General features: G+C 33.2%; 6 protein-coding genes and 1 long non-coding RNA gene across 10 annotated transcripts; 3 read left to right on the top strand and 4 right to left on the bottom strand.

The window, feature by feature from the left end:
• Positions 1–8689: 8689 nt before the first annotated feature.
• LOC105155880 (uncharacterized) lies at positions 8690–9752 on the bottom strand. Its single transcript, XM_011071864.3, has one exon. The coding sequence runs from the start codon at positions 9716–9718 to the stop codon at positions 8840–8842; it is 879 nt and encodes a 292-aa protein (XP_011070166.1). The 5' UTR covers positions 9719–9752; the 3' UTR covers positions 8690–8839.
• Positions 9753–15938: 6186 nt separating this feature from the next.
• Positions 15939–17469, bottom strand: LOC148789200 (uncharacterized). The gene is made up of 3 exons (XR_016064142.1): positions 17427–17469; positions 16849–16916; positions 15939–16145 (listed from the first exon to the last, which is right to left on the bottom strand). It is a non-coding gene; the product is annotated as an uncharacterized LOC148789200 (long non-coding RNA).
• A 3163-nt stretch (positions 17470–20632) lies between these two features.
• On the top strand, positions 20633–21334 carry LOC148789199 (uncharacterized). Its single transcript, XM_088877910.1, has 2 exons — positions 20633–20675; positions 20733–21334. The coding sequence occupies exons 1-2, from the start codon at positions 20633–20635 to the stop codon at positions 21332–21334; spliced, it is 645 nt and encodes a 214-aa protein (XP_088734036.1).
• Positions 21335–25735: 4401 nt separating this feature from the next.
• On the top strand, positions 25736–35607 carry LOC105155652 (serine carboxypeptidase-like 18). Its single transcript, XM_011071556.3, has 14 exons — positions 25736–25986; positions 26068–26213; positions 31448–31524; positions 31660–31782; positions 31881–31983; positions 32159–32196; positions 32317–32418; positions 32573–32659; positions 33276–33434; positions 33526–33597; positions 33676–33827; positions 33933–34046; positions 34165–34219; positions 35337–35607. The coding sequence occupies exons 1-14, from the start codon at positions 25853–25855 to the stop codon at positions 35418–35420; spliced, it is 1446 nt and encodes a 481-aa protein (XP_011069858.1). The 5' UTR covers positions 25736–25852; the 3' UTR covers positions 35421–35607.
• Positions 35608–64374: 28767 nt separating this feature from the next.
• LOC105155650 (serine carboxypeptidase-like 18) lies at positions 64375–76197 on the bottom strand. Of its 2 annotated transcripts, none has more exons than XM_011071554.3 (14): positions 75992–76197; positions 75762–75907; positions 74973–75049; positions 74715–74837; positions 74514–74616; positions 67409–67446; positions 67237–67338; positions 66997–67083; positions 66208–66366; positions 66050–66121; positions 65820–65959; positions 65604–65717; positions 65422–65476; positions 64375–64564 (listed from the first exon to the last, which is right to left on the bottom strand). In XM_011071554.3, the coding sequence occupies exons 1-14, from the start codon at positions 76123–76125 to the stop codon at positions 64481–64483; spliced, it is 1434 nt and encodes a 477-aa protein (XP_011069856.1). In that variant the 5' UTR covers positions 76126–76197; the 3' UTR covers positions 64375–64480. The 2 variants fall into 2 exon arrangements, with proteins under 2 accessions (XP_011069856.1, XP_011069855.1); XM_011071553.3 differs by having other exon boundaries at positions 65820–65971; positions 75992–76195.
• Positions 76198–101000: 24803 nt separating this feature from the next.
• On the bottom strand, positions 101001–106962 carry LOC105155878 (serine carboxypeptidase-like 18). Of its 2 annotated transcripts, XM_011071862.3 has the most exons (14): positions 106705–106961; positions 106475–106620; positions 104839–104915; positions 104588–104710; positions 104404–104506; positions 104220–104257; positions 104000–104101; positions 103762–103848; positions 103071–103229; positions 102909–102980; positions 102679–102830; positions 102463–102576; positions 102296–102350; positions 101001–101282 (listed from the first exon to the last, which is right to left on the bottom strand). In XM_011071862.3, exons 1-14 carry the CDS (start codon positions 106836–106838, stop codon positions 101199–101201), a joined length of 1446 nt encoding a protein of 481 aa, XP_011070164.2. In that variant the 5' UTR covers positions 106839–106961; the 3' UTR covers positions 101001–101198. The 2 variants fall into 2 exon arrangements, with proteins under 2 accessions (XP_011070164.2, XP_020547679.1); XM_020692020.2 differs by lacking the exon at positions 103762–103848 and having other exon boundaries at positions 106705–106962.
• A 15632-nt stretch (positions 106963–122594) lies between these two features.
• LOC105155877 (serine carboxypeptidase-like 18) lies at positions 122595–129951 on the top strand. 2 transcript variants are annotated; one of them, XM_011071861.3, is made up of 15 exons: positions 122595–122793; positions 122903–123048; positions 123682–123758; positions 125395–125517; positions 125624–125726; positions 125815–125852; positions 126085–126186; positions 126624–126710; positions 126817–126984; positions 127090–127161; positions 127388–127533; positions 127650–127763; positions 127908–127962; positions 128441–128573; positions 129509–129951. In XM_011071861.3, the coding sequence occupies exons 1-14, from the start codon at positions 122651–122653 to the stop codon at positions 128522–128524; spliced, it is 1458 nt and encodes a 485-aa protein (XP_011070163.1). In that variant the 5' UTR covers positions 122595–122650; the 3' UTR covers positions 128525–128573; positions 129509–129951. The 2 variants fall into 2 exon arrangements, with proteins under 2 accessions (XP_011070163.1, XP_020547110.1); XM_020691451.2 differs by lacking the exon at positions 129509–129951 and adding an exon at positions 128807–128997.
• The last annotated feature ends 322 nt before the right edge of the window (positions 129952–130273 follow it).

Here is a 130273-nt window from a genome sequence, read left to right as displayed (position 1 = left end):
GAAAAATTCTTTTCAATTATGTGACAAATCTTGGTACCTATTTTAATCACAATAATGGAGAAAAAGAATATGAAATTATTATTATTTTTTGAATTTTTATTTCCAAGCCCAATTTTAAAACATTAAATTAGGAAACTTTATGGAAGATAGAAGTATATATTATTTTCCAAAAAAAGAAATAAATATGTATATATATAATTGGTGTTAGGTGTAATCCCATACCAAGAATTGCTTTAAAAAATTTTGATGGTTTGATAAAGTGAAACATTTGGAAATTGGAGAAGGACAAGAAACTTTAATAATTGAGGGCTATCTCTAAGTTGAAATTGGAAGAAAAAAGGGGTTATGTGATAGAGTTGTATCCCACTTTGTTGTCAAGGTAAGAAGAATATGGCACTTGCAGCTGTGATAACATCACTTGTGTCTTATCTTTATTACCTTTTCCCTTCCAACTCTCTTTCAATAATTATGCCATTTTAACATCTAAATTAATCAATGTTTGTATTTATTTTTGGGTAAATTACACTTACTTGCCCTAAATTTGACATAATTACAAATACCTCATTGTTGTTTGCAAAATTATAAATATCCACCTAATTTGAACATTCGCCCAAATACGAGTCCATTTCGTTACATTCTCATCCATGTGTTGATCTGACCAAAATGCTCTTTTGCATTATAAAATTACATTTTCTCAAATATTTTTATTAACTAATATTCCCTATGAAATATTTATTTTACCCATCTTTTTTTTTTTTACATTTTTTCAAATACTTTTTTATTTTGTAAAAAATTAATAAGGGTAAAATAGTAATGTTCATTTCACTGTTTATGGGCTACATAATTATTTTTCATTTGATGAGGTATTTATAATTTTTCAAACAATGAGAAGTATTTATAATTAAGCCAAATTTTAAGAAAAGTAGCTGCAATTTACCCTACTTTTTTGCATTATAATTATATTACTTTGGTTATGATTGGGACATTAAATTCCACAAGGATTTCATATTATGCAAAGCATGGAGAAAATTGTCTTTCTTATCTCCAAATTTGTCTTCCTCTCCAAACGACACTATCTCTACATTATAAATAACTATGATTTAAAATTTATGATAATTTAATACTATTCATCAAATTAAATAAAATTAAACATAAAAATTAAGTTTTGCTCATGATTAATTGTTATTTACAGTAGTTTTAAGTATAGCCAAAACCATTGCTATGGCTTTTAGCTGTAGCTCGTATTTCGACTTCGTTTGTTGTTGCGCAGTCGTAATTGATCAATATTTATCACATTTTTTTGTTTTTAATCACAATAATAATCCATTCAAAAAGTAATATTTTTCTAGTGTGAAGAGAAATTATTTTGACCTCATCTTTTATTGGACAGACAAGGGTAGAAAATATAAGATATTAAAAATTAATTATATATATATATATATCATAATAACCATATTATATTACAAAGAGAATAGTATTTTGCAATTAAATTGACACACACACAAGACTTTTATTTTTCTTTTTTCTATGATTTTTGGATAAATTACAACGACATTTCCTGATATTTGAAATAATTATAAATACCTCTTTATTATTTGAAAAATTACGAATACCCTCCTGATTTTAATGGTCGCCTAACAATTAGCATAATCTGTTCATCTCCGTTAGATTTTCATTCATTTTTTGTATGGTGAATTGATCAAAATGTCCTTTTGGACTAAAAATTATAATATTATTTAATTTTTTAAAAATTTCTAATTTACTAAGTGGATAATTTGTCTATATATTTTTCAAATTTTTTCATCCACCTCGTCTAATTTTTTTATAAATTTTTATTTTTTTTAAAAATTTCTAATTTACTAAGTGGATAATTTGTCTATATATTTTTCAAATTTTCTCATCCACATCATCCAATTTTTTACAATTTTTTATTTTTTTTAAAAAAAGAAATACAGTAAGAGTATAATTGACAATTTCATACATAAATTCATCAAATATTAAGAAAGTATTTATAATTTTTCAAACAATAAAGGGTATTCGTAATTATATCGAATCTCAGGAGGGATAATTATAGTTTACCCTTATTTTTTTCTATAAAGACTTTTGGACTTTAACCCTAATAGATAATAGCCTTTGCTATGATTTCTATCCTCCAAATAATAGTACTAAATGTATCAAAACAATCATAGGACTCTAAAAGGTGTTTTTGACATACAAGCAAGGATCAAATGTGTGTGTGTTTGTGTAATAAAGGGTTCAACAACTTTGAGAAGATAAACTCCAAAACCCTAGTTTATTTCAAAATTAGGCAATAGTTTTGACCTTTTAGTACATTATATTTGACATTATTTGTAAATAGAGCTGTCCCAAGATTCCCACATTGGTTCCTTGTACCAAAACTCTAAAAGCTCATTTATTTTTAAGGATTGAGTTTGATATCCATGTCGATCAATTAGATTTATTTTTTATTTACTTTATTTATCAAATAAGTGCGTGTTGAAAATAGATGGTATGTTTAGATTTGTGTTTTGAGGTAATTTAAAATATTTAAAAATAAATGATGTAGGTTTGATGTTGGGATTTGGGAGATAAAAATCACTGTTCATTGTCAAATCATATCTTTTCTATATATATGTTTATATATAAATATGTATATATTGTATTTTTTGGAGATCAAAAAAACTGTTTATTGTCAAATCATGTCTCTTTTATATTATATATAAGTGTATATATATATTAAATATAGAAAGTTGAAAAATTAAAAAACACACATATAAAGTGTAAAAATACAAAATAAACATTGAGTGTGTTTTATTTTGTCTCGAAAAATACGAAAACATGAAGCCAAACATAGTATTTGTGTTGGGAGGTTGAGATATATAATTAAAAACACATGAGAAACAGTAAATTGTCTCTCATGATTTGTTTGAGTATTAATGTGATTGGCTTGTCATTATTGTGATAAAGATATAATTGAAATTATAAAATTATCTATCTCATCTTATTTTCACCGTATAAAGTAAAAGAACCCTAAAAGTATTTTGTAAAAACAGCACTGGTAAAGCATTCTGGATCAAAAGACATGCCAAAGAATTTTGGATGACAAAGCAAAGAACCAAAGAAGAAACAAAAGAACCAGTACCTTTAGTAAAGTAGAAAACTGCAAGGAGGTCTTTTTACTATGTGAAAAATATTACAAACGGCAATCTGACTTGTTTTCTTTTTTTTTTTTTTGCTAGTAGTGGTGGTACGTTGTTTCTCCGTACATATAATAAATAAATTTTTATATTTTAAGTAAATAAAGAAAGAAAAGAAAACTAACTTAGCAGTTAATGTGAAATTTAAAAAATTTAATAAATTAATTATCTTATTAATTGAAGAGCATTTTTTACTTCAAAAATATTTGACACGACGATTCTATTAATAGCGCTGTGAGTATAGAGGGCATTTTCTTTTTATACGAGTAAGATATAAGATTGTTTATTGTTTATTAGTATTTTTAGGGAGAGGCAAATGCAATTATCCTCCTCCATATAGGGCGTGGTCGCGTAAGAAATTGGTTAATTCAGACAGTTCTAATTTTCTTCTTAAATAAGTTTGGTTTAGTCTTGGGTTGGTTCTACAGTCGGCCCAAGAACATATGTTTGCTACTAGGATGTCCTTATTACATTATTGTTTGATATGGGACCTATCGTTTGAAGATCGTAAAGGTAACAAATGGCACCATTCCCACCTTCTTCTTTTAACTACAAAATAGCTCAACATCTGCACATTTTTATAAGGATAGTTTCCGCCCGGCCCGACTTATGCTAACCATCTGATCATTTTTGAATTCATAATTTATGTGGAATCATACCCTCAGAACAACCATAAATACCAGCCCTCTATGTCCAAAATACAATTTTTGCTACTTACTCTACCATTACGACCTTCGATGTTTCTCTTATACAACCTTATTAACTTAAACATTGAAAACTCTTAACCGAGACCTTCTCACTTTTAAGGTTTCTTATCTAGAGAATCAAGACTTACCTAAACTAAATTGGACTATTTGTTTACGGATCTAACGGAAGGTGATCTAACAATTTCAAATACACATCAGCGTTGCAACTACTTTAAGTTTCATTATGCCGTTAATTTTTGCGCCTTCAAGACTGGTTCTGTAATTGCATTATGATCAATTATAGCTGGGCACTTGGCTCCTTTTGATTGGTCCGAGTCTTGCAATGTGTGCACATATTACTCGAACCACTGGGCCTTGGGGCTGGATTGGCTAGTTGGGTCGGATCTTGGCATTTTCTATGGGCCCATTTGAGCAAAGTACAATTCATATTTTAGCTCAAGCTTCATTCTTACAAAAGTTCAAATTCAACCAAGTAAAAGAACCAGAAACAGCCGTGGAATGTTTCTTGAAGGAGTTGATATGGTTAAAATAGCAAGGCCCAAGAACAAGTGAGGTCCATAAAAGTTCAAATACACGTGCCATCTTTGGTATATATATCCCAAGCCGTTATCAAAGTTAAGGTAACTGTTCGCGCATTAGTCGCTTCATTTAATATATTATCCAACATACAACTTATATCCTTACCCAACCTAACTTGAGCATCAGAATACTTACGCCGAGTTATGTCTGACACTCCTCCTCTGTGCAGGTCCTAACTCGTTCCCGACCTCCTGAGCCCAAAAGCCAACGATCAACGACTTTTGGAGATCGGACCCATAAAAAGTAATCATGTCACTGATCAAGGAGTGGAAGGAGTAGGCATAGTTGATGAATAACAAGGAGATGGATGTGAAGACCTGGGAGTATGGCAATTAATGGTATGAATTTCCTTTTCGGGAACAATTTTGATGGATTTATTTAGGATTATCAAGAGCGTTAATGTCCGAACAGTTTATGGAGTTTCAGGTGAATGTCTTTCTTTCTTATATTCGTGTCCGACATTGCATATTCATATATGGTATAATTTAGGAATATGAATACTCATCCCCTTGGGAATGCTCATTCCCATGAGTATGAGATTAGACATTCCTCCACTTACCTATAGTTTTAGCAATTTTTAATAGGTTGAGAATAAATTATTTTATTATATTGCTAAAATAACTTTTAATAAAATTAAGATTACAAGATTTATAGTCACAAAATTATATATTACTTTGAATGCATTATATAAAATGAAGATCAATAGACAACAATTAAATATGTATTACTAAAATATAAATATATAATATAAAAAATTTAATGTTTAAATATTTTATTATAATATATATATAAAATTATTAACATCTTTACATGAAATTACTAAATATTACTACAAGCATAAAATATTATATAATAGCATATATACCATATATTATTATATTCTATATTTTTTATATTTATGTTAAAGTATGTAAATAATAAGTATTCATTAACAAAAATTAAAATATATATATATATATATATATACAAACATGCAACAATGTATATTATAAATTTGTAACTAATTTAACATTTCGAAATAATATTCTTATGAGATGAGATATTGTTTATTTTTTTGTAATTTTTTTAAGTTTCTTTATTTTCAAACATATAAATGAGTACGCAGTTGAAAAGCTTTGATTCTATTCCTTTTCTCATTCCTTTGGTATACCAAACATAGGAATGATATACCAAAATCATTTCACTCCTACTTTTATTCTATTTTTAAATTTATTCTATTTTCCTCAAATACATTCCTATATATCAGTCACTTCCTAATTATATATTATATATGCAGTTGTACTTTTAAATTATAATATAATTTAATTATATCTTTTAGGTTGAAAAAGGAACATGTCTCTGTCACTAGTCACTGAATGCGACGTACCAAATAAAATTAGTTGTTTAGTTCTTTAAGTTTGTCTGTTATTAATTTTAGTCATTTGAATTTTATCCGTTTTAGTTTTAGTCCGATAATTTTCAAAATTGCTTAATTTTAGTTCTTTGATTCAATTTCGTACAATTTTACTCCTACACAGCTTTTTAAGAGTAATTTTAGTCCATATATATCCACTCATTTTGCATCTCATAGATAATACTCGCCTAAGATGGTATAAGAGCCTAAAGTTATTATAGAAATATTTGTTTATATTACACTTCGAGCATTATGATGGACTATTAGGGGTGGCAATGAGTCGAGCTCGACCATTTTTGTCGAGCTCGAGCTTGCTTTTGTAATTTCAAACTCGAGCTCGACTCTTATATGTTGAGCTCGAGCTCGAGCTCAAACTGTTTTTTTTTTATTTAATTTTTTTGCTTTTTTATTTTATTATTATTATTATTATAAATTATGGAAATCATCAAATTTTTTACATAAATTTATAAGTAATAAAATAAATTATATAATGCATACTATATTATTGTTATTATTATTATTATTAGATTAAATAATGAGAATCACCAATTTTTTTACATAAATTTATAAGTAATAAAATAGATTGAAAAATGTATACTATATTATAAATATACCAAAATATAGTATGAAATTCTAATTTATTGTTATAAATATAAACTACTGATTAGTTTAGTAGTAATATAATTAGTAAATTATACAAAAAAAAAAAATTATTCTGAACAATTTTAAGTTATTGGGAAAGTATTAGTTATCTGAAATAATGCAATTGAAATACATAAAAATATTTTATAGTTGAAATTAATATATGTTCACAATCTGCAAAATTTATATATTTATAAATTTTAGTATAACATTGATGTTAGATAACATGGGTTAATCGGGCGAACAAAATTTATATCAGATCGTTAGATATGATAAAACTTACAGAAAAATACATTTGGTAAAGTTTTAGACTTATTGGATATACAGATGTCAAGATATCGTATTCGAAACATAAGAATAATCATTCAAAACGGCATATCGTTGAATCAGACCATGTGATTTTAAATCATACCGTCTGATATGATCTAATGGATACAGTCTTTTATATATTTAAATTTCATATGAATTGGATGCCCGATTTTAAAATATTGTAATTATTAATTAAACTTTTTAATCTCATTTTATATATAATAAAATAATAATTAGAATTGTTCAATCATCATTATCATCACCATTATTATTATTATTATTATTATTATTATTATTATTATCATTAGTATTATTATTATAATTTTTATGATTTTTAGATTAACTCATAGGAATTACTAAATTTTTGACATAAATTTATAAATAAAAATAAGTGAATTACTTGTCAATTTTAAAAAAATATAACATAATACAAATATATATATTAAAATATAATATAAAGTTTATATATGTCATATTAAATAATAATTTTAATTACAAAAAATATTATAATTTATTAAGTTGTTGATTAAACTTATTTTGGATAAAGATTAAATGTATAAATAAAAGTACCACAATTTATTATTATCCAAAATAAAATATATGATATTGATTAATAATTATAATATATGATCAATTTTGATTATATAATTGATAAAATATTAAATATAAAATTAAATATATAAAAATTAAAAATTAAAAATATATATAAAAAATAAAAAAAGGCCTGCTCGCGAGCTGGTGAACACACACAACTGAGCTCGAGCTCAAGCTCGAAAGGAGCTCGAGCTTGAGCTGGCTCGACTCGAGCTCAAAATCGAGCCCGCGAGCCGGCTCAACTCATCTGCCACTCCTATGGATTATTACCATTTATTACTAAAAAGGCAAAAGAGTCATAAATTAGGCTAAATGATCAAATCTATGCACAATTAATAGATAAAGAATTAAATCTAATATTGCAAAAAATAAAGAATAAAATTAATTCAAATCAAAATTATTAGACAATTTTTTTTCCCTAATAAATATGAATACGAGATCCACCTAACAAAAATTACAATGAAACTTAATTTTGGAATTGATAATTATTTAGTAATTTTTATCAATATTAAAATTTGCATATATAGAACATTGTTCATAGAAAAAAAAAATTGATATTAATGAACAGGTAAGGGTCACTATAGTAATATTAATAGTAGGGATTTTGACATGAACGTAGACTAGTCATTATACAGTTACTAAGAATTGGTCAAGTGAAGAAGCCATGGCATGCGCGTTTCACTATCTATATTCTAGGATCAAGTTAGATTATAAATGGTTTGATCTTGATTTTTGGATTAACAGCCAACCCCAACTCAAAATATAGTTTCCTGCACTTTTGTTCTTGTCCCGAATTTGTTATTTAATCAATTATATGGTAAGTGCAATAAATTTATTGAATAATTGGTATATAATTCAGAAAAACTAACCAATCACCTAGCAAGTTTGATGCCTTGTTGTATAATTGATTTGGTTCGACCAACTGATCCAAGCAAATATACGCGTAGGTAAAAATAAATAATAATCCATATATTCTCACATAAAACACACAAATATGTATAATATTACTAAGTCGAAATAAAAATATAAAACTAATAAAGACTCTGTCCTTTTAGTATCTATAAATAAAAGTAATAAATATGCCTCTTAATATTTTTAAAATATCAAATCAATCCAGTCAATTTAATTAGCCTGCCCAACCCTTTATTAATATCCCTACTGGAAGCTAGAGCAGGAGCATTAAATTTTACATTGGGTTTTCTATTTTTATATCTTATTATATTTAATATATATGATATGTACATAATTTATTTTTAAAATAAAATTGATGATCCAATTTTTATATATATTCAAATATTTATATATTCAGTGAAATAAAAAATGCAACAGGATTTACAATAGAAACCTAATAGCACAGGCCAGGCAAGAAATTGAAAATCGCTAAAATGGCGATAAACAGTTCAAAAATTTAGTGAAAATCATTCCCCAGCCTGCTGGCAGCTTGTAGGCAGTTTTGTGTAGTGTAGATAACCAATCATCTCTATCTCTTCACCATGCTGCTGCTTACACTGGAAATAGAGCACTGTGTACGCCATGAACAGCAACATCTTTACAAATGATGTAAGGTTCAAGACAATCAACCCGTATATTGTTAGATTCTTAAAAAATGACCCTTTATCACCCAACACCATCCAGCAGACCACGAAAGTAGCTGAAAGCAGCAGGCTGAAGAACAAGTTGAGCATGAAACCATGGAGCCTCTGCCCTTCAACAACTTGTGCAGCTTTCTCCACTGCCTCTCTTCCCTGGAAACCCTCTTCGACTATCGAAACCACTTGTGACAATGCCCAAACAACCGATGAGTAGAGCTGGAGGACGATAAACGTAATCCCAACAAAAATGGCAATGGAAATGGTGATAGGGTTGGGAGAACCGATCGCTACTAGAAAAGCCCATGGCACGAACAAGTATACGTTTGATGAACTGCGCGAGACCTGGAAGCTAGTAAGCAGCGGCCTTCTCCATGTGCCTTTGATGCTCGAAAATATGTGCTCGAATGATATGTTCTTGCCGCTGTAAGATGTGGCGGATACTAATATTGTCGCGACTGTAGACAGGTGGTTGATTGTGATGAAAAGAAGAAAGAAAGCTATTTCAAGTACGTAAATTAGCAGAAATTGGGAGGTTCTGATATAGTTCGTCGAGGATTGGACGGAGGAGATGAATAACAAGAACAGGATGGACGGCGGGATATGGGAAAGTATAGCAATTGATGCCATGAGTTTCCTGTTCTTGGGAAGAAGTTTGATGGATTCATACAGAATTGTCAAGAAATGAAAGAATTCGGAGAATTCCATGGCTACACCCTGTGGGGTTTAGAGGGTTTTGTTCAAGTTTGAGGTATTAGTAGTTGGGAATTTTGTGTTTGAAGTTGAAACGGTCCAATTTGGAGAAAGTCATCTCCACTCGTAATTGGTAGTTTCGCCCTACATACGTGTGGGGCAGAATTGAATTTTTTATTTCGACTCAGAGTTATATTTTTCATTTTAATTAATATATATATGATGTTGTGTATATATAGATAGATGTCAAATGAAATAAAATAGAAAATATAATTTAAAATAGAAAATTCAATCCTAACAAGCTCCCAACAAGACTTCTACGAGACCAGCGATGTTGGCTTACTCGATGGATGCTTGTGGGACAGCTAAAATTTTTCAACATGTTTAAGAATTGACTAAAGTAAACGAACTGTTTAAACATTTAAATTTAGTGAATTATCAACTAAATGTTCAAACTTCAAAAATTTGTTAAAATGTTTTTGAGTTGTTTTGTTCCAATAAAAATGAATGTATCAAAACTCTTGAGGAATATTGAAAGATGTTTCATATATGGTTAATTACAAGTAACGTAACAAGAAAAATGGATTATTTCATACACTATGAATCACTACAATTTAAAAATTATGATCGATTAATACATGCTATTTATTAAGGTCAAACAAAATCGTGTTTAAACTTAAATTTTGGTCCCAGTTAATGAACATTGGCCATGGTTTATTTATGACCAAAATGGTTACCATAGTTTTTAATTGTAGCTAATATTTTAGAGTCACTTATAAAAATAATGTCTAATAGCCGTTGTATAGCAATAGTTAATTAGTATTCACCATAACATTTTAATATTAACAACGGTAATATTATAACGTAAAGTTGTACTTCTACCACAACACAAAAAATGTGCGATTTGGGCTAGTTTTAAAAATGAATTTTTTGACATTTGGAACGGTTTATGTTCTGTCATTATAGTAAGAGTTGCTAAAATTTAGGAACGGTTGGTGAAGGAACATTCCCAACTGGAATATGAAAATTTCTTTTTTTTTTTTTATTGGAACACATTGAATAAGATTTGGAACAATTATGTAATTTAATTGGGGATATTTTTTGAACAGTTTTTGTAATACTCATGGCTGAATTTTAGAACCGTATTTATTTGTGTTGGTGATATATTTAGGAACGAACATTGCAATTGTGTAGTGCTCAATTTTTGAAATAGTATTAAGCACGGTTTATTTTTTATTTGGAATAGTCTCTTGTAACTGTATTAGGAATATTTTTTGGAACACAATATATTGTGTGCATCAGTTTGAGTTGCAATACTTTTAGGAGCGGTGAGTCCTTTATAGGAAAATTTATTCAAAACTGGGTTTAGGAATTGAGTTTGGAATGATCTTAATTTTGAAATTTATAACACTTTCTTTACAATTATTAGAACCGTTTTTAATTTTTTATTTGATGATAAAATTTTAAAAAATAATGTAATTTATATAATTAATTATTGAATTTAATTATATTTATGAGTTTAATTAATTGAATAAGTATTAAACAATGGAATGTAATAAATATTATGAAACATGAGTAATTAGAAAGAAATATTATATTAATAAACAAAATTGGTAGAGCTTTACCCCAAAACTTTACTCCAGCTGCCGTCGTCCTTCTTGTTATAGCATTTGGCGAACAATTCCATTTGCTAGGGCGGTCGATCGAGTTGTGCCTCCTGTAGAAGAATAAAACAATTAGCATAATATTTACAATTGAAGTCCAGGCTTTTAGGTTTTATAGATTACGTCTAGCTGGAGGTGCTACGTGGTGCTTATCTGATTCTGTAAGGTGTGCCTCCAAAAATCTTATGTGGAAGCTTCCTAGACCACCCATGGATGCCATGTGAGATGGATTTTCACTTTGGCTGGGAGATTTTAAGTCGTTAAACTTCCTTGTAAACCTATGAGGTATTCTTGAATTTAGACTCTCTCGGATCTGGGCTAGTTGGACTTCATTAGCCCAATTCATTTTTTGGGGCATTTCCTGTTGGATTCCTTGGAGCTTTACGCATTATGGGCATCCCAGGGGCATTTAATGCCCTTATCAAAACAAGACTTCCTGAGGGCATCTTAGGTTTTGCACTCTTTTTGGCTCTTGTAATATTATCTTTTTTTGTTTTTTTTACCGTTTTGGCTTATTTGAGCTAATCTATTTTCGTGGCCATCAATATATAAAATATTATCTATTATATTAATAATATTTTTTATTTGTCATAATACATTATTTTATTTAAAAATACTAATCATATATAATTTAAAAAGAAAAAAAATAGACTCACCCCAGCTATCATCGCGGCGTTGTACCACTGTCGCCCGCTCACCTTCCCCCATCACCGACTCTCCCCAGGCCCCCCTCATCGCCTTTCCTCGCCTTCTCCTGTCGGCAACCATCCTCCCTAGCCCCTCGTCGCGTTCCCTCTCCATTCCCAAGTCGTCTGTCGCCTGCCGTTCCCTCCCATTCCCTAACCCCGCATCACCCACCCCCCATCATCTTCCTTGTGTCGCTGTCCCCTCCCCGTCGCCAACCCTCCCCTTATCCCCGTCATCACGATCGCACCCCACTCTCCCCCCTCCCCCCCACCAGCTGCATCCACCCTCTCTCTCTCTCTGTATAACATTAACATTAATTATAGTTTTGGTTATTGATGTCCACCCTTTAATATTTCTTAAATTAATACCCGTAACCTACATATATATATAAAACCTACACGAAGTATGTATTAATAAAAAGAAAAAAAATCAGAACATAGAATTAAGAATAGTCCAATTTCTTTCTTTCATGCATAATTTCAAATGAAGTAAGAGTCTATGCCAGATCAACATTTAAGAAATTTTATTTTTCAAAATATATCTATACTAATACAAATATATATATATATATATATATATTAATAACTTGAGTATTATAGACCAGTTAAATTAGGTAATAAATTAGTATGATATATACAAAATAAATACTAATCATGGAGAATTTATTCATTCATTTTACATAAAAGAGAAGTCTGTTATCTAACTAATTAAAAAAGAATTGAATTTTCTTGACAAATGGATAATATATTCACTTAATTGTATAATTAAAATTGGAGAAATGTCGGACATTGTCCAAAAAAATTATGAATAAATGCAATTTTGTTCTAACTTTTGTAAAAATATATAGATTGATATTTGATAACGGTGATGTAATTATTCATTTTTATTTGAAATTATTTAGATTGAGTAGTTGATAATTTAAGTTTCAAAACTTAATAATATCTTTTTATGTTCGAGATTTTTGTGTAATTCCTTTACTCATATATTACTTAATCTCTATTCTTTGAAGCTTAAACTGCTACTCAATTTTTTATTAAAATTAAAATATATTTATTTAATTAAGGAATATTTACATTGTATTTTAAATGAAATTTTTTAAAAATACTTGTACTTCAAATATATGTATTAACAAGGGCAATTTTATCCAAATATTTACTCCAAAAGAATTAAGTATTGAAATTACTAATTACAGATTTGTTCGATAACAATAATGAGAGAATACCATATACTTAAAGGATGAGACTCCTGTCAGATAAATCAGGTAAACATGTAGAAAATTGATCGGCTTTGTTGAATCATGCCAAAATATTAACTAACAAATTTAACGTTGTTACTTAAGTGAAAAATGATTTAATTTTGTCACAATGTAAAAAAACCAATTTTATTGAAAAAAAGCACATTTTTTTCCTTCCTTTTTTTGCTTGGCTACAATGCATGCAAATGTTGTCATACTCTATTTATCAAGGGTTTATGCTATAAGTTTTCATACTTTTTTGTTTTAATTATTTTAAAAAAATGTTTTTTTTTGGCTTTTATTGTGACTAGTAAAATAAAAAGTTTTAATAAATTTATAAATAAAATCATCTCATCCAAAAACAATAATTGAAATGTATATTTCTTCTTTTGTGCACAAACAAATGGTATAATATATCAAAGTATGGAATATGCAATTTTATTTGACTCAAAAATACATTTACACCCTTTGAGTAGCTTATTCCATTTTTCTCTGTTTATATGTTCACGAACAATTTGAATGGTGATTGAAAATAAGACTCTGTTAGAATTATTGCTAGGCGATTATCTCTACATTACTCCACATGTAGCATGCATTTTTATTTCCATAATGATTCAAATTGGGAGGAAATGTTTGAATTGGTATTTTCATAACAATTTGAATTAGTATTTTTTTTCATAGAAATTGTTTTAAATATATATATACATACTTACATTATTGTCCTCAATTATAAAATTGAAATCAAAATAATTTTTTTTTATGTGTTTAAAAAAATGGCAGCCAAACATGCCGTTATATAGACAAAATTCCACCTAATTTTTCCTCCAAAAATGAGTGGACCATTTGTTTTAACGGTCAACCTAATGGAGGGTACTCAGGTGAATGAAAATTAAAAACTTTGAATATCAAGTCTGATAATTTGAAAATTTGGGATACTGAAACTGAAAATAGGGTATACTTTGGGTATGAAAACTGAAATTATCCGTACTTAGTAACAATATTTACTTATATTTTGTCACTAGTAGAATAGAAAATATTATTACGACAAAATCAAATTCTTGTCACTCAATATTTTTTCAGTGACTTCTGAGTACCAGTTATATGCTTAACAACTACCTATATTGTATTAATTTGATATGCATGTAGTGTTTTGACAGAATTGCCACGAGCCATATCATAGATCCCTGGTGTCTAGACTCGCTATGGACAAAGAAAGAAGATGTCTTGTCGTTGTACATGTCTTCCTTTGACGAAAACTCTATAGACTTTTTAAATTGATTGATGCTCGTAGGAAGGTAATGTTTGGCTTGCCCATACATGGTCAAATGAAAAGCCTGTTCAGAAGGCCCGTAATGTTGGTGAAGTATATTAATCAGTTGAGTAAAATTAATATAAGTCTATCTTCAATATTTCTGAGAAATAAATTGATAAAATTATTCAACAGGGACCAATAATCCCATGGATAAAATGCAACACTAGCGTATCTCATAGTAAACCTGGTTCAACTGAGATTATTCCTTACATAAAATATGTTGCAAGCACTGGAGGGTATCACTAGAAGTTCGCATATATAAGTGGTCAAGTTTTGATTTTCAGATAGGCAAAATTACAAAATTAGTCCTATATGTTTGGGTGGGTGGTAAAATTGGTCATGTAGCTATGAGACTGGCAATTTTAGTTCTTTATGTTTAACATTTGTAGCAATTTTGGTCCTTCCGGCCAAAAGTGACAAGAAATTAACAAATAAAATTGGGGATTAGGGTTTCAGCGACAAATGGACATTACTTACACAGACAACATCCTACGTGGATGCTGACGTGACAAAAAATGGTTAATCATCACTCACCACCACCACCACTACCACGCCGGTCGCCGGAATTCTTTTCCGGTGCATCTCCTGCCACGCGTACCACCACTAAACTCGTCGTCTTACGCTAATTCCAATCATATAGCATGTCTTTCAATCGGAGTTCAAACGTGTCCCCAATTGTTGATTATAGTTTTATCCTAAAACCTAGATTTATTTTCTTTCTCTTCTCGATTCACTGTCGTTCGACCTACCCATTGTTCAAGACCACCACCAATCAACTCCCCATCCTCCGGCGAGTTGATTACACCCAAGCCCATTCATTTTTGTCAACTATTCGGTTGTTTCTCTTCATTTTTATTTTTGCCATTTTTTCTCCGCACCCACCATTGATTTTTCCATCATTTCTCCATCACCAACGATCATCTCGTCAGTGGACCAGCACCCTTATGTTCGCTCCCCATGGGACACACATCTCTCCGATCAGTTTCCGTCAACGGTACATCCACTTTATGGCCTCATCATCGGTTGACTTCTCCTTGATGTTTTAATTTAGTGGCAATTTTAGTCCTATATGTTTTAATTTAGTGGCAATTTTGGTTCCTCCAATCAGAATTACCAGTCAGCGGCCACGTAAGATGCCACTGTCTAAGTTGAGACTAGTTGGCAACCGAAACCCTAAACCCCAATTTGTGTAGCACCCCTTCGCTATAAGAGCTATATCTACCCTAAACGTCATACTTATAGTAATCCCTGTGATCATACATATACATTTGCACATAATCATCTAATCAATTTGCATACGTAATCCCAACACGTCATAGTAGGTATTATCAACCCACAATATTATATATATATATATATATATACATATCACACACCACAATGTAATTCGTCACAAGTAATCCGTACGCTTATATTCTCTCTGTACAAACAAAATGTGGTTTGTACTCTAACTGACAAAGAGGAGAAAACTGCATACTGGCCTGACCTGCCTGAATATAGCGCGTGGACCTATTCTTCAATAGTCAGACACCTCAAAGTCTATTCCTAAAAGAAAATGTCAGTAGGGGAATGAGCCTGCCACTCAGTAAGTAAATAACCAGTCCTATCTATATATGTATATCAAACACAGCCCAAATAAGATAAGTAGGCAACATGCATGGAATACAATCAATTAAATTCCAACATAGTCAGTTGTAGTACATCACATAGCTATCTCACAATAAAATAATCAATTAAACTTTCTTTTTCCTAGTTTGCTTACCAGAAGGTGATATCGTTTTTTTCCCGTCAACTCAATCTCACCGTCATATAAATTTAAGTGAATCCCCTTGACAGCCGGCTCATCAATCTCATTTCGCACATAGCTTTTTCATTTCGCACATAGCACTTTCTTTTCATATTTTCGCCTCATAGGCATTTCAACACATCAAAGGGTATTCACACCACAATTATATTCAATTTCCACCACTCCCTCATTTCCACATATCACCATTCTTGTAAGCAACTAGTAACGTAAAACAATATATTAACATATTCTCATTTTCAGACATCCACAACACATCAAACAACAAACATAATATTTCAACGTATTTTCTCATTCCACATACACAATAACATCAATCAAATCAAATCATCCATCACTCATATACTTTCAGATAAATCAACATCAGCATGAACCACAAATTCAGATAACAGTAAAACCATAAATAAAGAAGACATATATAGATAATACTAATTATTTACTTACCTCGACCTTACAACGCTTTTATCTATCCAATAGGTAGTGGTTCGGTCTTTTCAGTTTACCCCCGTATCCTATAATGAGTTATACCACACCCAATTAACATATCGAGAATATCGTAATTTCTTTTAAATATAATATTGACTATCATTTGTACAATTTCTAATAATTCTTTAATATTCCACTTCTATCGAAATACAAATCTTCATTTTTCATCTTTATTAACATACCATTTATTAAATATAATTTTCGAAATATTTCTATGAATTTTCTATCAATTTCTCGCTATCATACTCTTTAATCGAACAATAATACGTATAATTGCGTATCTGGTTAACAATTCCTATGGAATTGTATAAATTAGCTATAGTAATATTCAAATTTAATAAATTTAACAATCTAATTGACCAATGATATCATTTTTATATCTGACTTGATATTTAATCTGACACTATTTTAAATAGCCAAACTCGTAAAATATTCCGATTAAATAGTACATCGCTCAATATAAACAATATTTAACAAATGGACTAATTAAATAATATTATTATATAAATTAATAAAAATTAAAATAAAAACCTTACCTCTGCTGCGAATTGTCGAAACAGAAATGGAAATTGCAATTTGGTAACTTACAGATTATTCAACTTACATATATATATATATATATTTATGTGGGGGTGGGGCGGTGGGTGAGGGCCCACCCCAAACTCTTTTGTCTTTTCTTTTCCTTTTTTTCTTTCTTTCTTTTATATATATATATAATATTATTAAATAGTATATATTATATATATAATATTATTATTATTTTATTTATTTGATTAAACTTTTTTAAAAATACCATTTACGTCCTTCCTAATTTTCTTAATTAATATAAATTGTCCCAAAATGTTATAACGAACTCCAATTTAATTCGTTTAAATTTTATTATATTCCAATTATGACCTATAATTTATTTACTAATTAACTAAATTTCACAAAAAATATTATCAATTAATCCGCCAATTATATATTATAATTTTTGGGGCGTCACAATTTGTCCGGCTAATATTTGGGTAATTTTGTCCGTAAGGACCAAAATTTCCACTACTATAAGACTAAAATTGTCAGTTCAGTAGTTACAAGACTAATTTTGCCACCCCCTATACCTACGGGACTAATTTTGTAATTTTGCCTTTCAAATAATGTTACATAAAAAATAGTTCGGTGGGGGGTGCAAAATGTAATTAACCCTAATTAGTGATAAAAGTATTGCATAAAGTTGTCAATAAAAATAATGAGTGAGACATATATATTGACGATATAGTGATAACAAACAATTATTATCATTAAAGACAGTGATAATAAACAATTGTTATTATATTGTACTGTCATTATAGATACATCACTAATTTATCTATAATGATAATTTTATGCATAATATTTGTCACTAATAATTATATACTAATAAAATAAATTTTGTCGTCATTTAAACTATATTTTCGGTAACAATTTTAAAATTGTCACTTGTTAATTTTTTGATAATATTATATTTTCTTGTAGTGATAATAGTCTTACACTTTCTGTGTCTCTGAACCTAATTATTGTGTTTTAAATTATTTACGTAGCTAATTGAATTAACTGTTCATTTCTATAATTAGTTTACTGTTAGTCTTGTATTTAATGAATAATTAAACTTTAACTCTTAATGTTATTATGTGTACATTCATGTTATTCGTATTAAATACAATTAAATATATAGTAATTCTTATATTTTATTATAATTCATTATATATAAAATAATAATCTATACTATCATAAATTTAAAAGTTTAGCATATTATAAGGATGAAGCAACAATATATTAGCGTATCACAACGATGTATCTGGATAAAAAAATTGCGTTCAGAAAGAGGGATCACATCCTACACAGACTTCGCTATCTTTCTCAACTTGCCTGTTTCAATTTTTTGAGTAACTAAATTTCATTTTCGTATAAATAATATATATATATATATATATATATATATATATAATACACTCACGACATAAGTAGCAACTTCCCCATACATTTTCGTATAACAAAGAAAAAACAAAATGAAGAAAAATCTGACAGCTGCTCATATGCAAGTTTGTCATATCCGACATTAATTTACTATTATTTTCCTCATTACAACTATCTAAATATAATTATTATTAATTTAATTTAGAATTAGTTATATAAAGAAAAAATTAAGTAGAACAAAGGTCCGGTAAATGGATCTCCTCTATTGGGGAAAATAGTGTTTTTAGTTCTATATGTTAATGGTTTTTTTTTTTTTTTTATTTAGTCCGATTTATTACGATTTTTTTCTATATTTCATACCATAAATTAAAAACTTTCTCAGTTTTAATTACATGCATTCGTCCAATAATTATTGGGGTCATTAGCATTTTCCATATTTTTCGCTAATTATTGGACGAAAAATGTACGCGTGACTAATATTAAGAAAATTTTCAACTCATGGGATGCAATTTAAGAAAATCGAGCAAATTATATTTTTAGTCCCGTAGGATAGGTGGTTCAACACTTTTAATCCTCTACTTTATGGGATTTTGAAAATGATTCCAAGATTGAGAAAACTCTATATATTTAGTTCTCTGCTTTACGGGATTTTCAAAATGGACCCTGATATGTACAACCCAAAAGCACTTGGCTCAAAGGAGGTCACCAAGCCCAACAGCCCATAATTAAGGTAGTTCACCACAGATTCCCAAACTAAGTCCAAGAGGGAAGCCCACTGAAAAACTTGCCAGACCACAAGCTTGTCTTCAAAGCCCAGCCCAGGAGAAGGAAGGCGCCCTCAAGACTTAAGATTCCTCAACCTAGAAGGAGTCACTGCAGAATAGGACTCCTCACGTAAAAGGAGTCCTCCCCAATTAAAGATGTGTTGATCAAGCTAAAGATAAGATTGAATCATGCTTTATCCACAAGTATCCTGGCCATTTTTTTTTATCTTTTTCAGAAATACAAGTAAAAGGCCGAATCCCCACGAAGGGGGACGTCCCCTCCATAAATACAGGTACCATCCTCCAACTGGAACACCTTCCAAAATTTGGAAATTACTTTGCTACTCTTGCTGCAACTATCAAGTCGCATTCTAACCATATTTTGTTCACGAATTTCTTATTTATCTCTCAATTTTTTATTACAATTTAGTTCTACAATTATTTATTCCTAAATGCGAAATTAACTTGAGTGTTGGAGTGCTAACGTGTTGTTTTGAAGGTCCCATTTTTCTTAATCAGCCAAGTCCATTATTAAGATCCAAGTGCATCAGATCCGTGTTAAAATCGCACGCATCAATTGACCCCATTTGTGGAAAATTTGAGGTAAAGGCGTGAGTTACCATGAAACCCCCAACAACCTCGTTGACGAACAAAAGGCAATGGGCACACCTAACAACAATCAGCCTATGTAGGTCATTATACCTCTCTGACTCCAGTTGGTGGAGGATCGACCCTAGCCCTACCTGCACTAATACCACCCCCAAGAATGATAGACCTATGGTTGATCCTCCAAGACGAAACACCTCATCGGACACCACCTCAAGAGAGCTTTCTCCAACTTTGTTGGGTGTCATTTAATAGGTGGTTGCAATAGCAATTCGAGAGTAGATGGCAGTACTGGTTCCTACTTGCGCAGCCCCCAAAATGGGAGCAGACATCCCTGAAGAAAGAGACCTAGCTGAAGGAGGGCTCCCTATATTTAGGACCCCACTGATTGAGAGATAGGGCCTACCCCTAACGGCTCCCCAAGAGGTCACCTGATAATGGCTGGCACAACTGGAATATCTCCAAAAAGGTCTTCAAGATGTCCAACACCAGATAGCAGGGACCCCAAAGACGATTAGGATGGTGTCCCCTTCATAGATATAGTGATAGTGGACGAACTCTCGGCAAATTGCCGCACCCCCGCTATTGTTGAATATGATGGGATAATTGATCCTCAAGAGCATGTCTCACGTTTTGAGAATGAAGATCTTCTGCATAGGTACACAGATGGAATCAAATGTCGCATTTTTGTCACCATCTTTGTCTGGGCCGCACAACAATGGTTCAATCAGTTGCTTGCCGGAGCGATAAGAAGTTTTCGAAAAATTCGATCTATCTTCTTACAACAATTCACTAGCAGTCGGAAGCTTGGGAAGACGAAGCTCAGTCGTTTTATCATATGCCAAAAAGACAATGAACCATTGAAAGAGTACCTACAAAGATTCAATGCTGCAGCCTTGGAGGTACCCTCCGCCACTCAAGAAGTAAAAGCCAGTGCTTTCTCACAAGGACTTCTGGATGGGGACTTCTTCAAGTCCTTGGCCAAAAAACCTGTTTCCAAGTGCGACGCCTTCTTAACCCACGCAGCTAAGTATATCAACATGAAGGACGCCCAAGCTGCCAAAAAGGAGAGTCGTGGGGAGAAAAGAAATTCAAGAGAAGACCCCCTCCAAGAAGCCCCGAACTTATTTTCGGGATAAAAAGGTACCCTTCCAAATGTTAATGCAGTATACACCCCTTGCAGTACCTATCACCCAAGCTCTCATGGCGGTTGAAGGGAAAGGCTTACTACCTTGCCCCAGATCATGGAGAGAACAACCCAATGTTCTAAGTCCGACAAATCTGCCATTTTCGTAATGATTACGGTCAGACTATTGAAGAGTGCTGGTATCTAAAGAATGAGATTGAAATGCTTACCCAAAATAGATATTTGCAAGAGTATGTCTGCTGGAAAAAAGCCCGAGGAATAGGGCCATGCCAAAAATAAGAAGCAGACAAAAGGAAGAAAGTAAAGATTTTCAATCCCGAGTCTTCACCAAACAAAGAACACAGAAATACCTTTGGGGGGAAGGCTGAAGCTAATGATCCTCCCCATAAATGAGTTATACAAATGATCGTAGGCGGTCCAAATGGATGTGACTCCCATCATGCTAGAAAGGCCCAAGTTAGGGAGGTACACGATATAACCATAAAAGAAATATGGGATGTGTTGGGGCGATGGAGGATGCCCACCTCATCCAATTTAGAAGGATACATCGGTCAGGTCCTAAGAGCTCTCATATGACGCTCTGGTCATCACGGCATTGTTAGCCAACTATGAAGTAGGATATATCTTCATAGATCTAGAAAGTTCTGCAGACATATTGCTTGGGAAAACCTACAATCAGATGCTAGGGGACGGGCTCTTAGAAAAAGTGAACAACTCCTTATACGGTTTTGCAGGGCAGGAAGTCTATCCTAGGGACATGGTTTCACCCCCATTTACCCTAGGTATTGGCGCCACTCGGAAGACTTGCCTGTTGAAATTTTTAGTAGTGGATACCCCCATAGCCTACAACGTCATTTTAGGGAGGTCCACCCTCAACGCTTTCCAAGCCGTAATCTCCACTTATCACATGAAAATCAAGTTCCCTATAGTTGGGAGGTGTAGAAGAAGTACAGGAAGACCCCCTCCAATCTCGCAAGTGTTACGTGGAGGTTGTGAGTAAAAGGGAAAAAAGAAATAAGGACAAAAGCTAATTGGAGGGTAGCAGCACTTAGCCGTTTTATCTCCAAGTCAGCAGAGAAGAGCCTACCCTTTTTCAAAGCCTTACGGACGGTGAAGAATTTTGACAAGGACAATGCGTGTCAACAAGCTTCTGAAGAGCTCAAGCGACATTTAGTGGGACTCCTTCTACTGGTGAAACCATCTCTACGGAATACCCTCTATGGTTATCTATTAGCCACCCCCAAGCTGTCAGTCCATCCTCATTCGCGAAGATAATGGAAAATAAATGCCAATCTATTGCATTAGCAAAGTACTCAATAGAGCAGAAGGGCCATACCCCTTTATAGAGAAAGTGGCTCTAAAATTGGTCATCACTGCTAGAAGACTACATTCATTTTTTCTTTCGCATCCCATTAAGTAAAAACTAACCTGCCTCTAAAGCAAATACTGAGTTATCCAGATACCTCAGGACGATCTGTAAAATGGGCAGTAGAATTAAGTGAATATAATATCTCTTATCTGCCCTAGACTACCATTAAGGCCCAGGCTTTAGCCGATTTTGTCTCTAAGATAGCAAGGATGTCTAAAGATGACACCCCCCACACTGAAAAATGACTATTACGTATAGATGGATCCTTCACAATTCACTGTAGTGGTGCGAGCATAATTATCACTTCACCCCAAGGAGAGGATTTAGAATTCGTCCTCAGATTTGGGTTTAGGGCTTCTAACAACGAGGCTGAATACGAAGCACTTGTAACAGGTCTTAGAATGGCGGATGAAGTGGGAGTTAGACACTTAATAGCTTATTCAGACTTGCAACTAATAGTCAAACAAGTGGAGGGCTCATAGAAGCTAAGGAAGAAAATACGATACACATCTACAGCAGATAGCAGAATTAAAGATGGGGTTTGAAAGTTTTCATATTGTCTAAATCCCAAAGGAAAAAACAATCAAAGCTGACTGGCTCTCCAAATTGACTAGTGCTTTAGAAGATTGTAGGACTAGGCATATCACTATACAATGCCTTCCCAAAGTAAGAGTTTCGATTTATATTCAAGCCATATCCTCCTCAAGAGATTGGAGGACCCCTGTTATCCAATGGCTTGAAGAGGGATGCCTTTCAGATAATAGGTGGCAGGCCGCAAGACTCAAGGTTTGAGTTTCCCGCTTCCTTCTACAAAGAGGGGTCCTCTACAAGAAATCTTTCACACACCCTCTAATCTGGTGTTTATCCCAGCTAAAAGGATTGCATATTCTTAAAGAAATACACAGCGGCTGTTGCGGAACGCATGCGGGAACCTGAATTCTCGCTAACAAAGCATTGCAGGCGGGATACTTCTAGCCTTCTATGAAACAAGACGCGCGACAATTGATGAGCAAATATGAGAAATGCCAGAAGCACTCTTCCCTCATACACCAACCTGCGAACCCCCTCACAACCATGTTGTCACCGTATCGAATAAATATCGTGGGGTCTTTCCCCCTAGCTCCCGGTCAAAGAAAAATTCTTCTAGTAGCCATCAACTACTTTACCAAATAGGTAGAAGCTGAGCCACTAATCCGTATCACAGAAACAAAGGTGATGAAGTTTATATGAAAGAATGTCATCTTTCATTTTGGACTCCCGCGATAGATAATCTCAGACAATGGCTGAAAGTTCCAAGGGCATAAAATACAAGATTGGTGTAAGGAACTGCATATCGAACAAAGATTCACATTAGTAGTACACCCCCAATCGAATGGGCAAGTGGAAGTCACTAACCGAATCCTCAATCAAGAAATCAAAAGAAGATTAGAAGAGCTGGTGGAAATGGACAAAAGAATTTACTTGTGTACTATCAGCATATCGCACCACCCCCCAAGGGCTACGGGAGAAAGTCCCTTCACTATGGTTTATGGAACTGAAGCAATCATTCTAACAGAATTAGGGTTACCTTCCCACAGAATTTTGTATTTCTTTGAAAAAAATAATATGAAGTTGTTAAAAGAAATCTGGATCTTATTGAAAAATTGAGAAAAAAAACTTTTATTCGCATTCAAAGATACAAGAACACTATAGTTAATGCCCACAACAGAAGAGTGAAAATGCAAAATTTCCAAGTGGGGGATCTAATATATATATTAAGAGGGGTGGAAACATTGAATCCAGTTGGAAAATTAGACCCCACTTGAGAAGAATCCTTTAAAGTCACAAAAGTAATAGGATGAGGAGCATATGAGTTAGAAGATATTGAGGGACGTCCACTATCAAATCCTTAGAATATACACAACCTCAAGAACTACTATGCCTGAAGAAGGGCGCCCCCTTTGCATTCAAAGAGTCCTCCAATAAGTCCCCTTGAAGGAGTCCCATTAAAAATGTCCTCCTGAAGGACATCCTCCAATAAGTCCTCTTGAAAGGCCCCCTCTTAGAAGTCTATACCTGCAGACATCAAAGGTCGGACCATCTCTGAGTGAAATTTCCCTATTGAGGGTATCTCCCATGAAAGGTATGCTTTCTTGCATTACTTGAGGCAAGGAATAATAATAACCTAAGAGTAAGCTCTGTCAAAATTCATGCAGGCCTCCATCATCAAGGGAGCCTATGAGAATCCCATTTTAAGCCCTCGTACGCCTCTTATCCATTTCCTCTTGCATAAATATATTTCATGATATAGTATGAATAGTAACCTCATGCTTTTGAGTACTTAGATACAGGAAAGGCGAAGGAGGCATCCCATTTAAAAAAGCTAAAAGGAACCTCCCACAAGGAAGCATCCCCAAGGATAAACGTATCTAAAAGCTTAAAGATTCCATCATATCAGGAAGCCAGTGCAAGCATACTGACGAACATCAAGCACAAAGTGAAGGAAAAGCTAAAGGCATCGTGTATTTTTTATAATTTTGAGACTATTTTAAAAATTTCGTAAAATAAAACCAAAAGTGTGAAACTCCTATCTTATAAGCTAAAGGTATAATTTTGCCAAAAAACAAATATCGTAATAAAAATTGCAAAAAACCCTAATAGATAGAACCAAAAATATGTAATTTTCCCCCTCCATTACAAAAACGTATGTGGGGCAAACTGTTTAGCGGGACTGGAAAAATTACAATTAATAGCCCGAGGGAGTTTTGATTAGTACATCGCAAAAATGAATAAAAACCTAACAAAAATTAACGAAACTGGCTAATTGTTGGTTAGTCATTACAAATAAAAAAATACTAATAACTTAATAATCAAATATTTATAATTATGTCAAATTTGAGGTGAATTATTATTGTTTACCCATTCTAATAATATATAGTGGGTGAATTCAGTACATAGATAACTCATTACCTTTTGAAAACCCCAAGTAATGAAAATACAAACATGATAAGGTTTTGGATAGGGTTTTATTTTTAATTTGCACGGGCTTCATTTTGTACACACAAGTCTGAACGATATTTTCTCTGTCTCTTTGCATATATGATGAGAAGTCCATTTTCGTTTTCATGAAACAGTCACAACACCTCAGACCGCATTGCTACAATGAAGTTGCTCTCTCTCAAGCTATTGCTGTTTCCGCTAGTGATTCTTTGCTCCAGCAGCGCAGTTTTGGCACAGCATTTGGTCGAAAGTCTGCCTGGTTTGCCCGATAAACTTCCCAACAAATTTGAAACCGGGTAATTTTCCCATATTTCTTTTGTTTTTATCCCATTATTTGCCTTTTTTGCTTTGATGTGTTCATCTTATTGATAAATTAGGTATATCGGCGTGGGAGTAAACGAGGAGGTCCAACTTTTCTACTTCTTCTTTGAGTCTGAAAGCAATCCTGAAAAGGATCCCTTGTTACTTTGGATGACTGGGGGCCCTGGTTGTACTGGTCTTTCCACCATTTTACTAGAAATGGGTACGTTTTTTATATATAGCTTTTGTACTTGGTTTTGTAGATTTATTATACTACTAGCTTTTGTACTTTGTTTTGTAGATTTCAAGCTACCTCCCCCCCAAACCCCATAAAAAAATGAATGGGGTAAATGTATTTTGGTCCTCTAATTTAGATTATTTATTGTTTTCTTTTTAAATTTTTTAAGTTAATATTTTAATCCAACATCTTTCTAATTTTTGCTATTTTAGTTATTTTCTGGCTGTGACGAAAAAAAAAAGATTAAAATTGAAAAAATTAAAAAGATATGTTGGACAAAAAAGTTAAAGAACAAAAATGCTAGTAAAAAAGAGCAATAGGAATAGTAGCCCCAATTTTGAAAAATCGTGTATGATGCATATACATTTTTCCGACAAGAAGTGTGAAACTCCAACAAAAAAAAGATTGAAATGACAAACATTAAAAAGTTGCAGGACCAAAATACTATTCTAAAAAGTTAAAAACGAAAACATCATACCCTAAGTTATAGAACTAAATATGTATTTAAGCAAAAAATTAAAACAGGCACAAATCCTCTGAATGGAAAAAAAAAAAAAGAAAATAGAAAAATAAAGTAAAAATAATACATCAACGTTTTTGAAAGAGAAGCACTTAACTTCCGCCACCTTAATGTGTTCTTCACTTTCACAATTTACGATTAATTTTCATACTTAGCTTGTGTGTTGTGGATTAGTCTCTTGTTTACTAAGTACAAGAGTCAAAATGATTAGTAGTCTCAAGCTAAACGGCTAAGCTTTTTTAAAATATTTGATAAGCTCCCACATCTTATAAAGTATTTTAGGAGCTTATAAGATGTTGGATCATTTTTTTAAAACAAAAAAAATTAAAGTATTTGAATAAAATAACATGTTAAAACTTACAAGATGCGTTACACATCTTATAAGATATTAGGGTACTTGGCATAATAAGATCTTTAATAGGGGTGAAAATAAGACCCGAACCCGACAAAACTCGGCCTGTATGTGGCGGATTTGGGTCCAAAAAATTACAAGCGGACCCCGGGACCTGCCCCGGTATCATAACTAACATATATATATATATATATATATTGGTTTACTTTATCTTGGTGGAATAAATACTAATAAAATATTATATCATTTATTTGTTTATTATTAGATATTTATTCAAAAAATGATATATTAAAAATTATCCCACAATACTTAACGAGGACGAAAATGAAGAAGTTGTTAGCAATGTATAGTTGCTATAAATTGTTTGGATTATTTTTATGAATAATTCATTTATGCTTGAAAATTTACTTTTTGGATTTGAACATTTGAGTTAAGCCATGAATAATTTTATTTATAATTGATATCGTAAATTTTCTTCATTATATATATATATATATATTTATAAAATAAATAAAAATATAAAAATATCTGGGTATACTGGGCTAGACCACCCCGCCGGGTTTTATATCAGGGCGGTTCTGGGGTCCTGCGGGTCTGAGGTCCACTTAAACCCCACCCCCATTGCCACCCCTAGTCTTAATTGGTAAAATAACTAAAATGGATATGATACCATTGGAATAAAAAGAGTTGTTACTTCTATATATTTTGTGTTAAAAAATTCTAAAATGCATTTAAAATAATACATATTAGTTTAATTTCAAATAAAAATTTAATAGATAATCTTTTTACAATAACAAAAAAAATAACGAATTATTACCTAATTTTTTGTCTTATAATATATTAATTTACATAGCTTATAAGATCTTATAAAAAAAATAAAAAAGGTAGCTTTTTTGTATAGAGTTTGAAAAATTCAAAACATTTTATTTTAAAATTTTATAAACTCTTTAAAAGAAATTAGCTAAATAAATATTTAAAATTTATAAGGTTTCAAACATTTTATAAGATATTTTAAGAAGTCCAACACTCTAGATTTATTTCTCCCAAAGCCCAGCACACCAAAAATTGAGTGTTGTTCTGACCGCAAAGAAAATAAATAAGCGGTAATTAAATATTTGAGCTCTTACAGTTAATAAATATGAATATATATATATATATATATATATATATATATATATAATAATCAAAACACAAAATTAGTTCGGCAATAATTACTTAGGTGAACAACATGTCGAAGGCAAAGGGGTTATTCAATTTTTTCTTTTTTTATATAAATGTTACCATAAGTTGTACGCCTTTGTTTTTTAATAGTATAAAGACACTTTCAAACAATATTAATCATCTCTTTACTAAATTTAGACTCTTTTGTGTATATAGTGTACGATTGTATTCGAATTCGTGCTCACATGCATTACATGAATATTTTTCCAGTTAATTATATTTTCATCCCTATTTTTTGTTTAAGAGAGGAGACAACCCATTCATGGTAATTCTTTTCAAAATAACCTAACCAACTATTACATAAATGAAGTACGAAACTCTTTAAATAATTACAGGCCAATATTACAAATCCCAAATAATGATAATAAACAGAAATAATAAAGAACAACACTGTAAAGATGAGATAGGCTCAGAATAGTCAGATCGAAACCGAAAATAAGGAAACACGGTCACAAGGTACCGCACCCACAAATAACCTACCCACGGTTGCACCACCACCGAACAACACCACAACTTCCGATCACGGAGATCTCTCACAAACATGGTCACAGAGACCTACCAGTTAGTTCACACAGAACTTTTTGAGAGTGGAAAGGTTAGAGAGGTAGAAGAACCGATTGTCCTTAGCCGATGGGAAAAACCACTTTTAAAGGGGTGAAAAGACGGTGGAAAAGGAATGCTTTGGTGGCTTTCCAAAAGTCATTGAGTTGGCTTTCGAAAGCCACCACCATTTCCCGTGGTGAAGAAAGAAAAAAGAATTAGTCGAAAAACATTAGGGAGAGAGAGACAGAGCAGATAGAGCAGAGGAGAGAGGGAGAGAAAAAATGAGAGAGTTAAGATTAGGGTTAGGTTTAAATAGGTAAGAAAACTGGGTCGGGTCAGGTGGTGGATCGAGTCGGGTAGTGGGGCAGTTAGTGGGCCTCTAGGTGGCCTACCATTTAAAAGGTCATTTGTGCCATAATTTTTATAACATTATTAACTACTTAGGCCATCTTTATCAGCCAGGGGTTGGATATTCTATCTAATCCAGCTTCGATTTTTCATGATTAAAATTCGCTGAGTTCCATTCAGTTTAAGTTAGTATAAATTTGATATACTCCATGCATTTTGACAAAATAATGTAACTTTCATAAAAAAAATGCACGAGCATAAGATATTTTTTAATTGAAATAAAATGCTTAAGTTTTGGCATTTCAAGATGGTACTTTTATTAGTTTATATTGTTTATAGTGAATTATAAATTGTATTAAAAAGTTGTTATTTGGATTTAATATGAACAACATGAATATTTTATCAGAACATATTAAAAAACCTAACATTATTAAGAGTAAAAATTCATTATTGACGATTATAAGACTAAGAGTAAAATAATTTTAATAAGTGATATATATCTTGCTCGATTAAGTAAAAAGCAAAGAATCATTGTTACATCTAAAGATACAAAAATAATACAAGACTATTATATGCTTAGATTTTATCTTTTAATTAAATATAAAGAGAGGGTTTCTTCTATTTAAACTGTAAATAAAATGAAATATATTTAAATACGTAAATCTTTAAGAATTATTTATTATTAACAAATTACGTAATGTAGACTCATGCATTAATAGAATGAATATATTCCTACTGAATGTTGTAAAATATATATTAAAATTTTACAATGTATTGGATTTCTATTTAATGTCTTCATTTTTAGTGTTATTTTGATAATCTCTTGTCGTAAAGACCAAAAATATCTTAATATTTATTAGGATTTCAATTTTGGCATTCTATGTGAATTTAATATTTTTTGAGAAGTTTATGCTCATGCAATATAAGAAAAAGGAATATTAGTGAAAATTTGAAATCATAATTAGTATATGCATTATGTAATAAAAGTTTCTATTCGCCGCAATAGCGATTTTAACAAATTTAATAATGATAAGAATTGTACCTTTTTGTCCCAATTGTTAAATGGTATATAGTCTATTCATCAAGTAAGCTAGACATTACAAATTTCAGTTCCATACTTTGTTGCACTAGGCATTTCTCATAAAAGGTGGCGTGACAAACTGACAATGCATGTACATTAAATATTTAGGCTTAACTTTGAATTATTTGGTGTTTTTAATTTTCATGATTTTAGTCATTTTTCAACCGAAGTTCACTCTTCTGGAAGGAAAAATGTATATGCTTCTCACGTGATATTTTAATATTGGGGTTTTTGTTCCAAGTGGCTATTTCTACCAGTATTTTTTTATTTTTCAAGATAGCAGCGCATTTTTGGTTCTGTATCTTTTTAATTTTATTGATTTCAGTCTTTTTGTCATCGGATTTCACCCTTCTTGTCGGTGGAGGTGAACTTCGACAAACAAAAGGACTGATGTCGTGAAAATTAAAAAGAAGTAAGATCAAAATGCTGCCCTAAAAAGTTTAAAGACGAAAAATACCAAATGACTTAAATCACAAAATCAAAAATAAATTTAATCCTAATATATATGTACCAGTAGTCATAATGATTATTCTTATGCTAGTTGTATCACTATTTTGTGAGAGTTATCATCTTTGTGACATAATGGTTCTTTTTTCTTTTAGTAAACCCTAGATGTGTTGCTAGACAAAGGGTTTGGTGGACCCCTACATATTTATTAACCAAAGATATGTGAACGAGATTTTAATACATTAAATACAGTGCTGAAAATTTATAGGAGAAGTACTACTCCCTAACACTTGTTTAAATCTAAAACTACGTGTATTTTGTTTGTCTAGCCTTAATATAAGTAAGAATCCATGAGAAATATTGTCCTGCTGAAAAACTTTGAGTAGTCTCTGTATCACATGCCATGATAGCCAAGAAGTTTGCTACTCGATTTCCTTTCCTGTAAGTTTACGTCTAAATGATCGTTAATGTCCAATTAATGCCCTCTTATTGACTCAATAATCTATACCAGACTTTCTCAATCTAACTCAACAATTACCCAATGTGCATACTATAGGAATATATGATCATAGAGATTGGAATCTAAATTTATAATTGATTAGTTCATTTGGAATCAATCTAATTAATTGACGCCATATTGATAGGTAAAATTAATTGAATAAAAACATTTCTGCATTACACAAACTTATATTCACATTTTGGTGTAGGTACCTTTATGCTCGACTATGCGAATAGCAAAGGGGGTTCAGTAGCATTGAAGTTAAATGAGTATGCTTGGACAAAGGTATAATATCTTCTATCTTGCTATGTAGTCATTATAACTAGAGCAATAATTATGAAGAGGATATTATTTAAGTTTTATGCCGCTTATGAGATGTGAGTACACTATAATATGAATTGTGTCATTTTAAATTTATAGGCTGCCAACATTTTGTTTATTGATCAACCTGCGGGTACTGGATTTTCTTATGCAAAAACTTTGGAAGGTTTCCTTGCAAACGATACATTGTCAGCAAGACTCTGTTATGACTTCCTCAAAAAGGTGAGAAGATAATGCAAAATAATTTCTATTTAAATTGAGTACATTATGATAATAATATATCTTTCGTGTACTAAAATTGCTTCATTGTTGGGTTGCAGTGGCTTATAGATCACCCCAAATATCTGGAGAATCCACTCTACATTTTTGGTGAATCTTATTCTGGCATCGTTCTTCCTCTTGTTGTCAACGAAGTGTATAATGGTAGTTTATGATCTACACCTAACGCATTTCATCGGTTTTAATTATATATAGTTTCATATTTTACAAAATTAAGAGAGAAGATAAAAAGAAAAAAAAAATTATGTGTGAGCACCAAAAGAAAAAAAAAAACTATTAAGAATATGTGCTGATATAATTCCCTTGTTTCATTTGATAGGTATTGAAACAGGGGATAAACCTGTGTTAAATATGAAGGTATAGTCTGTAAAGAACCTAGAAAACTTTAGTTTCTTTTAAAAGTTTTTTGTTTCAATTGAGATTACTTGTTTATATAAAGAAACTTAATTCCTCTTATATTTGTGGAATTGGAAGTAGGGTTATGGAATAGGAAATCCTATTACCGATGTGTTCGCCGACCTTAACGAAAGAATACCATACGCTCACCAAATGGGACTCTTGTCAGATAAATTATATCAGGCAATCTCATTTTCCCTGCTTCTATAATATTTTTGACAAGAAAAGTTTGTGCAAGTTTTCATGTTGTGACAATATAATATCAAAATTATGAGAAGGAAACTCTTCAAGTTAATTAACAACCTTCTGATAACAATTTTTGGTGTTGTTTTTTCAGTCAGCAAAAGTTAATTGTCATGGGAACTACCTGAATGTTGATTCAGATAATGATTTATGTCTAAATGACCTCGACAGAATAAATCAGGTAAGCATGGAGAACTCTAATTAGCTTTCCTGAACCATAACTCACTACCAAAAAAAAAGAAAAAGAAACAAATGATCAGAAAATATTAAGTGACAATTTTAAAATAGTCACTAAAGATACATCATAAGTGACAATAATTTTAAACTTGTTACATTGTAATTGTTATGGATGTGAGTTGTAGATTAATTATCACGATAGACAACTAGCAATGCTTTATTATTGTAACAACTTAGTGACAAACAAATAAAATACAATCATTTTTAATGTAACTACATTACCGTTATATAAATTATTAATTATTTATATGATAACTTTATGCACAATTTTGTTCTCACTAATTGTCACTAGTAAAATTTTTGGTCACTTAATGCACATAATTAGTGATAATTTCAATATTATCACTTAAATATTGTCTAGTAAAGTTATAAACAACATTTTATTAAAAAAAATAAAAATCTTGTCACTGAATATATATAATCAATGACAATTTTAATATCATCACTTAAGTTTTGTCTAATATGTATATATATATATATATATATATATATTACAATAGCTCATCAAGATTAGTTATATGCCTAACTAACTACTTTGTATTAATTCGATATGCATGTAGTGTCTTGATCGAATTGCCAAGGCCCAAATCTTAGATCCGTGGTGTGAAGACTCGTTGGCAAAGAAACAAGATGTCTTGTCGTGGTATATGTCTTTTGAAGAAAATTCTATAAATTTTCTACAATCGGTAGTTGTTGCTGGGAAAAAAGAATGGTGTCGAGTAATATTCTCTCGCTCTCAAAGGCTTATTTTTTGGTTTTCTTTTACATTATTTGTTTTATTTCAAGTGATTATTGTTCTATGGCATGTAGGAAGATAATGTTCGCCTTGCCCATACATGGGCAAATGACAAGTATGCTCAGAAAGCTCTTAATATTCGTGAGGTATACTAATCAATTAAGTGAACACATAAGTCTATCCTCAATATGTTTAGGATATAATTTGATAAAAATATTGAACAGGGAACAATAAAACAATGGGTGAGATGCAATCAAAGCATTGCTAATAGTACACCTGGTCCAAGCGGGATTATTCCTTACATAAATAATGTTAAAAGGACCGTAGGCTATCACCAGAAGTTCACACATAAAAGTGCTCGAGTTTTGATTTTCAGGTAAATTACTATTATTTAATTTCTTATCCGTACATTTTCTTCTGATAAATATATTTATTAAAATATTACTATTTTTATACTTTATTGTGATTGATATTTTGGCAGTGGTGATCACGACATGATGGCCCCTCATATATCCACTGAAAAATGGATAGAATCCTTGAAAGTACCAATTAAAAGTGATTGGAGACCGTGGTTTGTTGGAAATCAAATTGGAGGGTTGGTTCTTGAACTGAAGCCCCATTTAATATCTTTAATTTTACAAGTCTACCCTCTAATCATCTAAATTGTTCAAGTTAATTTACTGATACTCACACTTTTTTTTTTTATTTTAAAGATACACTATGCAGTATGCACAAGGAGATTACGAACTCACATATGCCACTATCAAGGTAAGGAATTTGTATATGTATATTTTTTGTATTAATTCTATTCTTTCTTTTTCTAAACTAGTGATACAAACGCGTGCTGGATGTAAACATTCAGTTTCATAAAATACATTGAATTTTTATAGAATGTAAAATAAAAGTTTCACTAATTAAGAAAGATCTTAATCTTTATCATAGAATATTATAATAACTAATGAAGAAGGTAAAATCATTAGAATGATGTAAAATACTTTTAATTGTAATAATAATATACTTATCATAGTAGTCATTAAGTTACATTCATTTTGTCTTGAAGAAATATTAATCAAAATATTTATGTGCTTAAACATAGACACAGTTTAATATTACAAGACTAGAAAGTTCACGCGTGTATAAACATAAATTTAAAGCTAATACAAAGGTAACAAAAGGCAATACACAAAAAATTATCTAATATTAACCCAGAATTGATTTGTTAAAGTCATTTATTTTGAAATGTTTATAATCAATTCTAATTTAATAAGATTGATTGTTTTTTACTTGCAAGATTTTTAGTTTGTTAGTACCATTAATATTTATATTTTACGGTCCTACAATTATATCGGTCATATTTTAAACTTGTCATGCCCATTTGAGGTAATGTTTTCGTTCATTAAGTTTTCATTTTCATGCATTATTATATACAAATGTTAATTCCTACCCTTGCGCTGCAAAATTTGATTCATATTTGTAGTTTGATTCTTCATTTTATTCGTCTGAATCTCATTGGTAATATCTGCTTTCTATTCAGTATCTGTTGTTTCTATATATTCTTAATTTTTCATTTGTGTTTTTTTTGCAATTATACTCCTATGACGTTATATCACAAAACATCTGGAATAGAAATAGAAGTAACAACATACATAAAATATTTACATGTGAACTATGATAATATTGCCGAATCGAATATTAGATCATTCATTACGACCTTCCAGTTCACATTCAATTTTAACTACTAACCATATGAATAGCATCAAGCTTCCTGATATTCGAAATGATTGATTGTTAATCGATAATCATTTGAACTTTTTTTTGATTAATTTCTCATACTTTCAAAAGGTTACAAAAATTTTCATTTATCTTTACTTTATGGATTTTCTAGGGAGGTGGCCATACAAATCCAGAATACAGACCCAAGGAAAGCTTTGTCATGTTCGATAGATGGATTCATGAAAACACTCTCTAGCATGATCATTTTCAACATAAATGGTACCATGTAAGGCTTTAAAACAATTTTTGTTGTGTACATAATTCTTCGTCTTTCAGTGAAAACATTATTCAGGAAATAGGTGCTTTTATTAAATACTTTATTTGACTAAATTGTAATATCAAATGAGAATGATTATTGTATAAATTATGTGCTCGCTTATTAATTTCCTTAGTTTCTATATTACACGAATGATTTTAAATAATTAGCTACATATGTATGATAGAGAATTGATTTTTTTATAAACAATTTTTAATATATTTTTTATTCCGTAACTTACGTTATTTGATGTTGCCATCCTTGAACTTTCTATGTTAGCATTTTGATCTTACATTTATTTAATTTTTGGGATTACACTCCTTTGTTCACCTTGACTTTCGAGAAGGGTGAATTTCAGCAAAAAAATTACTAAAATTACAAAAATAAAATAGATGTAGGACCAAAATACTAATTTAAGATGTTAAAGGATAAACTGTAGGCAAAATTAGCAAGTAAGCAGTACCCCTAATTATAAAAGGTCATGTAAAATGCACACGCATCTTTCCGGTGTGAATGGTGAATTTTGGTGAAAAAAATAACTGGAATTGCGAAACAAAAAGATGTAGGATTAAAATATTATCTTAAACATTTAAAAAATAAAAACATCACACAACCTAAATCATGGAACCAAAATTACATGTAATCCTAGAAACTTAAAAACCGAATGCATTTGCCGAATCTAGAAACAGGCTGTTTCAACTGTATCATAGCAAGTCTAAGTATCTGACATGGGCATTAGTGTGTTGAATTCGGCACAAATAATGTCATGTATAATAAATGAAGTATTACAAACCAACATATTTGGGTCAATTTTGGAATTTAGGATTAAAATATAAATGGGTGTATTAACAATCGTCCAACAAAGACAATGTAGTATACGGTAAATTATTAATTCATACTTAATTTTATTATATATTTAATCACAATTTGTAGGCATATTCTTGATGGATTTTACCTTATTAGGGACACATATCCGCTAAATATTAATAGTATTTTTTTCGTTTAACCTACTTGTTGACATCAAAATATTTTAAAATAAATTATCAATTAAAGTCCAATTAAATTAGCTAATAACTGAGTTCCACAATGAAAGTCAATAACTTTAAGCTTTTAAGGTATATCAATACTTTATAAATATTATGATAGCTATTTTATTCTTCTACAAGAGGTAGAGCTTGGTCGGCCATCCAAACAAATGGAACTATTCGCCAGATGCTACAAGAAGAAGGCGGACGGCTGCTGGAGCAGCCTGAGGACAACTAAGATGGCAGTAAGTATCTTAGTAATTTTATTTTTTTTCTAAATAATTTTTTAGTAAAGTTCTAATAATTTTGTTTGTTTTGTAGAAGACGTTCCAAAAGCTGATGGAAGATCATCAGCCTCAGTCCACGCGAGGACCACGATACCTCGATCAAATAAGAGGTTTCGGTGGCTATGACCGAGCAACAGCTGTGACTAGTTGCAGTCGGGAGCAATAACAAGGGCCGCAACACAGTCTGCAACAGACCTCCCGACTGTGAGCAAGGACGATATGAACAACGCTGATGAGGAGGATTTAGATTAGGTTTTTATTTTTATTTCAATTTTGTAATTGTATGATATTTTATATTAATTCAATATTTGTTTCAAATTATTCACATTTCATAATGTTTATTACATTTCATTATTTCATATTTATTCAATTAATTAAATTCATAAATTTAATTAATTAAAATTTTATTATATTTATTAAAATTTATTAATTAATTAAATTTTTATTAAATTTATTAAATTATTTATTAAAATTTATTATATACTGATACCATATAGCCATGACCGAAGGTCATGGGGGATCGAAGAAAGTAATAAAAATTTAAATCCGGCCATGAGGCGGTAGGAAGAACCGACCATGTAGGCGGAATGCACAACAGTAAAAAGATAAATCCGACCATGTAGGCGGAGTGTACAAAAATAAAAAGGTAAATCCGACCATGTAGGCGGTAGGAAAAAATCGGCCATTCAGGCGGAATGCAAAAAGGAATATTTTTTATTACGATAAATATAAAGAGAAACGAATACCATAAGGAAAGACTAAGTTGGGAACCTTTTACGTTGGTTTAAACTAATAGGTATGAATTTTGGTCAGAAAATACCACATTAAAGCCCAAAATCAACGCCAAAAATTGGCAAAACCGGGCAGCAATGGCAAGGCCGACCTCATTCATACCCATAATTTAAACCGACGACCCAGAGAGCCTTACTATTAAGTTCCTTCAATTTCTCCTTATGTTTATCAGTACTGAAAAATACTCTTTTATATATATATATATATATACACATCTATATAGCCATGCTATCTCTGTTATAGTTGGATAATTCAGCAGCAGCAATTTAGCCTTGCATTAGGCTAACAAAAACAGAAACAAGAATGGAAATAACGAATGCAGAAATTTAAATAAGAGAACTCACAGGTGGTTTCTTCTTATGCCAAATGAAAGTTTTTATAACTAAGGGAAAAGAAAGAAATTACAAGTGGAAATGTCTCATCTTCAACACATGAAGGCTTCCGAGGGCTTACAGAAAAAGGGGGGAGCAGGTTATATTTATAACCAGTGGGTTCGGACTTGAAATCAATTCTTCACGTCCGCATGGCCTCCATCTGCCAAGTGTCCTCTCATTCTTGACACGTGTCATTTGGTCAATTTTTGTTGACTTGCCCTGCTGTCACTTCATTTCCTCATGAGTCTGGAGAAGCTACTTCCTTCTGAATCTGATCCTGATTGCTTGTGATCCTCTTTAACTTCAGATGATTCTGAAATGTCCATTTTTTATTTTCCTTTTAATGTCTCCCGGATTCCTTTAAAAAGATTGTCAAGGAATTCTTTTTGAGGAAATTCTTCAAATGGATTTTGAGCTTCCCCAGCGAGACAAGAAAATTTATTTTCCCCATTTTTGCTTGAGGTCTCCATGGGAGAAGCAATTCCCAAAAGATTCTTTTTCAAATCATTTTCCATTTGCTTGAGGTATTCCTCAATCATATGATCTTTAGTGATTACCCCCTTCTTATTCAGAATTCTCTGGGAGATATGCTCAAAAGGATTGGGTGCCTGATTTTTTTCCTTTTCTGCAAGAACATTATATTCTTGTAATTTTTCCTCCATCTCATTGATATCTCTTGACCACAGTATTTCTTGATCTCGGGATCAATTTGCATTAGCTTATTCCAGAATTTCGAACAAAACCTCCTTTTTATGCAAGGGATTTTTTGTAGGGTAATTCCTACCTCTGGCAGCCATTTCCAAATCCATGGGATAGAGAATTCAATGAAAAAATAGAGTGAAGCCATTCCTTCTATCCATTTCCTTGATTTTTCTGCTTGTATTATTTTTGGCGAATAATTTAGCCATTCTGTATAATATTCCTGGAAGATTTCAGGAAGAATAGTAATTGATGGGCCGAAGCTTATCCACCATTGGTATACCCAATTTGGTATCTCTTGTTGAAAAACTAGTGGACAAATTTTGAAAAACCATGTATGTTTTCTTTTATAATTTTCATAAAGAAAAGCCTTATTGAACGTCTCAACATAATCCCAGTAGTTAAATTTTATTGTATTTTTTAACTCTGAGTTAAAGTATTCTTTTTGCCCCAATGGGTTAATTCCCCATTCAACAGCAGTGATAAATTTTTTAATTACTGCTTTGGAATAATTAAACTCTTTCCCATTGCTAGAAAATGTGTGATTAATTTTAACACTTTGAGTAGCCTTAAGGATATATTCGTAATGTGCCCTAGGCTTATATGATCCTGCTGGAAAAGATGCAACATTAAGATACCTTTTCATTAGATACCATGGGTCATTTTCCCACCTCAAGTCTTCATTCTCAAGGAGTATAATTATCTCGTGGTGTTCACTAAATTTGTAATTAACCAATTCATCTTCATCTTCCTGCACCATTTTTGCATAAGAGGCTAATGATTCATCAGTCGTTAATTTCTTATGTTCCTTTTTAAATTCAAGGAACTATTTGAAGAGTTCATTCTCTTCTTCAGGGATGTTATTAAATTTTTTTATTCCTGAAATATTTTCTCTTACTAATGCTCTATTCCCATGCCTGACAATATCACCGGCTCGCAACCTACCTCCTCTCTGATTAGAGGAGGAATTTCTTCCTCTTCCCCGTTGGGGGAGCATTCCTGAAAAAACAAAGATGATTCATTAGCCAGCATAAAGACCAGCAATTTGCTGATTGTATAGCAAATTTGCTATCCAAAGTTGTTTCATACGATTTTCTGCAGTGACATTTGCATCTGGAAATTGTATGAGAATGTCAAAAATTACTTCCTTGACTTTATCAATTCATTTTCTGATTATTTTTTGAATTCTTTTTAATCTTGTCTTATATTCAATTGGTTCGTCCCAAAATTTCCATTGGTAAATAGGCCAATGAACTCCATTCATAAAATATCTTTCTCCTATGACCATTTCTTCAATCCAACCATTTGGAATTGTTGAGGAAATATTCATTCCTCTAAACATTTCATTATTAAATTCATCCAGATTTATTTCCATCAATATATTCTCTTGAAAGGAAATCAGGGAGACTATTTGTCTCTCCTTTAATATATTCAATGGAGAAATTAAATAGGGCAAGATGTGCTTGCCATCTAGCAAACATTTGTTTAGAAATATCATGTTTAAAATCTTTATCAAACATAAATTTAGCAGCAGAACAATCTGTCCTAATGGTGAATTCTTGATTAAGTAACTCATCTTGAAATTTTAAAACACATTTAACAATTGCAAGAACTTCTTTAGCAACCGTAGCATAATTTCTTTGGGCTGCTTTCCATTTCCTTGAATGGAATCTAACTAAGAATTCTTATTTATTTTCATCAATTTGTTTTAGTATTCCTCCAAATCCAATATCAGAGGCATCTGTTTCAATAATTTTCTTTCAATTTGGATTAGCAAGAGTTAAACATGGTAATGATTTTACCTTTTGTTTAATTAACCTAACTGCTCCAATATGTTCATTAGTCCATTCTAATGGATTCTTCTTAAGCCTATCATACAATATTGCTGTATCTTGGGCAAGGTTCTTATAGTAGGGGGCTATATAATTTAGACTCCCTAAAAATCTCTGTAATTGAGTTTTATCAGTAATTTTATCAGGGAATTTATCAACGAATTCAATACTTCTATTGATGGGTATAATCTCTCCCTTTTCAATATGATGGCCAAGAAATCTAACTTTTGTTTGAAAAATACTCATTTTTTATTTCGATAAAAACAAATCATTTTGGATAACTAAGGTTTTAAACATTTCTAAATGCTTAAAATGGTCCTCAATACTATTTGAGAACACTAAGATATCATCAATATAAACAATGATAAAATTGGAGAATTGATTAAAAATATCATTCATAATATTCTGGAATTCTGAAGGTGCATTTTATAGTCCAAATGGCATAACATTCCATTCATAATGTCCAAATGGGACTGTGAATGCTGTCTTGTATCTATCTGATTCATTTATTTGAATTTGCCAATATCCTGCTTTCAAGTAAAATTTTGAGAAAATTATTGCCCTATGTAACCTGTCTAACAAGTCCTTTTTATTAGGAATCGGATACCTTATCCATTTTAAGACTTTATTAAGAGGTTTATAATTTATTACAAGTCTAGGTTTTCCTCTTTCTTTTTCTGCATGTTTGTTAACATAAAATGCAGTACATGACCATGGTGACTTTGAAGATCTAATTAGTTTTTTCTCAATTAAAGAATTAATTTTATTTTTACATAATTCTAAGTATTCACAAATTTGGCATGGTCTTGCCTTAGTGGGGATGTTTGCTTCTGAAAATTCACTTTCATATGGAAGGTTAACAATATATTTTTTTCTATGCCAAAATGCATTGGGATGTTCATCGCATATTTCTAGTTCAAATTTATTTTGAATCATTTTAATCTTCCCTTGTAATTTAGGATTTTTAAGTAGTTCATTTATTTGTATTGAATTTATTTCCTCCTTAATGAAGTATATTTGGTTGGTCTTAGATATTATTAAATCTTTTATTTCATTTATAACCCTGTCTATTGGTTAGGTGATGAATTCAAATTTTATTATTTCATTATCATAGGTTCCTATTATACCCTTTTCATTAATATTTTTTATCGGAAAAATCTTTTTAAGGAAAGGTGTTCCAAGGATAATTTCATTTGTTAATTCTTTTATTAGCAGGAAGCTTGTTGGAATACATTTTTTATTATTACATATGTAGGCTTTTGGAATTTTAAAGCTTATATTTAGTTTTTGGCCATTGGCAGATGATAAAGAGTGGGTCGTTTTTTCAAAATACCTCATAAGTATAAGGCCTTCTTTAATGCAGTTAATATCTGCTCTACTGTCAATAAGAGCCGTAAATGTTTTTCTAAAATTGTTATTTATTAAGAGATCAATTTTGACATTCCATTTTTGACTAGTGACTATTTCTAAAGTGGATAAAAATTCTTCCTCGTATTTTTCTTCTTCTATTTTCTTATTCTTACTAATTTCAATCCTTTCAAGTCTGTTTGTAAGAGACTGATTGTATTTTTTAATATTCTTTATTTCTTCTTTTAACTTTTCGACTTCAATTTTGAGATCCTCCATAGTAGAGGGGTTATCTCTAATGGTATACTTTTCATTAAGTAATTTCTTGACTTCAGCTATAGTATATGGTTCAAAGGGTTTATTAATAGTCCGATCATGAAATGGGATAGGCTCAGATGCGGAGGCATTATTACTATCAATCTTGCTTAGGATAATGTCCCTAACTTCAGGATCCTTTATTTCCCTAAGTAATTCAATAATATGATTATCAGTGAGAACATTTATTTTTCACATTTCTTTAAATTTTGCCATTAATTCATAAAATTCTTGATGTGAATTTTCTTCCTGCCTACATGAGCAAGATGGCTCTTCTTCTTTAGATTCAGAAGTGGTTGATGAATATTCAAAATTCTCTTCGATATTTTTAAGTTCATTTTGCTCTTCCGATTCTTCTGATTCAGAGGATTCTTCTTTTTTCGAAAATATTACATTGAGTATTTCTTGTTTTTCTTCTTCTTGTAAATTAAGATTATTTATTTTCTTTTTCAGCCTTCTAGCTTGTTTGTTTCTGCATTTATTTGCAAGATGATCTGTTTCTCCACAAATATGGCATCTTCTTATTTTCTTTGTGGTATTATTCTTAGCCTTCCATTCATTTTTTCTAGCTAAGTCTTTTTCTTTATTTATTTCTTTTCTAAATTTTCTCTTTTTGTACCTCTTTTCCTTAAACCTTGAAGTTCTATTCCTAGAGATTTTTAATTTATCGGATGGTTTCATTTCCATCCCAAATTGGGCACAAAACTGTCCCAATTGGCTTTTCTCTGTCAAATTTTGTCTTTTAATTTGCTTATTTAATCTAATTTCGTTGCATAAATTTAATCCTTCCTAAATGCAGGTTCCAATTAACTTCCCATAAGTATATTGATTATAGTTGATGTGCAGGTCTCCTTTTCTTAGGACATTTCTAACCCTTTCTGCAAAAAGATGAGGGAGGCCATCTATAAATTTAGACTTCCAATGAGAATCATTTGACTCTGGGAGTTCCATTACCCTATTGAGGAATACATCTTTGTACCATCTAAATGAAGTTAATATTTTACATTTTAAATTCTGTAAAAGTGTTCGAATATTTTCACTATTATCTGACCATCTACCTGTAAAATGCTCAACTATGTTTATGGCTAATGTATAAACTGCTTTCTCTTCTGAGATATTATTTTCAATTTTCACTGTATTTAATATTTCATCTTTATCAGTTTGGCTGAGATAATTATCCCACCATCCCTTTAATTGGCCAGTAAATCCAGCTATGATCATTTTAGCAATAGCTTTATCGGAATTATTATTTCCTTTACAAATAGTACTGTACATCATCATTCTATGTACAGTATTATAAATTTGTCTTTCTGTAAATCCATCATTCTGTAAATCCTTTACAAATAGTACTGTACATCATCATTCTATGTACATAAATTTGTTTCCCATTATAACTATTTTGGTCAATTATCTCTTGTTCTTCATAAAGGACATCTTGGGGTGTTGGCTTAGGATAATAAAATTTGGTTTGCATTGGCTTCCTAGCGAATTTTTCTATTTTGTTAATTTCCTCCATGAATTCGTCTTCATGATCCTGAGGATCTAATAGCTTTTCTAGGTCTCCTATAGGTTTTAAATTAAAACCTACAATATCCGGGGGTGGTTGAATTGAGGGTCTTGCGATTATTTCTCCTCTTGTTTCTTCACCTATTGTTTTAGTTGAGCTAATTTCCTTTTGCCAATTTCTTTGCCACTCCATAATCTTATCTATCTTATTATTTAATTCCATAATTTGTTCCCCTATAACATTTAAGTATAAGTTGGCATAATTTTGCTTTTTTAGTAACTCATTTATTTCTGTTATTGTAACGGTGTTATCTTCAATTAATTTAGAAAATGCTTTAAAATTAATCTCTGTTTCATTAGAATTTATTTTCAAAGGCTGTTGAGGGGGAAAGACATTATTAAGGATTTTCCCATTTTCTAGGAAATATTTTCTCTCTAACACATTTACATATTATTTTGAATATTTGGTTATAAACCATGGAACAAAGGTAACTTTCTTATTCCATACAGATAGTTCCTTATAGAATTGATTTGAAATTTTATTTTGTTTATCAGGTGGGAAATTTTTAAAAAACCATTTTCTAAAGGGTTCCCATCTTTTTTTAGAAAATTCTCCCTTAATTTCTTTTCTAGCCAGGGATCCCGGACTAAAGTCGATTGTCTTTTCATAGGCAATTATGTCATGTGTGTTCATTTATAAACAAAAATTCATTTCTGAAGTTAATTCTTCATTTAGTTTAGGATCCTTATATACTCCCTTAACAATATTATTTGGTTGTACCCTTATTTCTTCAACCTTATCATAGTTTGAGCTATTAGTTTCTTCTTTGATTTGGGATGTGGATGCTCTAGATGGGGTTGTCACCTCTATTGGTGATATATAAGACATATTAGAGTATCTTGAAGAGCAACTTCTCAAATATTTTGACTGATTAACGAAATCTATTATGACATTTCCTTCTGGATTTTGTAATATATTTGTGTACATACTTTCAGTATTACTTCTAATGGGGACCTCCTTCTCAATCACCCAATGTTCTGGAAACTCTACTTCGCTCCATTTTATTTGTCTCGTAGTATTAATCCTTGAATTTTGTAAATTAGTTTCAAAGAATACTGTTTGTTCAAGAGTTTTATTATCTTGTGTCTTACAATTAGGATTAAGTGTATGGAGAAGCTTTTAGTAAATTCTATAACATATACATATTAATTTTGATCCAGGTGTATAATTATATCCATGAGTTTTGACATTCAACGTTAGTGCATCGAGTATATTTACATCAGACATAGATAACTGTAAATTTGGGTAAACATTAAAAAATACTGGCCCATGGACTAGACTAGATTGGATTATTCCTATCAGAGATTTCTTCCAGTCTAAATTCCTGGCATCTCTTAGGGCAGCTAAAAAGCTTTCTGGTAAACCTTCTAATGTTAGAGGCTTAAAGGCTATTTGAACAAGACCAATATGTAAAAATTTATACTCTTCTTGGTAATGTCTTATATTCATAGAATCCAAAAGTTTTATTACTTTTTCTTCATTATCAAGAGAGATAGATTCTTCAGTAGTTTTTACTACTTGTTTAGTTTTCCAGAAATCAAATCTTCCGAAATTGTAAATTAATCTGGGATTTACTTTAGGAATTGTCCATTTATTTAGTTGATCTAAATTCCTTGGGAATTCATACTCCTCTTTTCTTGCATTCTTTACATGACTGCTATTATTATCAAATAAATGCTGCATATTAAGCAGAGAAATAAAGGACTGCTGAATTAACCAATATAACTTCAACAACATGGTTATAACTCATGGATATAAGGGCAAAAGACAATTTTCGTCCCACAGCTATAGGCCATTTTCGTTTTAGTCCCGTAAGTTTCTAGGGTTTCAATTTGGTCCCGCAAAACTGAAAAATTCGCAATTTCAGTCCAAATTTGGCCGGAAAATTTTGTGGGTCGCCGGAAAAAGTCACATGCGATGCATGTGACTTTTAAAATTGGGGGCTCGATTGTGATTGGCTGGAGAAGCTGATGTGGCGCATATGTGGCGCATACGTGGAAATTAAAAAAAAAACTGATGGGAAATCAAAGTTGTGAAATCCCCGCCATTCGCCGCCACCTTCTCTCTTGAATTCCGCCGCCGTTACTTGGAATTTCTAGCCACCACATATACCATTCAATTACCCATAGTAAGGAGAACAAAACCCCTCAACCAATTTTGCGATCCGACCACGACAGCGACTGGGCTTTGAAATTGACCGCCGTGGATTATTCTCGTCGATTCGCCGCCGACAGGACGACCCACGATTGCAGATTGGTACCATTGGATTCGTCTCCTCACTGCGGTTCTAATGGGACCAGTCTCATCCATTTTCATCAACTAGGTGCAAAGATCCATCGTTTTGAAGATCTCAGTCGTCGTCCGCCGCGACTGCACCTTCCGCCGGCGTTTTCTCCTTCGTCTGAACGAACCACCGGCTCGAAAGACCATCGTTGAACGCCTCTCGTTCTGGCGAATCTTTTGAGACCAGTTCCATCAATTTTGATCACCTCTGTGCAAAGATCCGACAAAAGCCGTCCTCCGCCTTTGCCATTCTTTTGAGATGAGTCAATTTTTTTTTTTAATTTCCACGTATGCGCCACATATGTGCCACATCAACTTCTCCAGCCAATCAGGATCGAATCCCCAATTTTAAAAGTCACATGCATCGCATGTGACTTTTTCCGGCGACCCACAAATTTTTCCGGCCAAATTTGGACTGAAATTGCGAATTTTTCAGTTTTACGGGACCAAATTGAAACCCTAGAAACTTACGGGACTAAAACGAAAATGGCCTATAGTTGTGGGACGAAAATTACCTTTTGCCCTGGATATAATTATACACCTGGATCAGAATTAATATGTATATGTTATTTAATATTAATTAATTAAATTTTTATTAAATTTATTAAATTATTTATTAAAATTTATTATATTAATTAAATTATTTATTAAAATTTATTATATATAAATTAAAATATCTATTAAAATTTTATTACTAAATACAAAATTAGCAAATCTAAAAATAAGACCGTTCCTAAAATAATTGCTAAAATAGTCCAAAGCAATTGTTTCTAATTAGGACTAACCGTTCCTAAAACAATGTCAGGAGACTGTTTCAAATAAAAAATTGACCTAATACTATTTTAAGAATTAACCATTATATAATTTCAATGACCGTTCCTAAATATATTACCAATATAAATAATTACAATTCCAAAATTCGGAAATGAATAATACAAAAACTGTTCCAAAAATAACGCAAATTAAATTAATTAGCCATTCCAAATGTTATCCGTAGGTTTCAATTAAAAAAAGAAATTTTTATAATCAAATACACTATTAAGAACGGTCACCATCAACGTATTACAAGAATTGTTCCAACTAGATTGTCCTTCACCAATTGTTCCTAAATATTAGAAACACCGTCTACAACGACGGATCATAAATCTTTCCAAACTCCGGTTCAAAATAATTTTTTTAATTTGTAACAATGTCAAATACCAAAAATACCGTTACTAAACTGCACCAAATTCCAAAATGTTTTTTTTTTGTAGTGAATGTTATATTTGTTGTAGTGTGTATTTACGTTGTATACCTATAAAATGTTGTTTTTTTGCTCATATGCAAGATTGTTATATCTCACATTAATTGATTATTATTTGCCTCATTGCAACTATCTAAATATAATTATTATTAATTTAATTTTATAATTGAGATTAGCTATAAAAGAATCAAAAGTAGACCAAAGTTTGGTAAATGGATCTCCTCTATTGGCGAAAATTGCATTTTTTTATCTCATATGTGAAGGTTTTTTCAATTTAGTCCCAACTGTTATGATTATTTTATATTTCATCTCATAAATTGATTTTTTTTTTAATTTTAGTTCTCACATGTATTTTTCGTCCAATAATCAATGGAGTTGTTAGCATTTTTTTTACATTTTCTGTTGGAAATGTACGTGAGGACTAATACTGAAAATTTTTAACTTATGGGATGCAATGTGAGTACATGAGGCAAAATTATATTTTTTGTCCCATAGGATAGGTAGTTCAATACTTTTAGCCTTCTGCTTGATGAGATTTTCAAAAAGATCCCAAGATTGAAAAAACTCGACATTTAGTTTTCTGCTTTACGGAATTTTCAAATTGGACCAAAATTTGGAAAAACTCGACACATTTAGTCTTTTACATCATGGAACTTATCAAACTAAATGTGTTGAGTTTTTCCAATTCTGAGTTCATTTTTAAAATTTCTTAAAGTATAAAACTAAATGTATTGAGTTTTTTCAATTTTGAAACCATTTTGAAAATGTCGTAAAATAGAGGACCAAAAATATTGAATTCCAATTATAGAAATTAAAAGTACAATTTCATCCAAAAAAATGGTAACAAATAAAATTAAATTAAAAGAAAACCCTAATATACTAGAGGGACTGGACCACAGCGACTGACTGCGAAACTCATTCAAAATGATCCCAAGATTGGGAAAACTCGATATTTAGTTTTCTGCTTTACGGAATTTTCAAATTGGACCAAAACTTGAGAAAACTCGACGCATTTAGTCCTCTGTATGTTAAAGTATAAAACTAAATGTGTCGAGCTTTTTTAAATTTGAAATCATTTTAAGAATCTCGTAAAATAGAGGACAAAAGATATTGAACTTCAATTACAAAAATTAAAAGTACAATTTCATCGTAAAAAAGTAACAAATAAAATTAAAATTAAAAAAAAAACCCTAATATAATACAGGGACTGGACCACAGCGACTGACAGCGAAAACTCATTCATGTTACCATCTTAAGTCCAAGGTTTGTACTCACTTTCCACCAGTTGGTTGTGACAGCCAACGTTTCCGAGTTTTCTCATGTGTATGGTTTCAAGTCTTTATTGTTAACTTGAGCATTAATACTCCTCCATAGTCGTATCTGCCCCATGAACAAGACCAACTCCCAATCTATCTCTGTTCCCTTCATGAACAAGTGCCATTCCTAGATTTCCAAATACTATGCATGATGAGGGGGTAATCTCCTCAAGGCTGAAGGGGTATTAGATTCATACCCTCATTTTAATTGTAAACAACAGACAGTTTTGGATCTACGTTATTTATATCGGGTCATTTTGATTCAACCTCTATCAAACTAAAATCGTGACATGTATGGATGGACTCACTATGTCCAATCAATCGTTTTTAATATGTGGTTCGTATGAAATTGTACAGTTGGGAAATTTATAGATAGCAACCCATGGCTCCGGTTTAACTCTTACTACTCTAACATTTCTTACGACAATGAGTCTTTTTCCTTTACATCCTGTTTAACTTAGGCATCGAATGGTTCTAACCGTGGTTTTCTTGGTGTGGCATCATAATTTCTACCTTGTAGGTCTCTCTACGGGACGAAATTAGGATTTTCAAAAATTAGAGGTCTATAACGCTTTTTTATAAAGAAAAATAGAAATATATATATTTAAATCATGATTATAGTAGAATCTTCATTCAATTATATAGTATTAAAATTCATATTTCATTTGTGGAATTAATGTTACTTTACATAGGATAGTTAATTGCCATATGACCTCAAACTTAATTACTAATGTTAATCAGTTTGCCAGTTATTAGCTATTAGTAATTATGGTGTGAAACTCAATTTATGTATATAAAATAAGGTAAAAAAGTCCTTTAGTACTTATATATGAGTTTACAATATTAAATTAGATAGAATAATTACAATTATCCCCTTATTGTTTGAGGAATCATTAGTACTCTATGACATTTGATAAAATTATGTAATTATTGAATGAAGAATTGAAATTGTCAAGTTTACTCTAATTATCTATATTTTTTTAATAAAAAATTATAAAAAAATTAGACAACATAGATGAAATTATTTTAAAAATCATGAAAACAAGGTCCGCTATCCATAAAAAAATACAAAATTTCAAATCATAGTTCCGAGGGTACTTTAATTAGTATATCACAAAAAATGAAGGAAAACTTAATAGAAACTAACCAAACAGGCAAGTTATTGATTGGTAGTTGAAAATAATTAAAAATTTATACATAACTCTTCAAATAATAATAAAATATTTATAATTATACCAATCTTACTGAAATTCTTATAATTTACCCATTTTAATAATATAAATAGGGGGTGAATTCAGTACATTGATAACTCATTTCCTTTTGAAAACCCCAAGAAATGAAGCAAGAGAAGTATGAACAGGACAATGCAATATTATAATGCCAAGTGCATATACGATGAGAAGTGCAGCAGTCTCCACACACAACACCTCAGATCGCATTGCTACAATGGAGTTATTGCTCTCTCTCAAACTATTGCTGTTTCCGCTTCTGATTCTTTGCTCCAGCAGAGTAGTTTTGCCGCAGCATTTGGTCGAAACTCTGCCGGGATTGCCCGATAAACTCCCCAACAAACTTGAAACCGGGTAATTTTTCAATATTTCTTTTGTTATTATCCAATTATTTGCCTTCTGCTTCGATATGTTAATATTATTGGAAAATAAGGTATATCGGTGTGGGAGAAAATGAGGATGCACAACTTTTCTACTTCTTCTTTGAGTCGGAAAGCAATCCTGAAGAAGATCCCTTCATACTACTTTGGATGACTGGTGGACCTGGTTGTGCTGGTCTTTCCACCATTTTATTGGAAATGGGTACGTTTTCTATGTATAGCTTTTCTACTTGGTTTTCTGAATTTAAATATTAGCTCATGGGAGTCCTAAATTCAAGCTAAGCCTCCTAAAAATATTGGATTTAATATATTTTGGTGCCGTAAATTAGGTTATTTGGCCTTTAATTTTTCAAAGTAGCATTTTGGTTTCAATATCATTTTAGTTTTTGCTATTTTAGTTATTTTCTTGTTGGAGTTCACTGCCGCTGGCGAGGAGGGTGAATTTTGACGAAACAAGAACTAAAATTACAAAATTAAAAACATATGCTCGACAGAAACGTTATCCTGAAAAGTAAAAAAACAAAAATGCTACAAAAAAAGAGCCAGTAGGAATACTAACCCTAATTTTAAAAGATCATATGGGAAGCATATATAGAGGAGTTAACTCCGATGAAAAAAACAATCGAAATCACGAACATTAAATGATGTAGGATCAAAGTGCTACTCTAACAAGTTAAAAGAATGAAAATGGCAAACAACTTAAGTTATGGAATTAAAAATTTATTTAAGCCCAAAATTAAAACAGACAAGAACCCTCGTCAAAAATAAAAAATAAAAAAAAAATTAAGGCAATAGATTAATGTTTTGAAAAAGAAGCATTTAACTCCCATCCACTTATGTGTTCTTCACTTGCACAATTTGCGATTAATTTTCACACTTAGCTTGTGTGTAGTGAATTTTGCTCTTATTTACTAACTGTAAGAGTCAAAATATGCAGTTAGTACTTAGATTTATTTCTCCCGAAGCCCAGCACACCGAAGAATGAGGGTCGTCCAGACCGCTGGAGGCAATAAATAAGTTTTAATTAAATATTAGAGCTCTTATAATTAATAAATATGAAAAAAAAATATACAAATCAAGACGCGAAATCAGTTTGCACATAATTACTTAGGTCAAACGCAAAGGGATTTAAATCCCTTTTGTTTTGTTTTTTCTTTCTTTATTAAATAAATGTCACGATATATTATAATTATAGTTACTCAAGGTTTTTTAATCTTTTTATTTATCATTAAAATTATTTTAGAATACTTATTTATTATATTAGATTGACAAACCCAAATTATTTTTAACAAAAATATTTTCTTAATTTTTCTAAACTATTACATAATTTAAAAATTAATAATTAGTATAAAATAAAATATATATAGTAATACTAATGAACTTATCAACTTGTTGATTAAGCTTATTTTTATATTGTCATTAAATATATAAATAAAAATTTCAAATTTTATCATTAGCTAAACTAAAAATATATGATATTACATAATAATCATAATATATGATTAATTTTGTTTATAAAGCTGACATAGTGTTGAATATGGAGTTAAGTATATAAAAATTTAAAAATAAAAATTATATAAAAAAGAATTAAAAGCTCGCGAGCCGGCATATTTTGAGCTCAACCACTCGTTTACAAAGTTTTGGGCATGGCCAGCAATGGCTTAAGTGAAGAAGATGAGCGGCGGGTGTGATTTTTGTTGAGATCAATATATATGACAATGTGCTTAAATGATTATTGGAATTAAACCCTTAATTTTGATATCATGATCTTTCATTATATTTGAATTTGTAATATCTTAATAAGAAAGGTGATATTGTAGCACTGAAAATCTCGAAGCTATTTGGATATCAAAATAAAAAAAATAAATTTTTTATATTTCATAATGAATTTTTTTAATTGAAATAAAATGATAAAGTTTTAGCATAAGGAATTTATATTATTGATAGTGAAGTATAAATTATATTTAAGAATTATTTATTATTAACAAATTATGTAGTGTAGAATATACTAATTTTACAATGCATTGGATTTCCATTTAAATGTCTTCATTTTTAATGTTATTTTGATAATCTCTCGTCATGAAAACCAAAAATATCTTAATATTTATTAGGATTTCAATTTTGGTATTCTATTGTACGGGCCTTCCCAGGTCGGATCGAGTTTTCCCACGTGCTTCGACACTTCCACCTTTTTCAATACAAGATCTCCGACCTGAAAATTTCTCGGTCGTACTCGACGATTATAGCTCCGGGTCATCATGCTTTTATAGCGTAATATCTTTGCGTAAGCGCGATCCCTTCCTTCCTCTATCACGGTCAGATCAAATGCCCGTTCTTGAGAGTTTTCCTCTGCCGTGTATTGGGTGACTCGAGCAGTTTTTTCACCAATCTCCGCAGGAATGATTGCTTCACTGCCATACACTAAACAAAACGGGGTCTCCCCGGTCGCTGTTCGCGGGGTCGTTCGATATGCCCAGAGTACCCCAGGCAATTCTTCGACCCATGCCCCTTTCACTCCTTCCAACCTAGTCTTCAAATATTGCAGTAGAGTCCGGTTTGTGACCTCGGCTTGGCCGTTCGCTTGTGGGTTCCCGACCGCCGTGAAGTTTTGCTGGATTTTCAACTCTTTGCACCATGCCATGATCTTCTTTCCTTGGAATTGGGTTCCATTACTGATACAAGAATGCGGGGGATCCCAAACCTGCAAATGATATTTTTCCAAATAAAATTAATTACCTCTTTCTCAGAGATCTTGGCCAGAGCTTCGGCCTCGACGCACTTGGAAAAATATTCGACCGCCACGATCAAGAATTTCTTCCGCGCCACCGCTTGGGGAAACGGACCCACGATGTCTATTCCCCATTTGTCGAAAGGACACGCGACCTTCAAAGACTCAAGAGGGGTCGCTGGGGAATGCAGCAATCCAGCGTATTTCTGGCAACTTTCGCATTTTTTGGCGAACTCCTTTGCATCCTCCGCGATCGTAGGCCAAAAATAACCTTGCCTTATAATTTTCTGCGCCAGCGATCTTCCTCCTAAGTGATTTCCGCAGCTGCCTTCATGTATTTCTCTCAAAACATACTGTGCCCTTTCTGCATCTAGGCATTTTAACAGAATACCTTCCGGGGTTCTTTTGTACAGGTCGTCTCCAATCAAGGTAAAACGGTTAGCTTTGAATTGTAATCTCTTTGCCGCGATCGTGTCATTTGGCAGTTCTCCATGCTTCAAGTACCTGACAAAAGGCGTTTTCCAAGACTCTGCCGCCTCGACCAGATGGACTTCTGCTTTTTCAATCACTGGTTGAGACTTCACCATTACCGTGATCTTTCTTTCTTTAACCCCTTCGATCGACGACCCGAACGGCGATAATGCGTCTGCTCGCGTATTCTCATCCCTTGGAATCTGACTGATCGTGCATCGATCAAACCTTTTCATCATCTCCTTCACCCTTGCTCGGTACTGTGTCATGGACCATTCGCGCGTTTCGTAAGTACCTTGTACCTGCATCGCGACAAGTTGTGAGTCCGTGTACACATCTACTTGCCTTATACCTCCGTCTATTGTCGTCTGCAATCTTTGAATCAGAGCCTCGTACTCGGCTCCGTTGTTCGTGGCCGGGAAGTCTAACCGCACCGCGATCTCGATCTCAGCTCCATCCAGTCCTAGCAAATAAATGCCTGCTCCTCCGTTTTTCGAGGTCGAGGATCCATCTACGTGTAAGAGCCATCGTTCCTCTTTCTGCGGTTGTTCTCCCGCGAACTCGACCAGAAAATCGGCGAATACCTGCGCCTTTATCGGATTCCTTGTCTGGAACTCGATATCAAACTCTCCTAATTCCACTGCCCATTTAATCATCCTGCCCGACGTATCCGGCTTTGCCATGACCTGCTTCAAAGGATGATTTGTCAGTACAACAACGGGGTGGGATTGGAAGTAAGGTCGCAGCTTTCTTGCTGTAATCACCAAAGCCAATGCCAGCTTCTCCATCTGGATGTATTTCTTCTCTGCCCCTTGTAGCATCTTGCTTACATAATAGACCTGGTTTTGCTTGCCACCTTCCTCGCGAACTAACACCGAGCTCACTGCATAATCTGAAACAGCCAAATACACGTACAACTTCTTCCCCACTATGGAATTAGAGAGCAATGGTGGGGTGGTTAGATACAATTTTAGCTCTTGAAGAGCTCGTTCGCATTCTTCATTCCATTCAAAGTTATTTGCCTTCCTCAGAATTTTAAAGAAAGGTAAGTTTCGATCTGCAAACCTGGCAATAAAACGATTTAGTGAAGCGACCTTTCCTGTCAATTGCTGCACCTCTTTCACTGAATTTGGCGATTCGAGCTGCATGATCGCTTTGATTTTCTCTGGATTTGCCTCAATGCCCCGTTCGCTAACCATGTAACCCAGAAACTTGCTTCCCCGCACCCTGAAGGTGCACTTCGACGGGTTTAGCTTCATACCATAAGATCGCATGATGTCAAAAGCTGTTCGCAGATGTGCCAGATGGTCGCCCTCCTTCTTACTTTTGACCAACATGTCGTCAACATGTACCTCCATCGTGCTCCCAATTTGATCCTTGAACATGCGGTTGACCAGTCTTTGGTAGGTCGCTCCAGCGTTCTTCAGCCCGAATGGCATCACATCATAACAATACACCCCCTTTTTGGTCACGAACGCAGTCTTTTCGGCATCTTCCTTGGCCATGAAAATTTGATGATAGCCTTGATAAGCGTCCATCATGCTAAAAAGTGCACATCCTGCCGTCGAATCTACCAGTAAATCAATCCTTGGCAGCGGGTATGGATCCTTTGGACACGCCTTATTAAGATCCGTGTAGTCTGTACACATCCTCCATTTTCCTGCTACCTTTGGGACCACCACAACATTTGATAGCCAGGTCGTGTACTGGATTTCTCTAACCAATCCTGCACGCAACAACTTGGCGATCTCCTCTTCGATGATCTTATTCCTCTCGATCCCAAAAACCCTCTTCTTCTGCTTCACGGGTTTAACCTGCGGATCAATATTTAGTCTATGAACAATAATCTCAGGATTGATACCTTGAAAGTCGGATGGACTCCACGCGAATAGGTCATTATTACTCCGCAAGAAGTCAATCATCATCGTCTCCATCTCCGCAGTCATTTGCGACCCAATACGGGTCGTTTTTTGGAAGTTCCCAGAGATCAACTCAACCTCCTTGTACTCTCCCGACGGTTCAATCCTCTCCATCTTTCCTCTCGGTTTGCTTCCTCCTTCCTTTTTTCTTTCTTCGACTCTCCCTGTTTCACAGCTAGATTGTAGCACTGCCTCGCTGTTCGTTGGTCGCATTTGACCTCGCCGATTCCCTGTGGTGTTGGAAACTTCATCTTCAGATGAAAAGTGGACACCACTGCTCGAAATTTGTTCAGTCCTGGTCGCCCCAATACAATATTATACGCGAATGGGCTATCGACGACCAAGAACGAAACCATGCATGTCTTCCTCTTGGGTTCCTCCCCCAGCGACACGGGCAGCTCAATTACACCTTCTAGGATGACCTTGTTACCTCCGAACCCGACCAGGGGTGTTCGTACAGGCTTCAGTCTCACATCTCCCAGATCCATCTTCTTGAGGACATCACTAAAAATAATGTCAACGGAACTACCATTATCAATTAACACCTTATGTACCTGATAGTTCGCAATGTCCATTTTTATGACCATAGGGTCATTCTGTTCGATCATATCAGAACTTAAATCCTCATCTCCGAAGACGATGTTCTCCTGCTTCTCCACATGCATCATTAGCTCACCGTGCTTCCACTTGTTTTCTCTAGCGTATCTTTTCCTTGCTCTGGTCGAATCCCCACTTGTGGGTCCCCCAGATATAGTGTGAATAACACCCTTAGTGGGAGCACTGTCTCGGGCTCCGCTCGCTCCTGCTTCATCCCTCTGGAGCCTTTCCCGACTCCGTGACCTACTGCGATCTCGTGCTTCTGCTCTCCTGTCGATCAAATGCTTGAAATACCCTTGTCTTACCAGCCGTTCAGTCTCGTCCTTTAGTTGGTAGCAATCTTTCGTGTTATGCCCTCTATCCTTGTGGAACCTGCAATATTTATCAGAGTTCCTTTTGGTCCGGGTATCACGCATCTTCTCCGGTCGCTGCATAAGGCCCTCATTTTCGACCGTCATCATCACCTTCTCTCTGGTGGTCGTTAGTGGGGTGTACCTATGGTATCGAGGCACGTAAGGTCCTTTCCGCTCACGATCTCCTTCCGCTCGTTGTTTTCCTTCCCGCGACCTTTCTCCCCTCATTCTGGCCGGATCTCTGGACCAATAGCTATCCTTCATGGCGTTCATTTCTTCCTCATCGATATATTTTTGGGCCATCTCCATCAACTGCTCCGTCCCCGTAGGCGGGTCGCGTGCCAACGCCGATGCAAAAGGACCTTTTTGCAAGCCATGGATTAAAATGCTCACCATCATATCGATTCTCAAATCTTGTACCTCCAGCACTTCATTATTGAATCGCCCCATGATAGTTTTCAGCATTTCGTCCTCCCGCTGTCGGATCGTGAACAGATGGGTCGCCGATCTCTTCGCTTTTCTCTTACTAGCAAAATGAAAAGAAAACTTGTGAATTAGCTGCTCATAAGAATCAATGGTTCCACTACCTAAGCTTGTGAACCACTCCTGAGCTTTGCCCTTCAGCGTAGTGACAAACAGTTTTGCCTTGATCGGATCGGTTTGGCTATAAAGATTCATCACCAGATCGAAGGCAGCGACATGCTCCCTCGGATCCTTACTTCCGTCATACTTGGGCAGGTCTGGGAATCGGAAATTATTGTCGACCACTTCCAGCAAAATCCGGTTAGTGAAGGGCGAGCTTCTATTCTGCGACACTAATTCTCCCCTCTTCTTCAATTCTTCGATTTGCTTCCCCAATTGCTCGATCTGCTTTCCAACACTGTCCACCTCCGCCCGTGAGATAGCTGGTTGTCTCGTGGCGGTCTTCCTGCTAACCACTGTTCTTTTACTAGTTACCTCGTTGGACAAGGTTCTCTCGGGACCCTTTTCAGGAGAGAACCCTTTTCAGGTGCCCTCGAGACCTCTCTCCTCTGCTCCGCCTCTATCTCTTGAAACAACTGCCGTTTAACCCCTTCTCTAGCAGGGGTCACCGTCCTGCGCTCGTATTCAACAATTGCCTTCCTGCTCGCTTCATCTATCATGTGCTGTAATTCTTCTTTCGTCATTTGTATCATCCTTTCATCTCTTTTCCTTGGAGTCTCTTCTGCTGGTTGATCCCGTCTTGATGACCCTTCCATTTTCAATTTGTTCTCAATTTTCCCACAGACGGCGCCAAATGATGTAGGTCGCTCAAAATTAGGATTTCCGGATCGGGGTCGCTAGGTCGGACAGCTGGGTCGTGATCGCTGAATCCTTCTTTTAAGTTACCTAGAGTGGATCCTGAGAACACAGCAAACGTCAGACTAGCCGAGAAGCCCTCGGCGATGGCCCTCCGATGTTTAAGTTAGAAAAGGCGGGGTCGAAAATAAGGTAAAGGGATCGAATTAGAGCATAAATTGGCGGTAAAAGTAGGTGATAAAAGCGTATTTGAAATACCATAAATGAGGGTATTTATACCGGTACGATACCCTCTGTATGCGTTACACGTGGCTCCAGTGAAGACGCACCACGTCACCCTCTGTCGGACCTGCAACCGCCACTGCTACAACTGTACAGTGGGTCCCATCTTGCGCAGTCATAGGGGCAGTCATAGGGTACAGTAATTATGCTGAAAATAGGGGGGGTATTTCGGTAATTGTGTAATTCTCCTCATCACTTGCTATTACATCTTATGCTGGTGGACTGTCGCGGTGGTGTTCGCAATCAATAATAGATCAGCGACGGAAACCCTAGAAACAAGAAAGAGAAGAAGGCGATCGACAAGTGATTAGAGAAGAATATTGTGCGATTAGATAAGTACAGACAAAAACTTCACCTAGTTGCTCTTGAAAGCTTTGAATTATTCGGCAGTTGCTACTGAAATCCTTCAAACCATAGATTTCATACCAAGATTTTAGGGAAGATCAGATTTAGAGGAGAAAATGGAGTTTTCTCCATACTGGACATTTTTTTCCTTTCTGGAACATGTACAGTACAATACACTTAATTATTTTCTCTTTTTTTTCCTTCATGTAAAACTTGACTTAAAAAGAAAAAAAAAAAAAAAAAGAGCAACCCACTTGATTGATTTTTGGTGGCCCAAATATTTCAATTCTAACTCATTATATATTCAAAATTTTATTATGATAAAAATATTTTTAATTGAAATTGGAATTGAAATATTTTCTTTAGTTTGGTTCCAATTAATTAGAATTGAAATTTATATTTATGTAGAAGTATAACTTTTAATGTCACAATAGAAAAAATTATACTTTTCAATGAATTCTTTTGTTGCTAAATTTTGTTTTATTTAATTTACTTTTGCAATAATTTCAGCTATGAATTCTGCAACAAAAACTTTATCAAGAATTTTTTAAAGTTTTTTAAACTCTCGTTGCTAATTTTCGTAGCTATATATTGGATGATTTTCTTGTAGTGACATTTGCGCCGATTTTAAAAAGTCCCATGAGATGCACATGCATGTCATTTTTTTTTGCCAGAAGGATGAATTCTGGAGTAAAAAATGACTAAAATTGTAAAAATTAAAAAAATGTAGCACCAAATACTGTCCTGAAAAGTTTAAAAAATAAAAACACCAGATAACATAGATTATGAGATCAAAAACTCATTTACCCTAGAAATAATAGTCAGGTGAGTAGAAATTGAAAAACCGAATGCATTTGACGACTGCCTTTCAACTCCATTATAGCAAATCTATTATGGTCCTAAGTATGCTGAATTTTGCCTACACATATTGTGTTTAATCCTATAACTTATGTCATGTATAAATATTGATTGAAATTCTAATACACCATTCAGTATATATTAAATATTAATTTTGTTTTACCCAATGAATTTTACTCAAACTATCATAATCGAGAATATAAAAGATTTGCTCATTTGTCTAAAATGCACTACAAGAAAATGATTTAATAATTACAAAAAAATTTAATACTGAAAACGTCAAGCTATTTAGTAAGTAAAATTTTCGTTACTAATATACACTATTTATATATATTTTAAACAACTTGTTAGCAAGTAAATTTCTTGTATTAAATGTAGATTAGTAATGAGAATTTTATTTGCTAATTAGCTTAAAGCTGATTTTACTTATTAATTATTAAATTATTTTCTTGTAATGATGAGATCAAAATTAAATAATGTTTGAATTACAAAACGAAAGATGTTTTTAGGATAAAATGATCTATTCATATTTTAGTTAGGTACACTATAATCCCTTGAGTTTTGACATTTGACATCCTGCAAACAAATAAGCTTCCCCAGCACATAGTTATAGAGGGAGGCAACAAAAAGAATTCAAAATCAACTGATAAATACAGAAACAACAACAAATTTTAATTAAAATCAGCAAATACACACTACAAAAAAAGAAAAAAAAAAAGGCAGGATTTTTAACGGCTTTTTATGACAGTTCCAATATGCACGGCCTTTGTAACAGATTTGTAATGGATTGGACGTGCTGACGTCATTAACAAAATAACAAAAAAGAAATCTTTTAGAACTGTTACAACAACCGCCACAAAATTGGTGTGTGCCTAAAATCGTTATAATTTGTAGGTTGTTACTATTTTGCTCTAGTTTTTGTAACAGCTACCTATTCTTGTAACAGATAATTTTCTAGATATCAAGTACTTACAAAGGCAGCGGCAAAGACCGTTTCAAAGTACACGAAAAGACGTTTTTGCAAGAATCGTCATATTAGAGACGATTTTTTTGGGAAGGCCGTTACAAAATAACGGTTATATTTTCTGAAGGCTATTATTGGCGTTCCAAAGGCCGTTACAAAAAAAATTATATATATTCATTTCATTTAGTGTAAAATTCTTATACTAACCACAAACACTCTCAACACTCTGATTTTAGTGCATATACATTTGAGTAGCTTGTAGATTATTACTCGAATTTTAGACGTCAACTAGTGCTAATCATTAGGTAAGTTGGTTGACTAGGTAACAGATAAATTTAATTAAATTAATTGTAGTACATTTACTTATTTTAGTTTTATATTTTTTTATTGATCTTATATCATATTAATTATATTTATTCTCCTAAATAGTGTACATAGTATCATAATATTTATAAATATGTAGGTCGTCAAATTAGAAAATTAATTAGATATATATTTTTATGTATGAATACAATGATATATATCATCATATTATGAGAAATCAGGATATGGATGTATAATAAGAACCTCTCAGGGAGGGCAGGTCTGACACCGGAGTTTGAGGATGAGCTTAAAACTTTCATAAAATGGGCAAAGGGTCAATGTTGACATATGGTTGGAGACAAAATAGGGTGTCCTTGCCGAAAGTAAAAAAACACAAATTTCAGAACACCCGACAATGTGAGTTACCACTTATGTTATGCGAGAATTTGTGCCAAAATATTATAATTGGACTTCTCATGCCGAGGATATGGTGTATGAGTACTTTGACGCTGTGATTTGTCCCTCCAGTGCCTGAGGAGCAAACCCCAGCTGCCAATGTCGAGGGTAATTATTCACATTGGGATGATGAACAACTTATAGATTGGGCGCAGCGGATAGTTTTTTATGCAATTGGGCCGAATTATTTTTTTTCCTCACGATGTTGTGCCTGATGATGGTACGAGGTCCTGCCCTATTGATGCTAGTCATTCTTCATATTGTTATGGCGGTGGCCCCTATGATTATGAGTTAGGGTTGGCAGACCGTTTTACAATGTAGTGCATGTTGTCGACTAGCTATTATGAAACGGTTGTACCCAATCTCAATTTGCATCTATTGCTGAGTTGGTGGATATCAAGGTGGACGGTCATATTTCTGAGCGATCATATGATCGAATATCCCAGTGCTCTAATAAAATATTACCCTAGGTCACACCCTGCCGAGATATTACTACAGCATGAAGAAGTTGATAAAGAATTTGGGTTTACCTATTGAGAAGATCGATACTTGTAAGATTGGTTGTATGTTGTACTAGAATGACGATGTCGATTTGGAGTACTACAAGTTTTGTGGGCACGCTAGGTATAAGCCGACCTAAGAGTGAAATCCACGCTGCAAGAAATCTCCGTATGCCGTCTTTAGGTACCTGCCATTTACTCCCCGCCTGCAAAGGTTGTATTTTTCGATGGCAACTACCAAGCACATGATGTGGCAATGCACACATCAAATGGAGGAGGGGTCCATGTGTCATCCATCCAATGCCGAGGCTTGGAAGTATTTTGATCGGATGTATCCGATTTTGCAGAAGAGCCGCGTAATATTCAGTTGGGTCTTTGCACCGATGGTTTTGTACCTCATGGTCAGTATGGTAGTACTCATTCATGTTGGCCAGTTAAGTTGAATGGATTCATGGAGTCAAGTGAAGCAACCCTTCAGGTTGCAGTAGCATCATCTTCCGTGCTTGTCGTTCTCAGTGAAAATATTCCAATTCTTTGGAAGTCGACCAGAGTATCTCAGCCGCCTGAGAGATATGGTTTACTTGTGACCAATCAGTTGGATAATGATCCAAAGACTTACGAAGAAGCAATGTCCGACATCGATTCGGGAAAGTGGCTCGGGGCCATGAGATCCGAGATGGACTCCATGTGTTTGAACAAGGTATACACCTTAGTAAACCCACCCAAGGGCTTCAAGCCCATTAGGTGTGAATGGCCTTACAAGCGAAAGCTTAGAGCTAACAGGGAGGTGACTACCTTCATGGCCAGACTAGTGGTGAAGGGTTATACTCAGAGACTCGGTGTGGACTTTGAGGAAACTTATTCACCTGTAGCAATGGCCAAGTCTGATAAGGATAGGACGTGAGATCCATTGGATATAATGATCTAACGCCATAAGATCTTGCTCAAGAATCTTGATAAGTTCTAAACAATTGAAACTCTACACATATAATTCAACCTCACAACAAAATGGTTTATAATATTTAAAGTTTGTCTCTTTACAAATGATAAGCATGGCCTTTTAAAGGCTTCAAATGATGCTCAAGAGTCTCAAGAGTTTCTAACCTTGGAACTCTAGAAACATTGAAGTGATACTCTTGATCACATTAACATGACTTAGAGAAACTAGAATGACCCTTTAAATACTAAAATGACTCTTGGTCTTCTAATGCTGAAAATAGACTATTTTAGACAAAATTAATGGACTCTCTTTTTGGGTTTGGTGGTTTGAATGAAAATTATGGACCTTTTTCTTCAATTGAAGCCCTTGAGCCCAACTTGTTAGATGCATTTTGACCCATCTACTTGAAAAATGTTCATCACTAGACCTTCTTTTGATGTTTTCTCATGCTTTGTCCAACGGATTTTATCAATAAGAATCATCAAAGCTTGATTGATTTTCGTAGTTCTTACCCTCATAATTGGACCTCTATTAATTTTCAAAGGATCTTCATTGCTTTCAGTTGGAAGCTTCGGATGGTCCCTACCAAAGTCCATTCGGAGTTTTCTTGCCATGTCTGCATATTATAACTATGAGATATAGTAGATAGATGTGAAAACCACGTTCCCTTAACGGGTTCATTAAGGAAGAGATCTATATGGATCAGCCGTTAGGTTTCATATTTATAGGAGAAGAGCATAAAGTTTGTCATCTCCATAGGTCCATTTATAGACTGAAACAGGCTTTTTGAATTTGGAAATATTCATTTTGACGAAGTCATAAAGAGTTATGATTTTGTCAAGAATGAATTTGACCCTTGTATATACAAGAAGGTCAGTGGCAACTCAGTTGTGTTCCTCGTGCTTTATGCGGATGATATCTTCATCATTGGGAATGAGCCAAGATGTTGGGTGACACAAAACCATGGCTTTCTATGTAATTCTCCATAAAGGATTTGGGTAATACGTCCTACATGCTTGGTATCAACATATATATAAAGATAGACCTAGAAGGATATTAGGAATGATCTAAATCTCATCTATTGAGAAAGTCTTGAAGAGGTTCAAGATGAAAAATACGAAAAGAGAGTTCCTTCCCATGAGACACGAGGTTAAGCTTTCTAAGATTTAGTCTCCTAAAACTGATGAGGAAATCAGAAAGATGTGTGACATCCCCTATGTCTCTATCGTAGGCAGCACACAGTATGTTGTCTAATACACAAGGTCTGATATCGCATTTGTTTTGAGTGTCACAAACAGGTATCAGGCATGTGTTGGTGAAGCACACCGCATTGCTGTCAAGATCATCCTTAAGTACTAGAGAAAGACTCAAGAGATGTTCTTGGTGTATGGTGCTGGAGAGTTGGTATAGAAAAGGTATCAAGTCTGATGTAGAGATGCTAAGTTTCAGTTCGGTTTTATATTCAAGTTGAATGGTGTGACTAAATTTGCTGAAATTCTTTGTGCATTTTGTCAAATGGCAACCATGATATGACTTGAACAAATTTATACATGACATTTTTTGTGCAGAATTCAACACACTAATGCCCATGTCAGATACTTAGACTTGCTATGATGGAGTTGAGAAACAGCCTATTTCTAGAGCCGGCAAATGCATTCGATTTTAAGTTTCTACTCTCCTGACTATTATTTCTATGATTACATGTAATTTTGATTCTATAATTTAGGTCATGTAGCATTTTTATTTTTTAAATTTTTAAGGTAATATTTTAATTCTATATTTTTTTATTTTTACAATTGCAGTAATTTTTTTTCACCAAAATTCACCATTCATGCCGGGAAAATGCATATCATTTTACATGGCCTTTTAAAATTGGGGCTACTGCTTGCTAATTTTGCCTATAGTTTATCCTTTAACATTTTAAAGTAGTATTTAAATCCTGCATCTTTTTAATCTTTGTAATTTCAGTAATTTTTTTAGCTGAAATTCACCCTTCTCGAAAATCAAGCTGAAAAAAGGACTGTAATCCCAAAAATTAAATAAACGTAAGATCAAAATGTTACCTTAGAAAGTTAAAGGACGGCAATGTCAAATAACATATGTTACGGAATAAAAATATATTAAAAATTATTTATAAAAAAAATCAATTCTCTATCATACATATATAGCTAATCATTTAAAATCAATCGTGTAATATAGAAACTAAGGAAATTGATAAGCCAACACATAATTTATATAATAACCATTCTCATTTGACATTACAGTTTAGTCAAATAAAATATTTAATAAAATACCATTTATGTTGAAAATGCTCATTCTAGAGAGTGTTTTCACGAATCCATCTATTGAACATGACAAAGCTTTCCTTGGGTCTGTACTCTGGATTTGTATGGCCACCTCCCTAGAAAACCCAAAAAGTAAAGGTAAATGAAAATTTTTGTAACCTTTTGAAAGTATGAGAAATTAATCAGAATATCGATTAACAATCAATCATTTCGAATATTAGGAAGCTTGATGCTATTCATATGGTCTGTAGTTAAAATTGAATGTGAACTGGAAGGTCGTAATGAATGATGCTAATATTCGATTTGGCAATATTATCATAGTTCACATGTAAATCTTTTATGTACGTTGTTACTTCTATTCCAGATGTGTAATTGCAAAAAAACACAAATGAAAAATTAAGCATATATAGAAACCACATATATGAACTGAATAAAAAGTAGATATTACCAATAAGATTCAGACGAATGAAATTAAGACTAAAACTACAAATATGAATCAGAATAATAATGCGTGAAAATGAAAACTTGAAGAACGAAAATATTACCACAAATGACATGACAAGTTTAAAATAAGACAGATATAATCGTAGGACCTTAAAATACAAATATTAATGGTACTAACAGACTTGTAAAATTAAAAGTGTGTCTATATTTAAGTACATAAATATTTTAATTAATATTTCTTCAAGACAAAATGATGTAACTTAATGACTACTATGAAAAATATATTATTATTACAATTAAAAGTATTTTACATCGTTCTAATGATTTTACCTTCTTTTGTAGTTATTATAATATTCTATCATAAAGATTAAGATTTTTCTTAATTAGTGAAACTTTTATTTTTCAATTTAATAAAAAATCAATGTATTTTACGAAACATAATGTTTACGTGCAACACGCGTTTGTATTACTAGATTAGAAAAAGGAAGAATAGATTAATACAAAAAACGTACATGTACAAATTTCTTACCTTGATAGTGGCATATGTGAGTTCGTAATCTCCTTGTGCATATTGCATAGTGTATCTTTAAAAAACAAAAAAAAAAAAAAGAAAAGTGTGAATATCAATAAATTAACTTGAACAATATAGATAATTAGAAGGTAAACTTGTAAATTAAGGATATTGTATGGGGCTTCAGTTGAAGAACCAACCCTCCAATTTGATTTTCAACAAACCAAGGTCTCCAATCACTTTTGATCGGCACTTTCAAGGATTCTATCCATTTTTCAGTAGATATATGAGGAGCCTGCATGTCGTGATCACCGCTGCCAAAATATCAATCACAATAAAGTATTAAAAAATTTTTTTAATAAATATATTTATCAGAAGAAAATGCACGAATTAGAAATTAAATAATAGTAATTTACCTGAAAATCAAAACTCGAGCACTTTTATGTGTGAACTTCTGGTGATAGCCTACTGTCCTTTTAACATTATTTATGTAAGGAATAATCCCACTTGGACCAGGTGTACTATTAACAATGCTTTGGTTGCATCTCACCCATTGCTTTATTGTTCCCTACTCAATACTTTTATCAATTTATGTCTTAAAAATATTGAGGATAGACTTATATGTTCACTTAATTGATTAATATACCTTACGAACATTAAGAGCTTTCTGAGCAGACTTATCATTTGCCCATATATAGGCAAGGCGAGCATTATCTTCCTACATGGCATAGAACAACAATCACTTGAAATAAAACAAATATTAAGAAATCAAAAAATAAGCCTTTGAGAGGGAGAGAATATTACTCGACACCATTCTTTTTTCCTTGCAGCAACTACCGGTTGCAGAAAATTTATTGGATTTTCTTCAAAAGACATATACCACGACAAGACATCTTGTTTCTTTGCCGATGAGTCTTCACACCACGGATCTAAGATTTGGGGCTTGGCAATTCTATCGAGACACTACATGCATATCAAATCAATACAAAGTAGTTAGTGAGACATATAACTAATGTTGATGAGCTATTGTATATATATATATATATATATATATACACATATTAGACAAATTCTAAGTGACGATATTAAACTTGTCACTAATTATATATATTTAGAGGATAAGAATTTTTATTTTTTTTAACTAAAATATTGTTTATAACTTTACAAGACAAAAATTGATCGATAATATTAAAATTACCACTATTTATGTGCATTAAGTGACAAGAACTTTTTTTTTTTTTAATAAAATGCTATTTATAACTTTACTAGCGAAATTAGCGAGAACAAAATTGAGCATAAAGTTCTCAAATAAATAATTAATAATTTTTATATCGATAATGTAGTGACAATAAAAATAATAATTATTATATTTGTTTGTCACTAAGTTGTACAATAAATGCATAGCTAATTGTCTATAGTGACAATTAATCCACAACTCCCATCCATAATAATTACAATGTATCATGTTTAAAATTATTGTCACTACGATGTATCTTTAGTGGTTATTTTAAAATTATCACTTAATATTTTCTCATTATTTATTTTGGTAGTGAGCTATGATTCAGGAAAGCTAATTAGAGTTCCCATGCTTACCTGATTTATTCTTTCGAGGTCATTTAGACATAAATCATTATCTGAATCAACATTCAGGTAGTTCCCATGACAATTAGCTTTTGCCAACTGAAAAAAACAACACCAAAAATTGTTCAGAAGGTTGTTAATTAACTTGAAGAGTTTCCTTCTCATAATTTTGATATTATGTTGTCACAGCATGAAAACCTGCAGAAACTTTTCTTGTCAAAAATAATATAAGAGCAGGGAAAATGTGATTGCCTGATATAATTTATCTGACAAGAGTCCCATTCGATGAGCATATGGTATTCTTTCATTAAGGTCTGCGAACAAATCGGTCATAGGATTTCCTATTCCGTAACCCTACTTCCAACAAACAAGTAATCTTAGTTAAAAAGAAACTGAAGCTTTCCAGGTTCTTTACAGACTATACCTTCATATTTAACACGGGTTTATCTCCTGTTTTAATACCTGTCAAATGAGACAAGGGAATTATATCAGCACATATTCTTAATGATAGTGTTTTTTTTTCTTTTGGTGCTCACACATAAATATATTTTTCTTGGAAAAAGATTATTTTGGTCCTTTAAGTTTTCATGTGATTACTTTTAATCCTTTAAGTTGACGCATTTTCAATTTAGTTTAGTAACTTTCAGAATTACTTAAATTAGGTCCCCAGACGAAATTTTGGGAAATTTTACCCTTTCTTAGCTTTAAAATGATCAGTTTAGTCCATTTTCAATTATTGTGCATCCTAACGCTAAATTTTGCATATGCTCCCTAGAATGGTATCAGAGCTTAGGTTTATTAAATAAATATTGATTTGTATTACATTAAATATTATTTATCCACTAATGGAGGAGACTCTTTGAGAGAGAACGGAATCGAAAGAAAGTTCGAGTTACGATGAAAATAGGGAATATTTCCAGATTCTAAAAATATAAAGAAGGAAATTTCTCATGGAAATTCTTGACAAATGTTACAATGGTCCCAAGAGGATTGACCCAAAACTTCTCACGCAAGAAGAAGAATAAGAATGGCTAAGGAATTCTGAAGTTCGACAGATGCTACCAGAAAACACGATGAGACGATTACATTCCACTAAAGTCTATGGTAGAATCTCAACCAAGAGAAGCGGAACGAGTACATTCCTGCATAATTAATGTTCTAAAATTATGAATTAAGGGACTGACTAGGAAGAACTCGAACCGGATACATTGAAGATCTCCCAAGATTTGAGGGAGATACAAAAGACAGTTCAAGACTATGGACATATGTTAATTCATATACCTATAAAAATAAAAACCTTAAGACAGAAGGTGGATGGGATCACTGAGATCCTTCGCAATCTACACAAGGATCTTACAGATCTGAAGTCAGAAATTGCAGATCTAAAGAGAACTTAAAGGGAGAACCCTGAGACATCAAAATCCATACAAGAATGAATCAGAGATGCCCTTGGAACACTACCTCTTCTACATTAGAAGGGGAAGGCCACGGAGATTCCACCCGAAGAGCAGAGAAGATCTGATCATTGAATTCATTAGATCTATAAAGTAATGGAGGTGACAAGAGCGGATCTATCAGATTTACAAGAATTGGCATAATCCTTTTCCCAACTCGAGATTGTGGATTTAGTCAATATCCAAACCAATAAGATCACTCCATCACTACCACCTTCGAAGGGAAATACATGTTCCAATAACCCTCCAGAGGATCATCTAATGAGAGAGAGTGCAGATTTTCACATCAACGCAACCCCAACGTTCGTGGTAACCAAGCTAAAAAAAAATCCAGAAAGAAATCTAAGAAGGTGCCTCAAAATACAACTTGGGTGCGAACCATGCTCCAATCCTTGCATCCATATGGCGTTATACTTAACCTGGATATTATCGGTTTCTGAAATTATGAGAAATTGATAGATGAATGGGTTGCAGCCATCAAGATTGCAGCAACTACCTTAGAACTCGACAAGAAAAACTTCATAAAACTTGTGGAGTTAAGTTTGGAGGGTTTTGGGATGATCGAATGCGATAATACCCAAGAAAATATCAAAGCCAGCATCCTTGTCGGAGATGGTTACTTCAAAAGAAGTAGAGTAGAAAAGGCTAGAGAATATACACAAGCTCTCTTTACCCTTGAATTAAGTATTCGCACAGTAGATGAATATATCTATTGATTTCGCCAAATATTTCTTCCAAAGTGGAGTAGCGATGGAAGTAGCAGCTCCAATATTTTTTGCAAAATTATGCAATCCATGAAGGGAAATGTTGATCCAATCATACAAAGTACCAGAAGGACAGCTACATTCAATTGCTAGGAGGATGTCTTTCCTTAAAGACAAACTGAAGGATTGGCTATCAAGCATCTATCTGGAAGGCTGAGAGGTAAGATCAAAAGAATCCATCTCTGGTGTGATAACAATGATTTTTTAACTATTATAGGAGAATCAAACAAGCCAATAAAGTGGAAGAAGAAAAATAGTGTCTCCTACTCTAAAAGTTCCAAAAGAACCTTTTCCCGATGAAGAGTATGGTGGTCCAAGTCAACAACAAGATCATACAAATCTGGATAGGAAACAAGACCAACAAGATTTTCATCTGAAGGATCTAGACTAACAGATGCAAGATCCACAAGAAAAACCCCTAAAAGGAGAACTTTCAGATGGCCCATATTTGAGCCGATGAAAGTTTCAAATACTACAATTGCTGGACTTGCAAAGTAAGAGGACATATCTCTCCCGACTGCCCGCAGAAACGTGGTGAATTCAAAACATTTGAAACCACAAAGATATTCTAGACTCAGTCTATTGTGGTGATTTGGTACCTATTTACCAATTCGAAGATCTTCCGTCAGACAAAAATGTCTATGAGGAGGAAATAGAGACTGATTCAGATGTATCTTCAACCGAGCCAGAATAATTACAATGAGAGAGATAGGCTTCATACCTCTGAAAGCCTGCCAGGATTCTTTCCAAGGATGATAGTGTCGAACAAAACTATGGAAAGGATCATGCGACAAGACTCCAACCTCAGCCTATACGATAGATTTAGGATTCGAGGAATTGGGAAAGTCCTGAACCAGATAGGACTAAACCAAAGGAAGCATCACATAATCTACAAAGTAAGTTCAAGTGAGTTTGCAATACTTATGGAACTTACTGCTAATGTGATGGAAATGCAACTGATTCCTAAAGAAGAAATTTTTGAAGAATTGAGTAAGTTTAGAGAAGAAGTAGTTGTTACTATGAAATAGATCCACATAAGACCTATTGAAATCATAATAAAAGCAAGGGAAACCTGAAGTAGGGATTTTCACAGCATAACCTGGAGTTTTTCCTAAAGAAGCAAGGGAAACCTTATCTGTTATTGCAGGAAGGGATTTTTCATAAAAAATCCTAATACTCAATAAAAGAATACGAGCAGCCAAGATCATGATTAGAGGAGCATTTGAATTACCCTAGTTTAGGGTAAAAACACCTCCTATTTACTTTTATAATACAGGTGTCAATATCTTGCTTGGGAACAATTTCATTCAAACATTTGCAAGATATATGCAGGATAATCAAAGCAATTTGTTAATATTTACTACTAACGGTGGCAGTGAGATACAGATGTTGTGAAGATAAAAGGTATTTAACAAGATAATGCTTATAAATTTTTCCAGCAAACATGGTAATTTCGATGCGAGATTAACTCATTAAAAAATATAGGATAAGAGGAAATTTGGTAAGATTCTTTGGTCTTTTAGGCAGCAGGGAGTCATCGATAGCAACAACTTCTACGAGAAATCCGAGGAAAAAACTAGGAATCTTAAGGAAGCACTACAGGAAATGAAATCGCTAGATATTAGAGAGGAAAACAAACTTTCTCTTGAGAATGTCAAGAGACTTATCTAGAGGAACTCCAATGAAAACCCTCTAGCATGGTGGGACAGGAACAAGATCGAAACTAGTTTGAAAGTCAACAAAAATGCAGGTATGAGTATGTTCAATACAAACCTATCCAGATGAACATGGAGGATAAGAAAGATATGCAGATGATTATCAAGGAGCATATTAATCTTGGACTCATCGAGCCTGGAGTTTCTACCTACAGTAGCCTAGATTTCTGATCAGAAACCATGATGAGATAAGAAAGGTAAACCTAGGTTGGTAAATTAACTATTAAGGTATTAATAAAATATTAGAGTTTGATGGTTATTACATTTCAAACAGAGAAGACTTTAATTGATTGAATTGAAGGAGCAAAATGTTCTCTAAATTCGATTGCAAATCTGGATTTTATCATATTAACATGGAGAGTGAACAAAGGAAATTCACTGCATTCTCCACACTACATGGACAATATATTTGGAATATGCTTCCAATGGGTTTAACCAATGCATCCCAGATATTTCAAAGAAAAATGAATAATCATTTTAAAGATTACATTGAATTCATGTTTCTCTATATTAACGACATATTAATTACATCTAAGAATATAAAATATCATATCAAACATCCTGAAATATTTTCTGATGCATGCCACAAAGAAGGATTAGTGCTTTCTGAGAAGAAAACTACTATTGTTGTCAATAAAATTGAATTTCTAGGAATTCTTATTGACGAAACGGGAATTGAGTTACAGGACTATATTGTGGAGAAAATCCACAATTTTTCAGACGTACTCAAGGACAAGAAATATTTGTAGAGCTTCTTGGGAGTTGTTAATTTTGCAGGTATCTTCATTAAGGATCTTGCAAGATACAGGAAGGATTTCCAATCATTTTTGAAAAAATGAAAAGTTCAAAGTGGAAATGACAAGAAATTCACATGAAAAGGGTTCATGAGCTAAAAGAGGTTTGCGGTAACCTACCGAAGCTTGCTATACCACAGGACGAGTATGAATTCATAGTCTATACAAACGCCAATGACTATAGATGACCAACAGTGCTCATGCAAAAGACAACTACAGGGAAAGAACTTTGTATATATACAGGAGGGTTGTTCCCAGAATAACAACCCAAAGTTTGACACATTAACAAGGAATTTTTTGTGGTTTGGAAGGCTTTTCAAGAAATGACCTTTATTTTTTACTTCCTAAAGAAATTACATTAAAGGTTGATAATACTAATGTTAAGGATTTCTTAAAAGATAAGTTAGAATCAAAGATAGAGAAAGCTCGTATTATCATTTGGCAAACTAAATGCTAATATTATTGTTATAATATGTTCTTATTAAATCTCATGAAAATATTCTTTCAGATTTTCTGACAAGAAATGGAGGCATCTGAAGCAAACTTCATCATGCTAAGACTCAGGCACCTAGGGAAAACCTCGAGGAGCTTGAGAAGAAGCTCGGGCAGCTCGTGGTGAATGCCCAAGTTGCCGAAAAAATCTAAAGAACTGATCTAGACACAATCGAAGTTGCCATAAGGAGTTCCTTATTAGCATCCACCTCGCTATGGAATGATTTATGAGAACCAATTTGGAAGGCATCACCTTTGGAGATGACTCACGAGTTGAGAGAGCATTACCCTAAACATGCCTTTAGAGTACAGGGCTTTAGATCTGCAGCGTCAGATTTAAGTAACGCTTGCACAAGACCATCACCAGACTCTAATGAAACGACAACAATTGAGTCACGAGAAGTGCAAATTCCTGAAGTTTCAAATCAACTTAGCACCTCTAGGGTTAAAGAGGAAGAGATTAGTCTTAGGTCAATGACAAACACTTCTAAGGTTAATAGTAATGAATTGATATATTTTTCTACTTGCAAAAACTATCAACACATGTGGAAAAAATTAATTTTCCGCAAAGGAGTAAATCCAGACAAGACCATTATCGAAATATCCATAAAACATAACAGGGTCTGAATATTAGAACGGTCCAAAGCAGAGGATGTCAGAGAATGGTATAACTTTAGAACTCTCGTTTCAGTTCATACTATATCACCGAGTTATCCGAAAATATCATAACTTCCGGAATCGATTAGTGGGGCAGTCTTTGATTTTGTGGCAAAATAACACCCAACGAAAGAGGGACGATGTTCTGGAGATAAAATTCATATCAGTTGCTCAAAAAACTGCAGTGCCAGACATAATAGCTTTCAATAAAATCAAAGCTGACTCAGGAGAAGCTCCCTGGTATCAGCTATTAGTGAAGACGATATCTCTAGCAGAAGAGCTTGGGGATTATGGGTTTGTCTCACTGAGATGGACAAAGTCAAGTATCCATTCAAAAATTTTCTCAAACAAAGTGAATAGATCGTTCCTATTAAATTCCATGACGGGAAAGAGCACTGAGTTGGCAGAAAGCTTATTTGAAAAGAAGAGAATGTTAATCTGGAAAAATAAGCTACCAGCGATCGAAGCTACGAGAATGAAGACGTGCAATATGCTGCATGTTGGACAATGGCATAACCACATATGCCCTTGCTGTGTGAAACAAGAGAAGCCCCTGTTTGGAACAAAAATTCGAGTCACACAAAATAAACCCGAACCAAACCAGGACAAGGGAAAAAGAAAGAATATTTACAAAATGAAGTAAAAATTGAAGAATGTGAGGAATCACGAATAAGACAGTCGGTAGAAAACAACAAAGACCAACAGTCAGCAAAATAGGAAGCCAACCAGCAATCACATGGTCGACAAACCATTATGACCAACAGCTGGAAAGGACGCGATAATGACGAATGCAATGACGTTATTCGAAAGAGACAAGATGATGACGAACGCAGTGACGTTATCAAAAAATAAGTTTGGAGTCTGGGTTTGAGATCCGCGAGCGCTTATAAATAAGGATGCAATGAAGTAAATCGGGATCATCATAAAAAAACTTCTTCTACACTTCAGAGCATTACAATTCTGAGTTTTTTTTAATCTTTGTAGTCTTTTAATCTTTCAATTTATAGGGGTTTCCCCAAAGAGTCAAATCCTCTATTATATGAGTGGCTAAATAGTTGTCTCTTCCAATGGAGGATATAGTATCTATGTAATATTTCCTATACTTCTTCAATAAAAGTAAGGATTCTGTTCAACTTGTTTGTCCAAAATTCTATTAAGTCCCTATATTGGAGGCCCTTTTACACCCTAAGGTAGGAAACGAAATAGGGCTGTGTTGTTTGTTTCTGAAGGAGCCAAGTGCCTGGGAACCATCTGTTGCGGTAGTGTGGTTGGAAGAAGTCCGTAAAACCGAGGACTTGGAATATCCGGGAATAAGGCGGTCAAAACAAGGTATGGATTTATGAGGACTTAATTTATTTGAGAATCATGTTGGGCCTAACTTGGAGCATGAAGTGGACTAGGGTTAATTTTGACTAGAAGGACAAAATGGTCATAAATTAGACCAAAGGACCAGATTTACGCAAAATTGAAAGATAAAGGACTAAAATAATATTGCCAAAGTTAGAGAAACCAAAATTAAACCGTGACAAAGTTAGGGGACTAAAGTTTTCTTTAACCCTATTTTTCTTTTTATCTTCTCTCTCAATTTTGTAAAATATGAAACTATATATAATTGATACCGATGAAATGTGTCAGGTGTAGGTCATATACTACCATTATACACTTCATTGACAACAAGAGGGAGAACGATGCCAGCATAAGATTCACCAAAAATGTAGAGTGGATTCTCCAAATATTTAGGGTGATCTATAAGCCACTGCAACCCAACAATGAAGCAATTTTAGTACATGAAAGATATATTATTATCATAATGTACTCAATTTAAATAGAAATTATTTTGCATTATCTTCTCACCTTTTTGAGGAAGTCATAACAGAGTCTTGCCGACAACGTATCATTTGCAAGGGAACTTGCCAAAGTTTTTGCATAAGAAAATCCAGTACCGACAGGTTGATCGATAAACAAAATGTTGGCAGCCTATAAATTTAAAATAACACAATTCATATTATAGTGTACACATATCTCATAAGCGGCATAAAACTTAAATAATATCCTCTTCATAATTATTGCTCTAGTTATAATTACTACATACCAAGATAGAAGATGTTATACCTTTGTCCAAGCATACTCATTTAACTTCAATGCTACTGAATCCCCTTTGCAATTCGCATAGTCGAGCATAAAGGTACCTACACCAAAATGTGAATATAAGTTTGTGAAATGCAAAATTATCTTCTTTGTTTTTTTTCAATTAATTTTACCTATCAATATGGCGTCAATTAATTAGATTGGTTCCAAATGAACTAATCAATTATAAATTTAGATTCCAATCTCTATGATCATATATTCCTATAGTATGCACATTGGGTAATTGTTGAGTTAGATTCAGAAAGTCTGGTATAGATTATTGAGTTAATAAGAGGGCATTAATTGGACATTAACGATCATTTAGACGTAAACTTACAGGAAAGGAAATCGAGTAGCAAACTTCTTGGCTATCATGGCATGTGATACAGAGACTACTCAAGTTTTTCAGCAGGACAATATTTCTCATGGATTCTTACTTATATTAAGGCTAGACAAACAAAATATACGTTAGTTTAACTTTTAGTTTCTTATTTTTGGTCATTTAGTATTTTCGTTTTTTAACTTTTTAAAACAGCATATTGATTCTGTTTCTTTTTAAATTTCGTAAAATTCGAGAAAAAATTACCGAAATCGAGAAAATTAAAAAGATATAGAACAAAAATAATGCCCTAAAATTTAAAAGATAAAAATGGCGGCAGAATAGCCACTAGAAAAAATAGCCCCTACATTGATAGCCACTTGAATGTAGCCTCCCATGAGCTAGTACTTTAAATCTACAAAATCAAGTATAAAAGCTATATACAGAAAACGTACCCATTTCTAGTAAAATGGTGGAAAGACCGGCACAACCAGGTCCCCCAGTCAACCAAAATACGAAGGGATCCTTTTCAGGATTGCTTTCGGACTCCAAAAAGAAGTAGAAAAGTTGCGCCTCCTCATTTTCTCCCACGCCGATATACCTAATTTTTCAATAATATTAACACATCGAAGCCAGAAAGGCAAATCATGGGATAAAAACAAAAGAAATATGGGAAAAAAATTACCCGGTTTCAAATTTGTTGGGGAGTTTATCGGGCAAACCAGGCAGACTTTCGACCAAATGCTGTGCCAAAACTGCTCTGCTAGAACAAAGAATCAGTAGCGGAAACAGCAATAGCCTGAGAGAGAGCAACTCCATTGTAGCAATGCGGTCTGAGGTGTTGTGACTGTTGTCTGTGGAGACTTCTGCACTGTGCGTAGGTCATCAAAAAGTAAAGAGGACCTCATCGTACGCACTTGTCATTATTGCATTGTACTGTTAATACTTCACGTGCGAATAATGATGACCACCCGAACTTGTCATTATTGCATTGTACTGTTAATACTTCACGTGCGAATAATGATGACCACCCGAATTAAAAATAGGGAAAAGTATTATTTTAGTTCTCTGACAGATTTTCAGACAATTTTACCCCTATGAGTGCATATGGACTAAAACTGCTTTTCAAAAATTGCATAGGAGTAAAATTGTTCGAAAATCTGCAAGAGAACTAAAAGTAAGCAATTTCGTAAGTTACTGAACCTAAACAAAAATAGACATAGTTATCGAACTAAAATTAAAAGTATGCATACTTAACGGACTAAAATAATACTTTTCCCTTAAAAATAATACTTACGTGTGAAGAATTTATAGTCGCACTTGGATTATAACTGTTCATACTTCTCTTGTTTGTACTATCTTCATTTCTTTGGATTTTCAAAAGGAAATGAGTTATCAATGTACTGAATTCACCCACTATATATACTATTAAAAGGGTAAATCATAAGAATTTCAATAAGATTTAGTATAATTATAAATATTTTATTATTATTTGAAAAATTACTTATGCTTTTTTAATTTGTTTTCAACGATCAATCAATAATTATTTTATTTGGTTAGTTTCTGTTAAGTTTGTCAAGAAGAAAAGAAGAATGGAAAATGCAATCTCATGATTGAAGAAAGCAAGTTTCAGTCTGTGTATTTCATACCTCCAAACAGATACAGACATTCGTTTATATAGAGGAAGAAGAAGCAGTTAATGAACTGCTTCCTAACGACTAGTAGAGCAACAATAATGAAGTTGCTGATTCACTAATTAAGTCGCAGACATACAAGTGCGCCTATAAACTAAAGACAAAAAATAAAACACAGCTATGTAAAGAAGCGTTTTTTCACCAAAGAAAGTGTTAGTTTTATTCTAAATAATAAACAGCAACTTTTATCATCCTTGTCTCCTGTCTGTTCTTCATCATCGTGCACATCAATTTGCTGCAGTGCTGTTCTTATATAGTTCATTGTATTTTTTAAATAAATACAATTTAATATTATAATTTTTTTCAATTTTATTATATTGTTAAAAAAATTAATTGCATATAATTAATTTATAAAAAGTAAAAATAATAAAAAAAATTAAAATGAGTATCGTGGATGACATCCATAACATCAAGTCATGGATCCACATAGGATTTTTTTTTTAAAAAAATATTTTTTAAGTCAAGTCGCAGATCACATGCGCGACTCGACATAAATTTGTTATACATTTTACCTAAATTATATTTTTATAAATTTTTTAATAATAATATTATAATTGACCCAATTTTTTATTATGTTTAGAATGGTTCTGTTAAATATTTAGGCACGATTTTATTACTATTCATATTGAGAATGGTTTTTTTATACTTTTAAGGCACGATTTGCTTTAAATTTATCTTAGGAACGGACAAATATTAAACGACTGTTCCTGAAAGTATATTTCCCTCTACTTTTCATTTCGCGATAATTTAAAATTGTCTGAAACTATTCTAGGTCCTATTTTTTGAATTTTTCTCATTTTTGTTGTAGAATGTTGTAATAGTTTCAGGCACGGTTTTTATTTCTTTGACCATTCCTATTTTAAATTTAACAATATTCGCGTACAATGAGGAATGGTTACAAAAGGCATGATTTTATTCACCATGCTTATTTGGAACGGTTGAGGACGGTCGAGGAATGGTCGTGTCTATTTATAACTGTTCCTAATGTGAACAAATATTTTTAAGAAAATATATAATTAGTTAGTAATTTTTTACAAGGAATACTTACAGATGCCTGATTATAGAAACACTTAACTTTCAATCATAACTATTGGCTTCTTCAGTTTGAAATAGAAGGCTGACCTCTCAAAGCATTCTATTTAGGCTTAGGAAGTATTTCACGGAAGGCAATCGGGATCAACTTCTTCATGAATACGTGACAATCATGACTTTTCATGTTGTGCAGCCTCAGCTCCTTCATGTAGACACAACGGGCCAAATTAAATACGTAACCATTAGGAAACTTAAGATGACTAATCTATTTACATATCCGCCTCTTCTGCTTCCTAGTCAGGGTATATAGCTTTGGGCATCGCGTTCGGCCTCTTTTCGTCCACCTCAAGTTACTGTCAATTACAAATGATCTTCAGGTCCTTTCATACATTCAAATTGTCCTTCGTTTTTTCCTTTATATCCATCACGGTATTGAATATATTATCAAATACATTCTTCTCAATGTGCATGACATCAAGATTTTGTCGTATCAGATGCCTCAACCAGTACTCGAGCTCCCAGAAAATGCTTTTTTTTTATCCACTTATGCTCGCTACTATAGTCGACTGGGAGTGACAACGACACTTCAACCACAGGACTAAACTCTTCAACCTAATCGCAGATCTTTCTCCGGTCAATCTTGGATGTACAACCTTTCTTTCTACTCTATTCTTAGTGAATGATTTCTTTTTCCTATGGTACGGATGGTCCAAGAGGAGAATTTGTTTATGGCAGTCAAAGTAGCACGTCTTTCTACCGTTCAACAGATAGAATACACTTGTGTCTTCCATACAAACTGGACATCCTATAACACCAACGGTACTCCATCCAAACGCCATCCCTTAAATGGGTAGGTCGTTCACGGTCCACATTAACAAGGCAGGCATCGTGAATGTCTCCTTCTTCTCATTATCGCGTGTCAGTACACCCATATGCCACAAATTTTGCAACTCCTTGATCAGCGGCTCCAGGTAAACATCGATGAGACATTTCGGATTGGAAGGGCCAATGATCACCATCTTTAGAAACATATACTTAGAACTCATGCATATTCCCAGTGGGAGATTGTACGGTGTAAGTATGACGGGCTAACATGAATGCGTAAGACTGTACTGGGTGCGAACCCATCCGTGTATAATCCAATCTAACATTATGGGGCTTTGCTGCAAAATCGGGATATGTCCAGTCAAAATGCCTCCATGCCTCTGCATTAGACGGATGGCACATGGATCCCTCCTTCGTCTAATGGTTGGCATGCCCGTTATTTGCTAGGCAGTCGTTTTTTAAGTATACAACCTCTGCAGGTGAGAGTTTAGTGGCAAGTACCTCAAAATAACATACGGAGTATTCTTGCGGTTAGAATTTTGCTCCCTCGTCGGTTTGTACCGAGCTTGTTTACAAAACTTACAGTAGTTCAAATCAATATCGTCCTTCCAGTACAACATGCAACCTTTTTTACATGCATCAATATTCTCAACAGATAAACCCAATCTCTTATCAACTTCTTCGTACTATAATAATCGAGGGGTAGGATGTGGTCGCGGGACAATACATGATCAGCCCAGTGGGATATTTGATCATATATTCGCTAAAAAATATGACCCTCGGCTTTGATATTCACCAACTCAGCAACAAATACCAATTAAGATTGGGTACAATTGTTCTACAACGGTTACTCGGCAACAAAGACTACATTGTGAAATCAATCAACCAGCCTAGACACATAATCATAGGGTCTAAAATCACGGTGCCATTATTTTAATAAAAAAAAAAAGGCTAAGAATCTTAGCAGAAATAAAAATAAAATATGGTGAAAAATTCAAAAATTCGGATCTGGTGAAACTTTGACGAAAATGAACAAACTTGATCTCATTGGAATCGTTTGGATGGGAGGATTTGAACGGCGATGGTCCTAAGCTATGATTCATCCTGAAGGCGGAGAAACAATGACAAACAGCTTCAGCGCAAACATTCACAGTGAAAATGCTTGTAATTTTCAGATCTCAACAAATACTTGATAAAATTAAGCAAGACTGGTCTTGTTAGAATCATCTGGACGAGAGGATTCGAAAGGTAGCAAAAACACCCCTGAGAATATAGTTTGACATTGTTAGGACAAAAATGTCCTTCTCACTTATCCCCTATCCTTTTTATTTTACTCCCTAGAATATATTTTATTTAAAAATCTCCTCCAAAACTACTTATAGTGATTTAAAATTGTACTCAAACTTTATTTTAAAAATAATATTTAATGTTTATAACTTTTTATAAATTATGTAATAAGACAAATATAAGCTAAATATTCAAATATATGTAACAAAATATCCAATTTGTGTTCAAAAGTAGGGTAAATTATATTTTTGGTCCCATAAGTGGACTTCTTTTTTAATTTTGGTCCCATACTCCGGTCAATTAGCACATTGAGTCTCATATGTGCCTTTCTTTCCCAATTTGAGGACACAAGAGGGTTTTCCATCAATTTCCTAACGGAAGCTGCTGTTTCCATCAATGGCTGGTAAGTGTGGAGGGAAAATACAACAACTTGATGGGAAAAACTATTATACCTTCTTCCTACTATTTCTGTCAGTGGCTAGGTTGTTGTTGGTCCATGAGGTTCTCAAAATCGCAAGCCTTCCACAGTAAAAAAAACTTCTCTATTAGCAATCATATTTTGTGACATTTTTCCTAGTAAATACAAGAGAGAAATGAGGAAAACCACCTTAAATAATAGGAGAAGATGTAATAGCTTTTCCACCAAGTTGTTGTATTTTTCCTCCAAATGTCGACATTTTCCCTCCACACTTACGAGCCACTGACGGAAATAACAGCTGCCGTTAGGAAATTGATGGAAAACCCTCTTGTGTCCTCAAATTGAAAAACAAAAGGCACATATAGAACTCAATGTGCGTTTAACCAGAATATGGGACCAAAATTAAAAAAAGATCCACTTATGGGATCAAAATTGAAAAGAGATGCACTTATGAGACCAAAAATGTAATTTATCCTCAAAAGTACATGCAAATATGCATAAATATATAATGCATATAATATTATAGAAAAAGTATGTGATATAAATTATAATTTTTTATTCAATTACATATTTACATAATAAAAATATATCATATCATTTCTAAAAAATTAAAGAATATTATATAGATTATATTATAGAGTTGCATATTTTAAGTGTCCACGTATATGTTTGGTATAATAATTTAAAAGTGTATTGATAACAAAACAAGTTCAAATTATATAAATATTTTACCAATTATGTAAAAAATATAAGAATTGTAAATTTATAAAATTTATACAGATTCTATACTCTGTATAAGAATTATAAATTTTAGATAGTGTTCATTAAAAAAAATTATAATAATTTAGATTATATTTAGAAGAATAATTGTAAATAAATATATTTTAGGGGTGTAAACACTAAGGCCATTTTTATCATAAAAAAAATTAAACTATATCATGAGAGGTCTTTTTATTACATTTTATAATTTAGGAGTTTAAATACACTTTAAGCATAGTGTTTTCTATTTAACCCTTAACTAAATATGACAATAAATTATTCATGTATGAATCATGACAAGTACTTATCACTAAAAATTATGTCTAGTACTGTTTGCTGTTTTCGTTGTAAGCTAAATTCATTTTTGTTATATTGTAATTCAATGCAACAGTCCTTTCGCGTATGAACCTGGGGAGCGTTATTAGCTGGCGAGTGTCAGGCGTGGGCTCCAGGACCATGACCATATGCTGGTGTGTTGGTGCAGCTACTTCTTCTCCACACACATTGATCGTTTAGTACAGCATGTGCTTGTCAGTGGCGTTATGTTTTTGTATTTTTTAAAATAGAGTAAATTAGAGTGTAGGACACACGACTTTATTGAATTTTTTAAAAAATACAAAAAAATAAATTATCAAAAAAGGTCCACTATTCATAAAATAAAAATTATAATTTTTTTTTTAAAACAAGTAAATTTACAATTTATTCTGCAAAAAACAGTACTGCCACAGCATGTGGCGGAAACTCTACATGGTTTGCCTGATACACCCCCAAACAAATTTGAAACCGGGTAATTTTTCAATATTTGTCTTCTCTCTTATCCCATTATATGTCTTGCTTCGATATGTTAATATTATTGGATAATTAGGTATATGGGCGTGCGAGAAAATGAGGAGGCAGAACTTTTTTTTTTTCGATAAATATAAATTTAATTAAAAAAGAAAGAAGTACACGAGTACAGTACAATCATGAATTATTCTCAAACTTCACCCCTGACAGGTTAAGGATCCGCCACAAGTGATAAAGACCACATGAGCTAACAGAAAATTGTAATGCAGCACTAATAATCCGTTGTCTAACATCATTGAGAATAGTGATAGGAGTGCGTGCATAGCGGCGCACGTCTTGAACCGACGCCGATTGCACTCCATTTGATAGACCAGAGAAGCAAATAATACTCTATACACCGCATTGATGACGTGTTTCCCTCTCCATTTCGTCGAAGCCCATGTAACATCTGTAGGCCAAGAGCGGTTAGGCCAAGGAACCCGCATATTGTTAGAAAAAGAAAGACTGTGCCGTGGAAAACCACGGCCTTGAAAGTAAAATTTTGGTATTACTATGGTGCAAATTGTATAAACCGATCGCTCCCCAAGGTTAACATAGCTATTACTTTCTTACACGTGCACTTGTGTAAGAAAGCTTGGAACAACGAACAAAATAACACTCAGAAGTGAAAGAAGAGGAAGGAGGTAGAAGAGAAAAGGCTCTCGATTTTGGTGTGTTTGAAATGCATAGGGGTTGAGGCTATTTATAGATGTGTAGCTCGTTTGCTTGTGGAAGTTGGACTCTCTACCAACCACAAAAAGCTTTGCCAACGGATTTGTTGTTTAAAATAAGCATTAAAATTCGGCTAAGAGAGCAAAGGAGAAGACTTGGTCACTAACATTAGTCATTCCCAACAATCTCCCACAAATGACTAATGTAGAAGAAGAAATGATTTCTGAGTGAACGAAGAGATATACTTAAGCATTAATATCTTTTGATTCAATTAATGCGTAGTGAAGCGAGACAATCAATTTGGCTAACGAGAGTGATATGACTCTTGAACTTTCGATTGCTCAAATTGAGAACCCCCACAATTACGTATGAATTCCTTAGTGTTCGTTGTTCCGCGATAAAGTTTCGAGCGCTACATGCGCTTATACCTCGGGTTCTAATGAGTGCTCTAGAAAGAACTTTCATTTTTCTTTCATAGAAGGCGGCCCACCTCCACACTCATACAGATAGCTTCATCAAGTCTATAGACCACTCAACAACTGAGCTATGTGGCTATCTTCCTGAACAAAGTTAGAGTTATTCATCAAGTCCTTATAAGGACCACCCAAACACAAGGCTATGGATTTATATGATTAATACCATATTCCATCAATCAAGGGGTTTTAACCCCATTGCTCTCGAAGACTTAAAGATAATTCTCCTGGTTAGTCCTTTCGTGAGAGGATCTACCAAGTTGGACCTCACGTAATCCAAAGAGATTATTCCATTCTTTAGGAGTTCTTTTACTGCTTCATGTCTAATACGAATATGTCTCCTTTTGCCATTGTAAGCATAGTTCTTGGCAATTCCAATAGCAGCTTGGGAATCATAGTGAAGAGACACTGGCACAGTTGACCCCCACAAGGGCACATCTCCCAATAAATTTCTGAGCCACTCTGCTTCTTGACCTGCTAATTTAAGAGCTATAAATTTAGATTCTATAGTAGAGCGAGAGCTATACAAGTTCATTTTGCAGATTTTCAGGAAATAGCTCGCCCACCCAAAGTAAAGACGAATCCACTAGTTGAACTTACTTCATCATTATCGGTAACCTAATTTGCATCACAAAGTCCTTCTAACACTGCGGGAAATTCATTAAAGTGCAAACTCAAGTTTATAGTCCCCTTTAGATATCTTAACAAGCGACGTACTGCATTCCAATGTTCATTATTGGGATTATGGATATAAGCTATGTCAGATCTGGTGTAGTTCATGAGAAACATGACACTCCCTATGATTTTTGCATACTCAGCTTGTAACAGACTATCACCTTTATTCTTTTTGAGACATACACTCGGGTCATAGGGTGTTTTTACTGGTATTTCATCTTGACCATCAAACTTGTCCAAGATTTTCTTTATGTAGTGGGACTGACAAAGAGAGAACTTATTTTTTGTTTTTCTAATTTTAATGCCTAGGATTACATCAGCTTCTCCTAGATCTTTCATGTCAAATTGTGCTGATAAGAATATTTTGGTTTCATCAATTATTTCTATGCTACTGCCAAAAATCAGCATATCATCGACATATAGGCATATAATAACACATTCTGTCCCAAATAATTTTGAGTATACACATGTATCGGATACATTTGTTTTGTATCCATTAGTTTTTAAAGTATGATCAAACTTTTCATACCATTATTTGGGTGTTTTTTTAGTCCAAATAGTGATTTTCTAAGTTTACAAACTTTATTTTCTTGGCTAGGTAGCATAAACCCCTCTGGTTGTTCCATATATATTTCTTCTTCTAGGTCTCCATTTAGAAAGTCTGTTTTTACATCCATTTGATGGATTATTAAGTCAAGAATAGCTGATAGCACAACTAGAGTTCTAATGGTTGCAATCTTTGTCACAGTTGAGTATGTGTCAGAATAGTCTAAGCCTTTCTTTTGTGTATAACCCACAACCACTAATCGTGCCTTAAATTTGTCTATTGACCCATCTGGCTTCATTTTTTTCTTTAAGACCCATTTACATTTTATAGGTTTACTTCCTATAGACAAATCTACTAAATCTCAAGTATGATTTAACATTATAGAATCTCATTCGTTTCTAATGGCTTCCTTCCAAAAACTAGAGTCTATGGAGGTTATTGTTTCCGTATATGTCTTAGGATCATTTTCAACTAGAAACATTGAAACAAAATCTTCATTTATCTTTCCTTTGTCTTCCGTTAGGAAAGCAGTTAGAAAGTCTGGTCCGAAACTATGTTCAGTTTTTTGTCTTTTACTTCTTCTATGTTTATTCACAATAGAACTAGAGGAAGTTAACAACGGTTTATTGTTTGAAGAGGCTACATCCATTCTAGAAGTTTTAATCAATGGAAAAACTAGTCCAAAAAATTTAGCATCTCTTGATTCACAAAGAGAGTTATGAGTTAAACACATGAATCTATATGCGGCACTATTTTGGGCGTATCCAATTAACACACAGTCAAAGGTTTTAGGTCCTATGTTTGTTTTCTTAAATTCTGGATGTGCTACTTTAGCTAGACAACCCCACACCTTAAAAAGTTTAAAGTTAGGTGCAAACTCTAACCGTAATTCATAAGGGGTTTTATTCAATTTTTTATGTGGGACTCTATTAAGGATATAACATGCAGATAAAGCTGCTTCGCCCCACATATTATCAGGCATACTTAAGTTTAAAAGCATAGCATTCATCATTCCTTTCATAGTTCTATTTTTTCGTTCGGCTATGCCATTTTGTTGAGGTGTATAAGGTCCAGACATTTCATGAATTATTCCATTAATCTTACAAAATTCTTTTAAGAATTTAGTGTTGTATTCTCTACCTCTATCATATCTAAGTCTTTTAATCTTCTTATCTAATTGATTTTCAACTTCAGCTTTAAATTTACAAAATATTTTAGCACCCTCATCTTTTAATTTTAATAGATAAATCCTAGTGTATCTAGAAAAATCATCAACGAAGGATATATAATATTTTTTACCACCCTTACGTAATGTGTTTCTGAAATCAGCTAAACTCGAATGAATTAATTCTAGCAATTCAGTACTTCTAGATGTGATGGGTTTAAAAGATTTCTTTACGTATTTTGCCTCTACATAGATTTCACATTTAGAGCATCCATTTGTGTCAGAAGTATTTATAAAATTCATAGCTTTCAACCTTTTAATAGAGGAATAGTTCACATGTCCTAATCTGCCATGCCAAATATCAATGAACTCCATCAAATAAGTAGAACTGGAAGAAATTTTATTAATAGCAGCGGAAACAGTGTTCAGGACAAATAATCAAATAAGTATCCCTTTCCTACAAAGGCATTATTCCTAGTGATTATAACCTTATCAAATTCTACAACAATTTTCAAGCAAGCTTTATGCAATAAACTACCAGAAACTAGATTTCTATATAATGAAGGCACATATAATACGTCATTCAATGCAAGTATTTTGCCAAAAGTAAGTTAAGGAAGACCTTTCCTTTACCCAAGACTTCGGCGGTTGTAGAGTTCCCCATGAAGACACACTCGCTGTCTGTTGCGTCACTATGTTCATGGAATAGGGCTTTGTTGGAGCAGAAATGCCTGGATGCGCCAATGTCTAGTATCCATTCTTTTTTGTTCTGTACCAGGTCGGCTTCTACAACTAATGCAGCGATGATCTCGTCATTTTCAGCTAGGTTGACTTATGGAGTAGATTTAGTGGTTGGTTTTTGCTTGACTTCTGTTGATCCTTTCTTTGATAGCACTGGTACGCTTTTTGTGTCCTAGTTTTCCATAGTAGTTCTTTTGGATCTTGACATTAGGTCCTTTGAACGTCATGTGTTGATTGCTCTTTTGAAAAAGTTTCCCTTTATTCTGGTGAAACCTATTTTTAGATCCAACAGACTAAACAAAGGTTAGCTTTAACTGAAAGAGAAGAGAGAGAAGCTTCCTTATCTTTCAAGCTGATTAATTCTTAGAGGGTTAGATCTATTTTCTTGTGCTTCAAATGGTTTCGATATTCACTCAAAGTAGGAGGGAATTTTTCCAATAGTACATTGGCTTTTAAAATCTCACACATTTTCATGCCCTCGCTCAGTACTTCAGTCAGTAGGTTCTCGTACTCATGGATTTGGTTCGTTATAGGCTTCTCATCGATCATTTGAAATTGAAGCCATTTACCGACGACGTACTTTTTTCTTACAGCGTCATCACCTCCGTATCTTGCCTCCACTGTAGACCAGATTTCTTTGACCAGCTTGGAACAATGAACAAAAATAACAGTCAGAAGTGAAAGAAGATGAAAGAGCTTGAAGAGAAGAGTCTCTCGATTTTGATGTTTTTTTAAATGCATAGGGGCGGAGGCTATTTATAGATGTGTAGCTCGGTTGCTTGAGGAAATTGGACTCTCTACCAACCACTAAGGTTGCCAACGGATTTGTTGTTTAAAATAAGCATAAAATTCGGCTAAGAGAGCAAAGCAGAAGATTTGGTCACTACCATTAGTCATTCCCAACACATATGACGTCGAACCTCAACCAAGCATTGCTGGCAAAACTGATAGCAAAAGAAAAGGTGGTTGTGTGTCTCCATAGAATCATCATGGTACAAGAGGTGCCAAAGTGAGGATAGCCAACTAAAGCACGAAGGTGTGTTTGGAAATTTTGAAGGCCCCAAGAGTAGGGAAGACCAGCCTACCTTGGGCTCTGGCGGGGATAATAGGCGAACCAATGACGCTACAGTCAGTAAAGTAGTGCCAGCATGCCATATAATTTGATCAGATCCTCCATGCACGACTGGTAGCTGATGTAGAATCTCCAAGCTCCTCCTGGATGTAGTGGTGACCGGCCAACACCATTGCCCATCCACTATAACCGAGTCAAGAGAAGTGCTAGTTAGTGTATTAGTAAGGCTAGGTCCCCTAGGGAGAGAAAGAATAAGTGGGCTATGTTATGTCAGGGATCATACCATAGAGAGAATGAAGCACCATCACCAATCCGATATTGAATAAGAGGCCGTAGAAGAGGACGAAGGTGAAGAAGCTTCCTCCAACCCCACGAGCCCCTATGTTCAGCAACTGTCCATATGGATCTCTCACAAAGCCGAACATGGCAAATCCATTCCACCCATATAGATGTCCAATGACAACGGATAAGATCACCAAACGTTTGTTTAAATCAATCCGGAAGAGGATCCTTTCATACTTTGGATGATCGGTGGACCTAGTTGTTCTGGTTTTTCCACCATTTTACTGGAAAGGGGTATGTATCTCTAGGGAAATTTTAAATCGTATTGGGTTTAGTCGAGCTTAAATCAATTATATGGCAGGTGCAATATAGTTTTTATTGTCAAATTAGTGTATAGTTTATGAAAAGTAACCAATCACATGGCAAATATATCACACTTATTTTATGATCGATTCAATTCGATTAAATTTATTTTGAGTAAGAATTTTACCAAACTTTCTACTTGGTTTTGTAGATTTATACTAGGGGCTAGTTGCGATCATATATGGAGCATGGCAGGTTGTCAATCTAGTTATTATATGATAGATCAAACTTAAATTAGTTTTGCTAAATGTAAATTTTATTAGATATACGTATCAAGAATCAGAAGAATTGATGCTTATGATTGTTAAAATAATGTGATGATAATACTCCCATCCTCTGAGATTTGATGTAATTATACGTAAATTTTTTGTGGTTTGAGAAATTACATTTAGCACTCTTGAGGTTTGCTTGCATCTAACAAATAAGTCCCGTGTTTGGTCCAAATTAATTGAATTTGCTGATATTAATAAAAAATTTGAATGAAAATTGATGTTTATCCTCATTTGACTTATTACTGACTTATTACAGGTCAAATATGTCTTTTCGAACTAAACTACTCTTATCACGGCGAAAATATATCTCCCTACATGCATTAACGCGTGAAGATTCATGAGGGTAATTTGATCATAAAATAATTTATTAGGCCTGCAATAAGTTAATATGAGTTAATCGAGATTAAATATAAGTTTTGTTTCAATTTTTTTATAATATCGTCAAATTTGATAAATTTTAACTAACGGAGGTACTTATTTGCTAGACCGAAAAAAATCTCAAAGATATTAGATGTAATTTCTCAAACCATAAGAAGCTTACATGTAATTATACTAAATATTAGGGGGGAGTGAATTATCCCTAAAGTAATTGATGATGAGAATTTGCAGCCCCCTAGCCCTGAAAATTTGGTTGCATTACCATCCTTGAAAAGAAACCAAGGTCAGAATCCGGCAAATATTTGGTTGCGCTAGCCGTAGATTTTGTGATTGTGACTGAAATATTTGTTATGGCTAAACACATGATATTTAAAAATATTTGCTATAACTTATAATAATAGTAAAAATAGTTTCATGATGGATAATCTAAGTTTTTATATTGATTTTTATTAATCATGATTAAAATAATTATTTACCACGATTTTAGTCTATAGTCGATAAATTATAATGAACACTATATTTTTTTCTAGTGAAGCTAGGGCATATATATCAATCATCCCCATCTTATTACACAAAATATTAAACTGCGTCGCTCTTAAAGCTTTGGTGAAAAGGTTTGACCCATGCTAAAAAAGAAGGAATAAACAAAATGCAATATTTCTTACGCATAATGGAGGAGACTCTTTAAGAGAATGGTATCAGAACTTAGGTTTATTGAAGAAATATATGATTTTATTGCATTTTGATATTATTTATCTACTAATGGAGGAGACTCTTTAAGAGAAAATGGAACCGAACGAAAGTTCGAGTTACAATGAAAACAGGAAATATTTTCAGATTCTAAAAATACAGAGAAGAGAATTTCTTATGAAAATTCTTGACAAGTGTTACAACGGTCCCAAAAGGATTGATCGAAGACTTCTCACGCCGGACGAAGAAAAAGAATGGCTGAGAAATTTTATAGTTAGACAAGTGCTACCAGGGAATGCAGTGAGGCGTCTATACTCCACTGAAGTCCATGGTAGAATCCCAACCAGGAGAAGCGGAACAGGTAAATTCCTACACAATTTCAGTTCTAAAAATTATGATTGATTGGAAGGAACTCGAGCCGGATACATCAAAGATCTCTCAAGACCTGAGGGAGATCCAAAAGACGGTTCAAGACTGTGGACATAGGTTAATCCATATACCTATGAAAATAGAATCTTTGAGCCAAAAACTGGATGAGGTCCTTAAGATCCTTCACGATCTACACAAGGGCCTTACAGATTTGAGGTTAGAAATTACAGATATGAAGAAAACTCAAAGGGAGAACCCTGATACATCAAAAGCCAGACAAGAGCGAATCAGGGACGCCCTTAGAACAGTACCTCTTCTATACTAGAATGGGAAGACCACGGAGACTCCAAAGCCGAAGTCCAGAGAAGATCTGATTATCGCATCTATCAGATCTATAAAATAATGGAGGTAACGAGAGCAGATCTATCATATCTACAAGAATTGGCGGAATCCATTTCCCAACTCAGGATCGTGGTTTTAGTCAATATCCAAACAAATGAGATCACTCCAGCACTATCACCACCGGAGGGAAACACCAAAATAATTGAAAATGGACTAAACTGCTCATTTTAAAGCTGTTGAGGGGTAAAATTGTCTAAATTTTGTTCATATCTGGACGGAGGGCAGGAATTGCCTCATTTTTTAAAGCTACGGGGCATATTTTGCCAGGGCCTAAATTGTAGTCCTTAAAATGCTACCCCCCTTTAGTTACGGGTCAGTCTTTGCAATTTACCCCACACTAGATAGATATCAGATTCATGGAATAAGATGAACTTTCAAGATGCCTTGGAGGTGAAATAGTAGACACGCGAGACTCAAAATCTCGTGCTAAAGAGCATGGAGGTTCGAGTCCTCTTCAAGGCATAATATTGAGAATGCTCATTGAATGAGCAATTCAAACCATTCTCCCAGGAAAAGCTCGAACGACCGTTAAACAAAAGGGTACCTGTACTTGAAACACAGGTGGGTAGGTAGAGAATACCTAGGGGCACGAGACAACTCTCTCTAAGGAACTCGGCAAAATAGCCCTGTAACTTCGGGAGAAAAGGTGCATCCTTACAGAAGGGGTCGCCCACCATCTTCAACTACGGATGATCGGTCTTTCTCTTAGTGATTGGTCTATATGTTCCTGTTGGCCTAACCGGTGACCGCTGATATGGCACCATCCGTTAGTTCGATACAATACCTTCTGTTTAGACAGTCATTAATATCTTTAAGAATTTGTGCTAATATAATCTGCTTATTTGTTTGGTAGGTGTTGAATTCAGGAACAAACCAACGTTGAGTATAAAAGTATAGTACGCAAAGAACTTGGACTACTTCACTTTCTTTACATGTTTCTTTTTAATTGAAATTTCTTGCTTCTATAAAAGAACTCATTTCCTTTTACTTTTTTTTTCTTAAAATTGAAACCAGGATTATGGACTAGGAAATCCTATTATGGATTTATTCCTTGATATTAATGAAACAATACCATATTGCCATTGTTCACGCCATTTTCACCTATACTCTAGTATCATGGATTATTGCTAGACGGCTAATAATAGTGACGAGTACTTTTGGATTAACTGTTAATCGAATGTGATTAGATTAAATATAATTTAATTAATTTAATGCAAATATATTTGCCAAGTAAATGGTGTGTTGACACAAGGTCAAATCGAGCTGAGGGTGTATGAATTAATTTCAAGAATTAAATTAGTTAGGAAGATTAAATGATGTGATCATTTAAATGGGAGAATCCATGTGATGGGAAGTCTAAGATTTAATTAATGAGATTAATTAAATTTGAGTTAGGTTTAATTAATTTGATAAGATCAACTTTAATTAAATCGGATGAATTAATTGATAGGATCAATTGAATAGAGTTTTAAGTTGGTAATTTAATGAGATTAAATAAATCTAGTTAGGCTCAATTAGTTGATGGATTAATTAATTGGGGTATGGACTAGAATTTATTTGATAAGATCAAATAAATTCCATTTGGACTTTTAAGAATTTATTTAATTGAATTTTATGGAGGCCCAAGCCTATGGGTCTAATTATTTTTAAATTAAGCCCAATATAATATATATATATGTGGCCCTAGTTTGAATATACATATATATATATATATTTATATGTGATATACATATATATATATGAGGTTGTAAGGATGAGGGAGTTATTGCTTAAGTATTATGAGGGTTGGTTTGAAATGTTCCAAGTCGAGAACCTCAAGTAAAGAAATTGGTTTCATAGCTGCCATACAATACGGAACCCAACTAGGGTTATTAAGTGGCTTGTGGGCATCTGTTGTGATGTCAAAGCAGTGTTTGATGTAATTTGGTAAGCACAATAGATACATGTGCCAAAGTTGAATACTTACCATATTTATTCAGACAATATTGCTTAAATATAGACTGCTTGAGTGGTTCTCAAAACCGCCAATCTAATTGGCTTTTGGTCACCTATTCCAACACTAACTATCTCAAAACCGCTAATCTAATTGGCTTTCAGTCACGTATTCCAACACCAACACAATGTTTTCCTTTTCTTTCTTGTATTTGATCACATAAGGAAATGATTTGATGAACTCCACCCATTTTATATGCATCTTGCTCAACTTACATTGGCTTTTAACATACTTAAGAGACTCATGATCTGTATGAATCACAAACTCCTTTGGCCACCGGTAGTGCTGCCATGTTTTCAACGCTCTAACCAAAGTATAAAGTTCTTTATCATATGTTGGATAGTTCAATTGAACTCCTTTCAACTTCTCGCTGAAGTATGCAATTGGTCGTCTCTCCTGCATCAAAACAACTCCTACTCCTACTCCAGATGCATCACGTTCAAGTTCAAATAATTTATCAAAATTTGGCAATTCAAGAATATGCGTAGTAGTTAATTTTTACTTTAGGAGATCAAAAGCTTGTTTTTGTTTTTCTCCCAGTGACAACCAACTTCCGTCTTAACGATTTCAGTTAATGAAGCAGCAATGATACTAAAATTCTTTACAAACCTCCTATAGAAACTTGAAAAACCATGAAATCTCTTACCTCAACAATGCTCTTAGGAGTTGGCCAATCTAAAATAGCCTTGACCTTATCTTTTTCCATTTCAATTCCATCAGCACTTACCACAAATCCAAAGGAAACAATTTTATCCATGTGAAAAGAACACTTTTTAAGATTAGCTTACAGTGATTCTCTCCTTAAAGTGTTTAGCACGACACGCACATATTCAAGATGTTCTTCTATGTTCTTGCTATATATAAGGATGTTACAAAAAAACTACCACAAATTTCCCAATAAAGTCATGCAAAACATAGTTCATTAATCTCATGCAAGTGCTTGGTGCATTAGTTAACCCAAAAAGCATAACTAACCACACATATATATCATATTCTTTTTTAAAGGTAGTTTTCCAGTCATCCCCTCCTCTAATTCGGATTTGATGATATCTACTATTTAAATTAATTTTTGTGAAGATTAGCACCACACAATTCATCAAGCATATCATCTAACTTAGGATTAGGATAGCGATACTTACCATGATTTTATTGATGACACGATAATTTGTACACATTCTTGATGCTCCATCTTTCTTTTCTACTACGATCACCGGTACGGCACATGGACTCATGCTTTTTTTAATCTTCCCTTTTGTTAACAATTCCTCCATTTGCCTTTGGATTTTCTTTCTCTCCTCAGGATTCAGCCTATGAGCTTGTCAGTTTGGAAATACGGCCCTCGGAATGAAATCAATTTGATGCTCAATTCCCCTTATTGGTGGCAATTTGCTTGGCTCTTCTTTTGGAAAGACATCATCATATCCTTACATAATAGACACAAAAACACTAGGCAGAGATGGGGTTAGTTCGTTAGTGTTCATGGACTCCTTAAACACCATCAGTATCACACTCTTTTCTTCAAATAATGCCCTTTTCATCTCACTTTCGTCTGTATAGAAGTCGACTTCTTTCTGCCTGCACATTCATCTATTTTCTTTTCCCTCTCAATCACACTAAATTCTTTTTTTATTTTTCTCTCCACTCTTTTTTTCTCTCAAATCTTTCACCTCATTCTTGCCATTCTTTTTCTCAAACTCTCTCAATTTTCTTCCTTGAGACATTTTGAATTGATCTTCTTGCAGTTGTTGTGGGTTTAAAACAAGATGAATCTTTCGATTTGATGCTTGAGTGTGTAACGATTTAGGAAACCATCATAAGTCACCCTCCTATCGAACTGCCATGGTCTACCTAAAAGGATATGACTAGCGTGCATTGACACCACATAACATAGAACGTCATCCCTATAGTTACTAATTGAAAATGACACCAAAACTTGTTTGCTTACCCTAATTTCTCCACAATCATTAAGCCATTGCAGCTTGTATGGGTTGGGATGCTTCATGGTTGCTAAGTTCAATTTCTCCACCATTTCACAACTAGAAACACTAGCACAACTTCCACCATCAATAATTAACATGCATACCTCTAAACATCTTGTATGAAAGATGTTCTCCCTTTCTTGTTCAGCATTGTCCACCTTCATTTGCATGTTTAGAGCTCTTGTTACCACCAAAAGCTCTCCATGTTCGGGTGTAGCCTCCTAAACTTGCTCGCTATTGCTAGGTTCATGGTCACTTTTAGATTATACATTGCACTTTTGTTTTAAGATCATCAGTCTCTTGTTAATGAATTCAGATGCGATATGGCCAAAACCTTGACAATGATGATATCTCGACTTCTAGATGAAGATAAGATAGACTTTTCCTTTTCTGACTCATTAGATTTGGCTTTAGTCGCCTCAATTAGGTTTTCCAGGTGACCCCAGAACTTGTCTTTGAAGCCCCTTCTTTCTCCTTTAGCTTGATTGTTGAAAATTCGATATTAAGTTTCTTTGATTCGATCCCTTCCTCTTCAATTGTCTTTCCACCTTTATGGCTTTGTACACCATGTCCTCAAGCTCGACATCGTCTTGCAGTTTCACAATATTGGCTATCTCTTGGTTCAACCCACTTAAGAACCTCGCCATGGTGGCCTCTCGGTCTTCTTCAACATTCGCTCTGATCATAGTAATCTCTATCTCCATATAATATTCATCTATGAATTTCATACCTTGTGTCATAGTTTCGAATTTTTTATACAAATTGTGAAAATAATGTGAAGGAACAAATCTCTTACGTATGATGGATTTCATTTCAGCCCAAGTAGAAATGGGTCTCTCTCCATACAGCCTTCGGTTTGTGGTCAATTGATCCCACGAAACTATAGCATAGTCAATGAATTCAATTACAGCAAAGTTTCACTTTCTTATCCTCGAAGTAGTTATGACACTCATAAGATCCATCTTCTTTTCCCACTCCAAATATGCTTCGGGATCACTTCTTCCTTGAAATGTGGAAATGGTCAATTTTATGCTTCCCAAGTCTCGGTCTGCTTCATTAGCTTGCCTTCTTGTTCCTACCCTATTGCAACAATGTGGAGGCTCAACTTCTTCCTCGTATTCAGACTCCAATTGATGGATTTGGGGATTTTCGCGTCTCCTAGGAGTTGGTTGTTCCATCCTATCCAAACGATCTATTATGCCTTCAAGGATTGGTCCGATTCTTGCAAATTATTGTTGCATAGCTTGAACAGTAAGTTCATTTCCCGTATTAATAGAAGTCACGTCCATTATAGAACCCTCACAATTCACTCGTGTATTACTTAAAGTAATTCCTCATGACACTCGGAGCAATACGTCCCATAGCATAATATGATTATGATTGTTCAAAACAAACTCAAGTTAGATAATCAATAAAACTCGCAGATCTAGCATGCAAGGCTGGATCATATCTCTCAAGATAAGATAAGGAAGTTGGTGGATTCAAGGAGTCTAGAATAGACGATTTGGACAACCTCCCAGCTTGCGAGTCTTGTTTGAAAGAAAAAATGACCAAGAAGCCCTTTGTAGGACAAAGCAGGCTTGCCATTGATCTGTTGGATTTGATCCATTCAAATATCTCCTGTCCATTTAACACTTAAGCCAGAGGTGGGTTCACATACTTCATAACCTTTACCGATGATTACTCAAGGTATGGTTATGTTTACTTGATTAAGTGTAAATCTGAGGTCTTTGAAGTTAAAAGAATTCAAGCTTGAAGTAGAGAACCAAACTTGCCGCAAGATCAAAACCCTTCAATCGGAATGAGATGGTAAGTACTTGAGTGGAGAGTTCTTTAACTATCTAAAAGAGAATGCGACTTTCTCTCACTGGACTCCTCCTAGAACTCCATAGTTGAATGGCATTTGTGAAGGGACAAATCAAACCCTGTTGGACATGGTTCGGCCTATCATGAGCTTTACTGAGTTGCCACTATCCTTTTGGGGTTATGTTTTTAAGAAGGTAGCCAAGTTATTGAAGTTGGCGCAATCTAAGATTGTGGCCAAGACACCAGATGAGATATGACATGACAAGCCTACCTCAGGATATGGGGAACTCCCTTGTACATTAAAAGATTAGTGGGAGACAAACTGAATTCGAGATCTAGTTTGTATAGTTCATCGGATATTCGAATAAAATTGTGGGATAATGTTATCATGATCCCTCAGAACAAAAGGTATTTGTTTCAAGAAATGTAGTGTTCCAAAAAAAAAAAAAAAGAATTTTCCATCGGAAACTCGACGTGAGGAGTTGCTTCTTGCGGACTCAAGTGAAGCAACGCATCAGGCAACAGTAGCATCATCTTCTATGCCTGTGCTTCCCAGTGAAAATATTCCAATTCTTTAGAGGTCGTTCAAACTATCTCAGTTGCTTGAGAGATACGATTTACTGGTACTAGTTAGCTGGATAATGATCCAAAGACTTACAAAAAAATGATGTCTGACATCCATTCGGGAAAGTGGCTTGAGATAATGAGATCCGAGATGGATTCAATGAGTTTACAAACGAGGGTTTGAAGTCCATTAGATGAAAATGGGTTTACAAACGAAAGCTTGAAGCTGATGGTGAGGTAACAACCTTCAAGGCCAGGCTAGTGGCGAAGGGTTATACTCACAGACCCGGTGTGATTTTGAGGAAATTTATTTGCCTATAACAATGGCCAAGTCTGAAAGGATAGGACATGAGACCCATTGGATATAATGATCAAAGAACTAAACATATAATAATAGGCAGCGAAAATCCCAGAACGATGATCTAATTTGATCGTACCTAGAGCTTGGAAAGACCTTAACCTGTTGGCTATATAATCGACCAAGAGCCTTGGCATGGTGAAAGCAACAAGATCTTGCTCAAAAATCTTGATAAGTTCTGAACAATTAAAACTCTACAAAGAGAATTCAACCTCACAACAAGATAGTTTATAATATTTCAAGTCTGCCTCTTTACAAATGATAACCATGGACTTTTATAGGCTTCAAATGTATGCTCAAGAGTCTCAAGAGTTAATTCTGACCTTGGAACTCTAGGAGCACTAAGCGACACTCTTGACCATATTAACATGACTTAGAAAACACTAGAATGACCCTTTGAATACTATATCTCTTGGTATTTTAATGCTGAAAATAGACTATTCTTGACAAAATAAATGGACTCTCATTCTGGGCTTGGTGGTTTGGGCAAAAATTATGATTCATTTTCTTCAAGTGAAGTCCTTGATCCTAACTTGTTAGATGCATTCTGGCCCATCTATTTGAAGAATATTCATTATTAGGCCTCCTTTTGATGCTTTCTCATGCTTTGTCCCGTTGATTTCATCAATAAGAATCATTGAAGTTTGGTTGATTTTCTTAGCTCTTGCCCTTGTAATTGGATCTCCATTAATTTTCAAAGGATCTTCCTTGCTTTGAGTTGGAAGCTTCAGATGGTCCACATCAAAGTTCACTCAAATTTTGCTTGCCATCTCTTCATATTATGACTATGAGATTGGAAGATGGATGTGAAACGATGTTCCTTAACCTGTTCATTTAGGAAAGATCTATAGGATCAGCCGGTAGGTTTCATATCCATAGGAGGAGCGAAAGGTTTGTCGTCTCCACTGGTCCATTTATGGACTGAAATAGGCTCGTCGAAGTTGGAATATTCATTTTGACAAAGTTATAAACAATTTATGATTTTGTCAAGAATAATTTTGACTTGTGTATATATAAGAAGGTCAGTGGGAGCGCAGTTGTGTTCCACGTGCTTTACATCGACGATATCTTGCTCATTGCGAATGACATCGATATGTTGGGTGATATGAAAGCATAATTTTCTATGCGATTCTCCATGAAGGATTTGGGTGATGCTTCCTACATCCTTGGCATCAAGATCTATCGAGATAGATATAGAAGGATTTTAGGAATGATCCAAGTTTCGTATATTAAGAAAGTTTTGAAGAGGTTCAAGATGGAAAACTCGAAATGAGGGTTCCTTCCCATGAGACATGGGGTTAAGCCTTCCAAGCTCAGTCTCCTAAGACTAATGAGGAAATCAGAAAGATGTGTGACATCCCTTATGTCTCTGTCGTAGGCAACATATAGTATGTTGTTCAATACACAATGCTTAATATCGCATTTTCTTTGAGTGTCACGAACAGGATCAGACATATGCTGGTGAAACACACTGCTCTACTGTCAAGACCATCCTGAAGTACTTGAGAAGGACTCAGGAGATGTTGTTTGGTGTATGGCGGTGGAGAGTTGGTACAGGAAGCGTGTGGCGATGCTAGCTTCAAGTCTGATGTAGACGATACTAAGTCTCCATCTGATATTATATTCAAGATGAATAGTGTGTGGTAGCTTGAGAGAGTTCCAAGTAGGATGTCACAGTTGATTTCACTACAAAGGCTGAATACATATCGGATTCAGAAGCTGATAAGGAAGTGGCTTGGATGAAAAACTATATGTAAGAATTGGGTGTAGTACCTAGCATTGCCGAGCCCATAGTTATCTTTGTGATAATAATGGTGCCATAGTGCAAGAGAAGGAGCTAAGATCTTATTACAAATCCAAGCACATTCTTGGATGCTACCATCTACTACGAGAGATGGTGGGTAGAGGTGATATGACAGTGGATGTCATCAAAGTCGGCAGAAAATATGGAAATCCACTAACCAAACCCGTTTCACAGATTTCCATACTCAGCATCTGGACAGGATGATACTGAGGCAGATGGGTGATTGGCTTTAGGTCAAGTGGGAGATTGTTAGAATAGGTGGCCCGAAAGCTAATTAGATTGACTATTTTGTAATTTATTTAATTTCTTTATTTTATAATATTGAATTAAATGAATAATAGTAAGTATTCATCTGGCCTTACGTTGTTGTTCTTACTCGTGTATTCATACATTGCAATAAAACCCACAGATCACTAATCAACCAATAAAGTTGGGTTTTGCATTTGATGAAACTATAAAACCAACTTCCGATGGTTAGATCTAAAATATTCCAAGTCAAGAGCTCCGAGAATGGTCATCGAGGGTCTATTGAGACTTGCACTAAATATCGCATCTATTTGATGGGTGTTGTGTTTCATAGGCGATAGATGTATGGCGTCTATGCAATTTTAATGGGTGATTAACAAAGGTTGCCAAGTCGACTGAACTAACTCGTAGGGAGTCTTCATATAAAAGTCAGTTAGGCTTGGTCGGTATGACTTGAACTTCTTGACTCCGATAATATAGATTTTAGTCCTCAAAAACTTGAGGATCCACGCAGTTTCATATATAGGACGACTGTATCTAGAACCTGGTAAAAAATAACCATGTTCTGATGTGGTTATTATAAGCATCGTTCTAGTGCAGTCAAAACATGTATGAATGAGTTCCAAGGGAGGATCCGTATCCTATTATGAGATGGTAGCGATCTCATATGCGTTCTGATGTCTGTTGTGCTCCTAGGAGTCTGTCGCCACAGCAGATAATCAAATAGGAAAGTATTTTTCTATGATCGTCAAGTGGAGAAACATAATCAGAATATTAAGGATATACGTCATGTCTAGGATGAGAATCGGTAACCAATTCTATGCCCTAAACTAAGACCGGGAGATGGACGATGAAAGGACCGTACATGTATACACTCAGTAGCCTTAAGGTTCACACCATTTTCACTTAACGGCCACCCATGGTAACTAGTACTTTTGAATTAATTGTTAATCGAAAGTGATTAATTAAATATGATTTAATTAATCTAGTACAAATATATTTTCCAATCAAATGATGTGTTGACGCAAGCCCAAGTCTAGCTGAGAGTAGACCCACGGAATTAATTCGGTAAATTAAAAGATATGATCATTTAAATGGGCAAACCCATGTGATGGGAAGCCCAAGATTTAATTGATGACATTAATTAAAATTTGGGTTGGATTTAATTAATTTGATAAGATCAACTTGAATTAAATCGGATGAATTAATTAATAGGATCAATTAATTCGAATTTTAACTTGGTAATTTAATGAGATTAAATAAATCAGGTAAGTCTCAATTATTTGACGGATAAATTAATTGGGGTATGGGCTAGGATTTATTTGATAAGATCAATTATATTTCATTTGGGCTTTCGAGAACTTATTGGATTAATAATATGGAGGTACAAGCCTATAGGTTTAATTTAGTTTTAAATTAAGTCCAAATAGAATTAAGCCTCGAGCCAGTGGGGTGGCCACGCCTCCCTATCGCGAGGTATTAACGCCCCCTCCGCGCGCCCTCCCCTCTCCACCACCTGAACACCTTTGGCCGAGAAAAATCCTCCCCACCATCTCCACCAAAAACCTCCCCACATCACATTTTAATCAATCCCAAGTGAAAACACAATGCAAAGCAACTTAAAAAATTATGTATAACTAGAGAGTGGAAAAATTACCTTGCTTGCCATTTGAAGAGGAAAAAATATGAGGCAAATGTGAGGAGAGAGCAAGTATAAGTTGGAGAGGAAACAAGTGTAAGGATGTGGGTGGAGAAAAATAAATGACTCCCCACCCACCCACTCCCATCTATTAAACTCAACTTTTTTATTTCTCAAAAACTTGATTACTTTTAAACAAAATACTACGTTAGACACTAGATATTTCTTTCGAGAATTGAGGGATATATGATGTATATGTTGGTAACATATATTTATTTACAAAGATAAAAAAAAAATTATATATATAAGTCATACAATAAATATATACACCCTACCACACTGTATAACTTTCAATACCACTATAAATACTAAATAATTAATTTTTTATATCAAATTACTATTCATTAATTTGACAACATATAAATCACTCTCTCACAAAAATTCTCTCTCTAGATTTAATCACGCCTAATATGTTTTTGTGCCCAAGACAAAATTCTCATTTCATCCATTAATCAAAATTACAACCACATCACGGTACCATTTGTGTTGAAATTGTATCATTCTAGAGAGTGTTTCCACGAATCCATCTATCGAACATGACAAAGCTTTCCTTAGGTCTGAATTCTGGATTTGTATGGCCACCTCCCTAAAAAAACCAAAACGTAAAGGTAAGTGAAAATTTTTGTAACTTTTCGAAAATATGAGAAATTAATCAGAGAAAAGTTCAAATAATTGTCGATTAACAATCAATCATTTCGAATATTAGGAAGCTTGATGCTATTCATATGGTTAGTAGTTAATTTTGAATGTGAATTGGTAGATCGTAATGACGATGCTAATATTCTATTCGACAATATTATCATAGTTCACATGTAAATCTTTTATGTATGTTGTTACTTCTATTTCTATTCCAGATGTTTTTTGATATAATGTCATTGGAGTATAATTGCAAAAAGCACAAATGAAAAATTAGAAATATATAGAAACAACATATACTACTTAATAAAAAGTAGATATTACCAATGAGATTCAGACCAATGAAATAAAGAATCAAACTACAAATATGATAGAATTTGCGGTGCAATGCTAGGAACTAACATTTGTATATAATAATGCATAAAAATGAAAACTTGAAGAACGAAAACATTACCTCAAATGACATGACAAGTTTAAAATATGACAGACTAAAAATCTTGCAAGTAAAATACAACCAATCTTATTAAATTAGAATTGCTTATAAACATTACAAAATAAATGACTTTAACAAATCAATTTTGGGTTAATATTGGATAATTATTGTCGGCATTGCTTTTTGTTACTTGTGTACGAACTTTCTAGTCTTGTAAAACTAAAGTGAGGCTGTGTTTAAGTACATAAATATTTTAATCAATATTTCTTCAATATTTTAACAAAATATATTATTATTACAATTAAAAGTATTTTACATCTTTAATGATTTTACCTTCTTTTGTAGTTATTATAATATTCTGTCATAAAGGTTAAGATCTTTTTTAATTAGTGAAACTTTTATTTTTACATTCTATAAAAATTCAATGGTTTTTATGAAACTTAATGTTTACGTGCAACACGCGTTTGTATTACTAGTTTAGAGAAAGAATAGAATTAATACAAAAAAACAAACATGTACAAATTCCTTACCTTGATGGTGGCATATGTGAGTTCGTAATCTCCTTGTGCATACTGCATAGTGTATCTTTAAAAAGAAAAAGTGTGATTATCAGTTGTTTAACTTGAACAATTTAGATAATTAGAGGGTAAACATGTAAATTAAGGATATTATATGGGGCTTCAGTTCAAGAATCAACCCTCCAATTTGATTTTCATGAAACCAAGGTCTCCAATCACTTTTAATTGGCACTTTCAAGGATTCTATCCATTTTTCAGTGGATATGTGAGGAGCCATCATATCATGATCACCGCTGCCAAAATATCAATTACAATAAAGTATAAAAAAAAATCTTAATTAATATATTTATAAGAAAGAAAATGTATGAACAATAAATTAAATAATAGCAATTTACCTGAAAATCAAAACTCGAGCACTTTTATGTGTGAACTTCTGGTGATAGCCTACTGTCCTTTTAACATTATTTATGTAAGGAATAATCCCACTTGGACCAGGTGTACTATTAACAATGCTTTGGTTGCATCTCACCCATTGCTTTATTGTTCCCTGTTCAATACTTTTATCAACTTATGTCCTAAAAATATTGAGGACAGGTTTAAAGGTTCACTTAATTGATTAGTATACCTCACGAACATTAAGAGCTTTTTGAGCAGATTTATCATTTGCCCATGTATGGGCAAGGCGAACATTATCTTCCTACATGGCATAGAACAATAATCACTTGAAATAAAATAAATAATGTAAAAGAAAACCAAAAATAAGCCTTTGAGAGTGAGAGAATATTACTCGGCACCATTCTTTTTTCCCAGCAGCAACTACCGATTGTAAAAAATTTATAGAATTTTCTTCAAAAGACATATACCACGACAGGACATCTTGTTTCTTTGCCAACGAGTCTTCACACCACGGATCTAATATATGGGCCTTGGCAATTCTATCAAGACACTAGATGCATTTCAAATTAATAGAAAATAGTTAGTTATATATAAGCCATTGTAATATATATATATATATTAGACAAAATTTAACTAACCATATTAAATTGTGACTAATTATATATAGTAAGTGACAATATTTTTTACTTTTTCTACTAAAAATGTTGTTTATAACTTTATTAGACAAAATTTAAGTGATAATATTAAAGTTTTCACTAATTATGTGTATTAAGTGACAAGAACTCTTTTTCTTTCTACTAAAATGTCGTTTATAACTTTTATAAAATTGCGCATAAAGTTATCATATAAATAATTAATGACTTAAATAGATATTACTCAGTGACAATAAATATAATTGTTATTATATTTGTTTGTCACTATGTTGTTATAATAAATATATAACTAATTATTTATAGTGACAATTAATCCACAACTCCTGCCTATAATAATTATAATGTTACAAGATTAAAATTATTCTCATCATTTTTTTATTTGTAGTGAGTTTTGATTCAGGAAAGCCAATAAGAGTTCTCCATACTTACCTGATTTATTTTTTCAATATCATTTAGGCATAAATCATTATCCGAATCAACATTCAGGTAGTTCCCATGACAATTAACTTTTGCCGACTGAAAAAACAACACCAAAATTTGTTATCAGAAGCTTGCTAATTTAACTTGAAGAGTTTCCTTCTCATTTCATTATTATGATATTATATTGTCACAACATGAAAACTTGCAAAAACTTTGCTTCTAGAAAAATAATGTAAGAGCAGATTGCCTGATATAATTTATCTGATAGGAGTCCCATTCGGTGAGCGTATGGTATTCTTTCATTAAGGTCGGCGAACAAATCGGTAATAGGATTTCCTATTCCATAACCCTGCTTCCAATTCCAAGAAAAATATAAGAGGAATTAAATTACTTTATATAAAAAGTAATATCAATTAAAAAGAAACATCTGAAGAAATTAAGTTTTCCAGGTTCTTTACATACTATACCTTCATATTTAACACAGGTTTGTCCCCTGCATCAATGCCTATCAGATGAAATAAGAGAATTATATCAGCACAAATTCTTAGTGAATTTTTTTTTTTCTTTTGCTGCTCACACATAAATATATTTTTCATTTGATCTTCTCTCTTAATTTAGTAAAAAATGTGTTAGGTGTAGGTCATACACTACCATTATACACTTCATTGACAACAAGGGGAATAATGATGCCACCATAAGATTCACCAAAAATGTAGAGTGGATTCTCTAGATATTTGGGGTGGCCTATAAGCCACTGCAAGTCAACAATGAAGCAATCTATTAGCCTCATAATGTACTCAATTTGAATAGAAATTATTTTGCATTATTTTCTCACCTTTTTAAGGAAGTCGTAAGTAAGTTTTCCAGACAATGTATCGTTTGCAAGGGAACTTTCCAAAGTTTTTGAATAAGAAAATCCAGTACCGACAGGTTGATCGATAAACAAAATGTTGGCAGCCTATAAATTTGAAATGACACAATTCATACTGTAGTGTACACACATCTCATAAATGGCATAAAACTTAAACAATATCCTCTTCATAATTATTATAATTACAACATAGCAAGATAGAAGATATATTATACCTTTGTCCAAGCATACTCATTTAACTTCAGTGCTACTGAACCCCCTTTGCTATTCGCATAGTCGAGCATAAAGGTACCTACACCAAAATGTGAATATAAGTTTGTGTAATGCAGAAATGTTTTTATTCAATTAATTTTACCTATCAATATGGCGTCAATGAGTTTTCACTTTCTTCTTAAAATGATAGAACAAGTATTTACTTAATTAGTCATTAATTGGACATCTTGCTTCTTTTTAAGTTTCACGATTTCAGTCTTTTTGTTTATCGAAGCACCTCCACCGACGAAAAGGGTGAAATTCGATGAAAAAAAGACTGAAATCGAGAAAATTAAAAAGATACAGGACCAAAATATTATTTTGAAAAGTTAAAAGTAAAAAATACTGGCAGAAATAGCCACTTTGAACAAAAGCCCCAATATTAAAATATCACATGAGAAACACATGCATTTTTCCTTCAAGAAAAGCAAACTTCGATTGAAAAATGACTAAAATCATGAAAATTAAAAAACTATAAGACATAATTACTACATCAAAATCTTAAACAATAAAAACACCAAATAATTCAAAGTGAAGCCTAAATATTAATGTACATGTATTGTCAGTTTGTCACACCACCTTTTATGAGAAATGAAATTTGTAATATTTAGCTTTCTCGGTGAATAGAGATTTTTATTACATAATGCATATAATTATTATGATTTCAAATTATCACTAATATTCTTTTTTCTTATATTAGCAAAATATATGCATATTGTCGCATGAGCATAACTTTTCGAGTATTAAATTAACATAGAATTATACCAAAATTGAAATCCTAATAAATATTAAGATATTTTTGGTCTTTATGACAAGAGATTATCAAAATAACATTAAAAATGAAGACATTTAAATGGAATTCCAATGCATTGTAAAATTAGTATATTCTACACTACATAATTTGTTAATAATAAATAATTCTTAAATACAATAACATCGGAGATTGTGCAAGTGAAGAACACATAACGTGGATGGGAGTTAAATTCTTCTTTCCCAAAATATTAATATATTGTTTTAACCTTTTTTTTTTCCAAGAGGGTTCCTGTCTGTTCTAATTTTGGGCTTAAATAACTTTTTAATCCCATAACTTAAGTTATTTGGTGTTTCACTCTTTTAATTTTTAGGATAGTATTTTGATCCTACATCTTTTTATGTTTGTGGTTTCGATCGTTTTTCTCATCAAAGTTCACTCCTCTATATGTGCATCCGAAATGACCTTTTAAAATAAGAGTTAGTATTCCTATTGCCTCTTTTTTGCTGGTATTTTTGTTCTTTAACTTTTCAGAATAACATTTCTGTTAATCATATGTTTTCAATTTTACAATTCCAGTTCTTTTTTCATCAAAATTCACCTTACTCGTTAGCGGAAGTGAACTCCAACAAGAAAGTAACTAAAATAGAAAAAAATTAAAATAATATCGGAACCAAAATGCTAACTTGGAAATAAAAGTCAAATGCATCAAATAACATAAGTTAGGGAGTCAAAATACATTTAACCCATAATTTTTTTTTTTTGGGGGGAAGGGGGGGTTGAATTTAGCCCTCCGATGAGTATAAATTTACAAAACCAAATATAAAAGCCACATATAGAAACCGTACCCATTTCTAGTAAAATGGTGGAAAGACCCGTACAACCAGGTCCCCCAGTCAGCCAAAGTAACAAGGGATCCTTTTCAGGTTTGCTTTCAGACTCAAAGAAGTAGTAGAAAAGTTGGGCCTCCTCATTTTCTCCCACACCGATATATCTAATTTATCAATAAGATTAACACATCAAAGCAAAAAAAAGGCAAAATAATGGGATAAAAACAAAAGAAATAGGGGAAAATTACCCGGTTTCAAATTTGTTGGGGAGTTTATCGGGCAAACCAGGCAGACTTTCGACCAAATGCTGTGCCAAAACTGCTCTGCTGGAGCAAAGAATCAGTAGCGGAAACAGCAATAGCTTGAGAGAGATCAACTCCATTGGAACAATGCGGTCGGAGGTGCTGTGACTGTTGTCAGTTGGTCATCAAAACGAAAATGGACTTCTCATCATATATGCAGAGAGTCAGAGCAAATACTGTTCAGACTTGCGTGTACAAAATGTAGTCCTTCCAAATTAAAAATATTTGATGAGACTTGGAGACAGCTGCACTTTGCCATTATAATATATGCACTTGGCATTATAATATTGCATTGTCCTGTTTACACTTCTCTTTATATAATACGAACCTGATCGAATCGGATGTTTGACAAATTGCATATTCATGTAGTCGGGTTTGGGTTCTATATTATTTATTATTAAAAAAATTAATTCTATAGAATACGAATTTTAATGCTATATAATTGAATGAATATTCTACTATAATCGTGATGATACAAGTTTTATTAATTTTCTTTTAGAACTATAAATATACAATATTTTTTAAATAATTATATTTTTATTAAAGGCGTTGTAAACTTCTAATTTTTGAAAAATATTTAAAAGGACCAGACTTGCGACTTCTTCATTTTGTTGGCACCAAATATTGTTATCATTTTGGGCTCGGATTCTGTTGGATGATAAACATGAATTATGCTTCCCCAAGTGAGTTGAATGCGCCTAATTCGATCCGGTAGAGAGACCTACAAGATAAAAATTGTCAGGCCACACCAAGAAAGCCACGGTTAGAGTCATCCGATACGTAAGTTAAACAGGACATGAAGGAAAAAAACTCATTGTCATACTAAATGTTAGAGTAGCAAAAGTTATACTTAACCCACGGACTGCTATCCATAAATTTCCCAACTGTACAGTTTCATACAAACTACATATCTAAAAATTATTTATTGGACACAGTGAGTCTATTCATACAAGTTACGATATTAGTTTGATAGAGATCAAATTAGAATGACCCGAAATAAATAACGTAGATCTATAACTGTCTGCTGTTTATAATTATAATGAGGGTATGATCATCTTCATACCCCTTCAGCCTTGAGGAGATTACACCCTCATCATGCATAGTATTTGGAAATCTAGGAATGCACTTGTTTATGAAGGGAACAGAGATAGATGGGGAGTTGGTCTTGTTCATGGGGCAGATACGACTATGGAGGAGTATTAATGCTCAAGTTAACAATAAAGACTTGAAACCATACACATGAGAAAACTCGGAAACGTTGGCTGTCACAACCAACTGGTGGAAAGTGAGTACAAACCTTGGACTTAAGATGGTAACATGAATGAGTTTTCGCTGTCAGTCGCTGTGGTCCAGTCCCTGTATTATATTAGGGTTTTTTTTTAATTTTAATTTTATTTGTTACTTTTTTACGATGAAATTGTACTTTTAATTTTTGTAATTGAAGTTCAATATTTTTTGTCTTCTATTTTACGAGATTTTTAAAATGGTTTCAAATGTAAAAAACTCGACACATTTAGTTTTATACTTTAACATATAGAGGACTAAATGCGTCAAGTTTTCTCAAGTTTTGGTCCAATTTGAAAATTCCGTAAAGCAGAAAACTAAATATCGAGTTTTCCCAATCTTGGGATTATTTTGAAAATCTCATCAAGCAGAGGGCTAAAAGTGCTGAACCACCTTCTTATGGGACTAAAAATATAATTTTGCATGATTTATTCACATTGCATCCCATAAAGTTAAAAATTTTCGATATTAATCCTCATGTACATCTTCAATAGAATGTATGACAAATGCTAACGACCCCATTTATTATTAGACGAAAAATAAATGTGAGAACTAAAATTAAAAAAAAAATCAATTTAGGTGATGAAATATAAAATAACCATAACAGCTAGGACTAAATTGAAAAAAACCTTGACATATGAGATAAAAAATGCAATTTTCCCCAATAGAGGAGATCCATTTACCAAACTTTGTTCTACTTCTGATTCTTTTATAGTTAATCTCAATTATAAAATTATATTTATATATTTGCAATGAGGAAAATAATAATCAATTAATGTCAGATGTGATAATCTTGCATATGAGCCAAAAACAACCATTTTATAGGTATACAACATTAATACACACTACAATAAATATAACATTCACTACAAAAATGAAAAAAAAATGTGGTATTTGGGGCGATTTTAGGAACGTTTTTTTTGGTATTTGACACTGTTAGAAATTAAAGAAATTATTTTGAATTGGAGTTTGGAACGATTTACGATTCGGCGTTGTACACGATTTCCTAATATTTAGTAACGGTTGGTGAAGAATAGTTTCAGTTTGGACCAATTATTGTAACACGTTGATGGTGACTGTTCTTAATAGTGTATTTGATAATAAAATTTTATTTTTTTAATTGGAACTCATGGATAATATTTGGAACTGATATTTAATTTAATTCAGGATATTTTTAAAGTAATTTTTGTAATATTCATGCGTGAATTTTGAAACTATAATTATTTATACTGTTTTGTTATCCACCATTTGTAATAAAAAAAATATGCTAGCACCATATTTTTTCCCACTTGTCTCTTTGGTATCATACTTACTCTACAATGCTTTCCAAATTTTCTTTGCAGTATAGTAGGGGAAATGACATTTTTCGTCACGTAACTTAGGGCCTTTTCGCTTTTAGTCCCATTGATTACGGAATTTTCACTTTTGGTCCTATAACTTCCAACAAGAATCAGTTTTGGTCCCATGACACATTTTTGTTATACATTTTAATGAAAAATATCACGTGCTTAGCACAAAAAAGTTAGAGTCTTTACACTTTTAGTCCCATATGTTACAAGATTCTCACTTTTGGTCCCATGACTTTAAAATAATAATACTTTTGGTCTCAAGCACTTAACAACCACGTGGCCTTTTCCGTTAAACATCTAACAGGAAGGTATCAGGGGACTAAAACTGCTTACGGGACCAAAAGCGAGAATTCCATAATCAATGAGATCAAAAGTGAAAAGATCCTAAATTACGAGAAGAAAAATGCAATTTCCCCCAGTATAGTACATTCTATCATAATAATCGTAACAATAATTGAACAAACAGTTGTAAAGATAATACTGATATTTGAATGCATCATTGTTGTAGTTCTCCATTTTCTCTTGGTGGATAGTATACTCATCATCATTCATTTAAGTATCATCGACCTTGTTTGAATTTTTTCAGTATGAATATGGAAAACCTTGAGAAGGCTTAGGGGAAAAAGTACTTTACCCTTCCATCTCATGAAATCGGTACCATTAAAACAAATGTCCTTGTTGAGATCTCCCACACTGACATCTCATATAAGTTCCTTTATCAAGAAATATAGTTTTCCTTCTTTTCTGAAACTTGGGCCTAATTGTCTGTTAATGTTTGTTGTTTCATCTCATCTCAAAAAAAAAAAAAAAAAAAAATCATTACATTTTCTTCTCTAAAAATTTAGTATAATTACACGTAAACTTCTTGTGATTTGAGAAATTATATTTAGCACTCTTGAGATTTGCTTCTATGTAACAAATAAGTCCCTCTATTAGTAAAAATTTACTGAATTTATTGATATTAACAAGAAGAACTGCATGAAAATTTATATTTATTTTCGATTGACTTACTACTGACTTATTGAAGGTCTTACGGCAGTTTAGTCGGAAAAATTTTATATGACCTGCAATAAGTCGGTAATAAGTCAATAGAGGGTAGATATTGATTTTTATTTATTTTTGTTTTAATATTAGCAAATTCAGTGAATTTTGACTAACGGGGAAATATATTTTTTAGACGGAAGCAAACTTCAGGAGTATTAGATGTAATTTTTCAAACTACAGAAAATTTACATGTAATTACACCAAACTTTAGAGGAAGGGAGTGTAATTATCCCTAAAAAAACGAGATAAATTGAGTTTGGTTGAGGTGAAGTTTCTGTTTTAGCATGCGATTGATTGTGAGATTAAATTATAACAATGATAGTTCTTTTAATAAGTAAAATGATATTAATCAAGTAAAAAAAAAGGTTATAATAATTAGAACAATAATTTATTTCTTTAATTGTAGATCTCAAGAACAATTTAAAATTCAACCACGTTTATTAGGCCGAATAAACGTTTTTTGTAGATCTCAAGAACAATTTTTCGGGCAGCTACCTCTCCTCCATGCTGTGCCCATTTACCATCTTCCACTATTTAATTAGAGCTATTTTCTATTTTAGGGATAATTACACTCATTTATTTGAATTTTGATGTAATTACACATAAATTTTTCTAATTTAAAATATTACATCTAATAATTCTTAAATGTCTAATAAATAGATTTATCTGTTAGTTGAAAATCACATATTTGTTATTATTAGCAAATAAATTGAATGATAATTAATACTTTTCCAGAATTAACTTATTGCAAGTGAAATATAATTTTGATTTTATTTTTTTTATATTACCTGATAAGACTGTTTCTTTTTTAACAACTCGATTGTTGGATTACTTATTTACATTAAGAAATTATTAGAATAATATGATTGATCAAACTTATGTAAATTTTTGTTAGATTTTTACTTAGGTGTTATCAAGAATCGGATTAATTGATGTTTATAATTGTTGAAAATGATTAATGATGATGAGAATTTGCAGCGGCTGCCCTAAAAATTTGGTTTTGCTCCCATATATCCTTGAGAGAAACCAAGAGTGGATCCGGCAAATGAGGCACTTTATTTAAATTAGTGCTTGTGGCACATTTAAATATGTGTGCATAATTAGTTTTAAAATTTAAACAATTAATTATACTTTTAAATTATATATATATTACTTAGATAAATAAAAGGGTTAATTATATTTTATCATCCGAACTATGATCTTATTTACACTTTAATATTTAAACTTTTTTTTTTGTGTCAACTTACCATTTCAAATTTATAACTGTTCTTTCACCAAGTTTTATGCAAAAAAAAAAAAAAAAATCAGATGCAATGAAAATATGATATTTAAGAATTATGTGATGTGATGTTTTTCTAGCAAGAAATTTAATAAAAAATGATCATAAAAAAATTTAGATGCCAAATATTAAAATGGTTATAATTTGAATTGCAAAATGTAATTTACGCAAAAGAAAATATACTAAAGAATAAAAGAAAGTTAAGAGAACTTATTGAAAAAGAAATGAGAGAACAAACATGAATGCTAAAATGATGAATATCTTAATTTTGTCCGAATAAGGGACCAATATTATTAAGCAACTAGAAAGTTAAATAATAATTCTAAATATATCCAAATGATGGACCATTATTAATTAATTGCTTATAAAATTGAAATAAGTTCAAAATAAGAATGAAATCTTAAGAATTGCCAAAACTACATGAAGTTAAGTATGATAATATATATAACTTTTTCACTTAAATTTTTGGGATAAAGAAAACTTTAGTCCTTTATCTTTGTCATGGATTAATTTTGGTCCTCTAACTTTATCAATATTAGATTTAATCTTTTATCGTTTAATTTGGCGTAAATCTAGTCCTTCAGCCTATTTTATGACCATTTTTCCCTTTCAAAGGAAATAGCTTAATAATCCATTTTCATGCTCTTAAAAAGGCCCAACATGTTTTCGAAATAAATTAAGACCCCATAAATTTATACCTTACTTTGACCGCTCTGTTTTCGGATATTCCAAGTTCTCGATTTTACAAACTTCTTCCAACCACACTGCTGCATCAGATAGTTCGCAGGAACTTGGCTCATTTAGTAACAAAACAGCACAACCCTATTTCGTTTCCTACCTTAGGGCGTAAAAGGGACTTCAATTTTTGGACAAACAAGCTGAACAGAAACCTAAGTTTTATTGAAAAAATATAGAGAATATTACATAGATATTATTCCTCCGTTGGAGGGGACAACTGTTTTAGCCTCTCATGGTGTAGAGGACTTGACTTGTCGGGGAAACCGCCATAAACTGAAAAATGGAAATATTACAGAAGATTAAAAGACTTAGAACTCTAATGCTTTGAACAGTAGGAAAAGTTTTTCTGATGTCCCCCTTCTGCTTCACTACCTCTTTATTTATAGGCGTCGGCCTTCAAATTCGGACTCCAACTTATTTTTGTTGACGTCATTGCTTCCGTCATTATCTTGTCTTTTTCGAATGACGTCACTGCGTTCGTCATTTTCAGCTATTGGTCATTATGGCTTGTTGGCCATGTGACTTCCAACTATCTTTCCTGCTTTGCTGATTGTTGGCTTTTGTCTTTTTCCTACCGACAGTCTTATCCCCACGATTTTTTATATTGTTTAGTTTTTACTTCTTTTGGTAAAATATTTTCTCTTTCCCTTGTCTTGGTTTGGTTCGGGTTTGTTTTTCGTGACCCGAATCTTTATCCCAAACATGGGCTTTTCTTGTTTTTTGCAGTAGGGGCACAAATTGTTATGCCATTGCCCAACACGCAATATGTTGCACGTCTTCATTCTCATAACTTTGGTCATTCACAGCTTATTTTCCCATATTAACATCTCATCTTATTTTAATAATTTTGAAGCTTTCAACCACGTGCGCTCCTCATTGCGTGAATCTGTTGGTATTTGGAAGACGAATGACATTTCTGTCAACATTAATTTCATGGTCAGGTCAACTCGCTCTTGTCTCCGCTACAATGGCAATAAGCAACTATATTCACAAGCATGATCTAGAAGATAAAGGGATTCACCATTGATTCGATTTTGGTCCCTAATTTTTAAAAATTGTTATATTTTTTTGTACAATTATTAAAATTTGGGTCGAAACTAATTGAATTGGAGAACACGACCTCAACACTGCCAGGTGGCGTTCTTCACTGTCGTGTTGGAAGTTTTTGCACGGCCTGGCTGTATTAGAGAACACGATCGGGTTGTTTTGGAAAGAGAGTTGGGTATTCTTCCCGACATTTAAAATCTAGAATGAGGGCATGCCATGCTTTTCTGGTATATTTTGTCTCATTTTGGTGTGTTTTCTGCTGAGGAAGAAAAAAATGAATGCAATATCTTCGAAGAGGTCCACAAAATCGTGAAATTTAAGAGATAGTCAAAATGCCACTCTAATTTTTTTTTATAATGGACGAGATCTTACCGTAGTCTGGAGCGAAATCTAGAGCACATTCGCTCCTCCTCGCACAACTTCGCATTTTACGGACAAAAAAGTTGTTTACAAATTCAACTCTTGCAATAAGCATTTTTTTCCCAAACACTCCCCCAATTTAATTATTTTTTTTCAAATTTTCACTTTTTTCTTTACAAATACTACATACTTTACAATCGTAGTTAATTAATATTTATCATGATTTTTTACTTTCAATCATGATAATTAATATACTAAAAATTCATTTAATTCGCAGACTCATAATAGAACAATAATTTATTCTAAAAAAAATAATTAAAACAATAGTTTATTTCTTCAAATTTAAATTCAAGAACAGGTCATGGGCTATTGGCTACAGTCACAACTCAAAAGAACAATTTATGTATTTTTTGTTAGCAAATTTTACTTTATTTTATATTATTGAATTCAACGAAGCAGTCTTGTCGCTCTTACTTAGCTGCGGGCACAAGTACCCATGGTGGGTTGGTGCACCTAAGCCTCCAGAAAATTATTTAAAATATTTTAAGCAGTGAACGCAGTGCTGTAAATTTTTTTTTCTAAAAAATATTCTTTTATGGCACTGCAATATAAAATTGCGGTGTATTTATTAATTAAAAAGAAAAAGGATTAAGAATCTTAGCAGAAATAAAAAAATTGTGGTGAGAAATTAAAAAATTCGACTTTCGGTGAAACGTTGACGAAAATGAGCAAACTTGATAATTTTGAAATTGTCTGGACGAGAGGAGTTGCACGGCGGTGGTCCTAGACCGTAATTCGTCCTGACGGCTGAGAAATAACAGCAAATAATTTCAGTGCAAACGTCGACGGCAGAAATACTTCAAACTTTTAAATCTCAATAAATACTTGATGAAATTGAGCTAGGTTGGTCTAGTTAGAACCCTTAGGTCGAGGCGAGTCCAGTGTCGGTGGTCCGTAATTGTGTGTTGTTCCGGTGGCGGCGAATAGATGGCGGGAAGGTGCGATGGTCGCGTTAAAAGTCCATTGTCTATAGTTGATAAAATTTGAAATTATTTGAGAGGAAATGTTCATCTCATCAACGGTCGAACGGTATGTTTGGTGGCCGACAACTCGCCGTGACGGCGCCAAAATTTTAAAGAGAATGTGGCAGCGATTTTATCGCCGGACGAAGCAATTTTCTTTTTTCTCTTTTTAATTACAATGTCACCAACATCAATCTTTTTTTTTTAATTACGAAAGTATTATATAGTGCGATTTTTTGCGGTAACATTAAATATAATTTTTTTTTAAAAAAAATTGTGAGCAGCGTGTTTTCAGAAAACGATGCTGCCCATATCCGTAATAAATCAAAATGCACCCTAATTCTGTAATTTTATTTTTTTTTCGTATTTTTTAAATAATTTCTCCCTAAAACTCATGTGCTCTTACATACCTCAACTGTTCGTTTCAATTGTGATCTAAAAACAGGTCAAACAGACTGATCCACATTATACGTATAGATTTGAATTTGACCAAAGTATTTAAAATTCAATATTTCAAATGACACTAAACGAAGAGGATTTCAAATCTTCTGATAGGTAGAGTTCTCGCATTGTAAAACAAATTGAGTTCGCTCATTATTTAAGTTATTATAAATTAATATTATTAATATAAATTTAAAAATATAAATTTTGATCATAATTAATTAATATTCATCCTAATTTTTAATTATAATCAAAATATTTCTCCAACTGCAAACATATAGCCCTTGTTTTCGCCTGAAAGCAATTGTCAAGTAACTCTTTTGAGAAAACCGACAAAAATAAAAGATAAACAATTGCTGCCAGCCTGCCAATGTAAAAAAAAGGGTAAAGTTTGTGGATCTGGTTTAGATGGAAGCCTTCAATCAATGCTACTTCTCCATTGGTCTGCGCAATCAGAATTATCGTCTATTATAATAATAGTATTATTGAGTAGGATATGATTATTATAATAATTTTTATTATATTATTAATATCAATAAAAATGATTGTACTTATAATTAATTTATTTCAATTAATAATAGTTTATCGCTCCTACCTCGTAAAAAATTTACAGTAGTGTAGTTTCAAATAATGCTGGTCGGATCAATTTAAGTAAATTTTTTGTTCAACTCAATTCTTGTAAATTTTAGTTCTGGTTCAGCTTGACAATTATTAAAATTATACTTTACGATGTAATTGAGTTGGGACAATTTTTGTGATCTATAGAATCAGTGATCTATACAATCAAATATTTTTAAATTTCAACTAATCAAAATACATAATTTTTGTAATTTTAAAATACATATTATAAAGTCACATTAATGACATTAACTCTATGGTTTTTTCTTAAGCTTTAAAAAATATTCTACAAAATCAATTTAAAAAGCTCATTTATATATTTGCGCACGCTCCAACATCAATAATTTTGTCCACATCTGTTGAAGTTCGAGAAGTCTTGAGCTGAAGAAGTTGAAGCTCTGTCAGCTATTCTACTGTTGGAAGGAGCAGAGTATATTGGAGAAGATGGCTCTACAGTAAAAGACGCCACTTCACTTACAAAATCGTGTTTTTCTTTTGACGACCTTTTATAGCCGTTTGACTCCTTCTCTGTTAGTTGGTTAGTTAGTCTTCTTGCTCTGTATATATATGGAGGTTTACAGAGCATCAGTGCTGTAACTTTTGCTTTTCTCTGAAGTCTTCCAATTTCAATAATAAAAAGAGAGTTTCTCTTCTTGTTGTGTGATCTGTTGTGTTTGCCGATTGAATGGTTCTCCACTTCTTGGAATTTAGCATGGTATCAAGAGTAGGAAAGATCCGCAATTACCTGTAACCCAACAAGAAAGGCAAAGAAAGAAGAAAATGACTGACAAGAAGCCGACAGAAACAAGAAAGCAAGACGATTCGAGGCCTTCTTCAGAAAGCACGAAACTACAGAACAATGATCATGCCACCATAAGCTTGGTGACAACCCCTTTCGACGGCAACAACTATTTCACATGGGCTAGATCAATCAGATTTGCCCTTGGTGCTAGAGGAAAAGAAGGGTTCATAGACGGAAACTGCACAAAGCCTGAACAAGATAAAACAGAAATCGAACAATGGAGGAGAGCAGACTGTATGGTCATCACCTGGATTCTCAACTCCATTTCAAAAGACATCGCTGAAGCCTTCTTGTACACCACCTCTTCAAGAAACCTCTGGCTCGACTTAGAAGCAAGATTTGGCGCAAGCAACGGACCACTCTTGTACCAATTACAAAAGGAAGTCAGTTCTGTGTCTCAGGGAAACACAAGTCTTGCTGCATATTCCATCAAACTCAAGAAGTTGTGGGATGAACAAGCCACCTTGGATCCACCGCCGATATGCTCCTGTGGAGCTGGAACCAAATTCACAGAGAAAACCAATTTCACTCAACTCATCCAATTTTTGATGGGCTTGAATGATGCTTATGATCACATCCGTAACCAAATTTTGGTGATGGATCCACTTCCTTCGATGGGAAGGGCATATTCCATGGTCCTACAAGTCGAAAAACAAAGGGAAGTAAATGCCAAGAGCCTTGATTTTAATAAAGAAGAAGTCATGGCAGTACAAACCGCAGACACGAGGAGACAAAATGGTTTCAAGAATCCCATCAAGAAGAGGAGTGCAGCTGAAAAGAAGCAGATGTATTGCACACACTGCAAGAAATCTGGTCACATAAGGGAACAATGTTTTGAAATAAATGGCTACCCGGAATGGTATGAAGAGCTCATGAAGCAAAGAAAGGGTGCCAACAAACCTGTGATCAATAAAACCTTCAACGCACAGCTGGAAAATGGTAAAGGGAACATGCAAGCCTCTTCTCAGAATGAGAACAATCTGACCGAATTGATCAAGGCTGAAGTAAAGAAAATTCTACATAATCTAGAATTTTCTCAGAGTTACTCCAACAGCATATATGCAGATAATTCTGTAAATTTTGCAGGTACAGTTCTTCACAAAACTAACTTTCATTCTAAAGAAGATTGGATCATGGACAGTGGTGCCTCGGCACATATGTCCATGAACCAAGACTTGTTCCATAATTTGAGGCCCCTTGACACTGTTAATTTTGTCAAATTACCTGATGGCAGCATGTACAATGTGAAAAAGGTAGGAGATATATACATATCTGACACACTTACTCTTAAAAATGTGTTATATATCCCTAACTTCAAGCATAACCTTTTATCTGTCAATGCATTGTGTGAAGCTGAAAATGTTAGTGTCATTTTTACCAACTCTCAGTGCTTTGTGCAGGACCTTGTGACTAAAAAGGTCATTGCTATAGGTATTAAAAGAGGGAGACTGTATCTGCTTGAACACACTCAAAACTGCAAGAAGCATGATCTGCACAAACACATGGCTCATTTAATTGAGGATTTGAAACCTCTGAAAAGGGAAAATAAACATGTTGATCTATGGCACAATAGACTGGGGCATCCTAGCAAAGAAGTTATATTTCATTTGCCCTTTAAAGTAGATAGGAATGAACCTCTTACTTGTTGTGAAGTGTGTCCCCTTGCTAAACAAAACAGACTTCCTTTCAAGCTTAATGAAAATCACTCTAGCACTGTTTTTGATCTTATACATGTTGATGTTTGGGGGCCTTATAATCAATACTCTGTCACAAATTGCACATATATGCTCACAATTGTTGATGATTGTAGTAGAGCCACATGGATTTATATGATGGTCCATAAATCTCAAGTACAACAAAACCTGGAATATTTCTTCAACATGGTTGAAACTCAATTCAATTTTACTGAGTTTACCAACAAACAATGCCAAGACTTATTTCAAAATAGAGGGATCCTTCATCAAAGAACATGTGTATACAGCCCACAACAAAACGGTGTTGTTGAAAGAAAGCACCAACATCTACTACAAGTTGCCAGGTCTATCATGTTTCATGCTAAACTCCCTCAGAAAATTTGGGTTGAATCACTGTTGACTGCTACTTACCTGATAAATAGAATGCCTACACCTACCTTGAAGTGGAAAAGCCCTTATGAAGTCCTTCACAATAAAACACCTGATTTTTCACACCTTAAGGTTTTTGGCTGTCTATGTTTTGCTACAAATGTTCTCCCTCACAAAGGAAATTTGAGCCAAGGGCTATGAGATGTGTCTTTTTAGGTTATGCTCAAGGGAAGAAAGGATACAAGGTTTTAGATTTGGACACTAACATAATGCATATAGCTAGAGATGTGGTGTTCCATGAGAATAATCTCCCTTTTGAAAACATGAAATCAGAAGATAACTCATGCCCTTTACCCACTGTTGAGTATGAGCAAAATGATCAAGATACTCGGCTATTAGAACAGGAAGCCATTCCCCAAGAGGATGTTAGCCACCTTAGGAGATCTACCAGGAACACTCACAAACCTGTGTGGATGAATGACTTCTTGTGTTATTGTTATTCTGATTGCATGTCTGATAACTGTGCTAATCAGGTTCAAGGCTGTTTTGTAGAGAAAAATTATGCTGTGCAGGAACCAAAGTGCTTCTCAGAAGCTCAAATGCACCTGGAATGGAGGAATGCCATGAAACAAGAGATTGATGCTCTTGAAAAGAAAAATACCTGGGAACTTTGTGCATTGCCTGAGGGAAAAAGACCAATTGATTGTAAATGGGTTTTTAAGACAAAACTGAGACCTAATGGTAGTGTAGAAAGACACAAAGCAAGGCTGGTGGCTAAGGGTTTCAATCAAGTTGAAGGGGAGGACTACAGTGACTGTTTTGCTCCAGTTGCAAAGACAGTCACTGTAAGGACCTTCCTTGGTGCTGCAGTTGCTAAAGGATGGCATTTACACCATTTGGATGTAACTAATGCCTTTCTTCATGTGACTCTAGATGAGATTATATACATGAAGCCACCAGAAGGCTATGAGGTGGGAAAGGAAATGGTTTGTAAACTTAAAAAATCCTTGTATGGATTGAAACAAGCATCAAGGCAGTGGAACAATGAGTTCACTGAAAGAATAAAGGGACTGGGTTTCAAACAATCAAAATATGATTATTGCTTGTTTACAAAAGGCACTAATGATGATTTCATTGCTTTACTTATCTATGTAGATGACATCCTCATTGCTGCAGCTACAAAGGAGCTGATACAGGAAGTAAAGAAGTACCTTGATAGTCTTTTCACCATCAAGGACCTTGGTGAGGCACAGTACTTCCTTGGTCTTGAATTTTTCAGAACTCAAAAGGGGCTTATTCTGTCACAGAAGAAATATACTCGAGATATAATAAGGGACATTGGATTGCTTGAAGGCAAGTCTGTGGCAACACCATTGCCCTCAGGACTGAATTTCTCCTCAAAACCAGAGAGCCCCTTGAAGGATGCAAGTAGATACAGGAGACTCATAGGAAGGCTTCTGTATTTAGGATTCACAAGGCCAGATATTTGTTTTGCTACGCAGCAACTAAGCCAGTTTGTCCAGGAGCCTTGTGAAGAACATTGGCAAGCTGCCATTCACTTGATCAGATATTTGAAAGGAAATCAGACATCAGGTTTGTTCTTCCCTTCTAATAATGAGCTTAAACTTACGGCATTCTCTGATGCAGATTGGGCAACTTGCAAGAGGACTAGAAGGTCAACCACAGGTTACTGTATTTACATGGGGAGAACGCCAATATCGTGGAAATCAAAAAAACAAACTACAGTCTCAAGGTCATCAGCCGAAGCCGAGTACAGGAGCATGGCAGCAACGGTATGCGAAATTATTTGGGTTAATAACCTACTTAAGGACTTGCACATACAAGTTCAGACACCTATACCATTCTATTGTGACAACAAGGCAGCACTACATATAACTGAGAACCCAGTTTTCCATGAGCGGACAAAACACATTGAAATTGACTGCCATGTTGTGAGGGACAAGTTCAAGGAAGGATTGATCTCACCCACATACTTGGTCTCGAGGAATCAAATAGCAGATATCTTCACAAAAGTTCTCACAGGAAATGCCTTCTCTCATCTATATTCCAAGCTGGGTCTGATCCCCAGTGATGCAGTTCCAGCTTGAAGGGGGGCTGTTGAAGTTCGAGAAGTCTTGAGCTGAAGAAGTTGAAGCTCTGTCAGCTGTTCTACTGTTGGAAGGAGCAGAGTATATTGGAGAAGATTGCTCTACAGTAAAAGACGCCATTTCACTTACAAAATCGTGTTTTTCTTTTGACGACCTTTTATAGCCGTTTGACTCCTTCTCTGTTAGTTGGTTAGTTAGTCTTCTTGCTCTGTATATATATGGAGGTTTACAGAGCATCAGTGCTGTAACTTTTGCTTTTCTCTGAAGTCTTCCAATTTCAATAATACAAAGAGAGTTTCTCTTCTTGTTGTGTGATCTGTTGTGTTTGTCGATTGAATGGTTCTTCCACTTCTTGGAATTTAGCAACATCAACTCACAATATTTTAAAATTTTGGAATATGGAAAGAAGACCTCTTAGATTTGATTGCATTTTTGAGTCCTGATAATGTATTTAGCTTGTTAATTTAAGTCGCGTTTCACGATAAGATTCACAATATGTGAACAACACTTCACATGTAATAATCTATTTTAAAAAACGTTTTTTGATTTGGTACTTCTATTCAAGTAATCAGTACCAAGATCATTTAGTGAGTTATTATCGACTGTAAAAATTAAAATTTCTTTAACATTCTACTCGATTGGACACTCCTTATGACTCTTTCTAATTTAATTTAATTGTAGGAATATGTTTTTTTTTTTTTCATTTTTTATTTTTTGTATATTTAGTATTTGTTTAGTTGTAACATAATTCACATAAAATGTAAAGATATGAGGTATTAGTTACATTGTGTAAAGAATAAATACTTATACATAGTTATAATATATTTATTAAAGAATAATACAAATAAAAATAAAAAAATTACCAATTTTATTTTTATGAATTAATGAGATTGTGAAAAGGTCCTTATTTGAATTACATAAGAAACTTATCATTATAATATATGAATATTAAAAGGATATTATTTAAAATAAAATAAGATATTAAGGTGATTTAAAACTATATTACAATAATATGATGATATCATCTATTTTAAGTTCTTGCATTTATTAATTATATAAAAAAATATAAAAATGATTAGTAATCAAGAATTAGCTGACTAATTGAATCATGTACATATCTATACATATATATTATACAATAGCAATAAAAGCATCATAATTATTATTAATCGTGAATATTAATTTAAGTATTATTAAAACTTTTGTGGAAATTTGTACAGAAGCTCAATCTTTGAAGTCGACATAAGTATACAATCAAACCCGATTGTTAAATCACATAAGTATACATATATATATATATATGTATACAGTCTTGTTTTACTACCTCAAAATCAATCCAATCCACTTGTCCATTAATTGCGACGGTGTATGGGTTGGGCAGATGAGTTGGGGGAGCTTCTTCTGGAACCCTAAGCGCAACATTGGGATTTGTTCTGGGATTAAATTTTCTATTGCAATTTTTATTTTAACTTATACTTCTAACTCCATTTGCATATGGCATCATTAATTTTACCTAAGAAAATATAGGTGTATAAATTAAACAAAACAGAAGATATGCAACAGATTGCGTTTTTATTTTATTTTATTTGGGGTGGGGTGGGGTGGGGTGGGGTGGGGGGGGTTGTTCCTATTTAGGGTTATATCGCCTTTGACATAGTATTTATATATACACAATCGTTCATCAAATTACATGCAGTACTCTTACGTATACCATCTAAGAGAGCAGTGGTACAATTAATGGAGATACTCTCCATGAAACCATTAAGGGCCCTAGTAATTTTGCTGGTAATTCTGTGCACTAGCAACACGGTTTTTGCACAGCGTGTGATTCAGACTCTGCCTGGTTTGCCCGACAAACTACCAAACAAACTTGAGACAGGGTAACCTAATTATATTTCCAAATTTTCGATCTTTCTTTTGTTCATTTTATCCTGTTTGCTTCCTTCTTACTTATAATAGTTTAAATGTTTTAAATTATTGGAAAATTAGGTATATCGGCGTCGGAGAAGATGAGGAGGTGCAACTTTTCTACTTCTTCTTTGAGTCGGAAGGCGACCCTGAAAAGGATCCCTTCATATTTTGGATCACTGGTGGACCTGGTTGCTCTGGTCTTTCCGTCATTCTCATGGAAATTGGTAGGTATTATTGTAGTATTTTTATCTTTTAAGTTAGTCACTGAATCATTTTTGATACTCAGTGTTCTACTCATCAGTTTTGGTCCCTGCTGTCCACTAATGGAGATGGCAAACTTTAATTATTTTAAGAAAAATTGAGGATCAAAGTTGACCAGGTCGAAATATGAGGCACGAAATTTTAGTTCTATACATGTGCTGGCTGAGCCTGTATGGAGGGTGCACTCCAAGAAAATTTACTCTTGTCTATGATTTTATTAGTATGGGCTAAAACCGTAATAAATAAAATTATTATTAATTATGATTAAACAAAAATCGTTGCAAAAATTTAGATTATCCATCAAGAAAATTATTTTTACCATTACGTTTAGCCATTACAAATATTTTATTAATATTCACAAAATCTACCACCAATCGCTGCGGATCGTGATTAATAACTATTTACTAGAGCTATTTATTTTAAATCGTTACAATTAATTATAATTAAATGTTACATTTCTCGTGGTGGTTACTTAAATCTGCACGTAATTTTCGATCGGGAATATTTATGGGTTGAAGTTAAGTATTTCATGAACTAAAATGAAAGAAATATTTGTGCATTTCATTGATTAATTCGATATTCATATTCTGTTGTAGGCACTTTTGTTATCGATTTTCCCAATTGCACTGGGGGTCCAACGGCGTTGAAGCTGAACGAGTATGCTTGGACAAAGGTGTAGTATTCTCCGTTTTTGGTTAAATGCAACAAAATCCTGTGAAAATATCACAACAAAATATAATATTAATGGTAAATGATATTATACATAAAATTATTATTATATATAATTAGTAACGTATTTATAGCAACAACACATATAATGACAATAAATAATTATTAATTGACTGTATTGACAATTATATTCATATTTTTTTTAGAGTAAATAACATTTCACACCCCTAAAATATACCACCTTCATCGATTACCTCTCTAAACTAAATAAACCTTCACTTACCTCTCTCTCTTTGTTATAATTCTTTAAATTAAATAAAAATAGATAAAATTACCCTTGACTATTAATAATATAATATATTCAATTTTAATGTCCTCTATAATAAAATATATCAATCAATTTGACTTAAAATTTTATGAAACTATGATGTTTATAAATTAATACTATATTAGTATAAATTAATTAAGTACAAAATAATTATTTCAAATTTGAGTAAGATAAATAGTCATATTAATTTAGCACAAGTTCATACATTAAATAGTTTTAATGAATAAAAATGCATTTTTAATATTAAAAATTTGCTCATACCGTACTTCATACTCATGGGTATTTTAGTGTATATATTCTATCCATCCCAAGGAAAAAATTGTTCCAACAGGTGTGTGTCCGAGTCTGAATCTAATGTAAAAATATTAGGTACGGGCCTGGTTACTAACTATTAAAATGGTTTGAATCCAGGTATTGCCCATTAATTTGACAAGCCTATCATGTTCACCTAGAGTTAGGTTAAGAGACCAAATAGAATTATTATTTGGGAAAAAATTATCTTATTAATCCTTAAACTACCTCATTGATGTTTGGGCGCCAAATCGATAGGCTCGACAGTCACTTGTAATATTTTTCTATTAAAACTACGTCTAGTACGTATAATGCACAAACACAAGTTTATAAATTTATTTACTAGTCCAACAGTAATTTATCAACATCGGAAATGAATAAAATTTGAAATCAAATTGATTTATATATTTCATTATAGAGGGTATCAAAATGAATATATGATATTATTAATGGTCAAGGGTATTTTGTCACTAAATTATATACAAGTGAAAATATTAAATTGTCATTAGATATGTTTGTCTCTAATCTTCATATTTTTGTGGTGGAATAATAATAGATAAATAAATCCACCTGAAAAAATAAAACTAAAGAAACGCAAGCTAAACTAATCTATACTATATATAATTGAAAAGCATCTTATTGATATTTTTAATTTATTGATATATTAATATTTTTATTTTTTTAAAATTGAATAATTATTTTTAACTCCCCGCTGATTATGATTTTTTATAACTAATTTTCGTAGGTTTTTTTTCTCATTCATTTCATCTTATATATATATATACAGTATCTTATATATATATTTTTGTAACTTCTTAATTATATAAAAAGTAAATAATATAATTTCAAAAATACTTTGTAAAAATTATACACATACACAGAATGTGCCGCACTTACTACTTTAAAGACAAGGGGAACGTGACTCCTACAACGAGAGACACAGGACTACTTTTTCAAAAATTTACTGTTCCATATATATTCCATTTATACTTCGATTGAGAAATGCATTTTCAATTTTCAGTCGGCTAGCATTCTGTTCATAGATCAACCCGCTGGTACTGGATATTCTTATTCAAACACCCTCAAAGGTTACATCACAAACGACACTTTGTCAACAAGACTTTCCTATGACTTCCTTAGAAAGGTGAGGAAAAAAATTCAAAATAATTTTTATTTAAACTGAATACGATATTATAATAAATAAATCTCTTTCAAGAACTAATTAAGATTGCTTCATTGTTGGTTTGCAGTGGCTTATAAAGCACCCGCAGTATCTAAAGAATCCACTCTACATTGTTGGCGAATCTTACTCTGGCATCACTCTTCCTCTTATAGTCGATGAAGTGTATAAGGGTATGGTAGTATTTTTTTACATAGTTTTGTACATAGTGTTTTTTATACCGCATGCTAGTATATATATAATTCGGGTTTTTTTTTATAGGTCTTGAAGCTGGGGATAAGCCTACATTGAATATCAAAGTAAAGTTACAAAAGACCTAACACTTTAGTAGAAATAAGTTAATTATTTAGATCAGATTCGATCGGATCGAACTAATCATATGACAAGTGTACTATATGTACTTATCATGTGATTAATTTAGGTCTGACTGGACCTGATACAGATTAGAATTTCTTTTAACTAATGTGTTATTTCTTTTTTTTGGAAAAAAGACTAATTTCCTTTTTATAATTATCTTGGAATTGAGAGCAGGGCTATGCATTGGGAAATCCTATTACAGATTTATATCAGGACATTAATGAAAGAGTACCATATGCTCATGGAATGGGCCTCCTATCCGAGAAATTATATCAGGCAATCTCATCCTCTCTACTTTTACATTGTTTCAACAACGACCGATGCTATTTTCTGCAGGTTTTCATGTTGCAAACTCTTTGAAGATTATGCAACATCAGAATTACGATATAAGAAATGTTAGAAATATTATTAAATTATTTTTTTCTAATAGTTTAAATTTTTAGATATGATGGTAAGATGAGGTCCTCAATCCAAATGTTATTGCTACCCCATTTATGAGAGAACAAAAGCAAAAAAAAAAAAAAAAAAAAAGAAAAAAAAAAAAACACGTGCAATGCTTGGTAGAGAAGAATAGCGTCTGTACGGAAGGGGAGCGTTCCGTTAAATATATTAAAATATTAAATTATATTTTTATAACAATTTAAATTTTGTGAGGTAGTTCAACTTTTTAGGTTAACAACCTTCTTATAACAATTGTTGGTGTTGGTTTTCAGTCAGCAAAAGTTCATTGTCATGGGAATTATAAAAATGCAGATCCGACGAACACTATATGTGTAAATGATCTCGAAAAGATAAATCAGGTAAGTACGAAAAACTTTATTTAGCTTTCTTAAAACATAACTTATTAGCACTACTTATATATATCCTTTACGACTAACATTTAGTATTAATTTGATTTGTACATAGTGTCTCGCCAAAATATACCAGCCCCACATCTTAGAACCATGGTGCGACGAGGCACTATGGGCACCAAAGAGACGCGATGTTATGTCGTTGTATCCATCTTCTGTTGATGAAATAGCATTAGATTTCATACAACCCGTTGTTACTCGTAAGAAAAAAGAATGGTGTCGGGTAATATTCTCTCTCTCTCGCTTCTATCAAATGTCCTTTAATTATCCCTTGTTTCCTTTTACATTTTGTTTGATTTTTATGTCAATGTTGCTCTTTGTTGTTTAGGAAGATAATGCTTTTCTTTCCCATTCATGGGCAAATGATAAGGCTGTGCAGAAGGCTCTTAATGTTCGTGAGGTATGAAAATTCTTATTAATTAGAATTAGGTTTTGACATAAACGAATCAACATAGAAAACGTGATATATTTGCTATGTGATTCGTTATTTTTTATTAACTGTATACTAATTACATGATAAGTACAATGCACTGTGATTGGTTCCGGTCTGTATACAAATCAGTCAAGTGAACTATACAGATATCATTAGTGTTTGTGAGAAATAAATTAATATAAATATTCAACAGGGAACACAATGGGTAAGATGCAACCAAACCCTTAGACATAGCAAGCCTGGTCCAAGTGGAAAAATTCCTTATATTAAAGATGTTCCAAGTACAATAGGCTATCACAAAAAGTTCACACAGACAAATGCCCGAGTTTTGATTTTCAGGTAAAAATTTGATATTAGTTATAAGTTTATTTTTTGTACATTATTTAATTCTTGTAAGTATATCTATTAGAATAATTTTCTTTCCTATACTTAATTTCAATTTAATATGTTGACAGCGGTGATCACGACTTGGTGGCTCCTCATACATCCACGGAGAAATGGATAGAATCTCTTAAAGTGCCGATTAAAAGTGATTGGAGACCTTGGTTTGTTGACGACCAAATTGGAGGGTTTGTTCTTCGATCCCAGTACTTGGCTCATATATACAATTAATATTCTTGATTTGCAAGTTTATTTGATTTTTAATAATCTAATTTGTTCAACCTAATTTTACTGATAAATTGCAACTTTTTTTTTTTTTTCGATTTTTAAAGATACACAATGCAGTATGCACAAGGGAACTATGAACTGACATATGCCACTATAAAGGTAAGTGATACTTGTTGTTCTTATTTATATTCTTCATTTTTATAAATTTAACTCAACTACGAAATATAATTGGTCTCATTTCACAACTATCTATCTAGGTCGAGTTTGACATTCAAAGTAGACCGCTAACAATACAATTAGCATCAAACTTTCCCATATACCAAATGATTCAGAATCGATAACAATTTGAACTATTTATTTTTAGGTTACTTTCTCATCTCTAGAAAAAATATGAACATTCCTATGATTGTATGAATAAAGTTGAATTCAGGAGTCGGAGTGTCAATAAATGTACGGGTATTTGTTTTTTAATGTGACTTTATTATAATGGGTATTTATTTCACTTAATATAAGTTTATTATAATATAAGGTGATTGTAGCATGAGTTTGTTAATTGAATTGTTCGGAAAAAAAAATTGAAAACTTTCACTAATAACCTGTACTTATCTGACGTGTACTTACTCTTTGGTTGTTTCAGGGAAGTGGTCACACAAATCCTGAATTCAGACCCAAGGAAAGCTTTGCTCTGTTCGATAGATGGATTCGTGAAATCGAGCTCTAAATTGACACTTTTTCAAAAGTAATATCAAGATGGTGAACGTCTACATCGAGTAAGAATTTTAAACAATTATTTTTATTCTTAATATTATTCTTAAGTCTTTTTGTCAAAGCATTAATTAGCACACGAGCATGTATTAATGTTCTTATTTAATTAAACTATAATATCAAATAAGAATGATTATTATATAATCAGATCATTAATTTTTATTTTATTCCCTATTTCACACCCTAGTTATGTTATGAATGATTATATAAATATATAATCTACTTTTGCTCTTGATAGGTATTTAATTAAGCAGGAAGTAAAGAACTGGCCTATGAAAGTACAGTTCCGGAAGGAAAAACCTGAAGAGTTTTTTCCTATTATGAACGTATGATTTACTTTGGTTGATGTTAATGTAATAATAAAGTATTCTCATTATCATTAGACCCATTTTAATTCTTTGCTCTAAGATTATTTAGATTATTCGACAACGACAACTGTTAAGTGGGTTCAACTTTTTATTTTGAATTTTATTACATTTTATATTTCAATTAATATATACACGTTACATGTACAAAGATAAGGAATATAACTTCAAAGAATCTTTATATCGACGTAATTGATTTTAATACCACGTAACGAGATTGTGAAAAAACAAGAAAAGATCAAAATCGATTACTTCACATTGATTCAACCCCAAATAGGTTAAGTCTAAATGAGTAGGGTGGATAACAAGGTTTGATTTCAAAATAGATCTAAAAGAATTCATTTAAAATAGATCTAAATAGAGAAATATGTTCAATGACACAAGCAAATGTATCTTTGTCTTCGTATTTCACCAATATGAAGAAATTTTGGGATGAAATGACAAAATTGAAGCTAACACTACAATGCACTTGTAATGGATGCACTTGTAGTGCGTCAAAGGCTGTGGCAAATTTGGCTGCATTCATACAACTCATCCAGTTTCTAATGGGGCTTAGATGGTTTTGATGATGTCAGACATCAACTTATGGAGTTGTCTGATACCACTGAAAAAGCAGCACTACATGTGAGGGGAGGTTCCAAATATGAGAAGAAGAAATATAATGCAGACAAAAGAACTCAATATTATGGACACTGTGACAGAACATCGCAGAAACTTGCTTGAAGCTCCATGGGATACCTGATTGGTACAAGGAGTTGATAGACAAGCCAAAACGAGATGTAGGACTTGCCAGAGGATTTGCAGTGGATGATGGAAATAGGAAAGGAACTTTGTCTGATACTAAGGAAGAGTTGGATACATGAATTGATCAAACTCATAAAGAACAATGTACAACTTGATCAATCATAAGGAAACTTTGGACATGTGGATGACTTTCTAGTTATGAATGATTTTTTTTCTGGCTGTGGAGCTAATATTTTAACCTCCTAGATATGGACAGGGGGGTTACAAATGACATGTGTGCTAACTCTTGCATTCATAATATTTTTTCCCTCTTTGCTCATCCTATTTCGGTACATTTACCTTATGTCACCACTCAACTAGTCACTCACACTGGGAATGTATCTTTGCACAAGAATTTTACACTTACAGAAGTGTTGTTGGTACCTCATTTGCATTCAATCTTTTCTCAGTTCCTAAGCTTTGCTCATCCTCATATATTGAAGTGTTATTTTGTTCTTCTCATCACCTATTTTAGGACCAAAAGAATATTAGAGTTCTGGCAGAAAGGAAACAGTCGGGCAATATGTACCTCTTAGATTATTCTTCATTTGATCCTA

Source organism: Sesamum indicum, linkage group LG2 (genome assembly GCF_026168435.1).
Source record: "Sesamum indicum cultivar Baizhima isolate 11 linkage group LG2, ASM2616843v1, whole genome shotgun sequence".
In the NCBI taxonomy this organism is placed as follows: domain Eukaryota; kingdom Viridiplantae; phylum Streptophyta; class Magnoliopsida; order Lamiales; family Pedaliaceae; genus Sesamum; species Sesamum indicum.
This window is presented reverse-complemented; position numbering and strand designations above follow the sequence as displayed.

Bases quoted from the DNA above. Each gene is read 5' to 3' on its own strand.
- LOC105155880 (XM_011071864.3), bottom strand. From the start codon at position 9,718: ATGGAATTCTCCGAATTCTTTCATTTCTTGACAATTCTGTATGAATCC.
- LOC105155878 (XM_011071862.3), bottom strand. From the start codon at position 106,838: ATGGAGTTGATCTCTCTCAAGCTATTGCTGTTTCCGCTACTGATTCTT. The intron at 104,916-106,474 runs GTACGGTTTCTA...ATTTTGGTGTAG, and splicing joins CACCATTTTACTAGAAATGG to GTACCTTTATGCTCGACTAT. The intron at 102,981-103,070 runs GTAATATTCTCT...TATGCCATGTAG, and splicing joins GGAAAAAAGAATGGTGCCGA to GAAGATAATGTTCGCCTTGC.
- LOC105155652 (XM_011071556.3), top strand. From the start codon at position 25,853: ATGAAGTTGCTCTCTCTCAAGCTATTGCTGTTTCCGCTAGTGATTCTT. The intron at 31,783-31,880 runs GTGAGAAGATAA...GTTGGGTTGCAG, and splicing joins GTTATGACTTCCTCAAAAAG to TGGCTTATAGATCACCCCAA. The intron at 32,197-32,316 runs GTATAGTCTGTA...AATTGGAAGTAG, and splicing joins AACCTGTGTTAAATATGAAG to GGTTATGGAATAGGAAATCC.
- LOC148789199 (XM_088877910.1), top strand. From the start codon at position 20,633: ATGGCTGGCACAACTGGAATATCTCCAAAAAGGTCTTCAAGAT. The intron at 20,676-20,732 runs GTCCAACACCAG...TCCCCTTCATAG, and splicing joins TCCAAAAAGGTCTTCAAGAT to ATATAGTGATAGTGGACGAA.
- LOC105155650 (XM_011071553.3), bottom strand. From the start codon at position 76,125: ATGGAGTTGCTCTCTCTCAGGCTATTGCTGTTTCCGCTACTGATTCTT. The intron at 67,447-74,513 runs GTAGTATATGAC...CTCATTTGACAG, and splicing joins TGTCAATGAAGTGTATAATG to GTATTAAAACAGGAGATAAA. The intron at 66,367-66,996 runs GTAAGCATGGGA...ATATGCATGTAG, and splicing joins ACCTCGAAAGAATAAATCAG to TGTCTCGATAGAATTGCCAA.
- LOC105155877 (XM_011071861.3), top strand. From the start codon at position 122,651: ATGGAGATACTCTCCATGAAACCATTAAGGGCCCTAGTAATTTTGCTG. The intron at 123,049-123,681 runs GTAGGTATTATT...ATTCTGTTGTAG, and splicing joins CGTCATTCTCATGGAAATTG to GCACTTTTGTTATCGATTTT. The intron at 127,162-127,387 runs GTATGAAAATTC...AATATTCAACAG, and splicing joins AGGCTCTTAATGTTCGTGAG to GGAACACAATGGGTAAGATG.